At 38.0% G+C, this 117500-nt stretch overlaps 6 protein-coding genes across 11 annotated transcripts in view; 3 read left to right on the forward strand and 3 right to left on the reverse strand.

Moving 5' to 3' along the window:
• Positions 1-34848: 34848 nt before the first annotated feature.
• Positions 34849-64865, reverse strand: ptpn11a (protein tyrosine phosphatase non-receptor type 11a). The gene is made up of 16 exons (XM_028462874.1): positions 64590-64865; positions 60879-61001; positions 53252-53446; positions 51428-51620; positions 48764-48883; positions 48567-48680; positions 48388-48484; positions 47007-47104; positions 43502-43660; positions 41880-42011; positions 41645-41799; positions 39426-39493; positions 38508-38659; positions 38309-38427; positions 37238-37344; positions 34849-36689 (listed from the first exon to the last, which is right to left on the reverse strand). The coding sequence occupies exons 1-15, from the start codon at positions 64601-64603 to the stop codon at positions 37275-37277; spliced, it is 1809 nt and encodes a 602-aa protein (XP_028318675.1). The 5' UTR covers positions 64604-64865; the 3' UTR covers positions 34849-36689; positions 37238-37274.
• A 1531-nt stretch (positions 64866-66396) lies between these two features.
• tmed2 (transmembrane p24 trafficking protein 2) lies at positions 66397-82331 on the forward strand. 2 transcript variants are annotated; one of them, XM_028463406.1, is made up of 5 exons: positions 66397-66750; positions 74858-75050; positions 75147-75164; positions 80483-80590; positions 81173-82331. In XM_028463406.1, exons 1-5 carry the CDS (start codon positions 66571-66573, stop codon positions 81295-81297), a joined length of 624 nt encoding a protein of 207 aa, XP_028319207.1. In that variant the 5' UTR covers positions 66397-66570; the 3' UTR covers positions 81298-82331. The 2 variants fall into 2 exon arrangements, with proteins under 2 accessions (XP_028319207.1, XP_028319208.1); XM_028463407.1 differs by lacking the exon at positions 75147-75164 and having other exon boundaries at positions 66398-66750.
• A 985-nt stretch (positions 82332-83316) lies between these two features.
• ddx55 (DEAD (Asp-Glu-Ala-Asp) box polypeptide 55) lies at positions 83317-92918 on the forward strand. The gene is made up of 14 exons (XM_028463128.1): positions 83317-83515; positions 83584-83634; positions 84651-84737; positions 84828-84919; positions 85004-85066; positions 86739-86888; positions 87705-87900; positions 88047-88129; positions 88210-88341; positions 88524-88616; positions 89932-90046; positions 90887-91055; positions 91632-91939; positions 92738-92918. Exons 1-14 carry the CDS (start codon positions 83408-83410, stop codon positions 92867-92869), a joined length of 1779 nt encoding a protein of 592 aa, XP_028318929.1. The 5' UTR covers positions 83317-83407; the 3' UTR covers positions 92870-92918.
• eif2b1 (eukaryotic translation initiation factor 2B, subunit 1 alpha) lies at positions 92910-97023 on the reverse strand. Its single transcript, XM_028463129.1, has 9 exons — positions 96800-97023; positions 95874-95975; positions 95681-95817; positions 95009-95125; positions 94826-94938; positions 94685-94753; positions 94532-94607; positions 93122-93247; positions 92910-93065 (listed from the first exon to the last, which is right to left on the reverse strand). The coding sequence occupies exons 1-9, from the start codon at positions 96810-96812 to the stop codon at positions 92910-92912; spliced, it is 909 nt and encodes a 302-aa protein (XP_028318930.1). The 5' UTR covers positions 96813-97023.
• Positions 97024-98043: 1020 nt separating this feature from the next.
• Positions 98044-107088, forward strand: bcl7a (BAF chromatin remodeling complex subunit BCL7A). The gene is given in 9 exon segments (XM_028463648.1): positions 98044-98222; positions 101047-101128; positions 101191-101287; positions 101372-101518; positions 103792-103867; positions 103869-103889; position 104149; positions 105273-105294; positions 105297-107088. Coding segments are annotated over 9 exon segments (588 nt in total). The 5' UTR covers positions 98044-98130; the 3' UTR covers positions 105347-107088.
• Positions 107089-114352: 7264 nt separating this feature from the next.
• clip1b (CAP-GLY domain containing linker protein 1b) overlaps positions 114353-117500 on the reverse strand; it is a 41311-nt gene continuing 38163 nt past the window's right edge. For 3 of the 5 annotated variants that reach the window (XM_028463568.1, XM_028463567.1, XM_028463564.1), the window contains 2 exons: positions 117403-117500; positions 114353-116138 (listed from right to left, as the gene is read on the reverse strand). The exon at positions 117403-117500 is cut by the window's right edge and continues 15 nt beyond it. In XM_028463568.1, coding sequence (XP_028319369.1) covers positions 115871-116138; positions 117403-117500 — 366 coding nt within the window. In that variant the 3' untranslated portion in view covers positions 114353-115870. The remainder of the gene's footprint in view (positions 116139-117402) is intronic. The other 2 variants (XR_003675295.1, XM_028463566.1) reach the window with 2 other exon arrangements.

Below are 117500 nucleotides of genomic sequence, written 5' to 3' on the forward strand. Positions count from 1 at the left end.
TAGTTTTTCATATGAACATGGGGAGAAGAGAGGCAGGCTTTTGGCTCAGCAGCTGTGCCAGAGAACTGCCAACCAAACCATTGCAGAAATTAAAAACTGTCAGGGTATCAAGTCTACTGACAATTTAGAAATAAACGAGTGTTTTAAAAAATTCTATCAGAAATTGTATAGCTGTCCCCCAACAAATGATAACTCTGGCCTAGACTCTTTTTTCAACAAAATTAAGGTACCTCAGTTGGGAGCAGGTTCTGCAAAGTGTTTGGAAGAACCCATCTCTTCTGTGGAAATTGAGGTGGCTCTGCAGAGTATGCAATCGGCAAAATCCCCGGGTCCAGACGGCTATCCATCTGAATTTTATAAGAAATTTGCTCCTCAAATTGTCCCATTGTTAAAGTCTACATTTGATGAATCTTTTCTAATTAAATCCTTGCCTCCGACTATGCGTCAAGCTGTAATTTCTTTGATCCTTAAAAAGGATAAAGACCATTTAGATTGTAGTTCATACCGTCCAATTTCATCGCTAAACGCAGATACTAAGATTCTCGCCAAAGTCTTGGTTAGAAAAATATCTGCCATCCAGATAATGTTTTATGTAAAAGAGATAATTAATCTCAATGTGGTTCTTCTGACTAAATAAAGGCTAATGAAATGAAATAAGAGAGATCATTTTTTTAATCTTTAGTTTCTTTTCATTCTGTGGGTTTGGATTTGTTTTTGGAATGAACAAATCAAACAAAGGAGAAAAATGTACCGGTGTTTTCCTGCTGCTGTGTCGCACACTCTGCGTGTGTGTGGGACAGCGTCAGCGCGGTAGGGAGACTGTTCTGATGTCGACCCTGAGAAAACCAGGCCCCTGAACGTTTGTGAACCTGCAGTGAAACGTTAATGCATCAAACATCTAAATGACTTCACCCTGTTCACTCATATACTAACAGTCTACATTATACATACTTATAACAGTACAAAGCCAGACCTCAGCAAAAGCAAATCACTGAAAAAATATTAAAAAAAAAAAAAAAAAATGCTGTTTTTTATTTTTTCAAAATCAAGTTTGACTTTAAATAAAGTTTTTTTTTTTGCTTTTTTCAGAACAGACTGAAGCCCTCCAGGTACACCTATATCTCCCAGTTCTACACCTCACACGTGCATTTATTTTTACGTTGTACAATATTAGACATGTGGTTAATTAGGAGATAAAAAAACAAATGCTCCATGTGAAAAAATTAATGATTAGTCAGAAATCAAACAAAAAGACAACAAAAAAGCACAAATTTTGTCCACAAAACACACCAAATTATTAGAAAAAACCACCTGTGGATTAGCATACATGTGTTCAAGTTGAGATCTTTGGGCCAAACGTGACGGACTTTAGCATCAAATCTGGCTCTTAACATGAGTGAAGACTTTTATTTTGAACGTTAAAGCTGTAGTCTTACTAGTCGTAGATAAAGTGAACATTTTAGGTCCAAGTGGCAACATTTAGAACTGAAGTAAAGGTTATCGCCCTCTAGTGGCTGGAAAAGGAAAGTGCATTTGCTATTTATAATTTATTTTTTTCGAGGTTGTTTTACTTTTTAGCTGCAGAAAAAGTTGTATTAGTTTAGTGTTGTACTTTGAGAATGGAGTGTTTGTAGGGCGTGGTGTTTAGTGTGAGTGACAGGAGAGGCTATTTATTTAAAGAGCGTACGCTGCCCCAGGCTAAAACCAACCCTCAGTAACACTGTTAGAAAGATGACCTTATTAGTCCCACTTTTATCAATGCTAACGACATCTATTAAAACCTAATAAAGCTCATTAGCTCCACCCCTGTGGAATTTGTATCAATGGAGGTGATTTTACAGGCCAGTGGATGTGAAATGTGGGGGTCCCTGTGCCTAAAGAGACCCTATCGTACGGTGAAATGTGTCGTCTTGTGCCTAAAGAGACACTATCGTATGGTGAAATGTGGTGTCCTCCCTGACTTAATAGACGCTATCGTGCTCACCTCTCGTTGCCTCGTTGCAGATCCTGCAGAGCCACATGGGGCTAGCTCTGCTGTTGCTCCACAATCCCACACTTACTGCACATGTGATGCAGGAGGCAAAGACGCACAGCGCGCACGCACACCACACACACACACCACACAACACCGTATAGAAAAATCATTTGGAATGTAATAAGATTACATAACTAATCCAGAATGCAGTTACAGAAATGTAACTTTAAGCTTTGACAGCTGATAAAGGTGACAAAAAACTCCAATAATTGTGAATAAAATATTTTAAAAAATCCCCAAAAAGAAAAAATCATCTCCCAAAGTGACAAATTTAATCTGAAAAGGACTGAAATGAAATATTCTAAAATCTTTGTAGTAAAGTAAATCATAAACATGAGTGCTTATGAATACAGTAAAGGAACAAATAAACAGTCACACTAAATGTTTGCAAAACTTCAAAAAGGAAACACAACGATTCGTCCACACACAGTGAGTCCAGCAGGTTGCCGTAGCAACAGTCCCAGTGTGTGATGGACCTACGTGTGGCAGTGCCCACAGAGCATGGCGGTGACCCCGCCCTCTCTAAAGGACGCCCCACACAGCAGACATGGGTGTGACCGTCACCACACGCCGTACCTTGATGTCATTAAAACGACTGCAACAGACGCCTGCAGGACACACAGTAATATTCATTACTAGTTACTCTATATAAAAGTAACTGTAACTTAAATTAAAAATGCATGCGTCACTGTGAAAAATACTGTGAAGAGGGATTTTTCTTGTTGTTCTGTTATTTTTGTAGTTATTTTATGTGTTTAGTCATTTTGTGCATCTTTTTTCTTCTTTAGTATAACGTAAGTTACGTACAGTATATAACTATGGTTCTATGAATCCCGAACTCCAGAGGCGGTGCTTCAAGCACTGAATGATCATTCTTGAGCATGCGCAAGTCGAGAAATTAATAACAACAAAGTCACCTGTGACCTCCGGTGACCCACGTGAGTCTATAAAGTCATGTGACACCGGAAACCCAGTCCCACAATCTTCTCACGTAACGAGAGGATTCCGAGGGACTGAACGCTCATTCGGGGATTTATAGAACCATAGTTACATACGTAACTTATGTTCTATTTCATCCCTTCTGACCGCCAGAGGAAGGTGCTTCAATCACTGAATGACTAATATCAACAAGGTCACGAAGAATCCACGGACCCAAAGACACTCACCTCACTCAAGAGCGGTGTTGACAGAGGACGCCCTCCAAAGGATGTGGAGTAGCCCCGTTCACCCTGTAGAACCTGGCGAAGGTGTTTGAAGACGTCCATGAAGCCCCTGCACAAATAGACTCCAGCGGAACGCCAGCCTTAGCAGCCTGGTGGAATGGCACCTCACACTTGTAGGCAGTCACCAACCACACCTGGCATAAGCCTCAGCAATAACACTGACGACCCAGTGTTACAGACGCTGCTTAGACAGTGGATGGCCCACACGGGGTCCCGCAAAGCACACAAACAGTTGATCAGACTTACGTACCGCCGCGGTCGCTTGCAGGTAAGCAGCCAGCGAGAGGACGGGGCAGAGATGCTCGGAGCCAGAGTCGGATGGATGGATGGGACAGGACAGCATACGGGGTCCAGCCTATGGTCATTTGTCACCGGAGAGATCCAGAGAGGGCAATGGGCTGTGTCTCTTGAAGCAAAGAGATCTGGTTCACCACCTCCGAATGAAGCCTTCCCTCTCCGGGTGGCAGTGCATGACGGGACAAGAAATCGGCCACCTGATTTTGCGGTCCCCGTATGTTTGTTGCACGCAATCCGGCCAACCGAGGCCACACCCACATGAGTAGCCGACCCGTCACCTCCGTCAACCAGACCGACCTGGTTCCCTCGATGTGGTTGATGTGGTAGACCACAGAGGTGTTGTCCGATCGTATTAAAACATGTCGGCCCCTCACATATAGCAGGAATTGATGAAGCGCTAAATGCACCACTAGCAGCTCCAGAACATTTACGTGTTCCCGCATTGATTGAGGGGACCATGCACCCTGTGTTACTCGGCCTTGCCACGTTGCACCCCAGCATCCTCCCGGTCACACACAACTTCTCGTCGAGCCGGACAAACCCCCAGTCGGACGCCGTGCTTGAGCAAAAATCTGTCCATCCATGGAGTCAGAGCCGCAAGACACTGACGCGACACTCGCAACAAGACACGCCGGTGTGCGAGCCGTGACGGATCTAGGTGCCGGTTGTTCAGCCAGATTTGCAGGGGGCGCAGGTGGAGCAGTCCCAAAGGAACTACGCTGGAAACCGACACTAGCTTGCCAGGGAGCTGAAGGTATTTGGCAAAAGGCAACCTCCTGTCCTCTTGAAACGCAAAGAGGGTCTCTCTGATATCCTCGACCTGTCGAGGGGAAGGCCGAGCAGTCATGGAGACCGCGTTGAGAGCAATCCCCAGAAAAACCACGGCCTGGGTCGGAGCCAACTTGCTCTTGGGGAGATTCACCCTGAGCCCCAACTGTCGTACATGCTCGAGGACAGTCTCCGTGTCCCGAATAGTCTGTGTTGGCCCTGAAAAACGAAGCGGAGAAACCTCCAATGAGGAGGAGCGATCGGGACGTGAAAGTACGCATCCTTCTGATCGATACAGGTGAACCACTCGCCTCTTGATACAGTGTGAAGCACCTCCGTGGTGCAGCCAGTCCCAGCAGCAAATGAGACATGGAATTCCCAATGCGCCCCAAACGAGCACCGACCTCATATGACCTGCACAAAAGCTCATCAGTAGCCCTACACTGAGGGCACGGGCACCTCGCGTCAGATCTTAGGGCCTCCTCTGGAGACACGATGAGAGAGGCCACCGCAGGTTCGGCAGATGGCATGCGTTCTAATCCAAACTTGAGCAGAAAGAAAAAGAACCAGCCGAAAAACGGCTGGAGTTCCAACAATAATTGACCCACTTGGCAACCACGCCACTGGGAGTCAAAAACAAAGCGAGCAGGGAATAAACCACTGCCGATGCCCAATAATATTAACCAAAAATGAGGAAACCGAACACGGCAGTCGTTTAGAAGAAAGAAAATGTACAAAGCCGAAACACATAAACAGCAACAGGAAAATACTCACCAGAGACACACAGGAGGGCGAGCCATGCTGGCAGCTCCCACCACAGGTCACGGGCCGAAAGCAGTGAACCGCAGAAAAAACACAGCAGTCGTGAAGTCCGTTCAAAGAGTGGCACTCGACCATACGCGAGAAGAGCAAAAGGGACTGGGTTTTTGGTGTCACATGACTTTATAGACTCACGTGGGTCACCAGAGGTCACAGTTGACTTTGTTGTTATTAATTTATCGACGTGTGCAGGCCCAAGAATGATCATTCAGTGCTTGAAGCACCACCTCTAGTGGTCAGAAGGGATGAAATAGAATGTTTTGATCATTTTGTCTATTATTGTAGTCGTTTTGTGTACTTCTGAGGTTTATTCCATAAAGCGTGTTATGTTCAAACTCTGAGTATGTTCAGGCTCAAATGATGAAACTCTGAGTATCTCATTCCTAAACGTGAGGTATGTTTATCTCTGAGTATGTTACCATAGTAACATTGTCCATGAACTAAACCTGGTCACTGACAGGTTTTATCAAAGAAACCCTGGGTTTCTACCTGGCTCCGCCCACCTGAACACTTTAATGAACCTTAACACTTTTCTCTGAAACACATTAGTGACATCACACACCACAGACGTGTTCACATCATTACTAATGTTGTGTTGATTTATTTTTTTTGTGATAACGATAATTTTCTTTCTAACATTGTAGATGTAGATCATTTAGTGAAACACACTGAGAGGTTGATCTACATTAAAACATCTACTGACGTCTGTAGTAAAGTTCACTGAATACAAACCTGTAGATAATATAAAGGAGGAGATGATCATTTAAATTAATACACTTTTAAGGCTTGATTGTTGTTTTATATTATAATATAGTTAAATCTGTAGATCATACATCTATGAAGGTATGATGGTGCAGTAAATTGTGACGCTGCTCTTGAAAGTGACGGGTTGCAGGTTCGCGTAGTGCTTCAGTGTTTTTTTATGACATTTTTTATGACGTATAGATGACTCTGGTGACAATATTACATTAAAATCAATATAAATGATTAGATATGAAGCAGCAGTCACTGTATTTATATCCAGTGTAACAGGAGGACTCTCTATGCAGACATCCTATGATGCTGACACGTCTCCTCTGACACATTTTATTCATATTATTCACCACTCGTCACGTCACTGAAGAGATAAAGTGATGAAGTGATCATAAAGTGTTATTAATTACAGGTGATTTAATCACTATAATCACTGAAGACTGAACACACCTTTAGAACAGGATCATATTCATCAAACACCAGCTTATTTCACCCATTACAGTGAATAAAACACTATTTTCAGGGTGGTTACCATGGCAGCTCAAGTAATCTGATCCATTGATGATGGCTTTTTATCGCGCGCGTGCACGTCAGTAACCCAAGGTTTACATACTCAGTGTGGTAAGGATGACCGGCAGCGGAGGGGACAGACAGACTCGAGAGTAGAAATACGTTTCAAGCTTTTTCTATTTATTTTTCTTCCTTGTCAGGTGCAATATATTTACAGTGAAACCCCCAAAACAGAAAACCAAAAACTTGAGCAAAACAAAAAGAAAAGGGCATTGAGATGCCAGGCTATATTTTTGCAAATCCTGAACATGGACTTTACCCTCTGTTTGTTGCCATCAGTTTTAACAGGTCTGCTCACTCAGGGTCCTCTTCAGCAACTGAAAGCTGTGCTTCCTTTATAGGCAGCCTCTTACTATAACTCCTCCCACAGACAAACCAAACCAATCTAAAATCAATTAACTGAATAACAAACCAAATAATCATACAAGCAACACACAAAACAACAAACCTTAATTACTCAATCATACATAATAACTTCATGGAAATTAATTCACCTTAAATGTTTTTAAAATCCATAACAAACAAAAATTACATAAACACCCCTGTACAAATGGTTTGACCCAACACCAGCCCACCAAACACCCCTATTTACATGAGTTGGGTTAGTCCCTCTGGTTTCCTGAAAATGGAAGTGCTCCTGTGACCATGGTGGTGAGTTTGCTGCTAACCAACAAACACATATGCTGGTAGGCCTTTCCCTGCATAGATGCTGAGGTCAGTAACTAACTGTGGTTATAGTGTGAGCGTCACGGCTCACTTCGTGACATTTCCCCCCCCTTCTCGAGATGCCCCCTGTGGCACTCTGGAGAGAAAGTCTGCAGTGCAATTCAATTTCCCAGAACGGTACAACACCTGAAAGTCAAAAGGCTGTATAGCCAAGAACCACCTGGTTATACGTGCATTTGTGTCTCTCATACGCCCCAACCATGACAGTGCCTTGTGGTCCGTTTCCAATACAAACTTACGACCCATCAGGTAATACCTGAAAGAGTCCAAGGACCACTTGATTGCCAGGCACTCCTTCTCAATGGTGGAGTAGTTACACTCCCTTGGTAGGAGTTTGCGACTAATATAAGCCACAGGGCGTAGCTGTCCATGGCTCACCTGCAGCAGCACAGCGCCCAAGCCTCGCTCTGATGCATCCGTCTGAAGTGTAAATGTCTCATCAAAGTTGGGACTGATCAGCACCGGCTCCTGGCATAAAGAGTTTTTTAGTGCCCAAAAGGCTGTTTCACAGTCCTCAGTCCAAATAACCTTGTTGGGCTGCTTCTTCCGTGTCAATTCAGTCAGTACCAGTGCTACTTCTGAAAAGTTTGGGATGAAGCGTCTATACCAACCCACCAACCCCAAAAACGAGCGTACCTGCTTCTTGGTGGTAGGTCGCTCTGCAGACATGATGGCTTCCACCTTGCCCACTTGAGGCCGGATGACACCCCGACCCAATATGTAGCCGAGGTAAGAAGTCTCTTCCTTTGCCAAGGTGCACTTATTGGGGTGAATGGTCAGGCCTGCCTCTTTTATCAAAGACAGGATATGACCCAGGTGACGTAAATGTTCCTCCCAGCTGGTACTGTACACAACAATATCATCCAAGTTGGCAGCTGCAAAGCCCTCCGTCCCCCTGAGGACTCTGTCCATTAACCGCTGGAAGGTAGCGGGTGCCCCATGCAATCCAAAAGGAAGTACAGTGAATTGGAAATGCCCAAATGGTGTCCTAAAAGCAGTCAGCTCTTTACTGTCCTCCGCTAATGGCACCTGCCAGTACCCTTTGCATAAGTCCAGCGTGCTCAGGTACTTTGCTTTGCCGAGGCGCTCAACCAGATCATCCACCCTCGGCATGGGGTAGGGGTCAAACTTTGCCTGGGTGTTGACCTTCCTGAAGTCCAGGCAAAAGCACAGGCCTCCATCCTTTTTTGGGACCAGAATGATGGGACTGCTCCACTCACTACTCGAGGGCTCAATTACCCCCAACTCCTGCATCATGTCGAGTTCCCCCTTCAATATTGGAAGAAGACGTTCAGGAACTCTGTAGCATGGCTGTCGAACTGGCCCCCGGTCCGTCAGCACAACGCGGTGCTCCACCAGCGTTGTCCTTCCTGGCCGCTCCATGAAGAGATCATCAGGCAGGATGTTGTGAAGCTCACTCCGCTGAGCATCTGGCAGGTGACTCAGGTCTAGCTCCGTCCTCCCTTCCTGGCCCGGCAGGTACTGCTCACTGCAATCATCCTCTTCCTGGACCGCCCGGATCAGCATTGCTACTGATGTGGCTGCAGGCTCCGGTCTCTCATTCCACACCTTCAGCATGTTGACATGGAACACCTGGTGCTGCTTCCGATGATCAGGCATATCAATTTCATAAGTCACTGGCCCCATTTTCCTTGATACGACGTACGGACCCTGCCATTTTGCAAGTAATTTGTTGTCAGAGCTGGGCAGCAACAGCAGCACTCCATCACCTGGCTGGAATGTGCGGGAACGGGCTGCACGGTCGTACCAAGACTGCTGCTTCTTCTGGGCCTCCCGCAGGTTCTGCTGTGCCAGTCCTGCTGCTGTTGAGAGCTTCTCCCTCATCTTCATCACAAAGGAGATGACATCCATCTTGTTCGGCATCTCTCCCTCCCAAGATTCTCTGAGGACGTCCAGTGGCCCACGAACATGATGTGCGTACAGGAGCTCAAACGGTGAGAAGCCTGTGGATGCCTGCGGAACTTCTCTGTATGCAAACATCAGGTATGGCAACCACTGGTCCCAGTCTTTAGCATTCTCTGAAACAAACTTCTTGAGCATGCTGATCAGAGTCTGATTGAACCTTTCGACAAGTCCGTCGGTCTGTGGGTGGTATGGGGTCGTTCTGATGCGTTTGATACCTAAGAGGTTGTAAACCTGCCTGAGAGTGCGACTCATGAAGTTTGGGCCTTGATCTGTTAACACCTCCCGGGGAATACCCACTCTTGAAAAGAACTGGAGCATAGCAGTGGCAACATGTTTTGCCGTTATGTCACGTAAGGGGAAAGTCTCTGGGTATCTCGTGGCATAATCACAAATTACCAAAATAAATCTATTCCCCGCCTTACTCCTCTCCAAGGGACCCACTATGTCCACCCCAATTCTCTCAAATGGAGTGTCTAAAACTGGTAGGGGAATCAAAGGGGCTGGAGCAAGAGCTTTCCCACCTGTCTTCTGGCATTGGGGACAAGACTTGCAAAAGTTTTTAACATCCTCATACAGGCCTGGCCAATGGAACCTCTTGCTGATTCTTTGTAAAGTCTTCATGCAAGCTAGATGGCCCGCCCATGGGATTGAGTGTCCAAGTTCTAAAACTTCCTGTCTATTCTTTTTAGGAACAATCAGTTGGAGACCTTCTTCACTCTTTCGATATAAAAGATTGTTCTCCACTACATATTTATCCCTGCCCAGCAAAGAATAATTATCTGAACTATCTGCAGTTCTCTTAAAGCAAGGGACAAGTGTGGCATCCTGACGTTGTTCCTCTGCTAAGTCTGTACTGAACACTAACTCTATGTCAGTTATATCTGGGTGTGTCGCATCAGTGTTTGGCTGCATGTTGGCATGCTCTATCATCTCACCAACATCCTTCCTGCGCCTCTCACAACGCGTCTCCCTTGGCTGTCTAGACTCAACCGCGACATCAGCCTCAAAGTAAGGCAATTCTGAGAGGTGTGATTGCTGTTCTGTTTTAGCTTGGGCTCTGGTAACTACACCACACCAAGCTGTGTTACCCACCAGCTCTGGTAATAAGGGAAAGTCTTGCCCTAACAGCACTGGATAGGGTAACTTTGGCACCACTCCCACTCTTAGAAGAAAGGTCTGGTCACTAACTCTCACATACACATCTGCCGTATCGTACTCTGTCCTATCACCATGCACACAGCAAACTTCAACAGTTTCACCAAAATTACATTCCTTGGGAGAAATTATCTCTGCTTCAACCAATGACTGAGAACATCCTGTGTCTATGAGGGCTGTAACTGGTTTACCATTAAGTTCTATGGTGATGATGGGATCTTTAAGTTGGCAGATTTTTAGGGGTGGGGAGGGGCTGGGCACATAGCAGAGATTACTATATTTTGACTTTCGAAGAGGGCAAGCTGGACTCTTGTGACCTTCCCTGCCACACTCAAAACAGACTAAGGGTTTGGGCCTGTTCAGGGAGGGGGGTGGAGCTTTGCTTTTATGACTAAATCTAGCATCAGAGCCATCCCTACCAACACCATCAGACTTACCCCAGGCCTGCTTGTCGATCACCCCAGCGTAGCGATAGGTCCTTGGGCCCCTGTGCGCCGCCACAAAGTTTTCCACCTGCTTGGCTGCCTCTGCTGCTGTCGCTGGACTGTGCTCTTTCACCCAGATCTTTAATTCAGGATAGAGGACACGCAGATACTGTTCCAGCACCATCTTCTCCATCAGGCCTTCTTTAGTGCACTGCTCGAACCTGGTCCATTTGCAGAAGAGGTCTTTGAGGCGAATGTAAAGTTCTTGCGGTGTCTCTGTTGGGCTGGTCTCCATGGCACGGAACTGTAGGCGATAAGTCTCTGAGTTTATTTCGTACTTTTTCAGCACAGCTTCTTTGAGCAGGTCATAATCTGTTGTGCTGTCTGGGTCCATAGCCACAAATGCACTGCGTGCTTTGCCTGTCAGCAGCGGAATCAAGTGAATGGCCCACTCTTCCTTCGGCCACTCATACACCCCTGCGAGGCGCTCATAAGTGGTCAAGTAGTGCTCAATATTGTCAGAGTCCTCAAGCTTGGCCATCTTTAGCTCGTAGGCCCGACCCCTGGGGTTAACTGCTGGCGGCTCTGGCGTTGCGGGGCGGGATGGAGGTGGGTGAGGTGTCCTTGCTCTCTCTCTGGTCGCTTCCAAGTCCAGTTGTAGCTGAACCACCTGATGGTTGAGAACCTGGAACTGCTTGGCTTGTCTGGTTGACTCCTTCTCCATCCGCTCATCTCTGGCTCGCTGGACCTCCATGAAAGACTCAAACATTTTTCCAAGGTGACTAAGTGCTTCACCTGCAGTTGGTTGCCCACTGACCTCTGTCACCTCAGCAGCGCTCTCTTCAGGTCTTTTCTTCCTGGTCTCCATTTTTTTTTTTTCTCTATTATTGCCTGTCCTTCTTCAGTCCACCTCCTTCATCCCACTTCTGACACCAAATGTGGTAAGGATGACCGGCAGCGGAGGGGACAGACAGACTCGAGAGTAGAAATACGTTTCAAGCTTTTTCTATTTATTTTTCTTCCTTGTCAGGTGCAATATATTTACAGTGAAACCCCCAAAACAGAAAACCAAAAACTTGAGCAAAAGAAAAAGAAAAGGGCATTGAGATGCCAGGCTATATTTTTGCAAATCCTGAACATGGACTTTACCCTCTGTTTGTTGCCATCAGTTTTAACAGGTCTGCTCACTCAGGGTCCTCTCCAGCAACTGAGGCTGTGCTTCCTTTATAGGCAGCCTCTAACTGTAACTCCTCCCACAGACAAACCAAACCCCATCTAAAATCAATTAACTCAATAACAAACCAAATAATCATACAAGCAACACACAAAACAACAAACCTTAATTACTCAATCATACATAATAACTTCATGGAAATTAATTCACCTTAAATGTTTTTAAAATCCATAACAAACAAAAATTACATAAACACCCCTGTACAAATGGTTTGACCCAACACCAGCCCACCAAACACCCCTATTTACATGAGTTGGGTTAGTCCCTCTGGTTTCCTGAAAATGGAAGTGCTCCTGTGACCATGGTGGTGAGTTAGCTGCTAACCAACAAACACATATGCTGGTAGGCCTTTCCCTGCATAGATGCTGAGGTCAGTAACTAACTGTGGTTATAGTGTGAGCGTCACGGCTCACTTCGTGACACTCAGGGTTGATTAATCCACTTCATACCAGCTGTAATGGATCAGATACACAGAGTTTACCATGGAGGGTATGTTGACCTAGAGTTTATGGATAGACTCAGAGTTTGTTAACCCTCCTTTATGGAACACACCTCTGTAGTCCCCTCGTGTTTTTTTTTTTTGTCATTTTCTTTATTAATGTAGTTGTTTTATGTATTTTTGGAGACTTTCCTGTACTTTCTTGGTCATGTGTATTTTTGGAGTCTTTTTGTGTATTTTTTGTCCTTTTGTATAGTTCTGTCTTGGGCTTGTGTCATTTGTTGACCTTTAGTGTATTTTTCTTTCATTTTGTGTATTTTTGTGTTCTGATGTGTCTTTTGGAAGTTTTCTGGTGTGTTTTCGTCGAATTTGTGTTTTTTTTTCATCATTTTGTGTATGATTGTAGTTGTTTAGAGAGTTTGAGTCTTTTTGTGTATTTCTGTTGTCCTTTTGGGTATTTGTGTTGTACTTTTGTTGTCAGTTTGTCTATTATTGTAGTTGTTTTGCATGTTTTTTTAATCCTTTTGTATATTCTTGTGGTCATTGTGTGTATCATTGTAGTCATTCTGTGTGTTTCTATATTTGTGTGTGGTCTTTTTGTGTAAACAGATAAATATCCACGTCTCACTCTATCCTCTGCTGCTCCATTCTCTCCATCATGGCGGCTCGGGCCAACACGTCGTTGATGATCTTCTTTTCTTCATTGGTGAGATCCTCTCCTGGGGCGCTGGCAGATCTGTTCATCGTCTGAAACACACACACACACACACACATGTTAGGAGGGGGAAACCTAAAAAAGGTCACATAATCTAAAAACTTGCTGACTAAGGAGGTTTGGACACTGAGAGCAGAGGACAGGAGCTCAGCGTGAGGCCTGAGGACATCACAACGTTAGAACTAAAGGAGCACCACAGCGTCTACGCATCAGCTACTGTGTTATAATCAGCAGAAAAAGTAGTGACTCGTGCCTTTTTTAAAATCTACAGGGGAATAAAACAGGAGACCTGTGTTGCCAGATTGGGTGAATCCTGTCAGATGGAGGAGCTTTAGGAGACATTTAGCTGATTTTTTAAAGCTTTAAACACACGTAGAGCGATGGTGGATGATAGGATACAATACACAACGTTGTTTTATTGTGATCCATAAGCGACAACATTTTGATAAGGAAAAAAAGATTATTTTTTTTATTATAAACATAAAATATATTATATTTCATTTTATTCATTATTTATTAGAACAACATTTATTTGACTTTAAACTCTGCATGAGCTTTTCAAATTAAAAAAAACCTAAACAATTAAATAAATATATAAAATATTTTAATTAGTTATTTATTCTAAACCTACAAACTGTATTGATTTTTCAATGTTTGAATTAAATTTAAAAAATCAGTTCAAATATTGTTTTAACATTTTTTAAATCCTTTTTAATACATCTGTGCCAGACTGAAACTAGAAGTACAGCTAATATATAGTCATCATCATCACATCATGACGCACTTTTAAAAACATCCTCACAATTGCACAAAACCACTCCAAAAACACACAAATTGACTGAAAAATACACAAAACCACAGTAAAAATACACACCACCAAACAAACGCCAAACCATGCAAAAATACACAAAACGGCTCGAAAAGACATGAAAAATAGACAAACTGTTGACAAAAACACACAAAAAAAACGGCAAAATAGAGCAAACAACAAAAATGTATCTAAAAATGTACTAAAAGAACAGCAGCGACAGAGGGTAGAGGGAGTCAGCATGTTGAATCTGACCGACTTTATTTAAACAGCTTCACTAATTATACTAATAATCATAAAACAAATGTGTGTGAGTTGAAGTGAAAAAAATCAGGCTGAACTCAGTGAGTCACACACAACAGTCTCATACATTATTCAGCCTGTAAGTCCCTGCCTCTGGGATTATTTAACCCATCAGACTGTGTGTGTGTGTGTGTGTGTGTGTGTGTGTGTTTAGATCATTAACTGACAGTGAGCTCATTATTAAAAGAATGGACATGGTATAAAACACCAGTGTCAAACTCGAGGCCCGGGGGCCAAATACGGACCAGTTCGACCACAAGTGGGCCACAGATTTTAGGCGGGAAAATGAACAATTTCAACATTAATGTGTGTGTGTGCCCACATCTGTAAATTAGACATAAAGTATGGAAGGCATCAACAATAACACATACTTAAATGTTCTTTTTTTTTTTAAAACAATTTTTATTTAATTTGGGGAGACTTTGGAATAATTTGAGAAAAATTGTAGGATTTCTTTCAACAACAATTTACAACTGAATTATTTGGTAATTTACTCAATGATTCATGTTTTCTCTGTTATTTTCACTTTCTACTGCGGGGCCAATCAGACGCTCTGAAGGGCCAGATTTGGCCCCCAGGCCTTGAATTTAAGTTAATATTTGGATATTATCGGTTTCTTATATAGTTTATATATAATTTATACCTGGAAGTGTAAACCAGGGCACATTAATGTGGAAATTGCTCTTTTTCCTAGTGTTCACAAAGAAGGGTTTCTACATACGTTACACAGCTTAGTCTACACACCAATGATAAATACCATAAATACTATCACAACAACAGTTAATGCAGTCATGGCCCAAAGACAAGGCATAATATAACTCCAAAAACACACAAATAAACCAAAAATATACACAAAATCACAGCAAAAACACACGTCACTAAACTACTGCCAAACCCTGCACAAGTACACAATATAACTAATACACAAATTGTTGACAAAAATACAAGAAAAAGTCTTCAAAATGTTTAAATAAATAATGGCAAATTATACCAAACAACTAACTGCAGAAACACACAAAATGACTCATAATACACAGAAAACAACAACTAATACATATAGAAGAGGAAAATATACAAAACAAACTCAAGAATAAGTAAATGACTCCAAAAACACACAAATTGGCCAAAAAATAACACAAAACCATGCAAAAAACTCTAAAAAGCCCAACAAAACTCCAAAAAGACACAAAAACCTCTTTAAAAAATGAGTAAATAACGGCAAAATATACAAAACAACAAAAATGACTCATAACACAAAAAACCCCACAACAAATACACATAGAAGGAAAGAAAAAAATATACAAATGTAACAATAAACAAAATATTCAATAAACACAAATTGACCTAAAAATATGCAAAACCATACAAAAAACAAAAGAATGCATGAAAAAACACAGGTTGGATGTTTGTGATTTAAATATAAATTGGTCGTAGCCTGAAGACGTGACCTCAGCTGTGAGCGACGTAACAACTAATCATAGAGACAGTGTTTGTGTCAGCACTCAGCTGTGTGTGTGTGAGTGTGTGTGTGTGTGTGTGTGTCCAACAGCACATTCATTAGAGTTCCTACGACTCTGTGACCTTTGTCTCATTGGTTCCTTTAAAGTCCCTGAGAGAAGAAGAGACGCTGTGTAGAGATGTCAAAGCAGACAATAAACAACCTGACAGATGGACGTGTGTGTGTGTGTGTGTGTGTGTGTGTGTGTGTGTGTGGTGACTCAGGAGCTGAAAGTGTTGCCATTTCCCAACATCTCCTACTGACTGACCTCAGCCTTTCTCAGGCTAAACCCTGTGAGGCTCACACACACACACACACACACCCTGTCATCATGAGTCAAATCCCCACTGACAGTACATCAGTTCAGACAAGGCGTCAAACAGAAAAGACAGAAATACATTTATTAACACAGAGTGAATGTCATTTTTAATCTACCGTACAAACTAATATAATCATAAATACATATCTACAGGTGCTGCTCATATATATATAGAATATCATGAAAAAGTTGATTTAGTTCAGTAATTCTGAAATAAATCATAGTGTTTATTTATTTTAATGTTGATGATTATAACTGACAACAAATTGAGTATCTCAGAAATCTGGAATATTGTGGAGAGGTTCCCCATTACCCCCCCCCCCCCCCCCCCCCCCCCCCCACACACACACACACACTTAAAAAATATAATAATGTAATGTCATATACAGGGAAACGTTTACCTATCCTGTTGAGGAATATTAACTAGTATTAGTTAACCGACTACAGGTGGGAGACAGACCGGCTGGTGTCCTGGTGCAGCCAGAACAACCTGGAGCTCAATGCTTTAAAGACAGTGGAGATGATAGCAGACTTCAGGAAGAACCCAGCCCCCCTCACCCCCCTCACCCTGGGAGACTCTACAGTGAGCTCTGTAGAGTACTTCTGCTTCCTGGGGACCATCATCACTCAGGACCTCAAGTGGGAGCTGAACATCAGCTCCCTTATCAAAAAAGCTCAGCAGAGGATGTACTTTCTGCGGCAGCTGAAGAAGTTCAGTCTGCCAACAAAGATGATGGTGAACTTCTACAGCTCCATCATCCAGTCCATCCTCTGCTCCTCCATCACCATCTGGTACGCTGCAGCTACGGCCAAGGACAAGGCCAGACTGCAGCGTATCATCCACTCTGCAGAGAAGGTCATCGGCTGCAATCTGCCCTCCCTCCAGGACCTGTACGCCTCCAGGATTTTGAGGCGTGCAGGAAAGATTGTGGCCGACCCCTCCCACCCCGGTCATAAACTGTTTCAATCTCTCCCTTCTGGTAGGAGGTTTCGGTCCATCAGGACCAGAACCTCCAGACACAAAAACAGCTTCTTTCCCTCTGCCACCATCCACATGAACACACCCCAAGTCACCCACTGAACCCCCCCCCCCCACCCGATCACCACCTCCACCAGCTTGATACCTGCTGCACTGTATATATATATTTATATTTATCCTATTTATCCTTTATTCTCTATCTATCCTTTATTTATCCCTCATCCTTTATATTTATCATTATTATTATTATTATTGTTGCTGGGTTGTTCTTTGTTGTTTTGTTTTTATTTCTTTTATTTCTTTTTGTTGCTTGTTTTTGTGCACCAACCACCAAGTCAAATTCCTTGTACTGTCCTCAAAACTGTACATGGCAAATAAAACATTTCTGATTCTGATTCTGATTAGCATTAGCCTAACATTATGATTTTGCTATCATTAGCATCAACCTAGTATTGACATAGCATTAGCATAACATTAGCCTAACATTACCATTAACATAACATTAGCCTAATATTAAAATGAGCTAGCATTAGCTTAACATTATCATTAGCCTAGCATTAACATAGCATTTGCATTTGTCTAATGTTAGCATTAGCTAACATTAGTTTAGCATTAACATTAACCTAGCATTAGTATAACATCAGCAAAGCATTAACTTAGCATTACCATTAATATCAAATTAGCATTAGCCTAATATTAACAATAGCTAGCATTAGCTTAACAGTATCACTAACCTAGCATTAACATTAACATAGCATTACCATTAACATAACATTACCATTAACATTATATTAGCATTAGCTTAACATTAGCCTAGCATTTACATTTGTCTAATGTTAGTATTAGCTAGCACTAACTAGCATTAGCTTACCATTAGCATTAGCCAAACATCAGATATATAATATAATATATATATTATATATAATTATATAATATTGGGTAATTAAATTATTGTGATTATTTTTACAGTGTAACGTCACATCTGTCAGTGCAGACACTCATTCTCCATCCATCACTTTGATTTCAGAATAAAAACACTTTGATGTTCGTGATGATGTCACTTCTGCGGGCTCTTCCTATGAAGTCCTAAAGTCAGGTCACACTGTGTGTGTGTGTGTGTGTGTGTGTGTGTGTGTGTGTGTGTGTGTGTGTGTGTCACTCTGTCAGCAGCTCAAACACCAGCGTCTCAAATTGACTTGAAGTAAAAGTGAACCAAGGCGTTTAAGCTCCATGAGATGATGTGGGCGGAGTCAGAGCTGCAGGGGATCTCTCTCTCTCCACACACACACACACACACACACACACACACTTTACTGTACGACCCTCACATGGACACACTAACACTAACACATGAATACAAAAATCCATATTAATGTGATAAATATTAGTCAAAGAGATCAGCCAACTCACTACAGCAAAGTGTCAAACTCAAGGCTCGGGGGCCAAATCTGGCCCTTCAGAGCATCTGGTTCGGCCCACAGGAGAGAGTGAACATTAAAGAGAAAACATGAATCATTGTGTAGACTACTACATTTAGCTCAGAATCATCATTTTGTGTGTTTTGTTATTTGTTTCATAACTCAGTACATTTTTCTTTTATTTTGTGTGTTGTTGGTATAATTTATAGTTTTACATATTGGTTGTTTGATTCGGATGTCATTTTCTATGTTTCTCTGTTATTTTTGGTTATTTTGTAGTGATCTTGTGTCTTTGTTGTTGTTGGTAATAGTGTGTATTTTTCTCTCTGTGTGTGTTTTTGTTGTCATTTTGTGTATTCTTTTGTTTATCTGTTCTTTTTATTATTCAGTATATTTTTCTCTAATTTTGTGTGTTGTTGTTGTCATTTTGTGAGTTGTTGATAATATTTAGTATAATTATCATTTGTAAATAAAAATAAACATTATAAAACCCTTAATTTTCAATGCTTTCATTTGTTTATTTTCCTCTCACTTTTTCTCAAATACCCCCTGTCGTGCCATCACAAACCCCACGTGAGAAACACTGATGTAAATGACCAAATAATTCAGCTGTAAACTCACAAATTATTCCACAAAATCTCCCCTAATTAAACAAAAAAATGTAAAAATAAAATAAATCTAAAATCAAAGAACATTTAAGTATGTGTCACTTATTGCTTAGATATAGCTGATGGCTTCCATACTTTGTCTAAACAGCAAACTAATGTTGAAATGATTAGTTTCCTCCTAAAACCTTTGATCCAACTGGTCCCTGCTCTATAGGAAGCTCCGCCCACTGCAGACGACTCATCAGACGAGAGGAGCAGATTATGACAGCTTTAGTTTTCACATCAGCACCAACTTCTCTCACACACTAGACTGTAAATTAAAAACAAGCGTCGACAGACATGGGCAACTGGTGGCCCGGGGGCCACATGCGGCCCTAGGTCTGATTTAGTGTGAGGATACAGGACATGAGCGCTAACGTTAGCCTGTGAGGATACAGGACATGAGCGCTAACGTTAGCCTGTGAGGATACAAGACATGAGCGCTAACGTTAGCCTGTGAGGATACAGGACATGAGCGCAAACGTTAGCCTGTGAGGATACAGGACATGAGCGCTAACGTTAGCCTGTGAGGATACAGGACATGAGCGCTAACGTTAGCCTGTGAGGATACAGGACATGAGCGTTAACGTTAGCCTGTGAGGATACAGGACATGAGCGTTAACGTTAGCCTGTGAGGATACAGGACATGAGCGTTAACGTTAGCCTGTGAGGATACAGGACATGAGCGCTAACGTTAGCCTGTGAGGATACAGGACATGAGCGCTAACGTTAGCCTGTGAGGATACAGGACATGAGCGCTAACGTTAGCCTGTGAGGATACAGGACATGATGTTAGCCTGTGAGGATACAGGACATGAGCGCTAACGTTAGCCTGTGAGGATACAGGACATGAGCGCTAACGTTAGCCTGTGAGGATACAGGACATGAGCGCTAACGTTAGCCTGTGAGGATACAGGACATGAGCGCTAACGTTAGCCTGTGAGGATACAGGACATGAGCGCTAACGTTAGCCTGTGAGGATACAGGACATGAGCGCTAACGTTAGCCTGTGAGGATACAGGACATGAGCGTTAACGTTAGCCTGTGAGGATACAGGACATGAGCGCTAACGTTAGCCTGTGAGGATACAGGACATGAGCGCTAACGTTAGCCTGTGAGGATACAGGACATGAGCGCTAACGTTAGCCTGTGAGGATACAGGACATGAGCGCTAACGTTAGCCTGTGAGGATACAGGACATGAGCGCTAACGTTAGCCTGTGAGGATACAGGACATGAGCGCTAACGTTAGCCTGTGAGGATACAGGACATGAGCGCTAACGTTAGCCTGTGAGGATACAGGACATGAGCGCTAACGTTAGCCTGTGAGGATACAGGACATATTCTCAGTGTGTAAACACCAATGGGCAGCGGATGGAGCTACTAAAGAGAGAGGAACAGAAAAGAAACCTCAGGTGTGTGTGTGTGTGTGTGTGTGTGTGGAGAGAGAGAGATCCCCTGCAGCTCTGACTCCGCCCACATCATCTCATGGAGCTTAAACGCCTTGGTTCACTTTTACTTCAAGTCAATTTGAGACGCTGGTGTTTGAGCTGCTGACAGAGTGACACACACACACACACACACACACACACACACACACACACACACACACACACACACACACACACACACACACACACACACACACACACACACACACACACACACACACACACACACACACACACACACACACACACACACACACACACACCCAGTGTGACCTGACTTTAGTACTTCATAGGAAGAGCCCGCAGAAGTGACATCATCATCATCACGAACATCAAAGTGTGAAATCAAAGTGATGGATGGAGAATGAGTGTCTGCACTGACAGATGTGACATTACACTGTAAAAATAATCACAGTAATTTAATTACCCAATATTATATTTTTCAAACTACACTCACTCTCAGCTACATATACTCTAAATATACCTGATACATTCATTAAATGTAACCACTTTAAAAATATTTTTATCCCATTAATAATCACAATGTATGGACACATTATTTGATTATCTGAATCCAATTTGTATGAATCTTGGTGGAATCATTGAAGAACCAACCCAAAATAACTGAGTCAAATTTCATAAAGATTTGTTGATTACAAACAGAGATATAAGTTTGTGTCACAAAATAACAACAAAAACACACAACTTGGCTATAAAAAAACCTAGACAAAATGATGGAGAAACCCAGGCCGTGCTGTGTCCACTGATTGTTAAATAGTCTGTGTACGTTTCCCTCTGAGTCAGACTGACAGTTTGACCTCCTGTGATGATGAATTATGAGGAGGAAGTGGAGGTCACCTCTGTATTTACAGTATGTTCCTCCACCTAGCATCCTCGCTAGCTCATTAGCACTGTTAGCACATCTCAGCCCCTCTGGGTAGACGTAGAGCTGTTTCTATGACAACACTAAAGCTTCACACTGTATAGTAAATAACCTAGGTTTCCAAAGTGGGGTACAGGTACCCACGGGGGTACGCACATTGTCATAGAAGGCATTAATAGTTCTAATTATTGGCAGAGATGGAAAAAGTACTCAGATTACTTACTAGAGTAGAAGTAAAGTATCTACGTAAAAAAATGACTTGAGTAAAAGTGAAGCGAGGTGAAAGAAGCTAAATACACGTTTAGGGCTTTTTAATGGTAGCATCTCTAGACGTTAAAGCTGTACTGTAATCATGTCTCTGACTTTAATACACACATGAGAAACTGGAGGCCTGGGGCTGTAATTCTGTGCAGCCCCCAAGGTAAAAGCACAAACTGACAGACATACACAAAAGAACATCAAAAATACACAACATCACTACAAAAAGACACATTATGACAACAAAATGATTGAAAAATATAAAATTTCACAATAGAATTACACAAAAATCCCTTGGATGCTCAAAATGACTGGCAAAACACACGACAATAACAATAACTCACAAAATGACAAAAAAAATACACAAAATAATGGAAAATATAGAATTTGACAACAGATCACTCTGAAAAGACATACTGAAATTACTCACAAAATGACAACAAAAATACACAAACAGAAAAATAAAAGTGCTACATTTTGGCCTGTGTAAATAAATAGCACAAATAAATAAAATTAATGATTGAAAGAAATAAATCACACACACGCACAATAGCTTTAAATAATGAAAAGACATTTATGAAAATACAATAAATAACAATAAATCTAAAGCTGCTGGAGATTTATTTTTTGCTTCAAAAAATAATCTCACTTCTATGTCCATAGGACTCCACATCCCACAATGCAATGCTCCAAATCTTTCCCAGTGTTTACAGAGGAGATCAAAACTAACTTTTGAGCAGCAATTAAAACCTTTTTTTCTGAAAAAGTTATCATTTATTTATTAATCTCTGAGGCCTAGACTGTGACTTTATCTGATAAATATATAGTTTTGTTTCTGGAAGCTTTAAATAATAATCATAATTATGGCTGCAACAATGAATCAATAAAAATCAACTATTAAAAGCATTGGCAACAAATCATAATCCATTTGTTACGTCATGGGATTTATGCTTGATTCACCTGCAGAGATGTGTGTGTGCGGCGCACAGTGTGTGTGTGTTTGTGTGTGCACGATGAGTGTTTGTGTGTGACTTGCGTGCACGTGTGTTTGTGTGTAAAACAAATCAGCTTAAGCAGGGTTAAAATGAATAAATCAGATTTATCAATTTATTTATTGACCGATTAATCGATTATGAAAATAACCGTTAGTTGCAGCTGTAATAATATTAATTAAAAAAGCAAAATAAAACAAACAAACACAAAGCAGAATGAATTGAAATAATAAAATGAGCCACAGTTTGAGAACCTCTGCAGGCTTGTGTTGAGTTCAGTCGTCAAAGATGGTGTGAACGTGTGTTTGTGTGAATGTCAATGTGAACACACAGATGTGAGCTGGTGCCCCACCCACCTCCCCTGGCTCTCCCTGAGCATTCAGCTCACCATGATGTGCACGTGTGCATGTGACACTGTGTCGTGTCACTTTTTGGTTTCCAGCTGTGCCTCCTCTCAGCACATCTGCCTCTCTGCCTACTTCCTGGCTGTCAACATTTGGAGCTGCACTCCAGAAACTAATCAAACACTTGAGGCCACGGCAGGTCACAGCAGCAGCACATCTGGATCGGCACATCTGCTGCTCCTGCAGAGCTTAGAACATTCTACACTGAGAGAAGTGCACATGGAGCACTCCACACTGGGAATGATGGACTTGACCCCAAAGCCAGAGAAAGTTAACCCTTTATCATCAAAGTGGATGCACTGTCATTTAGACCAGTGTTTCTCAAATGAGGGTACGTGTACCCTCAGGAGTTCTCGATGGCACTACAGAGGGTACTATTGTTTATTTCTAGTTAAAAATGAACAAACTCACAAAACGACAAGAAAAACACAAAATAAGTGGAAAGTATACTGAATAATAAAAAGAAGAGACAAACAACAAAATGTACAAAATGACATCAAAAACACACAATACGAGAAAAAAATACACATTATTACCAGCAACACACAAAACAACAACAAATACACACAATAAATGAGAAAAACACACAATCACTACAAAATACACAAAAATAACAGAAACGTATAAAACGACACCAAAAACACACATTCATTTAAATAATACCAACAACACATGAACTGAAAATACAAGAGTTTGTGTTGGTTCCACATCAGGAGATAGATGACAGTAAATAATAAAAACTATGAAAATATATATTCAAGAGCAACTAAATACTGTTTATTTCATTTTTTTTTACTAAATTAGATTCTTTAAAATGTGTGTGATCATTTTTTCATTCCATCATTATGATTTATAGATGTTTTTACACAGAATTCTGATCAAAATGTAGTCGATGGATGTGAGAGGGAGCCTTAGATTACAGTGTCCATGAGATACACACAGATACACACACAGTGACACACAGAGATACACATGGAGATACACACAGAGATACACACGGAGATACACACACAGTGACACACAGAGATACACACAGAGATACACACACAGTGACACACAGAGATACACACAGAGATACACACACAGTGACACACAGAGATACACACAGAGATACACACACAGTGACACACAGAGATGCACACAGAGATACACACACAGTGACACACAGAGATACACACACAGTGACAGACAGAGATACACACACAGTGACAGACAGAGATACACACACAGTGACAGACAGAGATACACACACAGTGACAGACAGAGATACACACACAGTGACAGACAGAGATACACACACAGTGACAGACAGAGATACACACACAGTGACACACAAAGATACACACAGAGATACACACAGTGACACACAGAGATACACACAGATACACACAGTGACACACAGAGATACACACACAGAGATACACACACAGTGACACACAGAGATACACACACAGTGACACACAGAGATACACAGACAGAGATACACACAGATACACACAGTGACACACAGAGATACACACAGTGACACACAGAGATACACACACAGTGACACACAGAGATACACACAGTGACACACAGAGATACACACAGTGACACACAGAGATACACACACAGTGACACACAGAGATACGCACACAGTGACACACAGAGATATGCACACACACACACACACACACACACACACACACACACACACACACACACACACACACACACACACACACACACACACACACACACACACACACACACACACACACACACACACACACACACACACACACACCTCCTGAAGACGTTTTTACAACTACTAGTTTGTCACCTTCCACTTCAAAGGCTAAATTACAGTGTTGCGTTCACTGGTCGTGGTTAAAAACAAACCTGATCTCAGGTTTTAGCAGCGAGTGGCTCATTAGCTTCAGAGCGCTACAACAGCTGCAATTAAACGTTGAATGGAAACGTTTCAAAAAGCAGAAGAAGAAGAAGAAAAGGAGAAGAAAGAACAACCCATCAGTTCTAATCCAGGACGCCCACGAGCTTCATCGATGCGACCCATCACAGGTCAGAGGTCACAGGAAGCATGGGAAAAACCAACGGACCAATGAGAGAGCACGATAGAGTCACGTCAGCGTTTGAACTGATTCTATGATCTGAGAACATCAGTTAAAGATGAATAATAAATACATTTACATTAACTTGAAGCTTCAAACACGTGTAATGTACCACACATTAAAATCTTTGATTTTTAATGTCTTTCTGTCCCCAATACCAAAAAAGATGACCAAGCAAAATATGATCATTGTTTCTGGGGTCAGTGAAAAAAACAACAATAACCACAGAAAATATGCATTATTTAGTTGTTTTCCTGAAGAACATAAGAAAACATAAATGATAAATGACCGCTATGTAATTAATTCATAATTGTGTAAATATGTCAATAGTGCCTTCGAATAAACTAAATAACAGCACTTTTCAAAACAAGTTACAAAGTGTTTTCCAAAGGCAGCTACTGTATACATTAGAAAATAGAAGTTTAGGTCACAGATCAAAATAGTTTAAAAAACAAAGTTAGAAGTTACTAAGAATCAGGGAAGGCTCTCAGATAATTAATGTTTAACATGTTATGTATTAGGCAAAAAAAGACAAATACCCAAAAATATCAAACGCCTCCAACTTTTGTGGCTCCCGTTGCTTTAGACCCACTGTTGGGTCCCGACCCACAGGCTGAGAACCTCAGGTCAGGAGGAACAGGATCTTAGAATTTTGATTTATTTTGTTCATTTTAACATTAAGATGTTTCAAATGTTCTCAGAGTCACACCAACAGTTATTGTTGGAAAGGAATTATTCTAAAAAAAGGAATTAGGAATCAGATAGATATATAGACATAGATATATGTATAGACAGTATCTCACAAAAGTGAGTACATTCCTCCCATTTCTGCAGATATTTAATTATACTGTATCTTTTCATGGGACAACACTGAAGAAATGACACTTTGATACAATGTAACGTAGTCAGTGTACAGTTTATATGATTGTGTTATCACTAGAAGGTCAACATCTATCTGAGGATCTGAAAACAAGAAATGTTTCTCTACATAAAGATGGCCTAGGCCAGGGCTTTTCAACTAGCGGCCCGTGGGCCAAAACCGGCTCATTCCTCAAACTCAAGCGGCCCGTGGCCCATCAATCCATAGTTAGTGAATAAACTGTTTAATGTCCACTAAAAACTGTACACACTGTGTTTGCCGTACTTTGTTTACCAGGCACTGCTGCGTACAGCGCCTATTATCAGACGGGTCTGTTGCTTATTATAAAAAGGTTCTTCAGATAAACAGAAGGCGTGGCACGTTCAAAGGAAAAGCCACAATGTCCGACAGCTCGACCCACGCCAGCTGTGACATCGACTATCCACCGTGTTCAGATGCTCAGCTTTAAACTACCAATGAAACTCAGCAGGTTCTGTCATTAATATTTAATTAAACTTGTGTTTTTTATTACTTGTACAAAAAGGGGAGATACTAAAACCTGGAAACATCCGGAATCATTTCAGAGCCTCATACTGTATGTACAGTCTGTATTATCATTGAGTTTATCATTGTACCTGTTATTAAAGCTACTACAGTATCTTTACCAGGGAGCAAATATTTATTCCTGGTTATTGCTTTACAGAGTTTAATAGGGTTTTAATGACTGGTTATTAGCTCTGACTGTATATTTCAGTTTATACATATTATTTTATTATTCTGCATAATTCCTGTTATGAACATATACATAGGCTACATCTGAATGAGGTAATTTTTTAAATAATAATAAAAATATAAAAAATACAATTGTTTCCTTGTGTTTCCGAGCAATAGGAACTAGTGTCCGGTAAATAAAGCCCAATAAAACAATAATAAATATTTGCTCCATGGTAAAGATAGTATCTCTAATAACTGGTATAAACTTGGTGATATTACAGCCTGTACATACAGTAGCAGTACGGGACAGAATTTACTTATTTAATATCTCCCTACAGAAAACAAACTGGTGCTGTTACTGTTATTTAAAACAGAAGCTGATCATGTTTTTCACTTGTTGCATAAAAAGCAAGCAGGATTTTTTTGTGACTATGCTCTTTTTAAAAAGATGAAGCTAGTTATGTTTTGTTTTTTAATGTCTTGCACAAAAAGCCAACAGGTGAAAGTATTTGTGACTATGATTTTTTAAAGTTAAACCTGAAGCTGGTAATGTGTGTGTTTTTTTGTTGTAATGAAACCAGGATTTGTTCATGTTTTTCACTTTGTGTATTTCTTACACTTTTTAACCAGCAGGTGCTGTGATTATTATTTAATTACACTTTATGCTGCTTGTGTTTTTATTACTTGTACAGAAATCCAACTGGTGCTGTTTATAGAATTTAAAGAGTTCAATAAAAATATTAAAAATGTGATGGTGATTTGTGTCAGTTCACTAATAGAGCAACTGTACCAGGAATGTCCGGCCCACAAACCATAGCTTTCTGACAATATGGCCCACAGGAAAGTGTAGTTGAATAGCCCGAGCCTGAAACAGGGCTGCAGCGGTTTAACAGTCGTGGTCGACCAAAGAAGTTGAGTGCTTAGCGTCATATTCAGAGGTTGTCTGTGGGGAATAGACGTATGTGCTGCTAGCACTGCCCAGCCTGTCAGTGCTCAGACCACACGCCGCACACTGCATGGCTGTCGTCCCGTGGATTACTGGAACATGTCCTGTGGTCTGATGAGTCCAAGATAAACTTCATTGTTTCAGAAGATGTCAAGCGTGTGTGGTGGCAACCAGGTGAGGAGTACAAAGACAAGTGTGACAGTGAAGCACGGTGGTGGGAGTGTCATGGTGTGGGGCTGTATGAGTGCTGCTGGCACTGAGGAGCTACAGTTCATTGAATGCCAACATGTACTGTGACATACTGAAGCAGAGCGTGATCTCCACAGGGCAGTATTCCAACATGATAACGAGCCCAAACACACCTCCAAGGAGACCACTGCCTTGCTAAAGGGTAAATGTGATGGACTGGACATGTCTCCAGACCTAAAGCCTGTTGAGCATCTGTGGGACATCCTCAAACGGAAGGTGGACATCCACCAGCTCTGTGATGTCATCATGGAGAGTGGAAGAGGATTCCAGTGCCAACCTGTGAAGCTCTGATGACCTCCATGCCCAAGAGACTTAAGGCAGTGCTGGAAAGTAATGGTGGCCACACCAATGTAGACATTTTCACTTAGAGGTGTACTCACTTTGGTTACCAGCGGTTTAGACATTAATGGCTGTGTGTTGAGTTATTGTGAGGAGACATTTACAGTTATATAAACTGTACACTGACTACTGTACATTGTACCAAAGTGTCATTTCTTCAGTGTTGTCCCATGAAAAAAATATAGTTTAATATTTGCAGAATTGGGAGGGGTGTACTCTCTTTTGTGAGATACTGTCTATATATACATATATATATACACACACACACATATATATATAGCCATTACATTAATAAAGACATGTATAAATATATAGAGATGCAAAAATATATGTATAGATATATAGACAGAGCTATAGTATAGATATGATATATAGATGTATTTTATAGATAAAAGGTAGAGATAAAGATGCATATAGATATTTAGTAACAGATGTATAGATATATAGACAGAGCTATAGATATAGTGCCTATAGATGTGGCTATAGGTATATAAATACAGATATATTGATGTATAGATGAATAGACATTAATAAAGATAAACACAGAGATCAAGACATAGATATTAATATTTAGATACAAATATAGAGATATTTCAACATATACAAAGACATAAGTAGATATAAGGATATGGAAATAAAGATACAGATATGTAGTTGTTTGGATATAAAGACATGTATGGATATAGATCATTAGATATATAGATACAAATACAAAAATATAAATATACAAATATATTGATATAAATATTAAGCTATAGATTTCTTAGATATGTGTTTTTTTTATCTATTTGGAGGAATAATCTAAAGATATTCTATGAAATGGTTAGATTTTTTACATGTGAAGTTTGGATGTAGAGAAAAGTGTAAATAAAAAAGATGAAAAGTCGTCAGCAAGAGAATAAATGTTCCTACCTGAGGCTGAGGTCCAGATGTGCTGCTGCTGCAGATGTGTTAGTGTCTCAGTGCAGCTCCTCTCTGATCTGATGTGATCATCACTCGCAGCTGTAGTAAAAGCCTCCTCCTCCTCCTCCTCCTGGTTCATCCTCATCTCATCACAGAAATGCTAATGCCACCATCATCACAGTGAGTGAACACTGAGGATGTGAGTCTACACACTGCATGTCTCCTTCATTCAGTTACAACTAAGTCATGCTTACAAACCTGTATATGTATCATGTGACTACATCTATATCATCACAGCTTTATCTATCTATATATATATATATATCTATACCCACATTATTTATCTAGATCAACACATCAATTCTGTATCTATTCAAACATCTATATATCAACACATTTCTCTACATCTATATAACATATCTATAACATATATGTATTTATATCTGTTGTATATATAAACATATCTATATTCATATTAATACATCTATCTCAATCTAATCAATATATCTATATTTGTAGATCCTTCGATCGATCTTCAGGTGATCTGAGCATTTCAAAATAAAAGTCCCCTGAGTCTATGTGTGATTGTCTATGTACGTCTCAGTGAACAGGTATAGCAGTGGGACGGTGAGTCCCACCAAACAGGGCTGCGATTGGTCGGAGCAGCAGAGGGCTGCGATTGGTCGGAGCAGCAGAGGGCTGCGATTGGTCGGAGCAGCAGAGGGCTGCGATTGGTCGGAGCAGCAGAGGGCTGCGATTGGTCGGAGCATGGGCCCATTGGTTCACATTGTATCACAGATAAAAAGTGCAGCTGCTTCGCTCCAAGGAAAATATGCTCCAGAAATAGAGCAGGAAGAAAGTAAAGTGGTACGTATGAATGTGTAGCACTCAGCTCATCTTTATTATCTACATAACTGCAGAAATATTTAGTATAGAGAAGAAAAACTGAAATTATAGTGAGTTTCAAACATAGAAGCTAAATGTGTGACCGTGCAACATTTTATACCATTCTCATCTATAAAAATGACATTTTGACATATTTTACAAAAATAATTTAAACATTTGATTACAATTATATTTATTGTTAGAGTGAGAGAGGGATTCATTTATTTAATTAGCTTTACTTTTTGATTATTACAAATCATTAAAAGGATTACATGTTGGTTAGGATGTGTGATGTGTAAAATGGTAGCAGTAGCTAGCTTAATGTTCTGTGTTAGCATAGCATAGCATCAGTGCATTAGTTTAACATGGGCTTGAATGATGAAGGTGTTTTAGTGGACACACCGTCACACACTGAGCTACAACTCAATAGTTTCTGTTCTAATACCTAATGTCCTTCATTGGATTTTGAAACATTCACATCAAAGAGTTGTTCTGGGTTTCCATGGATACGGTTAATGGTAACGAGTGGAAAGGAAAAGAACCTGAATTATATAAAAAAATTAAAAAAAACTATAAAGCTAGGATTTTTCTACTTTATTGATCAACACACACTTGTTGTATTTCATATAATGAGTGAAATGTCTCACTATGGGATGCACACTCCATGCAGCCCTCAGAAGCACTTTCTGCACCTGTCAAGCCCTGATTGGCTGGTAGGACCTGCTCATCCGCCAGGGACACTCCCACCCTCTATAAGAGGGAGAGCAGATGTGCAGTTCCTTATTCAAACACCTCCTCTCTCTCATGCACATCTCGCGGTCCTATCAGCTAAACTCTCCACAGTCGACGGACGCTGATAGGATTGAGCTTTGCTAAAATAGACCACACTGAGTCGACAAAGAAGCCAGCGCTTACCTTCGGTTTGCGCGCTCTGGTTCACCACCATAAGGTAAGTGAACCTAAGAGCCCAAAGCTCTGGCTTTGGCTCTCCAACTCCTCCAATGTGTCTCCCCGGCACACGTTGGCACCGAGCGGATCTCTCACTAAGGTAACTGCACCGAGAAAGGTCCAGAGCTCCATGACCTCAGCACACCAGCTGTCGTCCCAAGCTGCCCTGCCCTCGTCAGTTACCCTCCCGAGCGCTCACGGCAGTGAACTGCCTGGCCAAAAACTCCAAACCATCGGTATCCCAGCCTCCAGGATATTTAGCTCTGGCTTCTATGCAGCGGCGCTGCAAGGCCAAAAAGAGGGTCGACAAGGCGCTCTGCCTCTGTCCTTCACGGAAGTCCCCAGCCTTGTCTCCATCTGCACAGAGGAGACCGTCTCAAGCTGCCCCCCAGGGTCCGCAGTTCAAGACGCCCAGACGCCCTTCTCTGTGATCCACCGAGGCTGGCCCAGAAAGCCCCCAGCCTCGGCTGCTGCCGCGCTGGCACAGCCTGCTCAGCATACAAGGCGAGGAGGGAGAAGAAGACAGCCTGACCGCTTTCTCCCCCACCCGGTGATGCAACTGGTTGTTCCTCATTCACCAGCTCCACTTACGTTTTCACGCGTGCATCCATGAGCTCCTCGCGCCCCATCCTCCCCGCCACCAAGGCACGACCCTTTGATGGTCAGAAGAGAAGGACATGTTTCCCGGGAAGTTTGGCTGTTGCCCCCCTCTTCATGTCCACAAGCACGCACACACATTCAAATAAGTGATGTGTACATTGCCCAAGCACCCCAGCCAAAGGCCAGGGGCACAACATGTGAAAGCAAAATCTTACACTATAAGCAGCGTGGTGATGGAACCTGCTGTCTCCACTTGGCGGGAGGCCTCGGCCTCAGATGTTGCAGAGCTCCCGTTGTCACACTTTTCCCAGGAACGAGCGGTACTGCAAGCTCGTCCCTGGGGGTATGGCTCTGCTCCACCGGCAGAAGGTGCCGCCGTGACACAGATGGGTCCTCTGCTGCTGGGATTTTGAAGCCCACCCGGCCTTTGTGCCAGACACTTGACTCGAGATCTCGCCATATCCTGGGCCTTGTTCAGGGGAGTGTCTGTTCAGGACATTTGTGCAGCGGTGAGTTGGACCACACCCCTCACATTTGTCCGGTTTTACATGCTGGACGTTTCCGCTCCTTGCGTGGTACGGGCGGTTCTACTGTCCAGATGTATAACAGACGCTGCCTTGCGGGCTGGTATTTGCTCGATAAGCACGTCTGCAACAAGGGAGCTACCATATCCCATAGTGAGACATCTCACAAGATATTATGAAATAGAACTTTAGATTATTTACATAACCCTGGTCCTATGAGTAATATGTCTCACCAGACAACCCTTCTTGCTAGGAGTGAGAAGGGCTTATTTCGAATAAGGAACTGCACATCCGCCCTCACTCTTACAGAGGGTGGGAGTGTCCCTGGCAGATGAGCAGGTCCTACCAGCCAATCAGGGCTTGGCAGGTGGAAAATGTTCTTCTGAGGGCTGCAGTGTGTGTGCATCCCATAGTGAGACATCTCACTCATATTAACCGGGGTTATGTAAATAACCTAAAGATATTTCAGTGTTCCACATTTTAACTGAAAACTTTATGTTAAAATAAAAAGTATCAGGAGTAGATATGTTTTCCCAAATGTTCCATGATGAAAATTTCACCCACATAGTAAATAACAAAACAACAATATTAACCTTGAAATGAATATGTAAAATAATAGGAGAGCTCATTTTGATATAGTATAACAGTAATAACCATAATAATAGTCATAATATAACTAAAATAATCAGATGGGACAGGATTGATGTTAGGATAGGATCAGGATTACTAAACAGGATCAACACATGCACCTATAACAGGAAGTGTTTTTATAAGCTGCATTTTTATTTTATTTATTTGCCAAAGATAATAATTTAATTACAAAGAATGCTAATATTCCCACTGGTCACTCATCCTTCCTGTTTTGTTTTTTTTTTTTTTTAAAGCAGAATGCTTGTTTGTAGAGACTGAGGACAAATCTGCTTATATATATATATATAATGTAACTTCAGAGAAGTAATAACTGTGTCCTTAATATGAAAAAGGGAAGATAGATCTTATTAAAGACAAATAGATTGAATCTTTTCTTTGCTGCTGTGCTTTCACTACACACTCTTTCTTGGCATATTTACATAATTAAAGTTATGCAAACACTTTGTTGATTATATAAGACCCAGACCTGCAAGAAAAGAACCTAGAGCCAGAGGAACGACACAATCATCATCATCTTATTGAAGGATTTAGGAGAATTAATGACTATATCTATTTATATGATCTATATATGCATCCATCTATATCCACACATCTATCTATAGCTATACATTTATATAACCATATCTATATCATCTATAAATATCTAAAAAGCTACTAAATTCAATGATCTTGAACATGCTTGTTTATGTGGATTTGTTTTTTTTCTTTTTTATTACAAATTGTATATTTTAATCACACTTTTAGTTAAAGACAACTTTTGTTGTAATTAACGCTATATAAATAAAGTTGAATTGAACTGAATCTAAAAATCTACTAAATAATCTATAAATCTACTAAATAATGTATAAATCAGGCTGAATGTTTCACTCCAATAGAAAACAATGGATGTTTACAGGCAGTGGGGCCGTGTGACATCATCAATCACATGTTTTCAAGATGGAGGAACACAGGCTCTAAAACTATAAAATAGTCCTATTTTTAAAAGGACATAAAATCAATATGGTGAATAATAATGTGTTAGACATAGATCTACTAACAAGGAGTTTTAGAAGGTTTTAGAACACTGCCCCCTGGTGAATGCTTTTAGCACTACAGGACACTGTTTTCACAACTTTACAGTGGGAGTTTAATTGAAATCTTAACCAATATTTAAAAAAATAGAACGATCTAAACCAGAGAGATGGAAAACTTTGATCACAGCAGGGCCACAAAAATGTGATTATCTATGGCTATACAAATAAAAAAAGATTGATTGATATTCTAAATGTAATAAAAACCAATCTGAGCATTAACATAGGAAAGAACAAAGGTTTTACCTGTTTTTGATTCATTTTCTTATCTGTTACTGTAAGTGTCTTTATGTGCATTTTTTATTGTTATTCTGTGTTATTGGAGTCATTTGGCATTTTTCTGTCATTACATGTATTTTTGAAAATCATTTTGTACGTTTTCCATTGTCATGTAACTGTTTTTTGTTGTTTTAGAAGTTTTGTTGCATTTTTTATTGTTTTGTGTTATTGGAGTGATTTTATGCTATTTGTTGCCATTTTCTGTTTTTTATTATTTTATAGTAGTTTTGTGTGTTTTAGTAATTTTTGTTGTTTTAAGGACATTATTTGGACATTCTGTATGTGCTTTTGAAGTAGTTTTTTGTCTTTTTAAAAAACACAATTTTGTATATTTTCCATTGTCAATTCAGTGTTTTTTTGGTTGTTTTGATGTATTTTTTTAAATTTTTATTTTGTGTGTTTTTAGTGTCATTTTATTGTCGTTTTGTTTGTTTTTCTGTCATTGTGTGTGTTTTAGTAATATTTTTTAGTGGTTTTTGTTGTGATTTTGTGTATTTCTCCTGTCATTTCATGTATTCTGTATGTTGTGCATTTACTTTTGAGGCCCAACAAAATTAGATCGAGGGCCGCATGTGGCCCCTGGGCCACCAGTTGCCTACATCTGGCCTTAAACATTATGGACATGTTGGTAAACAGCGTTAGCTAGCCGTTGGTTAAGTGCTTTAAAAGTCAAACAATAACCCTTAAGCTCCGCCTCCCTGTCACAGAGAGAGACAGCCGCAGGAATACACACACAGTATATTTTATTTGCAAGTAGATATGTTTTAGTAAGTACATTCTCCTCTAGTTCATGTACAATATACACGTTAAAAATATAGTTTGACCCACGGTCAGCGTGTGTTAGAAGGATCATAACCAACGGCAACCAAAGATCACTGAACTTTATTTAACACATACACAAAGGCATATGCATAGAAGGCACGGCTATGCATGGATAATTGCTTTTTCTTTAAATGGAAATAACTTTCATCATCATCATCAGGAGGGAGGACGAAGAACAAGTGTACACACACACACACACACACACACACACACACACACACACACACAAAACACCACAGAACACGGGACGGAGGCAAGACGAACGGCGTCTCAAAGGAAACACTGCTTCATGATTTATTAGAGTTCCTGTTTCACTGAGGCTCCTCCCACTCACAAAGGCAACCAGGCGAAGGTCAGCGTCCAATCAGAAGGCGAGGAGGAGACGACCGGACGCTCGCTTGAAATGAATAAATGAACAACGTGTGTGTTTGTGTGTGTATGTATGTGTGAGTGTTTGACAAACGAGGAAAAACACATTAAGCCTTTAAATCCAAAAGTTTACACACAGGAAGTTGCACCCATAAACAGGAAGTAACACTGCGTCCATGACTTAGCTTGATTCCTTTCATGACAATGTGTTTTTCCAGCATGTCGGACTGATTCTTTGTGTGTGTGTGTGTGTGTGTGTGTGTGAACAGAATCCAGGCACGCTCTGCTTTAAAACATTCCACATTTAAGTCCATGCGAAACAGGCTGTAGTGCACGTGAAGGCAAACGTGCACTTTGATGGGAAATAAAATGGAAGTTTGTTTGGCAGCAGATTTAAACTTTTGGAAAAACATCTTTTAGCACAATTAAAAAACACATGAATTCTACTTCCTGTTACAGGAGAAATGACATTTCACTGCTTTTCAAAGGCCAGAAATGAACAAGTGAAGGCCTGGAACACACGGCGTTCAGGCTCATCTTTGGGTAACACAAAGGCAGAAAAACTAGTGAACTAATGCACTGAATGTGTGTTAGTGTAAAGGGAGTTCAGTTGAGCACAAAAACAGAGCTTTTTAACATGTTATTCACAGAGAAGAATCACTTCCTGTTCCTTTAAACTCAGTGTGATGAACTGAAAATGCATCAGACTTCTGGGAATTCACATAAAAACTGGACTTTAAACTGCTTTTTCAGACTCAAGGGTTTAAACGAGGAATTCATCTCTGATTAAATCAAATTGCTTCTACAAACTGATCTGTGCAAAATGAGCTCACATGTTTAGATTCCTCTACAGAGTGTTTTAGGTTTGGATTCATTACTAAACTATCAGAATCTGCTGCTGCTCTTCTATCGCAAAATAAAACTTGAGAGACGAGCTCATAGTGTTCAGGGTGAATAATAAAGAGGATGAAAGGACACACTTGGCTCCGCCTCTTGATGAAATGACGTCCCATGATTTTAACACTTTTTAAAAAAGGGATCAAAGAAGCTCCGCCCCCTACAATCTACATCACGTTCCTTTGGTTCAAGATCAAACAGAAGGAGGATGAACGTGTGTGTGTGTGTGTGTGTGGCTTCTTAGAGTGGGCGGGTCTGAGGATCACAGTGGTTTGGAAGTCTCCAAGGAGGAGGAAGAGGAGGAAGAAGAAGAGGAGGAAGAGGAGGAGGAGGAGGGCTCCTTTGTGCTGTTGTTTGTGTTGGTCGTGTGTGTGTGTGTGTGTGTGTGTGTCCCACCCTCTCCCACCGCTCCACGTTGTTACGGTCGAGTATCAGGCGTCGCGGTGCGGCTGGCGTTCAAACATCAGGTTTGAAGAATCCTGGAACAGACAAACAGGAAGTCAGAAGAAGAGAGGGATTGTGGGTAATTGTTTGACAGTAGCTGTGTTTCCATTACTTTTGGAAATGAGCAAAATAAAAATAGTTCAATAAAAACTGATGGAAACACCGGAATTTCTTAGTGTGTATTTTTGTAGTCGTTCTGGTGTTTTTGGAGTAATTTTATTATTATTGTGAATGTTTTAGGAATAATTTTGTACATTGTCTTTGTGTCATTTTGTGTATATTTCTGTCATTGTGTTTTTTAAACCATTTTGTATTATTTTCTATTGTCATTTTAGCGTTTTGTTATTTTTGGAGATTTTATTGTCCTTTTGTGTGTTAATAGTCAATATTTGGTTATTTTGTGTATTGTTCTCTTTTGTTTATTTCTTGTTATTTTTGTGGATGTCTTGTTTGAACTTTTTGCATTCTTTTTTTAGTCGTTTCATCTTTTTTGTGTAAATGTATTGTCACTGTGTGTGTTTTTGGAGTCATTATTTGGTCATTGTGTGTATTTTAGGCCGTCTGTGACACCCTAGCAACGTACCTGAAAGTGATAAAGCACTGGGGGTCAAAGGTCAGTCTCATCTGAAGCTCTTCTGTTGCTGCATCAGTCCCACATTCTCATAAACTCTGGAGTTGTCCTCCCTCATCCTACGCGCACACGCACACACACACACACAAGCAAAGGAATGAGCTGCGACACAAACGTGTTTAGACAAAATAATAAAAGCAGGAAGCACTTGTATCTAAAAGCTGAAAAATAAAGTGAAGAAATTAAACTGAAAAATCATGGTTTTAAATTTAAAAACAGCTGATTTTCACTATTATGTTGTTCGAGGTGAGTTTATGGTTTTCTGTAGTTTGTTTTTGTTGTTGTTTTCTGTTTTTGGAGATATGTTACATATTAATTATTGTTTTCAATATTTTCTCTCGTTGTTTTTGGGAGTCATTTTTTAGTCTTCTTGTCTGTTCTGCCAGTAATTTTGTACATTTTGTCGTCATGTGTGTTTTTGGAATCCTTTTGTATATTTTTGCATATTTTTTGCTCAATTTCTGTGTTTTGTGGGTATTTTGGAGTCCTTTCATGTATTTTTGTCATTTTGTGTATTTTTCTGTCATTTTGTCTGTGATTTTCTTTTTATGTTTTTCCTTATCATTTAATCTCTTGGTTAACGAGGTAAACGAGATGAGAAATGCTAACAGAACGCTAACACAAGGTTACGTTACATGGACTTATTTATTAAAGGCTCAGTAATTGTGATTAATTGTAATTGAACTTTAGTAATTGAGAACGTAACTGTACTTTGAATTTTAGGGGGAAAATTATTTCAATTGTAATTAAAAAAATGGCTGTCACCATAATCATAATTGAATTGTAATTGAATATAGATAATTGAAGATGTAATTATAATTGATTAATGTAATTGAGCCAAACTCTGCTGGTCTGTTATACGTTGATGGGGGGAGGGGGGGGGGATCTTTATGATGAGCTGTGGGTCAATCTCAGGTCAACGCTCCCAGATGTCTGTGGTTGTCATGGAAACCCTGGCATGCACAGGCCGTTTGCTGATAATGAAGCTCCCAGTATGGATTGATCAGTGTTAATGGGACTCACTCTGTGCAGGTGGGGGTTGGGATGGGGGTGCAGGGGGGCAGGGGGCTCTGCTCTCCTCCAGTCAGGTCAGAGAGGGAGTACTTGATGTTGGTGTACTCTCGTCCTTTGATCTTACTCTTCTGTGGAGGACAGAGGGGGTCACTGAGCGTGTGTGTTTGTGTGTGTGTGTGTGTGTGTGCGAGTGCCCCCCCCCCTTCACCTGCTCCTCCTCTATGCGTCTCTGCAGCGTCTCTATGTAGTGCTGTACAGCCATGTAGATGAACCTGTACTGGGCCTCAGTCTGAACCATCCCAGAGCGCTGGGAGCGAACCATCTGGATGGTCTTTGGTACGTCGATGTCACAGTCCACGCCTGCAGGGGGAGGGGTGAGGGGCAGCAGCACTTTAGTGTGTTCACCCTGCTAGCTCCACCCACTTTACACTTTTACAGTTTCATCATCTTTCCCTGTTTAGATATTTTACTACTTCAAAACAATCATGTTTTAAATACAGAAATCTGTGTTTCGCCTAAAGAAAAACCCCAGAGATTTACATCAAATATAAAGCCAATTCTTAATACGGAAGGCTACAAAGGCAGGAATTAATTAACTTATTTATGGACATCAACTGTAGCAAGTTTGGTGATAATAATAAACAATAGGCCAAAGATGCACATGTTTTTGTAAAAAAAAAGGTCAGGTGGTCGCCCACTGTGGCCTCCAAGTGATTAGTCAACCACACAGCATGTGATTGGAGAGGTTTCTGCTGTGACGTGTCACCAGATAAACTGATCACCAGTTCAGCTAATACACCATCAACTAAACGTGTATTTGTACCAAAGCTATTCACATTTGAATGCAGTCATAATAATGTGAATCAAAACATTAAAGACACACTTCAGCTGAAGTCCCAGGATAACATGATCAATACTCCATCCACTACACAGAACCAGAGATTTTATACAGGATTATCTGCAGAGTTGGACATGTTTGTCAAACTTTGTAGACATTTAATCCTGTTTCTCAGTGAAACATAGTGTGTAAATGTGTGATATTGTCCTTAAACACTCATGTGAGGTGTTTGGGTTCATGTTGGGGCTGATTTTAAATAAAGAGAAGATGATACACTTTTCCACTCACCTTTTTCTCTGATCACATCGATGAGGATGTCGATCACTATAAACGTCCCCGTCCGCCCGATTCCCGCGCTACAACACACAAACAAACATCTTTTTACCAACAAATCCCTGCTTCCACATGCTAACATTCCTCACTCTAAGTCAGTATTTTTCATCTCTAGTAACTGGCTAAAGAAGTTACAAATAAACAAATTATTGTTTTTCAAACACACGTCACACAACATCAAATAACTGAATCCTATACTTACCTTTCTTAAATATACGTCTAAATGATGAAATCAAATGTAGTGTAAAAGTATGTCAGGTGGTGCAATAATAGCTACTGTGTGTTTTTGTAACACTTTAATAAACATGGTCAAAAACTCATTCTAAAAAAAAAAAAATGTCTCTGGGATCGTCTGATAATTGTGATATTAAAATGAGGTCACGATATCGATATCCAAGATATATCGAGATTGCTATTTTGGCGATATATCGCCTATATTCACTGCTCCTCGGCACAGTGAGATAATCAATGAGAGTGTTCTAACCCAGACCTTCATCTAAATATCCACACAACAGCTGTTGAGCGTTGACATTTTTCTCCACTACGGAGCAATGTCGCCCCCTACGTCCAGTTGTTAGTAACGTAGGGGGATTTTCAGTAGTTTTTTCCTTTTTTAATCGGTACCGTCGTAATAATCGTTGCACACTTGGACACGAAGGGACTTCCAGGAGTGAACGGATGGTTTTAACTCTTTTTAATCTGAATAACCAAGAAACGCCCTGTCTATTTATTATTTATTTATGCATTCACAGAAGTTTTGTTATTCTTTGCTTTGAGACTGTTTCAGTGGTGATAAAGCTCTATATAAATAAAGTCCATTTACCATTTACCATTCTTTCGAAGTTCCTTGTTATCTTCAGAAAGATGTCTTAGCATACGAAGGATTACAAAGGTACATAACCCCATCATTAGCATTATTTAATACAGGCGATCTGCTCGGACGCTCCGTCTTTACCTGAGGACCCCTGCAGCCCTTTAGCTGCCCCCGATGCTGCCTGTGTGCAATGTGCATCCTCTGATTACGTAACCGTAAACACCGTCCACGTATTTAAGCTCTGAGGTGTGAACAGTCTGGACGGAGGCTCAAACTCGGGCGTTGACAAAGCAGAGTATACGAGGCCAAATAAATGCAAAGTCACTGCCACACGGACTTCTCCACGTAGTCCGTGTCACACAAAACACTGCTCGCCATTTTATCAAACCGCATTGAACAGTGAACTTCAACCAGACGTAGCGTGTAGCGTCACATGAAGCTGCAACGGATCATTCTACATGCCCACATGAATACGGGTTGAAACGTGTTCAGCTTCATTCTGGTCAGACAGCTAAAAATTCCTGGTGAGAACCGTGGAGAAAAAGACTAAAGTGGCACATATTGATCAGCTGTTTATTAATAAATGCGTCTGTGTGGAATTTTTCATCAGCAAATTTAACCCAGAATAGTTTTTCTGGTCAGACTTTATTGTATTTGGCATTTGAAAATTACCAAATATATTGTTCTCGTAGGAGTTCTTATTATATATATATATATATATATATAACTCCTTTGTCCTAGAACTCCTCCTAGACTATTAATGCATATGCATAGGGACAATGTCAAGGATGGGCAGTCAACCTTTTTTGGAGCCAAAATGTTAAGGTCAAGGTCAAAGTGTCAATAACCTAAATTTTCCACATCTCTATGAATATTTATTGTACAAGTTTGATGTTTACATTTATGAAAAGCTCACCTCAAGTGGAGTATTTTATCTAACTGGACTGATATATATGGTGTGTATATACATATATATACTTTTTTCCCTATAACTTGGCCACTGGCACCATTGAACAACATTTCCTTTCAATGTGTGACCTTGCCTTCACTCAGTCATATTTAAGGTCAAGGTCAGTCTGTTTTTCCTGCATTATTACTTTCAATTTTATTAGTAAAAAACAAACTTGTCAACAAATCCAGACACAGATTTTCATTTTGCCAATTTTCAATTGCCAAATATGTATTTGCCTTGTGAATACAGATCTTGCCTAGTTTGAATTAATATTATCAAGATTTATATCGTATATCGACATTTTGAGAAAAATATGGAGATGTGAGTTTGGTGGATATTGCCTAGCCCTATGTTGGAAACTTCTGCTTCCAGCAGTGCACAGAGCTGTTGTGAGTGTGTGACCTGTACCTGCAGTGCACAGCGATGGGCCCAGCGTCCAGGATGCTCTCCTGTTTCAGGTTCACCTCCTCTAAGAAGTCCAGCACTCCTCCTGGATCGGTGGGAACTCCGTGGTCGGGCCAGGCCCTGAAGTGGTACTGCCACACTGTGCGTTCTGTGTTACCCTGAGCACCAACAGTCACATGTTAGAACCTTCACACACACACACAAATCAATAAGTGTATCAGTAACAGCAGAGACACACCTGACCCACTTTGGACAGCTTCAGCTCTCTGAGGATGTAGTCGTGAGCCGCCGTCTCTCGTACGTTACGGACACGCATCGCCCCGTACTCCTTCAGCGCCGACATGTCAGGCCAGTACTTCACACACTTACTCTGCGCACACACACACACACACACTCCGTTAGCGATATGTTTGTAGTCACAGCAAGGGACAAAAACTCAGTTTCTCCTTCTTCTGAAAACCTTTAACCTCCAGAACAACATGAGTGAGCACCACGAGAAACACCACCACCACCATCATCATCACTGTAGATTAGAGATGGGAAACTGGGCCACTAACATGTGACTGTATGTGATCTGAGGGTCACATGATCATCATTAATGTTAGCATTAGATTAATGATCAATCTGAACATTAACAGGAAACCACAGAAGTTTTTGTCGTCATTTTCTATATTTTTCACTCAAATTAACTTTTATTGTTTTGTGGAATGTTTTTCAGCCATTTTGTGTATTTTTATATTATATTGTTTTTCTCATTTAGTTTTTAGACTCGTGGCATATTTTCATTATCGTTTTGTTTACTTTTGTTCCATGATTGGTGTCTGTTGTGATTTAGTAGGTTTTGTATATTTTTTGTCATTTTGATCTTGTGTATTTTATGCTCATTTTATGTCTGTATATACATATATATATATACACACATATATACATATACATATATACATTTATATTTTGTATTTTTGATTTCTTGTCATTTTGTGCTTTTTCTACTCGTCTTGTGTGTTTTGTCACTAATTTTGTAGGTTTTTTTAGTTTGTTTATTTTTGTTGTCATTTTGTGTATTTGTGTCATTTAGTTGTTTCTTTCTCATTTTGTGTGCACTTGTTCTCTGTTTTTGGAGTCATGCTGCATATTTTCATTATTGTTTTGTATATTTTTCTCTGAATTTTTGTGTCTGTTGTTTTGTGGGTGGGGGGGTTAGTCTTTTTTGTGTATTGCCAGTACTTTTGTAAATTTTTGTTATTTTTGTGTATTTTTCTGTCAATTTGTGAAATTTGTTGTTTAGTGGTTTTTTTTTTAGTCATTTAGTATTTTGTCATCATTTTGTGTATATTTTGGTCATTTTGTTGTTGTCATCTGTTGTTTTTTTGAGCTTTTATTGCGTCATTTAGAGTGTTCCTGTCCGCCATTTTGTAGATTTTTTTTGTCATTTTGTGTTTGTTGTAGTCATCTTGTGTGTTTTGACATTAAATTTATATGTTTTTGGAGTTTTTGTTTATTTTTGTTGTAATTTTTCTGTCATTTGGTTGTTGATTCCTTCACATTTTAAGTGTGGTTGTTGTCGTTTCTGAGTCATGCGTTATATTTTCATTATGGTTATGTTTATTTTGATCTCATTATTTTGTGTCTGTTGTTTCATTGGGTGTGTTAGAGTTATTTTGTGGTTTTTGGAGTAGTTTTGTTTATTTTTGTTGTGATTTTGTGTATTTTTTGGCCCCATCGTCCATGTCTGGGGTATATAAAGTTTTAAAAACTCAGATATTTCATGAAATTGTTGATTAAAGCAGTGAGGATAGAAGGAAAACGAGCAGGTGATGAACGAACACACACACACACACACACACACACACACGCGCACACCTTCCCTCGCTCCACCTCCTTGGTCGTCATGACGATGACTCTGGAGTTCTCCTGGAACACCATCCTCCAGAAGTCACTGATGGTGTTCTGCAGACATCCCTGAGTGGCGATGTAGCTCTTCTTCAGCTTCGTACTGTTACACTTAGCGTCCAGCTCTGGCTGCACACACACACACATACGCGTCACTGTGTGCGTGTGTGTGTGTAACATGATGCCACATTAAGCTTTTATTTACTATTATTTATTTTATCAACATTTACAGCGATAATCACTTTAATGCACTTTAGATGATCCCTCTAAAGCTAAATAACAAAACCTTTGTTCTAGGGCTGGGCGATATGGCCTTTTATAAATACCGCGATATTTTTAGGCCATGTCACGATACACGATATATATCTCGATATTTTGCATTACCCTTGAATTAACACTTTGATGCACAAAATCACACCAGTATGATGATTCTATATGTCTACATTAAAACATTCTTGATCATACTGCATTAATATATGCCAATTTTAAACTTTCATGCAAAAAAGGGGATAACACAACTAAGTCAAAGTTGACATAACTGTATTTATTAAACAGTGAGTGGCTGAAACATAAAATTGTCAACAGAAAGTGCACGTTCTGTGCAAAATTGTCACAGAGACATTTCAAAACAAGACATTAGTGCAGGATGCAACTCACATGGCATTTCAAAACACAAAATTAAAGTGCACTTTTTGTACATAATGCCACTACAATATTTTAAAACAAATAGTGCCCTTTTGTGCATGTTGTCATTAAGATGACATTTCAAAACAACACTAAATTTAAGTGCACCTGTTAGAGCCATATCATTATTATGTCAGTATTTTTTTTTTTTTTTTTTTTTTTTTTTTTTTTACCTTGTCTGCACATGCTTTCGAAGGTTAACACTACAAGAAGTGCAATCTTTTGACAGCAATGCATATTTTATTATTGCAATTAAATAAATTTATTTATTTCATTGCATAATTGTGACCGTCACCAGCCCTCCCTAGGGAAGGGTAAGAAATACTTTATTAAAGGGAGGATGTAAAAAAGAGAGGGCAGTGTTACACCAAGGTGAGGGGTTGGAGGGGGGTGGGGAAGTTAACAGGGAAGAGGGATACAAGATAGGATATGGAATGGGTGAGGAATAGTTTTAAGTGATGCGATGTGAAATTGTGGTTGTGTATATTGTGTTTATTGTTGTGTTGTCAAGCCAGTTTGGTGACCAGTGTGTGGTTTAGGAATAATGGTGGTGGCTGTGAACAGAGGAAGAGGTGAGTGGAAATTCCATAAAACAGGTATTTGGGAACAACGTGTCTAAGGTTGAGCCCAGTATGAGTGTTATCCCACAGCCCAAGGCCAGTGCATCCATGACAAATGTATTTCCAAGTACCGCCACTGCAAAACCCAAGAGCCGCCCCCGGGCCCGAAGAAGCAGTCAGGCCAGCAGCAAGAGCAGGCAGCCTAAGGGCCCCCGGCGACCACCCCACGGCCAAGCAGTCCCCCGAACGCCCCCAAGATCCCAAGCCGAGAGGCAGCCATCGCCCCCCCATACACACCCGAGAAAGCCCCAAGGAGCCAAGGACCCAGCGCACCACGCCACCGATCCCACCCCCAACCCCCAGACCCCCCACCCCATCGACCCCCCCACCCCCCCACCCCACCCCCGCGCCTAACCCCCCGAGGGGAGGGCCCAGAGAACTCCCTGCCCGAGGCCCCAGCGGAGGAGCCGAAGCCCACACCCAGCAGATGACCAGAACCGCGCCGAACAGGCAGCCAGTGGGCACCCGCCGGCGAGCCCAGAGCCAGCAGGAGCCCGACCCCAGGCCAGAAGGACCCGGAACGGATGCAGCACCAGGAGCAGCCCGCCCAGGGAGGACGACCAGTATTTTTTATGTTTAAATATTAATATGTTTGGAATAGGTAATTTTGAAATAGTTTTAAAGGTAATATTGTTTAAATATTGATTTATGTTGACGTTTTTAAATGATCAGAGTTTCTGTGCTCCATTGGTTTTGACTTGCTGCTGTAAACCTGGATTTCTACCGTAAAGTGTGGGTTAGTGTCGAAAAGTGAAGGAAAACACAGGCTGGTGAAGTCCATGCGGTCAAAGGACAGCAGTTTAGTGAAGCAGGACGAGGAGCAACAGTGTTTCTGACCGTAAAAACTGTTCAAACCGTCAACCTAAACAGTCAAAGTGGTCAGCATTGTCAGCGCCAGTGCCACCGTCAGTGACGTCATCGTCGTCATCACCGTCAATGACGTCATCGCCATCGGAAACGTCATTGTCGCGGTCGGACGTCAGTGTGGTCTTTACGTAAGGATTTATTATTTTTGGGACTTTGAGACTGAGCTTTAAATATAAGGACACTTTGATTTTGGAACTTTTATTTTAGTTTTTCTATTTTTTGTGGATTAAAGAGATTGATTCATCCTACGCTTGCCTCTTTTTTCTTCATTTTTTATTGGATTATGTTTGGAACAGACGAGTCAGAAAACTTCATGTCCTGCAAGAAAGTGGTAAAACTTCGTTTTTGTGTGTTGCCAGTGCACTACAGCACCTTTTGTGCATAATGCCACTAAGAAATTTAAAAAAAAAAAAAAAAAAAGTCCGCGAGTTTAACAGTATGGTCATTTTCAACACCGCACAGACTACAAGCTGCGATATATCGAGTATATTCGATATATCGCCCAGCCCTACTTTGTTACTAATTCATGTCAGAAATGTTTCTGTATCAACTTGAGCTTCAAACACACATCATATATATGTGGGCGTGGCCATTTTAGACAATCCTACATATCTAAAAAAATATCTAAAACACACACACTGTATTTGGCTCAATGAAGTGACTTCTAACTATTCTGTCCAACTGCATTTCTTTTAGTTCAAATAGATTTAAATGCATAAAAATATACTAAATATGTAGCAACGTAGTATATATGCACTCACTTTGATATTTTCTTTGATAGTTACTTACTAAATTAGTTTTGTAATTTATTTTTTTTTCTGCCCCATTTAATCTCTATTATAGTCCTCTATTATAAGTATTTTTATTTTTATTATAATATTCATGCAAACCTTGCTTAGTTATGATGAACATTCTGTGAAATATCATCTTTATATGTCATTGACCCATATGTAGTTGACAAATTAAGACTGAAACAATTTCATGAAAAAAACTTGTAAATAAGTGTTCCCACATAGCAACCATGTGGTCTTTCTTTTCTTTTATTATCACATATTACATTATCACCCTCATAAAAATGTTTTCCATGTTTATTATAGAAAAAACACAAATTATAAAAACAAAAAATGCAAATAAAATTTAAATTGTTTAATGTAAAAACTATTTTAAGATCTTTATTTTTTCTAACTGTAAAGGTTACCTCAGGTCATTTGTTAAAGTAAAGATTGGATGTTTAAAGTGGTCAGCAATAAATAAAACTCTAAGTGTGTGTGTGTGTGTGTGTGTGTGTGTGTGTGTGTGTTTACCATTCCTGCTGATCCTACCATGATGATGTTGGCGTTGATGTAGTCGGAGCCCGACTCGTTTGGGTCTCCGTCATTCAACACCACACGTGTGTGGTCGACTGTAACACACACACACACACACGACACGGTTACATGTTGTATTTTATTTCAGAATTATAATTATTCAGAATTAAAGTAGTCTGCTTAATGTTTACATGGAAATAGTCATTCCAAATTGAGGTTTAAATAAAAAACAGGTTTAATCGTCTTTATTAAATTCTTCTTTAGATCTGGGGGGTTAGGAAGGCTGTGATTGGACAGGGAGCGAACGTGATGTATTAACGTCTATCGGGAAAAACACACAACAAACCGTATATTTTAGCTACAACATAAATGACCACATGAGAACTGTTTCCACTTTAAATTTGATTGTTGAAGCAGCAGCTCCTCAATAACACACGGTTTGGTCTGAGTAGGAGGAGGAGATAGACATACTTCAGCCAATCAGAGCCAGCGATTAATGCAACAGCTATATATATCTATGTCTATTGTTATATCAACGTCCATCTACAGGACGCTGAGTGGAAGGAGAACTTTATGATGACCAGCATCATTAGTGATGCTCTGTGTCCTGGTGCAGGGCTTCATGTTCCTGATGTAGTCTGTTTACTTTGCCAGTGTGTGTGTGTGTGTGTGTGTGTGTGTGTGTGTGTGTGTGTGTGTGTATAATAGAGCTGCAACTAGCATTATTTTCATAATCGATTAATAAGTCAATAAATTAATCAATTAATCAGATAGTATACATCTGTGTATTTGTGAGAGAAATGTGTGTGTGGTGAATTATGAGACTGTCCTGACGTCACGGGTCAACAAACGTCATCATTGGCTGATAAAACTGATTGACCGATTCATCAGCCAATCAGGTGTGTTTGCTTTCAGCCAATCAGATGGTTTCTTACAGTTTCTCCACACTCTTGTTTGAACACTGCGTATGCGCACATATCAGTAGCTCTGCTGTTTGTTTAAAAGTGTGGAGAAAATGTAAGAACGTTCATTGACCGGCGACATCAGGACAGTCTCATAATTCACCACACACACATTTCTCTCACAAATACACAGATGTTTCACAGAACAGAAGCAGTTTATAAATGCACATTCAGCATTTTTCATTATCTGTGAAATTATATTACATGTGTGTCTCAAAATAATATTTATGAAACAAAGCATGTGCATTAGTGAAAAACCCTGGAAGAGTTCATTCATTATGATAATGTTCTGATTCCACATAAACCAGCCACTTAATTCAGAATGAAATGTTTACATGAGCATTTAACTATTATTCTGAAACAAAGGGGAATTAAAGCTCTGATGTAAACACTGTGGTTTGTGGTGCTGCTCTTACATGGCAGGATGTTCTTGTATCTGTTCTTGTTCTTGTTCTCTGCTCTCTGACCCTCTTTACGGCTGTAGAGCAGTTTACATTCCTGTTGCTGAAGAGTCTGGATGATGAGAAGAAAGACCGGGACGTGTTATAAAGACCACAGTGAACAATAAAGCAGAAGAAACGGAGGGAACGCTCACTTCAAACTCCTCCCAGAAGCCCTGCTTGACTTTATCTGTGGCCTCAGCCAGTTTACTCAGCTCACGGACCCGACTCTCGATCTCTGCCGCGTTGATACGAGTCGTGTTCAGCGGCTGCAGAAACAGAAACCACTCAGAGCGTTAGACACACTGAGCCAGGAGCTAAAGAGCCAATCACGTGCAGAGTCTGGACACACCTGTTTGAGCTGGAGCACAGTGCCCAGAGTTTCCACCATGGGGTTCTTCTTGTAGTGTTCCACTAGATCTGTGAGGGAGTCAAACTTCTCACCTCCTCCCACGTCGTACTTTAGGTCATGCTGAGGGGGAGGAGTCACACACGTCAGACACGACACAACACAACACACACAGATCAGAACAAACACAGGGTGAACGATATAAGAAAACCATCACTTAGAGCAGCGGTTCTCAACCTTGGGGTCAGGACACTGGGAGGGGGTCACCAGATGCCTTCAAGAAACCAGGAATTTTTTTTTTTTTAACAATTTTTACATTTTTCTACAACTCCACCAAACTCACCATATTTTAATCACTTTTTTTTGCCATATTTTTGCTCCTTTTTTGCTACATTTCTCCCATTTCTGACACTTCTACATCACATTTTAATGACTTTTCTACACATTTTCTCCACTTTCCAGACATGTTCATCACTTATAAACCCTTTCTAACACTTTTACACCTAATGTCACATATATTGACCCATTATTGTCACTTTTAACCTCTTTTCACCAGATTTCATGATTATTTTTGCCAATTTAACCACATTCACCATTTGTCATGCCTGTTATTTATCAGTTTAAACTGATTGTTACTACTTTTTAAATGACCCCAACTCCCCCTCCCCCCATTTCTACCATTGACAGTTTTTACCACTTTTTCTCTATGTTTTTGGCCATTCTAATTTGCAACTTTTAAAATCTCATTTCACCACCATTTTTGGTCACTATGAACCCATTTTCTATCTGATTAAAACAAGGACTTCGATAGTTAAGATGACTATATATTAAGGTGGAGATATTTAGCTCCAGGTTTCTGTCCTTATAGGTTCCACATAAGTTATTTCTTTGTATTGATACAACCGTTTAATGACTTTTTAAGTTGATTTTAGATCGATTAATGTCATCAGGAAGAACAACTAGCCGATCAGAGATCAATGTAGTTAGATCGTAGGAATATAAATGGATTCATCTATCTTATGGATGAATTGTCTTAGCATTTGTACATTTGTTCTTTATATGCACAAATATATTTTTCTTCTTGTGAAAAATGTCATTTCCAGATGTTTTATTGCATAAAATGTAAGGTTGTAAAATATTTGCCACATTGTCAACAGGTAGGCTTCTATATTTGTGTATTTCAACTTCTTAATGAATCGACATTGAAGCATTTTTATCAATATTGAACCAAAGTTCTTAACCATACCCATCCCTACATGAGAGCCAGTTTTGAAATGATGAAAACATGCAGATATTACATGTAATAACCAATAAATCCACACTTAGCTTCTTCTCTTTGCTGCACAGATAATTTAGTTATTTATTCAACTTTTTTGTGTTGGTAATACTTATGGCTGCTCACCTCACCAGCAACATTATTTTCTTCTACTCTTCTGTGAATGAAAAAGCCAATCAATGTTATTTAACTTAAAATCCTGAAGTGGGAAAAATTAAATCTAAATTTATCTTATGATTAAAATGTAATTAGTTTTCGTCTGAATCGGTTTATTAGAATTATTGATAGTTTTAGTCTAGTTTTTCTCACCAGAGGTTTAATCTGATTAGCTCGCTTAACATCATGCCCCGCCCCTTAGCCACTAATTAGAAAGTTTTAATTATCTTTATTTAATAGGAACATTGTCATATCATTGATCAAAATTATATGCTCATCAGCAGGGTTGGGGTCAGTTCAATTTTTCAGTCACAATTACATTTCCAATTACCCATGTTGAATTACAATTCGATTACAATTACAGTGACCAGCTTTTCTCCAACTACGATTACTTTTTATCCTAAGAAAGTCAATTACGTTCTCAATTACTAAAGTTCAATTACAATTACTGACCCTGAAATAAATAACCTAATAACAGTTAACCTTCCTCTTGTGTTAGCTTCCTGTTAGCTAACGGGTCTTATATCAGCTGTAAAATACACTAAAAACTAATATCTATCATCTGATTTATTTCTATCTATCTATCTATTGATTACCTTGTTAGGCTTCCTAATCAATTAAGATATAGGTTTTAGTATCTTTTGGTGTGGGCGTCTGAGCCTTTGTCAGTATTTCCCTAAATTTATATCTTTTTAAATAATAAAATGTGGGAAAGCTTATTAATTAAATCGGGGCTTTCGCCTTTAATTGGCCATGTAATGTTAGTACATTAATGGAATTCGTCCTCTGCATTTAACCCATCCCTGAGGAGCAGTGGGCAGCCATTTTGCGGCGCCTGGGGAGCAGTTCGGGGTTAAGGGACTTGCTCAACATCCCACAGTGACGGCCCAGGTGAGGCTTGAACCGGCAACCCTCCTTAACCACTAGGCCACCACTCCCCAAAGCTTGATATGAAACATATTTTACTAACTGTACATAGAGCTGTAACATGGTTCACCAGTTTTGCATTAAATGATTATTGACAGTTTTTATAGAATTTCCATGGCAATTACAATTACAAAGTCAATTACAATTTAACTATGATTAGGACAGCAACAGATTTTTAAAATTACAATTATAATTACGCTATAATTGTAATTAATTATCAATTACGTGGTTACAATTATAATTGAGCCCAACCCTGCCTGTAAGTTCCCGTCGCTCTGACAGCCTGCTGGTTTCTGCCCCTACTGTACCTGGCAGCGGATCATGACGTGGGTGACTTTAGGTTTGCCATCGCTAGTGTCCGTCTTGTCGTCTCCGGTGCGTACGGACAGGACAAAGTCCCCCGGGTGGCTCTGGCTCTCCCTGACCAGGAAGCTGCCGTTCTTTCCTTTCTCCGTCAGAAGCTTCTCGGCCTCTCGGCCCGACAGGTGTCCATGGAACCATCTGTAAACGCACAAATATCACATCTTGTGGCTTTAGATCCAAGGAGTAGACAGTAGACTGTTTTAGCTCAGGGGCCAAATACAGTTAAATTTGATCTGAAGTGGGCCACACGGGTTGGGAATCAAACTATTTCCACATTAGTGCTACTTTGCATTTCCATGTATAAATGTTATAAAACTATGTGGTATATCCAAGCAAAAAGTGCTATGTAGTGACTATATTCATTTAATTTGGGGACATTTTCTCAAATGATTTCAGAATTGAGCAGAATTTTAGAAAAATTAGGTTTCTCTCAACAATTTGAGAGTAAAAATGACTTTCAAGATGTTATACAAGCATTGGAAAAATGTAAACTCTGCAAATATTGTAGAGTTTCATTGAATTTGTGACAAATTCAATGAAACTCTACTTGAATAACTGTAAATTTTGACTTCTAAAAAAATGTGTTGAAATGTTATAATTGTTAAAGTGTACTATGTTGCATGATGCCAATATTTATGTTTAGATGATACAGTGATTTAAAATTACTTCCAGTTTCTGCTTCATTTCAATAACTAATTAACATGAAAAGTTTATATTCTTTTTTTAATAATGCCAAAATTCCCAAGCTTAAGTTCCAGTGGAAATATTGACTTTGACACATATGCCCCGCCCCTTAAACCTTTAATTTTTGTTCAGATTTTAGCAGGACCCTTAGTAGTTACAGATCATGTGAAATTTTGGAAATATATGATACTGAGTTACAATAAATCATATTTTAAATACAGGAATTTTTAGTCTGCCCAAAAATAAACTAGAGATTTACATTAAATATAAAACCAATTCTCACTATAGAAGGCTATAAAAGCAGAAATAATTTAGCTAATGTATGGACATTAACTGCAGCAAGTTTGGTGATAATAATAAACATTAAGCCAAAGATACACATGTTTTTGTACAAAAAAGTTCAGGCAGAAGCCCACTTTGGTACAACTGTTCAATTTAGCAACGCTTTGACCAATCAAAATGATTGACACTGCCTTGTAAAGCTCAGAGCATGTAGAAATTGATGCTATCAAACACTATGGGAGGGGCTTTAGCCCTGACCAATCAGAGCTGGGTAAAGGAAAGACCGGTCATTTTATGCACAAGCACCAATTGAACGAATTTCTCAGCTGAGAAATGCTCAGATGTGTGTAATTGTGGTATCTATCTGACAACACAATCTGGAGTTTTATGCACATTGGAGCAACTTTTGATCAGAAATGACAAAGACACTATTCGTCATCATTGCTGACTTTTTCCGATGTGTATTTTCTGGTTTAGTGGCGTTGGTGTTGTTTTGGTACGTAACATACCTGACCTGTATATCAGTGGATTCAGCTCAGCCCGTAGTTTCACATAGGCTCTTGTTATAGAGATCTATGTTTATTTTGTGACTCATGGCAGTGGAAAAAGGAGGAGTTTGGCGAGTTGTCGACTTTTCCCTCTTTGAACATAATGGCCTGGTGTGTGTGCTGTGAATGTGGGTTAGCTACAGTTTTAGCTTCTTTAGTTTCTTAGAATTACAGACAGTTATAGTGTGATTTGTTTTCATTGCATTTCAGAGCCAGTTTGTGTTTTTAGTGCCTTTGAAAAGCTGCGTTCCTCACCTCTCTGACGTGGGGTCGGCACAGTTGAGGGGATACTTGAGTTCGATCACGTCTCCGTTTTTCTCCTTGAGTTGCCCGTGATGCTCCATGTAGTACTGAACCAGCTCAGCCAGCGTGGCAAACTTCTCCCCTCCATACAGGTCGTAGTAATCCCCCGTGTTCTGGATCTTAATGTGGGTGACGGCACCATTTCTCCTGCAGGGAACACCACACGCCAGGATTCAGAAAACACAGCAGCACACAGGACGGAATATATCCTAAATATATTATGACAAATACAGTATAAATATGATCCAATAAAAACATATCGGGATGCAACATACATTATTTGTCAACATATATTAAAAAATACAAAAAAAAAAAGAGAGACAGGGTTAAGATAATTTTTAAAATATATTTAATTTCTTTATTTAAATATTGATTGGTTGTTGGGTTTTTTTACATTAAGTAGACTTCTTTTTTAAGAAAATACATTAAAATTACACACATATATGAAATAAATATATAATAAAATAAATTCATTTCAAAATAATAAAAATAAAAATTTGTTATTAAAGGTACTTTAATTGTCATTCATAATGGTTCGTATAAATATATATTAATCTAGTAATCAGTCATATCCATTGCAACATATTGTCTCCACTGTCAGTCATGCAAAAATGATATGGGACAGGGACCAAAAGCCAAAAAGGAATCTTTGGGGCATACTTAAACAGTGAATTACCAAAACATGATGAGATAAAGACACTTAAACTCAAACCTACACTTTTTAGGCCTCACTGAATCCTGGCTTAATGGTAAAAATAATACTCGTTTGTTGGACATTCCTGGTTAAAGTTGTTTTTTGAAAATATAGAAAGATGAAGAACGGTGGAGGAGTGCTAATTTATGTGTGCAGCTCTCTGAAATGTATAGTAGTAACAATTGACTGATGTCCAAATAGAGTAGCTATGTGTTGTATGTGATTTTTCTCTCTCCCAGAATGCATTTCTTGATTCTTGTTCTATAACCCACCATCAACTAATGATGAGCAATTCTGTAATCAATTAGAGAAACTGTTGAAAGTCATCTCACATAAATAAGAAATTATTATCATGAGAGATTTTAACATTAACTGGTGTAACAAAAGTAAAAAGAGAAAATTAAAAATGTTGATTATCAAATTGATAATACCCAGCTTGTGAAAGGGGCTCCAAGCATTACAAAATCTAGTAAAATGCAGATTGACTTAGTTTTTGCAAACAAAAAAGAACAAACTCTGAAGTCATAACTTCTAGACTGGATTGTCAGATCATTATATGACTTTGATGGTGAGAAAATTATCTAAAAAACACTTTGAAAAACTCAAAAAGCCTAACTATAACTCACTAATAATTCCTAGAAATGATATTCCCAAATTGGACATTTAGTTAAAAGAATTAAATTGGACCAACATGGTGTGGGATGAGGTGGACAGTAGCTGTAGGCAAATTATGTATAAAATAGATAAAATTGGGTCTAAATTAGGGATGTAACAATTCACTCAACTCCCAATATGATTCAATTCACAATACTGGGTTCACAATACGATTCTCTCACGATTTATTTTACAAAATGGGACTGTAGACAAATGATGATTGAAAAATATTCCTTAATTTTTTTGGGGAAAAAACTATTAAAAACTATACTGCTTTCATTTTATTTTTCATTGTCAAAAGAATCCCTTGATAAACTATTCAAAACAATGCAAATTGACTAAAAATAAATCTTGAATGAAATAAATAAAGGAATAATACAAATGAAGAAAAAGCCTATTAATTTAAATTCTGGTTCTATAGTAAACAATGCAAAACTGCATTTTTGTGCCTTAACAACTGGACTGAAAAAAAAAGAAAAAAAAAGTAATTTTACTGTATTTAGGTCAGATTCAGATATTTGTTTGGACCAGCAGAGGGCGCTGGTAACCCAGTGGTCGGTTGGCATGCCGATATCTTGCAGTGAAGAAGAGATGCTATGCTAGCAGACAGAGCTAATAGAAAAACGTGACTTTTACAGATATTCACGTAATATTACAGATATTCTTTGGTGCTAAAGGGGTTTGGAATCATTTATGAACATGTTTAAAAGTAGAAGGCGGCCAGAAAGAAAGTATTAGCAGATTCCGCCCACCCCCAACACTTCTGGTTAAAAAAAGTACTGCGATTCAATTTTCACAGTATCAATGTGAATCGTGATACCTATGAATCGATTTTTAACTGCCTTAGGATTAATCGTTACATCCCTAGTCTAAATACTTAAAAAAGAGGAAAAATAATAAACAGAGATCCTGGATAAATGAATCCATTAATAAACTTGTGAAGCAGCGAGACCAAACCCAATTAAAGCAAGCTCAACACTGACATGGTTTTATATAAAAGCCAAAGAAATCTGAAATTTGAGACTTGCTAAAAGCAATTTTTATACCACAACAATTACTGAGGCAAGAGGAAATCCATCAGTAATGTGGAAAACAATTTAGAATATTGTGAAACCTAAAGGAAAGCAATCCCACTTGTGCGTATCGCTCAGGCACTTAATCATGACTTTATTTCATCGGTTCTATGGCAAGCCCTTTTAACATTTAATAAGTCTGGCGGACATGTAGCAATTTAGTTTTCACTAGTGGAAATTACATTTGAACATGTTCAAATGTAATTTTGACATGTTGAAATGTTAATTCAAGATATCTGTAAAGCCATTTTCACACGTAACAAATATATTTCAACATGTCAAAATGTCACTTCGACATGTAGAAACTGAATTACAGATATCTGCAATTACATTTTTACATGTAACAATTATATTACAGATATCTGCAATTGAATTACAACATGTGGAAATGCAGTTTCGGATATGTGGGCAGGACAATGACGTCATTTCGGATATGTGCTCAAAATTACCATGTTAATTTCGGATATGTGGGCGGGACAATGACGTCATTTCGGATATGTAGTTCGAATTACCATATTAATTGTAGATATCTACAATGTTATTTGAACATGTTGTAATTCAATTGCAGATATCTGTAATACAATTGTTACATGTAAAAATGTAATTGCAGATATCATGAATTAGAATTGCCACATGTCAAAATTGAATTGCAGATATCTGCAATTGAATTTCAGATATCTGCAATTGAATTTCAGATATCTGCAATTCAATTGTTACATGTAAAAATGTGCCATTGACTTCCATTCAAATGTAATTGCAGATATCTGCAATTCAATTCTTACATGTAAAAATGTAATTGCAGATATCTGCAATTACATTTTGACATGTGGCAATTCTAATTCATGATATCTGCAATTACATTTTTACATGTAACAATTGAATTTCAGATATCTGCAATTGAATTTCAGATATCTGCAATTGAATTTCAGATATCTTATTAAATGTTAAAAGGGCTTGCCATATCGGTTCAGTTGTGGGATTGCTTTGATTTGAATACCAGGGTAAAGTATCAACAACCCAATAATCAAACACACAACTCAGCAAAAGGTGCTAGCTGTCATAGAAAAAATAAATATTAGTCACACTAAAAATCTTTTCAACCCTGACACGTCCCTTCTAAAAAGAAATGAAGAATTATTGGTCAAAACTTTTACTCATTTGGTAAATCTCTCTTTTATAAAAGGAGAATTCCCAAATGACTGGAAACAATCAAAAGTTATATCTATATTTAAATCCAGAAAGGCAGATCTAGCATGCAATTATAGACAGATTAGCATTTTGCTAATCTTTTCCAAGGTACTGGAACAGATTGTAGCCAATCAGCTCATGTCTTTCTTACAGCTCAATGAGATACTGCATCCTCTACAATTCAGATTCCAGCCACAATATTGGACTGAAATAGCCAATTGTTTTTTTATTGAACAACTTAAACTGGAAATTGACAAAGGCCAAATAGTTGGAGCGTTCTTTTTTGATTTAAAAAAGACCTTTGAACTATTGAATCATACTGTACTTTTACAGAAATTATCCAGGTTGAACTTTGACAAAACAACAATACAGTGGTTCAAGAGATATTTGGAACGTAGACAACAATGTGTAATAATTAACAATGAAAAGTCATCCTCCACAACATTAAAAACAGGTGTCCCACAGGGATCAATACTTGGGCCTCTCCTCTTTACACTGTACATTAATGATTTAATAAACATCTGTCTGGGTGCTGGTTTCCAAATGTATGCAGATGATGCAGTTGTCTATGTGAGTGGTAAAAGTGTTGAAACCATTACTGCACAGCTGCAGCAACACCTTAAGTCTGTGTCAATATGGTTTCAAAACTCAGGACTAACCCTAAATGTGAGTAAGATGGTGTCAGTTTGTTTTGATTCCAGATCACATCCCCCAGAAGAACTACATCTGAGCATTAATAGTCAAGACAATGCACAGGTCAAAGATGATAAATATCTGGGCCTAATCTTGGACTCCCATTTATCATTTGAAAGTCATATCAAACATATCACAAGAACAACCAAAGCAAACTCGTACAGCTTTAGAATCATACGGAACTGTTTATCATTTCATGTGGAAAATGTGTTTATGCATGAGTTACGGTTGAACCTCCTGGTCACAGGCAACTACCACAACAATCAGGCCTTTAACACTGATTTACAACAGAGCATTACAATTATTAGGTAAAACATCTGTCAGAACGCACCATTGTGGAGTATTGCAGAAGGTAAACTTTCTTAACTTTGAAAATTGTATACAATTTTGTAATTTAAAATGAATGTATAAATGTTTGTACAACCAAGCCCCTGGTGTTCTCAGACGGATCATAGTCCCACTTCAATGTCTGGGCTCCATCACACGAGGAGCTGCTAATGAAAATGTGAAGGTGCCCCTTAGAGAAAAAACCTTTGGACAGTCAGCCTTTACTGTCCACAGCATTAAAATCTGGAACTCCATGTCTCCTGAGCTGAAACAGGACTTAGATCTGGGGGCTTTTAAAAATTAACTAAAGTGCGTTTTAAGTGTGTAATCATTTTTAGATTGCACTCAAATGCACTTCTTTTGTGTAATGTCAGAATTAATGTTACTGTATTTTCTATTTGCATTTGAAAAGCCCTTCTAGGGACGAACATTGTAAATTATCCTTGGCTATAAATGTTGTAGTGTAATACATGTCGATTGTTCACACTTGTCCCTATCAAATAAATGACTAAATAAAATAGTGCAGGGGTTTTCAACCTTGGGGTCGTGGAACACTGGGAGTGGGTCGCCAGATTCCTTAAAGAAACCAAGAACATTTTTTCAACAATTTCAGCCCATTTTTGGCCTTTTTCTACAACTCCACCAAACTCACAATATTTTAACTTATTTGTGTCACTTTTTATTACGATATTTGTGTTCCTTTTAATGTATTTTTACTACATTTCTCCCATTTCTGACACTTCTACATCACATTTTAATGACTTTTCTACAAATTTTTCCACTTTCCAGACATGTTCATCACTAATAAACAAATTGCTACCACTTTTACACCTAATGTCACATATGTTGACCTATTATTGTCACTTTTAACCTCTTTTCATCATAGTTCATGATATTTTTTGCCAATTTAACCACATTCACCATTTTTCATGCACATTTTTTGCCAGTTTAAACTAAATGTTCCAATATTGTTCTGTTCTGTCGATTTTTGGTCACTTTGAACCCATTTTATTTGTGATTAAAACGAGGATTTTTTAACTTCCTGGATAACAGTGGATATTATTCAGATGAATAAATAAATGTGGTTATCACAGATGGAAACTTATTTTTGGGGGTCACGGGCTGAAAAGGGTGAGAACCACTGGTGTAGTATAATGAGTTAAGAACCTTTTTACCCATCAGCATCTGCTAAGATTTGAGTGATAATGTTCTGGAGAGAAAAAGGACAAACCTTGAGCTAAATCCTGACCGCTCATGAAGCTGAGTCACAGTTTGAGCTGATTAAAGATATAATGAGACAGACAAAGCAGAAGGAGTCTGACGTGGGTTGTTAATAAGGTTATAAATAGGACAGAAGAGAATGGGTTGCTGAAAACAGAACCAGAAGTGGTCAGTGGTCTGTGACTGATCACTGATGAACGTGTGAACACACACGTCACTGTGTCACTCCTGTCCTCTCTGCGTCTGCCTGATAAATCCAAGGCTAATATTTGCTCTGCTTTCAGCTCCTCAGAGAACCATCTGTCTCACACTGACACAATGAGACTGAGCTGCTACAGCAAAGGAACAAAGGAAACAACCAGGGTTCTCATCAGGAACTTTTAACAACACAGAGGGATTGCATGGTGTGTGCCATCGGTGCAGAAAGTTCTGAAATTTATAACTCTCTGGGGTCAAATTTAGTGAAGTGAAGCTGGGTTTTTAATCTCTGTTTATATTGGATGATGTACACAGGCAGCATTAGGGGCAGCTAAGTGGCTGCAGGGGTCCTCAGGTAAAGACGGGAACATCCAAGAAAATCGCCTGAATTAAACAGAAGGTGCGGCTGAAGCATGCGTTCCTGGGTTATGCAGATTAAAAAGGAGTTAAAATAACCCGTGCACACCTGGAAGTCCATTTTGTGTCCATGTGCAACAATTATTACACCGGCACTGATTAAAAAAGGAAAAAACTACAGAAAATCCCCCTACGATGCTGAAAACTGAGCGTAGGAGGAGCCACCACTCAGTAGGGGAGAAAAATTACAACGTAAAGAGCTTCTACGCTCAGCAGTGATGGAGAGAACCCTGACAACAGTGGTAGAAAGTAAGAGTAAGAGTGTGTGTGTGTGTGTGTGTTAGGGATATAACGATTCACTCAACTCCCGATACGATTCGATTCACGATACTGGGTTCACGATACGATTCTCTCACAATTTTTTCATTTACAAAATGGGACTGTAGACAAATTTTTTTTTTTGGAAAAAAAACTAGAAAATACTGTATTATTTTCCTTTTATTTTTCATTGTCAAAAGAATCCCTTGATAAATTATTCAAAACAAAGCAATTTAACTAAAAATAAATCTTGAATTAAATAAATAAAGGAATAATACAAATGAAAATGAAGCTTATTAATTTAAATTCTGGTTCTATAATAAACAATTCAAAACTGCATAATAGTTCTTTTTCTTTTAAAAGTGCAACTGAAAATGTATTTTGTGCCTTAACAATTGGACTTTAAAAAAAAAAAAAACGTCATTACACTGATTTGCGTCATATTTGTTTGGACCAGCAGAGGGCGCTGGTAACACAGTGGTCGGTTGGCATGCAGATATCTTGCAATGAAGAAGAGAAGTATGCTAGCAGACAGAGCTAATAGAAAAACGTGACTTTTACAGATATTCAAGTAATATTACAGATATTCTTTCAGTGCTAAAGGGGGAATGAATCATTATTAACATATTTAAGAGTAGAAGGCGGCCAGAAAGAAAGTATTAGCAGACTCCGCCCACCGCCAACACTTCCGGATAGCGCCCTCTGCTGGTTAAAAAAAGTACTGTGATTCAATTGTCAGAAAATCGATATCAACCGTGATACCTATGAATCGATTTTTAACTGCCTTACGATTAATCGTTACATCCCAAGTGTGTGTGTGTGTGTGTGTGTGTGTGTGTGTGTTGTGGTCACTCACCTCACTGAAAGAGTGAAGTCTCCAGGGTTACTTTTACTGGGCCGGGCCAAGAAGCTCCCGTCCACTCCACGAGTCAGCAGCAGGTTTTCAGCCTCCACACCAGTGATGTTGGGGTGGAACCACCTGAGGACGACCAACAACACAGAGAAGGTTCAACACTCACCAAAGCCCAGACTCATGTCTTCACCAATCCCACAATGCAACAGTAATCGGTAAATGCTAGCCTGCATACTTTATAACAGAGAACATTATTTTAAAACCCAGAGAGAACAAAGGGTCTATGCTCTTTAGTCTCAATTGTTCTTCTGTGATTATTCAATATTCACACTGTAAATGTTTAGAATGGATGAATACTTTTTCAGCTATGAACAATTTAGTGAGGGGGGTATGTAGGGCTGCACAACTAATCAAATTTTAATCATCCAATTTTGGTTGCCATGATTAAATTAACCTGATCGTCAGCAATATTTATTCTGTAATAGTGTATTTATTCAATTAGTCTTTGGTGAATTTTAAATTTAAAAAATAACTAAAATTTTTAAAGAACAATTCAAGTTTCAATTCGATTTCTTTTTTTTTTAATGCACTTAAAAATGACTGCAGACATCAGATATATTTTCAAAAGTGCAACTTTATTGCTGTGATTGTCCTCAAGAGTTAAAATTCATAGAACAATCCCAAATTAAAAAGTAAATGATGCTCCGTCATTCATTAATTTCAAGCTTTAACTCAGGTTTAAGAAAATGTGCAACAGCAACTTCAATTTTGTGATTAACAAACCCTAGAACTACAGATTTTATAACATTACAATTAAAAAAATAAACTCTTCCCTCAGCATCTCAGCATAGTGTGAATAAAACATTAAACACGCCTATGGCACACATTTGGCTACTCAAAGGGTAAACACATGTAAACAAAGAGGGGGCGGGCTCACATCGCTACGGTAACCCACAAGGACTCAAATTTGCTAAATAAAAATTGTTTTTATCTACAAATTTGATGAATCGATTAAATTGCCCTAGTACAAATACTTTGTTACTGTACTTGAGTAGATTTTTTCTAGTATCTGTACTTTACTTTTTTCCGCAAATTTTTACTTTTACTCTTTACTTTTTAAACAAATATCTATACTTTCTATTCCTTACATTTTAAAAAAGCTCCTTACTTTTGAAGATCACGTCATGATGTTAAAAAAAAAAAAAAAAACACACATTTTTGGCAGCTTTTTTTAAAACTCCTTAGTTTTATAGTTATCATTTTGGAGTTTTTAAAAATGTTAAAGGTGCAGTCTGCAACTCTTATAAAAGTGACTTTTTGTCATATTTACTAAAGCTGTCACAATGTAAGGACAGCTTTTAATCAAACTAGTAGTCTGTGTGAATAAAACAGGCTCATTGAGCCCCGCCCTCTTACGTCACAGAGCCATCATTAGCATGAACCCCACCCTGCTGCTGAATCTATAAATACATTCAGCGCATTAGCTTTGGTGGTTTATGAATCGCTCACATGTCCTGGATAGCATCTCCTACGATAGTTTGCAGCTAACTAACCAGTCAGCTAACCAGTCAGCTAACCAGTCAGCTAACCAGTCAGCTAACCAGTCAGCTAACCAGTCAGCTAGTCATGTCTCCTCTGGGATATTGAATATATTGAACTCCAGTGAATGTTTCATGTAACATTCAGGAGCGAAAGCCAATCAGAGTCCTTTTTGAAAATGACGTCAGGCCGTCAACACAATAAACTGTAAAAAGGATGGACGACGCACGCTCACAGGGAAGTGAAGCTTTTATTTTTAGAGCTCCCCCTGTTGATTGGCTGCAGTATAGGTCATAAACCCCGCCTCCTCAATGATAGATGGGATGTGTGTCAAACTCTAAAGTTAAAATACTCATCACATAATTGTTTTCCAAATGTAAACTCTGCTGTGATCATTAGTTATTATCACCATACATTGTGTTCAAGTCCTCATTTTTCTGTGAACTTTGTTTTAAATAACTTATTTGAAGTTGAAAAATGGGATTTTACATCATAAATGACAATGATTGACAGGCGTAGCTCTCTTTGTGAATAGCAGTTACGTCGTGAAGGAAAGCTGAGTCACCATTAAACGTTTCCGTTCAGTTTATTGTCTTTATTGATCTCCTACTATGAGTACTAACCTCTGATCTGATCATCTGAACAAGATGATGGTAGAATTTCCAGTGGGAAAGATACTTATGTTGTTGGTGTAGCTGGGCTGCGTAACTCATCAGGGCAGTACGCTAAATGGGCGAGGCGTGTTACCAGGGCTCCTCCCACCAGACCCTACTGTGCAGACTTTGGCTCCAAATGACATCAAATTTGTAAGATGGAAACACCCCTAGTGCTGTATTTTGGCTTCAAGAACGTTGAGTGGGAAAAGTTACAGTGCACGTCCACTTTTCACCCATTTCACCTTGGAGGAGAAAATAATGGTAACGGTGTGTGACCACAGCGCAGAGCTCCACGACACGGAGCTCCACGACACGGAGCTTTACGACACGGCCAGTTTTGTATTTCTTACCAGGACCAGACCAGGAAGGACTTGTTGCAGCTCCTGAAGAAAACAGTGAAACTCACCCAGTTGGATGTGTTGCTGGTTTACCTGGTGGATCCAGGAAGGCTGCCGTCAAACGTTTTGACAGCTTCAGCTTCCACAGAAGGTAAAGAGCAGCGATTTTACTGATGTCCTCCATAGTTGATAGTGGAAAGAAAGAGTCTGGTAGGCGGCGCTTTTATATTCGCTTCAGACGCACATATGAAGCGAATATGGGGGTTCATCCGATGACGCTGCTAGCGCTAGCTTCCATTGTTACTGTAGATTACGTCCTTGTACAGTACACGGAGAAGCTATTTAAATAAATAAAAGTTCAGAGGGGAAAACTAACAAAGTACAAATTAGGGCTGGGCAATTTTGCCAAAAAAAAAAAAAATCTCCGACTTTTTAAAGAACAATTCGAGTTTCGATGGGATTTTTTTTTTTTTTTTAATGCAGTTAAAAATGGCTGTACACGGAGGCGGCGCCCTTCCCGCGCGTGGGCGTGGTTCCAGCGTCTCTAACTGACACGCCCCCAGCGTCTCAGAGCAGAGAGAAGTGCTTGTTTTGCCATGATTTTGAGACCTAGCTTTATATATTTAGCGGATTTTTCATTTTTCAATTTTGGCTCAGTTGTAAATGACATGTTTCTGTGGTTTGACAAACTCATAATACACATTTATTTCTGCTTTACGTGAAGTACATTTAGTAGCATGTACTTTTTTTCTTTTACTCAAGTAAGGGAGCAACTTCAACACTATTACTTTTCTCAGTCATGTTTTATTCAAGTATCTATACTTTGACTTGAGTAGCCAGTACTGCCTGTCAAAATTAAATAATTTCCTAATGATGAGTCTGAGGTGGAAACGTGTGTAAGATTATTTATAAAACGATCAGTAAAGTGATTTTAGTTTGAATCATTTTGTAATGGATTGATAAATGTTTTGGGGAACCCTGACCTAACGTGGTCATCAGTTAGCAGGGAGCCCAGTGAGTCCATCACACTACCAGCAGCAGACCTCTGCTAATAGCCGTTTTCTACTCTTTCCGTGTGCCCACACACACTTTATTCACCGTTAGCACACACTTGAATCAAAGTTACCCCACCCTGGTACCGTTAGGACGGACTTTGTTGAGCAGAAAAAGCTTCTTCTCACCTCCGAGATGTCATTTTTTCTGTCGCCACTTCCTCGCTGGCACGGTTAGCTTTAGCTTCAGCGAGCTGCCCGCTCACGGTCCCGCAATACTTTCCGCCTCGTTCACGGGATAAAGTGCTTCATGGGCTCAGTCCCGGTCCGCACCAACACAGCGGCTCACACAGGCATCGATGGCGGGTTTGAACGGCGTCCGTTACCGTAAGAGAAACTCCTCCAGGCCCTTCACAGCGGGGCGAGCATTGCACGTCACCAAACATGCGACAACACGGAGGGACGTGAATGAGAACACCGCGAGGGCCCGGTTCCTCCACCGCTCCGTTAGGTTCTACACTAAACATTAAACCCCGCCTCTCCGGGAGATATTGGGATATAAATAAAACAACACAATCACTTTCACTCAGGTTTGGAGTTCAACAAAAGATAAAAAGATTATTAAATGTATATTTGCTTATTGTCATGATTAATAATATTAATATTACTATGAGTGTACGATAGATAGATAGATAGATAGATAGATAGATAGATAGATAGATAGATAGATATTAAATCTAAATCTAAATCTAAATGCTAAATGGTGAAACTAAAACTTTGAGCTTTTATTTTGGTACCTAAGGTGAATTGGCATATTAGCAAAAAATTTAGTTTCACCCGTGCCATTTAGATTTATCGTTTAATATTTAGATTAACATAACACATTTAGATTTAGATTTAACGTTTAACATTTAGATTTACAACATTTAGCATTCATATTTAAATTTCACATTGATGTGAATTTATATATATATATATATATATATATATATATATATATATATATATATATATATATATATATATATATATACATATATATCTTTTTTATGTGGTTTATTGCCAAATGTTGCTGATTAGTTTATTTTATGTAAATCTAAATGATAAATCTAAATGGCACCAGTGAAACTAAATATTTAGCTAATATGCCAATTCACCTTAAGTACCAAAATAAAAGCTCAAAGTTTTAGTTTCAACATTTAGCATTTAGATTTAACCTTTATATTTAAAAGTAACCTTTAGATTTAACATTTAGCATTTATGTTGAGATTTTACATTTATATTTAAATGTAATATTTAGATTTATTATTTGACATTTAGATTTAAATTTAATATTTAGATTTCAATTTAACATTTAGATTTCAATTTAACATTTAGATTTCCCATTGACGTTATATTTTTCGAATTTTGTTTAATTTTTTAAATGTGGTTTATAGCTAAATGTTGCAAAAAGTGGCTGTTTATTTTATCACGCGCAAATTTACCATTGGTGGCCCATATTTTTAGGCCATGGCCGCCATTACAAAAAAAATAAAATAAAATAAAATTCTCAATTTGACTTAAAAACTATTTGGCTAATATGTAAATTCACCGTGAGTACCAAAATAAAAGCTTTACGTTTTAGATTCAACCTTTAGCATTTAAATTTAGATATAACATTTGTATTTAAATGTAACATTTAGATTAAACATTTAGATTTATATGTAATATTTCATATTTAGATTAAACATTTAGATTTAACATTGACAAATTTTTACGAGAGAAAAAACATCACAAATTTCACAAATATTGCTGTTAATCTCGTCAATAGTAACATTTAAAAAAAAATCGTGGTTTGTTGCTAAATGCTGCAAAACAGTTGCTGTTTGTTTTATCATGCGTAATTTAACAATCGACGCCCCATACAAGAAGTTTAAAATTATTGGTTGGAGAAAAAATAAAATAAAATCCTGACGTATTTCAATCGTCATCCTTCGCTTCGAGCGGCGCCGCGCACTTGTTAAGTTTGACCCTCCGCGGCAGCCGTGTCTTAAGCCCGTACGTGGCAGTTTGAGAAGCCGTGGTTGTGCTGCTCATCTTCGGCTACATTTCGTCCCAACCCGCCCGTCTTGCTCGATCTGTCTGCTAAACCCGCACCGTCCGTGACTTGTTACCGAGCCCCACCGGTAGAATGTTGACCCTTTCGGAGCTGGTCGTCCTGCTGACCGTCCTGTCCGCCACCGCCTCCGGGTACTTCGTTAGCATAGACGCCCATGCCGAGGAGTGCTTCTACGAGCGGGTCAACTCCGGCACCAAGATGGGCCTCATGTTCGAGGTGGCCGAGGGCGGCTTCCTGGACATCGACGTGGAGGTAAGACGGTTTTTGATCCGACCCCAGCTCGTGAATCACCCGCTGGGAAACTACTGACAGCCGAGGAGGCAGCAGGCCGGTGCTAGCCTGTTAGCCGCTAGCTGCGGCTGACAGCACACACATTTCATACACACTGGTCCTTTAACTGTGTATTAATGTTAACTATTTAGCACAGTGCACTGCGAAATGGCACTGGTTAGTAAAACTCTATAATTTACGGCATTGAACATTTATTATCTATAATAACGTTTTGATATATAAGGTTATTTAGGCTGCAGGTGTTATAAATCCACTCGCTTTTTTTGCTAACATGTGATGAGTGTCAAGGCTAAATTATCTCATGATTTGAGTTCATTTTCATAAGAATTTCATTTAAAAAAGTAGTTTACGTTTTTAATAACATATTTTAGTCACATGTTAACTGGGGAACCAGTAGATTTAAAACAACTCCCTGGTTCAGACATTAACAAAGCAACAAAATCATCTGTGAAACTATTTTATTTCTGTTTTACATCCCTCACAGTAAGTAGTGAGTCTTTTAATGTCCTAAAGGTGTGTTTGTTAGATTTTTCATTCATACTTGGTCTTAGCTGTATTATATCATAGTATTATTCAGATGTAAAATTATTGTCTTTTTTACAAAAACTAACTTTATGCAAGTTAAATCTTTTAAGTGTTAACTCTGGGGAACTGATTTCTTAGTACACAAACTTTCCTCAGGGATTTGTTCTTGTTCCTGTTCATTTAAGTGTTAATAAACCAAACTTTTCCAACACTTAACAGAAATGAATCTGAATCCATTCTGAGTCAATTTCATGCCTTTATTTGGTGCCTCGTTTTAAAATGTTTTGTGCTGTCGTAGGTTTTCCACAGAGACAGAACCAGTTTGTTTTGTAGTGTCGTTCAATGGTCCAGGTAAAGCCTTTCTGATCCAGGTGAAGGACTTGTTAGTTTAGGGTGGATTATTGTTTTGTATCTGGATGCTCTGGGAAAAGAACTCCCATTCATTAAAAACTCTGCTGTTAGGTTTTAAATCGAACATGATGATGTGTCACTAACGAGTAGAAAACTTTTGATAATTCAACCGTCTGACCTTGGTAGAGCTCACTGCAGATTAAAGGGTCCATAGTTAAAGGAAAAACCCTCTAAAAGCAGTGGTTCTCAACCTTTTCAGCCCATGACCCTCCAAAAGAAAGGTTCCAGAGAGCAGGGACCCTCCAAAATAAAGGTTCCTCCAAAATAAAGGTCCCAGAGAGCAGGGACCCTCCAAAATAAAGGTTCCTCCAAAATAAAGGTCCCAGAGAGCAGGGACCCTCCAAAATAAAGGTCCCAGAGAGCAGGGACCCTCCAAAATAAAGGTCCCAGAGAGCAGGGACCCTCCAAAATAAAGGTCCCAGAGAGCAGGGACCCTCCAAAATAAAGGTCCCAGAGAGCAGGGACCCTCCAAAATAAAGGTCCCAGAGAGCAGGGACCCTCCAAAATAAAGGTCCCAGAGAGCAGGGACCCTCCAAAATAAAGGTCCCAGAGAGCAGGGACCCTCCAAAATAAAGGTCCCAGAGAGCAGGGACCCTCCAAAATAAAGGTCCCAGAGAGCAGGGACCCTCCAAAATAAAGGTCCCAGAGAGCAGGGACCCTCCAAAATAAAGGTCCCAGAGAGCAGGGACCCTCCAAAATAAAGGTCCCAGAGAGCGAGGACCCTCCAAAAATAAAGGTCCCAGAGAGTGGGGACCCTCCAAAAATAAAGGTCCCAGAGAGTGGGGACCCTCCAAAATAAAGGTCCCAGAGAGTGGGGACCCTCCAAAATAAAGGTCCCAGAGAGCGTGGACCCTCCAAAATAAAGGTTCCATAGAGCAGGGACCCCCACTGTAGCTGAAGGTGGTTGAACACAGACATGAACAATGAAAAACAGTCATGTGGAGACAGGACCATCTATAAGAGGGAATAAAGGGGAGAGATTTTTGGGGTCCATCCATAAAGTCAGTAAAATGATGGTCCATTGTTCTATGAATCTGTGATAACCACATTTATTTATTCATCTGAATAATATCCACTGTTATCCAGGAACGTTTATTATTATTATAGTCATCTTAAAGATGGATACAGAGACCACACTAATGCCTTATTCATACAACTTAAAACACTGAAATTTAATGAACTAGTTGAGTATAATTTTCTAAAAACCATGTATAAAGCTCATCTGGAAAGTTTACCAAACAATTTGCAAAACAGATTCACCAAGAGAAAAAGTAGATATGAACTAAAAGGTTCTGAGGTTTTTACAAAACCCAGGTTTCAATCGGCTGTAAAGGAAAGATGTATCTCAATCAAAGGAATCACCCTGTGGAACAGTCTTGATTGTAAAATTAAAACTTCTACGTCAATTTATGTGTTTAAAAAGTATGTTAAATTATCAATGTTACAGAAATATAACACTGCAGATTAACTTTATTTTGTGTTTTAACTTTATTTTGTATTTTGATTAACTTTATTTTGTTTTGATTAACTTTATTTTGTATTTTGTGTTTTGATGTCTTGTTATTGATAAGACGGCTGCATGAGACAGCTCAAAGGAACTGGGACTGTAAATAATTTTGTGTTGATAGGGGGCAGACATAAGTTTTTACTTATTTCTGCTCCTTTTCATTCATGTAAATGCTGTTGTTGCATTTTTTTTAATTAATGAAATAAATGAGAAAAAGAAAATGGAAATCCTGGTTTTAATCACTAATAAAATGGTTCAAAGTGACCAAAAATGGTGGAAAAGGAGGTGAAATAGGATTTTAAAAACCACAGAAATTGGTTAAAAGTTATAAATTAAAGTGACTAAAAACAGACAGAAAAAGGGTTCAGTGTTAATATTAGAACAAATAGTTTAAACTGGCAAATAACGGGCATGACAAATGGTGAATGTGGTTAACACTAGAAGTCCCATTGATGGGTCATTTTATATTTATGCCTATGGAGCCCTCAGTATTCACTCCCTCACTCAGCATTGAACATACCTGGCACTGCCATGGTTTGTTCTTTCTACAGTTGCCACACGTGTATTTGTAGCAGTCAACACATCGTACAGAGGCACAATTTTTCTTGCATCGATGGTTGACCTGACACTGACCCTTTTCCCAGGATCAGGTGTGGGAGGTTGTAGCTGAAGCAGTTGCTCCTTGCTCCCACATGAGTTAGACAACTCTGTTACAAGCTCCAACAGGAAGTGTATCCGTCTCTCTTCCTCCCGGTGCATGTTTGATAAAGCACATATGCCTTCAGTGCTGCCATGTCAATCATGTTGTAGAACACTGCGACTGGCCATCGCCATGTTCCTGTACTCCCGCACCATCTGGTCCATCACATGTACGCTGCACTTTGTGGTGTATTGGGTGATGGTGTTTGGCTTTCTTTTGGTGGTATCCTCAGTCTCAACCATGCTGTGCATGCTGCTGAGAACGTAGACTCTTCTTCCGTTTTGGCGCATACACTGTCAGTGTGGCACCAGTGGTTGAAAACACCTAATAAATAAGATAAATTGTTATTTTCACAGCACACACAATGACACACAGGTGTTGATGAAAAAAAGACCTGCAACATACCTGAGTGGTGAATTGAATGCGGTCCGTTTGTCTAGTTGACAGAGGAATTTCCCTGCAAATCTTGTTAACTGTGCCAAGGATGGTGGTTTTCAGGCCAAGCAGTCGTTGTGCAAGTGACAGCGACGTGAAGAAATTGTCGGCGGTGACAGTTCGGCCCTTGTTCATGAATGGTTCCATCAGCCTCAGCACTACACTCTCTGACAGTCTCTCCCCACTAGGGCGACTGGGGTCCATGCCAAGATATGGGAGGATATTGCAGATGTACTTGGATTTCAAGTCGCAAACCACCCAAAATTTGATCCCAAACTTGTCAGGTTTTGTTGCAATGTACTGCAGGAAACAGCAGCGAGTTTTTGACAGGAAAAGCTGTTCAATAGTGATGTGTCGACCAGGGTTGTAGGATGTGATGCAGTTGGTAACAAACGATCCCCACACATCGGAAATTGCAGCAAACTTATCGGTCTCCGCTTGCTTGTCATCAAAGCGTAGGTGTCGCATGATATTTATAGAAATAGCCCTTGCTCTCAAATGAGAATTCATTTGAGAGCAAGCTATAGGTTTGCTATACGCTTGCAAAATTGGACCATTTCACACCTGGGCGGTGACCCTACATGACAATGTGGGAAATGGTCAATCGAGTCCTCTGCTTGTTATAAATGAACGATCCTCTCAAAACTGCCCTGTTTTTACGCCTCTTTTTGTGCCACAGTCAGACAATTGAGCAACAAACAAGTGAAATCTGCATTACAGTTGATGATCATATCTGATATGAGAAGCAGTATTGTAGCTAGAGCTCCTCTGCTTCCTACTTGGCATTTTCTCCATTTACTTTTATTGTTGATAGTTTTTATTTTATTAACTTTTTTAACAACTGTAAAGTGTTTTTGAAATGTGCTTATAAATAAAATGTATTGATAGTAAAACTACAGTAGATTTGAGTGTGAAAAGCACAGTATGAGTACTCACTTTGAAAAGGTAAATTTACGAGGTTCACCATTCTCTAACCAGGTTCATGATTATTTTTATTAAGATAATATTTTACAAATTTGAAGGAAGTGCACAAGATGGACAGGCCGATAAGTGAAACAGCACTGTTTAGCTGATTGATCATTGTTGAAAAGCCAGGAAAAACCTGATGTGTGCTTGTGTGCAGCATTAGCTTTAGCAGCTAACTCATCATTTCTACTTTGGAGACTTAATGCGGAAGTACTGAACCAGAGCGAGAGTGTGAAAAGGCTTGTAGAGTGTGAAAAATTCCTTTCCACCTCCATGTTTGGAGTCAGTCTCTCATCTCCCCTCCCCTGCTGAGTCCTCCAGCAATGGTCACATTGCTTCATTTACAAATGAAAGGATGCTGGTTGTCGGTGTCAGTTTGAGCTGAGGGTCTTTTGAGCCATTGCCAGGACTTGAGAGGGGGTCTGGAAAATCCTGGGACTTCTAGTATTGGCAAAAAATAATCATGAAATATGATGAAAAAAGGTTAAAAGTGACAATAATAGGTCAACATATGTGACATTAGGTGGAAAAGTGGTGGAAATGGTTTATAAGTGATGAACATGTCTGGAAAGTAGAAAAAATGTGTAGAAAAGTCATTAAAATGTGATGTAGAAGTGTCAGAAATGGAGCAAAAATACATTAAAGGAGCAAAAAATATGGCAAGAAAAAGTGATGAAAATAGGTTAAAATATGGTGAGTTTGGTGGAGAGTCGTTGCCTCAAGTGGAGGAGTTCAAATATCTCGGGGTCTTGTTCACGAGTGAGGGTAGGATGGAGCGTGAGATCGGCGTCAGCAGTGATGCGGCCGCTGTATCAGACTGTTGTGGTGAAGAGGGAGCTGAGTCGGGGGCAAAGCTCTCAATTTACCGATCGATCTACGTTCCTATCCTCACCTGAGGTCATGAGATTTGGGTAATGACCGAAAGGACAAGATCGCGGATACAGGCGGCCGAAATGAGTTTCCTTCACAGAGTGGCTGGGTGCACCCTTTGAGATCGGGTGAGAAGCTCAGTCACTCGGGAGGAGCTCGGAGTAGAGTTGCTGCTCCTTCACGTTGAAAGGAGCCAGCTGAGGTGGCTCGGGCATCTGTTTCGGATGCCTCCTGGTCGCTTCCCTCGGGAGGTGTTTCAGGCATGTCCTACTGGGAAGAGGCCTCGTGGGAGGACCAGGACACACTGGAGGTACTATGTCTCTGAGCTGGCCTGGTGTCGCCTCGGGGTCCCCCCAGAACAGCTGGAGGAGGTGTGCGTGGATCGGTAGGTCTGGGCTTCTCTGCTGAGACTGTTTCCTCTGTGACCCGGCAGAAGAAAAAAGCAGAAGAAAATGGATGGAGTTTGGTGTAGTTGCAGAAAAAGGGTAAAATTAAGCAAAAATGGCCTGAAATTGTTAAAATGTTGGTTTTTTGAAGGCATCTGGCGACCTCCACCCAGTGTCTCATGGTTGGGAACCCCTGCTCTAAGGGAAGCTTTCCTGCTGCACTAATATATTTATATGATATTATATTTACACACAGCTGATAACACTACAAACACATACCATACGTGTCTGATATCACGGTGAGAAACTCCCACAGGAGAACCAACCGTTTCACACCTGTTCACACAGAACACTGGACACTATCTTCTGCTGCTTTACCGTTAGGAGCTCTGCCTTTCTGTGGGGGTTTGCATGTTCTCTCCACGCCTACATCAGGCTCTGTCTGTAGTTTGCTCCCACTATGAGAATTTACATTGTTACATGAGAGATAGACTGGAGGTGTTTCTCATCCAACATCTGGTCTAAACTCACTTAATAAAGAATAGAAGCTGAACATAAATATAATCTGTTTTAGAAAAGGTGTGACACGCTGACAATGAAAGTCAAAGATGTTTGACAACAACATTTATCTAAAACACTGATTAAACTAAATGAGTGGGTGGGACTGGAACATTCACATTAAACTGGTTTTTTTGACCTAACCTTTTATTTTATTGTTTATCTTCAACTATTGTTTTACTCTTACTAATTTAAACTTCAACTGTTTAAATGCAGGTCATTCCATGTCAGTAATTTTCCACTTTTCCAGTGACCATGCTGCACATTTTTGTTCCCAGTACAAAACTCACAGGGAATGTTTCTGACATCATCAGCTACCTGTAAGAATAGACAGAAAGAGGGAGGAAATATGGAGCAGTTTATCTGAAGTAGGCTGAAGATTTTAGACAGGAAAATTAGTTAGAACACTTCCACGTGTAAATACATTTAGAAACATTAACTTTCAAACTTTGGCTTTACACTTTTAACTTTAGAACTTTCCATGTAAATCAACCAAGAATTTTCAGATTTGAATGACCATGCTGCACATATTTGTTCAGTGTTCAGCACAAATATCACAGGGAAGCGTTCTACCTGTAAAAATAAAAGGATAACGCTGACAGGAGCAGTGTTCTCACTGTTACACTTACATTCTACAGCAGGAACTGAAGAACGCTGGGTCGGGTACCCTTTCTCTAGTTACAGTGACTAATCAGCTGATCAACACTAACCATTGTGGTGTCACTATGGAGTCTGATTTATACATCCAGATCTATGATCTTTTAAATCAGGCTGTTAAACTCATTTTAGTTCAGGAACCAAATATGGAGCAATTTATCTTGAGTGGGCTCCAGATTTTAAATGGGAATTAAAATGAGTAATTTCATCATTATTGTGCTCTAGTTTGCACTTTCTCGTATAAATTAATGATAAAATATGTAAAACACTGATGATATCAAAGCAATAAATGACCTGCAGGATCTTCACTTTCAATTTTTGGACAATTTTTATGTAATTTGGGGAAATTTTGAGGAAAATTGCAGGTTTTGGGAAAAATTAAGAGTTGTTTTGAGAATTTGAGATTAAAAATGATTCATCACTGCTGGGCTTTCCAACATCGGTTTTGACTTTTGTGGCTTCCTCAATGTTTCTGTGGGAGGGGGAGGGGGTTCTTTGTTCTAATTTCAACAATAACTGCTTATTCTGATGACTGTATTGAAAAAAATAATTTTAAAAAACGTGTTAAAAAAAATGATAATCATACTAAATATTACCAGCAACTCACAAAACAACAAGAAAAACACACTAAAAGAGAAAAATACACAAGATCACTACAAAATACACAAAAATAATTAAAATAATAAAATAAAAATGAGACTATTTAAAAAAAAAAAAAAAAAAAAAAAAAAAAAAAACATTAAATGATGGAAATGATCTTAATTAGAACATGGACTGAAAATACAAAGATTCAGTGTTGGTTCTACACCAGACAGGAGATGACCTGTTCAGGAGACACTAAATACTGTTTATTTCCATTTATTTACAAAATTAGATTCTTTAAAATGTTATCACTCATTCATTCCACCATCATGAGCTATAGTTGTTTTTACACAGCATTCAGAGTAAAATGTTGTAGTCAGACAAAGGGGGGACTTGGATTAAAAAGTTTGAGAACTATTGTTCTATTGTGTGTTTCCATTCCTGAAGAGCTCCTCCTCCTTCTGTTCTCAGATAACAGGTCCAGATGGTAAGCAGATCTACAAAGGGGACCGTGAGTCCAGTGGGAAGTACTCGGTGGCGGCCCACATGGACGGGACGTACAAGTTCTGCTTCAGCAACAAAATGTCCACCATGACCCCCAAGATCGTCATGTTCACCATCGACATCGGAGAGGCCCCCAAGAACCACGACATGGAGACAGAAGGTAGAGAACGTACCTGTGCACCACACGTGTTTGATATAAATAATGATAATGTCACTGCTAATGGTTCTTTCCTCCTCTGTGGACCATGTGCTGTAGGTGGTGACAGCTGGGATGGTAGGGCTCAGCATTCACAGATAAACTAAAGCACTGCACGTTTCTGCAAACCAACAACACTAAAAAAACTATAGAAAACAACGATTGTTTGAAAGTTACTAAACAGATTTAATTGGATTAAAATACAGTCGGGAACTTATGTAACTTCATGTTCTTTTACTGTTTTTAACCTCTTCAACCCCAACGGACCCGCCGGCGGGGGCAGCTCCAGCCTCTGTGACTCTCACAGGTCTAAATGTTGTAAAAAATTAATGAAATCACACATTCTATAACTTTCTGTAATCCTAAGATACTATAGAAGCTAAAACTGTTGCTAACCCACATTCAGAACAAAAGAACACAGCACACACCAGGCCAGTTGACAACTCGCCAAACTCTTCCTTTTTCCACTGCTGTGAATCACAAAATAAACATAGATCTCTATAACAAGAGCCTGTGTGAAACTACAGGCTGAGCTGAATCCACTGATATACAGGTCAGGTATGTTACGTACCAAAACAACGCCACTAAATCAGAAAATACACAGCGGAAAAAGTCAGCAATGATGAAAAATAGTGTCTCTGTTGTTTCTGATCAAAAGTTGCTCCAATGTGCATAAAACTCCAAATCATGTAGTCAGATACCACCATTACACACATCTGAGCACTTTTCAGCCAAGAAATTTGCCCAATTAGTGCTTGGTGTTCGTGCGTAAAATAGCCTGTCCCTCCTTTACACAGCTCTGATTGGCCAGGGTTAAAGTCCGTCCCCTTAGTGTTTGATATCATCAATTTCTACAGGTTCTCAGTTTTACAATGCTGTGTCAATCATTCTGATTGGTCAAAGCATTGCTGAATGACACATATGTGTCACGCCATCAAAGAGTGGAACCACAAACACCTGTTACGGCTGAATTTACGGTTGACCTCATTTGGAGACATGATTCATTGCTCTGGTTGAATGATGGAGTCCAGGAGAAGCATTGATGATTTTATATAAAAAAAGTTTATTCTAAACTAAGAAAAAAGGTACAAGATGGAACAAAGTTAGCGTCCGTCCAGGCGGACGTCCGAAGGAAGTGCCGCGCCCTCTAACAGTTTCAGCTTAAGGTTTTATACAGATAAGAAAAGGTCCCAACAGTGAGAGACAAAAGGGAGGGAGTCAGATGCCCATAGTGGAAATGTTGGAGGATGATGAAGATGTTATGTTATGAAGAAGATGTGCGCCACTCTTATCTCCTTGATAGTGTGTGCTGCATGCGAGCAGAGACTCTGGCCTTGGCTCTGTGCACTGAGTACGCTCTGTACTGTTTAATCATGATTCAGCTGTTCAAAAGTGTAAAGAGTAATGGAGTCTTCATGTATTAAAACATGACAAATTGTACACATGAACATACATTTGAGGATATGATGATGAATATAAAAATGACCATAACACACCATTACACATGGCCCCGCAAAGACCTGAGTAAAAATGTTTGTGTTTTTGGGTTCTGACATATTACAGTTACACACTTGTTTCCAAACTTGTGGAAATCTGGGCTTCTGTCTGAACTTTTTTATACAATGTGTCTTTAACTTAATGTTTATTATTATCACCAAACTTGCTGCAGATGCTGTCTAGTCATTAGTTCAATTATTTCTGCTTTTATAGCCTTCGATAACGATAATTGGCTTTATATTTGATGACTTTCTACAGATTTCTATCTTTAAAACATGATTTATTGTCACTCAGTATCATACATTTCCAAAATGTCACATCATCTGTAACCACTACGGGTCCTCCTTCAATCTGAACAAAAGTTAGCCATGTGGCTCATGTAGAAGATTAAAAAAAATAGTATTTGTTATGGGTATGTAATTTTTGGCGGAAAGTGGCTGGGATTGAAGAGGTTAGGGGGAAAGAGAAAGATTGATTTGGCAATATATCGTGATATTTCACGCAATTATCGCATCCATCCAGAAAATGTTTAAGTTGATTTTTTTTAATGGTGTTTAAATAAAATAAAATTAAAAAAAAAACATTTAATTGCATGACATCTCTGCATAGCACGTAAACTCTGGTGTCACAGTCTGAGTTCACATCGTACTGAGTTCCTCTTAAAATCTCAGTATGTAACTGCTACGTACTGAGATGTACCCGTACTGGGTTATACTGATTTTAAAAAATAAAGTTACATTAGGTTAACTTTTACTGCAATGTATAATATATTCATGTTTTTTGGAAAATAAATGTATTTTCATATGGAGGTTTATTATAATCATGTTCCTGAGCTCCTTCTTGTCGGTGTCTGGTGATGGCGTGCCCTTCACCATGAAGAAGATTAACTATCATTTCTTTGTGGCGTTAGAACCTCTCCTGCCTCGTACATTGAGCAGTTGTACATTTTTGTACAAGAAAAGGATCCATTCAGCACTCGTCAAATAACATTAGCTTTAAAATTATTTTTTTATCTCAGCACAGCGGAAGTAGAAAAAAGCTAAGCGGACGTAGCATAAATTCATTTTCTGATAGTGCACATGCTCATAACCGATCTCAGACCGTGACACCGTCACTAGGTGTCAGTGAACGCACCATCAGACCTTGTTAAACTACTTTTAACTTTATTTTCAGTAAACATACTGGACACTTTGGTAGATTTAAGTGGGTACTTTTTTTGTTTTTGTTTAACAGAATCAGAATCTTTCAAAAAGTTAATCTTTTTAGAAAAATTTAAATTTAATTTGACAGTTTGTTAAACATACCACTTGTTTTTGATATATGTGCTTGAATTACAGTTACCGTGGTTACCATTGTATTTCATACCATTTTGTACTTGTAAAGTTGGAATTTGTAATTATTGATATCGTGATATATATGGTAATGGTAAGTATCGGGATTGATCGTATTGTGCATTGTATAGTCATATTCATGGCAATGTACAGCCCTATGCGCTTTTATTTTGAAATCAGAACTTTGTCACTTCATACAACATTAAGCTTGAGTTTTGCCTTTGAGCACCGCTGTGTGTTAGCGTTTTGTTTTTCTACAGAAAGATGCAACGAGCGTCAAACTCATAGTTTAAGGTTTAGGAGCATTTTTGGAGAATTAAATGGCATAAATTTCATGATTTTTAGTTGTTTTGTTTTGTAACGACCCCTGATTGTTGTTATTCAGTCCACCCCATTTTTTTTCCAAAATATGAATTCCAACCAGCCATAAGTTCACCCACTGTAGTGTGAACCAGTCATTTTCAAAGAAGTCTGAGGAAGATGATAGAAAAACTATTAAACTTTAGTTAAAACTTTGATACATTTTACAAACTAAACAGCAAAACTAGTTTTCTAATAACAAGAAAGCTAATATTGAGCTAACGGGACGCCAGCCGCTCATTTATAAAAATACATCAACATTAAAATGATATAAAACGTTCCTGTCAAAGGTTATATGAAACATAATTTAACTTCTGCTCAGTCCTTTTACATTCCTAAATGTAACTTACTATTAATCTCATGGTAAATAAAATACTTGTGTCTATTCATTATACATTTTTGTTAATAAAACAACCTGAATAATACTAAAAAACTTGAAATGATTGATTGATAAACGTGGGTCGACCTGTAGTGAACTACTTCTTCTGTGGTGGATGTAATCTGCTCTTTGACATATTTCTAAACCAACACTAGTTTAGTTGCTTCACAAGGTTTTGCTCTCTTATTTCCCGCCACTAGTTGGCGCCACCTGTCACGTGCTGGGTTTGCAGAACCATTCAACACTTCTGTGGTTTTTACTCCATCATATTTGGCTGATTTTTGAGTTGGTGCTGCTGCACATCTGTTCCTAACGTGTGTAAACTAACCCTGATACACACACACAAACATCTGAATCACACACACACACAAAAAAACATACATCTGGATCACACATACACACAGATAGGCGTGTATGGACAGGACTGTGTGAGTGAAGCTGTGCATGAGCTGAGTGAAGAGTGTGCACGTGTGTTCTGTTGCATCAGCGGCTGATTTCACCTCCTGATGGTTTCCTTTCACACTTAGAATCTGTTAGCCTGGCGTTAGCTTTGAGTTAGCAGCAGTAGCTAACAGTGGGAGACTTTAGTAAAGGTAAGTCAGCATTTATGCATTTTTTACTACAATTATCACCAGGGTTTGGGTCAATTATAATTGTTATCGTGTAATTGATTACAATTATGGAGTAATTGTAATTTAAAGTCTGTTCCTGTTATAATTGTAATTAAGGTTAAATAATTTACTTTGTAATTGTAATTGGATATTTTATAATAAATGTTAATTATAATTTAACGCAAAACTGGTGAACCATGTTACAGTTCTATGTACAGTTCTACACATACTGTATGTAGTTTACAATGAATAAAATGTTTCATATCAAGCTTTCACACATTTTACCATTTAAAAAATAAATAAATCTAAAAGTATACTGACACAAAAAAGCCTTCAACGCCCACACCAAAAATATTCAAACCTATATTTTCATTGATTATGAAACCTAACAGGTTAATCAATAGAGGAAATGAATGAGATGTTTTAGTGTATTTTACAGCTGATTTAGGACACGTTAGCATTATAGATGCTAACACAAGAGGACCTTTTTTATAAAGTTATTTATTTCAGGCTCAATAATTGAGAATGTAATTGTAATTGACTGTCTGAGAATAAAACATTATTGTAATTGGAAAAAATTCTGGTCACTGTAATTGAACATGAACAGTTGAAAACGTAATTGTAACAAAAAATGTAATTGATCCGAACCCTGTTTTTTTTTTTTTTTGTCCAAATGTCGTATTTTTTTTAAATGTATCTTTATAGTTTCCAAATAAAATTATATTGTTTTTATTTACTTTTATATTGCATTTATCAGAACATAATTGTATTAAAATATTAAACACAATGTTAAAAAAAATTTAAATTTTAAGTGTAACGTATTTATTTATTTCACTACGTATTAAATTACAAACTTTTTTTTTTTTAAGAAAATAGGTTTTTTTATATATATTTTTTTTTGTTTATTTATTGTATTTAGGTTTTTCTTCATTTATTGTTTTGTTTTATGCCAAAAATGGACATTTAGAAGCATTATGGACAGTAAAGCTTTTAATATTCTTAACATTTGATGGAATCAAAAGCCAGTTTATATTAATTAAATACATGTATGGTTAGCATTAGTAAAGAATGTCTAGATGTTTCCATTCATCCTAATTCCACGTGACAGAAGATATGATGGAGCTTGGTTTGGTGGTAAAACTGTTTTTTTTTTTTTTTTTTTTTTTTTCCCAACGTGCTGGACTCCGCCCTCTGATGGATTTCTACTTCCTGTTTCAGCTCATCAGAACAAGCTGGAGGAGATGATCAACGAGCTGGCCGTGGCCATGACGGCTGTGAAACATGAGCAGGAGTACATGGAGGTGCGGGAGAGGATACACAGAGCAGGTACGACAGTAATATTATAATCTATGAATAAATAAAACTCTAAATCATGATGTTTAGAAGGATTAATTCTGCTTTTACAACAGACACACTGTGTAAAAGCCTCAAATTTAACCCAATAACTTTATAATCACACGTGTGCATTCCACCTCAGACCAGAGGGTTTTACCTCCTTTGTTTAACCAGAAATATTAATAAATGTATTTATAATGAAAACATTGTGTAGTCTTCCCTGTTCTTACTCTTAAAGATGGCCCTTCATGGGCAACAAAAATGCACAAAATAACTCTAAAAAGGAACAAAACAACAAAAAACATGAAAATGACTCAAAAAACTACAATAGAAATACATGTTAAAAGCCTTTTATGACATGTTAATAAATAAAACTAAACAGAAATATTTAAACTCATGTGAAAATGGGTGAACTCTGAAATAGAATTAAAGACATTTAAGAACTGAAAAAGGAGCCACATGTTGGACACCCCCTGAGTTAAAGTGACCTAATGGATCCACAAAGCTTTAAAACTGAATCATGTTCCTGTAGTTCTGCTGTAGCTGACCCTCACTCTCTCCTCTTCTTCTCAGTGAACGATAACACCAACAGTCGGGTCGTCCTCTGGTCCTTTTTTGAGGCTTTGGTCCTTGTTGCCATGACGCTGGGACAGATTTACTACCTGAAGAGATTTTTTGAAGTGCGGCGAGTCGTGTAGCTCCAGGAGACGAAGACAAACACCGTGTGTGTGTGTGTGTGTGTGTCCTCTGCTGTTGGTTTGTTTTTTTTATTTTACTTTATTTACCTTTGTTCTGGTCGATGACACGTGGACAGCAATCCTACGCTCTGGAAACTAGACTGTCATCGTTTGAGCAAAGACACACCCCCCCACACACACACACACACACACACGGTCATGTTCTAACTGAAGTGTGTGTGTTGATGGTTTAAAGTGGCTGAAGTTGTGTGTGTGTGTGTGTGTGTGTGTGTGTGTGTTCAAACCTTTAAATAATGAAACCAGAGCCCAGTATCTGTCCCACTATCTCACACTGGTATTTGTAATTGATTTGAAATGAGTAATTACATTACATCACTGATGTTGTCCTGTTACTTTAGGCTTCATGTTTAAAAAAAATATTCACTCAAAACTTTATTTTTCTCTTTTTTTTAAAGAATTTTGTCTTTTGTTCATAGTTTAATGATTAACTTTGTTCTGATGAACACGCGCCTCGTCACGTGTGTTTGTTTCTGGGTAATCAATCCTGATGGTAATCAATGGATTGATAAACAGACCCATATCATATGTTTAGGTTTCAATGCAAACTGGAACCTGTAAAACATCAGCAGACGTATTAACGTTTCTTTTTGTTCAGCTTTGCTTTTCCGTGTTGCGTTCAGGGTCTCGTGGGAAACTTCAGTCTGCTCCTCAGTCCAGACTTTAAAAACCTCTTTCTTTTCTTTAAAATAAATTCTCTGTGATGAATCCTGATGTTACACGTGAAGCTGTGCGTCAGCGTTCCACTGCTGTGCTTTTTAGTTGCTGCATTCATCGTTTTGTTTGGTTTTTTGGGGGATTTTAAATTAAACTACTGTAACCTGACCTTCTGGAACTCTCACGTACGTCCAAAGCTACGACTTCACATCCGTCACACGGCCATAAAGCGCTCTGTGGTCCGAGGGATGTGTGCTAACGTTCAATGGGTGTATGTGGATTGAAATGCCCGGGTTTCATAATAAAGCCAATATTCTGTACGTCTGTGTGAAAGTTCATTGAGTGACAAACATACACATGGTTTAGTTTAATGTGGATATGAAACAGAATCAATATTATATAAATATAATCTGACCTAAAAGTGAATTTAATGTAAACTAAAATATTAAGACAAATACACAACATACTGTACATAAATATTCAGTCAGCTTTATTTCCACAAAGTCTGATTAAATTAAACCAAGATTTAAAAAAAAACAAAAACAAATGTTAAGTAATTGTATTTACTGCATCAGTAAAAAGTTAAACACACTAGGTTAACAGATTTTTACATCTTGTGGCTAAATAAAAAACCACAGTAGTTACCTTTGTTTAAGATTTGTAAAAATTAAAATAATTCAAACCAGGCTTAAGGTTTGTTCTTTTTAATAATCCTGTAAAGATTAAGATGTCATACACAGAGTAATTATGTCCAAAAAGTAAAGTCAAATGAAAAAGTTATTTTTATAATTTGCGAGAAAAAGAAAAAAGATCATCTATTGTCCCACCCCTAGTGAATACCACACAAGTGACAAAACTGAATTGTTACCGTGGACTGATTTAAATTATTAATTTTTAATTATTTTTATTTTTCATTCTTTCCTTGAGTCTGTTACTGTTGATCAGTGAAATGTTAGAGTAAATAAAGAGTTTAAATATATATATAATTATTTTATTCAAGATCAAGTAAAAATAAACATAATAGCCATAGAATAATTTAATTTCTAAAATATGAATGTTAGAGAAAGTTGCGCGTTTTTCAAAAACAACTATTTTCCTTTATTTAAAAAAGAAATGTGTTCTTAAAAACGTTAAAAAATATATATATAATCACAGTTTAAAAGAAAAAAAACAAAACAGTAAAACTAAATATTTTAAAACAAACTAAATGAATGTTAATCAAATACATTTAGAAAGAATAAAAAACGCAAATGGAACTATTGACTCGGAACACACGTGTCTCAGCGTTGGTTCCTACCCGGACGATAAACACCGACACACAGACTCGGCGCAGCCGCTCCGACGTTCCGCACGTGTCTTTTATTAAAAACGCGCCTGTTTCTCTGTTTCCCGCGTCATGAGCAACACCACGGAGGGCACGTGGGACCGGTTACCGGTGAAGCTCCACGAGGCTGTTCTGGAGACGCTCGCGGAGCTCCGGTTCACGCACATGACACCGGTACAGGTGAGTGCCACGGCCACGCCAGGTCCGCGAACCTCTGCTGATCACGCTGTGTATGCTTTTCCTTTAAGGCCGCGTGCATCCCGCTGTTCCTTAGCAACAAGGACGTGGCAGCAGAGGCGGTGAGTAACCATGGTAACCACGATCAGGACAACCGGAAGTGAGCCATAATAAAACATAAATATCAAATTTAACTCGAGTTCAGTTTAGTTTTCCACTTTAAAAGTGATCTACAGTTTATTTACCAACATTGCCTTTCACAATAAAGTAACGTTAAAGTATTCACTCAATCACACCCTTCAAAATAAGAGTTAATAACCCTGACTATCAGAGCAACAAGCTAATCATTCAGACATTGTCACGATAGTATTATGTTATATCAAAACTTTTAAAAATAAATTGTTTTATTTCATCGATGCAACATTAAGACACAACAGATTAACGTTTGTTTGTTATTTAGATCAGTTATTTTCACTGTTTATGTTTCACCTTAAAAAGACAAACCACTGCCTAAACTGTGGAAAAACCTTATATTTGATAAGATTAATCTTTATTATTAGTTTTATGGGCATAACAAACAGTGAATGTTTTTAAATTGTCAAAAATAATCATGAAATATGGTGAAAAGAGGTTAAAAGTGACAATAATAGGTCAACATGTGACATTAGGTGTAAAAGTGGTAGAAATGGTTTATAAGTGATGAACATGTCTGGAAAGTGGAAAAATGTGTAGAAAAGTCATTAAAATGTGATGTAGAAGTGTCAGAAATGGGAGAAATGTAGCAAAAATACATTAAAAGGAGCAAAAATATGACAAGAAAAAGTGATGAAAATAGGTTAAAATATGGTGAGTTTGGTGAAGTTGGAGAAAAAGGGTAAAAATAAGCAAAAATGGGCAGAAATTGTTCAAAAAATATTCATTTTCTTGAAGGTATCTGGTGACTCCTCAGTGTCTCTTGACCCCAAATTGGACACTGACCCCAATGTTGAGAACCACCCTAACTACTAAATGAAAATATAGAGCAGATTATAATAAAGGACAATACATGATGGATGTTGTTATCAGTGCATAATTAAAGACACAATGTGTGGTTTGTTGGCAGGTTAAGAGTTTGTGCATTTTGGTTTTATTTTGAAAGGTAACGGGCAGCGGGAAAACGCTGGCGTTTGTCATCCCCATCATTGAGCTGCTGCTGAAGCGAGAGGAGAAGCTAAAGAAGATGCAGGTCAGAGACCCACTGGTTGATTATTTACTGCTTCCTTTATTCTGTGAATGATTTTTCTGCTGAGTCATGCTTTGGATTGGTTTCTTGTAGGTGGGAGCTCTGGTGATCACTCCCACCAGAGAGCTCGCTCTCCAGATCAGTGAAGTGATGTCACAGTTCCTCAGCAAGTTCCCACAGTTCACGTGAGTACACACACACACACACACACACACACACACACACACTTCAGAGGTTCTAATGCGTCTCTGTGTTGTTTTTGTTTCCAGGCAGATTTTATTGATCGGAGGCAGCAACCCAATCGATGACGTGGAGAAGTTCAAAGAAAAAGGGTTTGTTTCTCTTAATAATCATAATGTGATCATTATTTTGTTTTCCTATGAATAACAAGTTTAATATGTTTTAAAGTTTGTGTTTATTACACGATATGGTGTTGGTAATGTTACACAACTTGTGCTCATTCAAACAAACTAAGTATTACTGTTATTAATGTTATTACTGTTATTAATATTATTAATGTTATTACTGTTATTAATATTATTACTGTTATTAATATTATTAATGTTATTACTGTTATTAATATTATTACTGTTATTACTATTAATAATATTATTACTGTTTTTAATATTATTAATGTTTTTAATATTATTAATGTTATTACTATTAATAATATTATTCATGTTATTACTATTATTACTGTTATTAATATTATTACTGTTATTAATATTATTACTGTTATTAATGTTATTACTGTTATTAATGTTATTACTGTTATTAATGTTATTAATGTTATTACTGTTATTAATGTTATTACTGTTATTAATATTATTACTGTTATTAATATTATTAATGTTATTACTGTTATTAATATTATTACTGTTATTAATATTATTAATGTTATTACTGTTATTAATATTATTAATGTTATTAATGTTATTACTGTTATTAATATTATTACTGTTATTAATATTATTAATGTTATTACTGTTATTAATATTATTACTGTTATTAATATTATTAATGTTATTACTGTTATTAATATTATTAATGTTATTACTGTTATTAATATTATTACTGTTATTAATATTATTAATGTTATTACTGTTATTAATATTATTACTGTTATTACTGTTATTAATATTATTACTGTTATTAATATTATTAATGTTATTACTGTTATTAATATTATTCATGTTATTACTATTATTACTGTTATTAATATTATTACTGTTATTAATATTATTACTGTTATTACTATTAATAATATTATTACTGTTATTACTATTATTAATATTATTACTGTTTTTAATATTATTAATGTTATTACTATTAATAATATTATTAATGTTATTACTATATATTACTGTTATTCCTATTAATAATATTATTACTGTTATTCCTATTATTACTGTTATTAATATTATTACTGTTATTACTATTAATAATATTATTACTGTTGTTAATATTATTACTATTATTACTGTTTTTAATATTATTAATGTTATTACTGTTATTAATATTATTACTATTATTACTGTTATTAATATTATTGCTGTTATTACTGTTATTAATATTATTACTGTTTTTAATATTATTACTGTTATTACTGTTATTAATATTATTACTGTTTTTAATATTATTAATGTTATTAATATTATTACTGTTTTTAATATTATTGCTGTTATTACTGTTATTAATATTATTACTGTTTTTAATATTATTAATGTTATTACTGTTATTAATATTATTACTGTTATTTTCTAATGACCCATTTAGGGATTAATACAGTTTTTGTAAAATCAGTTTCTTTCAGTAAAAAAAAGTTTTACTTCTGCTCAAGTCTTGTAATTTTTCAAAATAAAATGACCGGAACAAATATAGAATTTAATTAAGGTAAATTTTTAACAGCTTTATTCTTTCTTTGTGCTCTGGTACCAAATGGTCCACAGTGTCATACTGGTTCTAGTACGTGTGTGTGTGTGTGTGTGTGTGTGTGTGTTTCAGAGCTAACATAGTGATAGCGACCCCAGGCCGTCTGGAGGACATGTTCAGGAGGAAGGGGGAGGGGCTAGACCTGGGTGGCTCAGTGAAGAGTCTGGATGTTCTGGTTCTAGACGAGGCCGACCGCCTCCTGGACATGGGCTTTGAGACCAGGTATGTCCCTGAACGCACCATCCACTGAGTCCACCCTGAACTCATCTCTGTTTATCTTTGTCTGTCTCCTCCTTTCTCTATTTATTATGATTATTATTATAAGGTATTTCTTTACTTTGTTTGTCTACATGTCATGAGTTTCAGTAAATATATATAGTCTACACACTCCTGTTCAAATGCCAGATTCTTGTGATAAAAAATGACACCAAGATAAATAATTTCACAACTTTTTCCACCTTTAATGTGATTTAGAACCTGTATAAATGATATTAAAAACAAACTGAAAGCTTTAAAGGAGGTGAAGTCAAATAAAAAACAGAGAATGATGTCGCTAAAGTCTGCACACCCTCTTATATTAGGGGCGGAGCTGTGTTCAGATTGAACCAATCACATTCAAACTCATGTTAAATATGAGTCATCACACATCTGTCACCATGTAAAGTGTCTCTGATTAACCACAAATAAAGTTCAGATGTTTTAGTAGATTTTCCTCACATCTTCTAGAACAATCCATGGTCCTCAGAGAGCTTCTAAAACATCAGAGGACCTCATTGTTCACAGATATCAGTCAGGTGAAGATACAAAATAAAAATATAAAAATTAAACAAAACATAAAGAATGATGAGTACTAATATGCACAAAAATAAGCCCCACAACTCAAAACGACCACAAAATTACAGAAAAATAACCCACTCAGCAGGTGTTGTTGAAAGCATAGCTGTCACTGATTATAATGGTCACCAGGTAGACTGTTCCACTGTGTGTGTGTGTGTGTGTGTGTGTGTGTGTGTGTGTGTGTGTGTGTGTGTGTGTCAGTCTGAACACCATCCTGGGTCACCTCCCCAAACAACGACGCACAGGCTTATTCTCGGCCACTCAGACTCAGGAGCTGGAGAAGCTGGTGAGAGCCGGCCTCAGGAACCCCGTACGCATCACAGTGAAGGAGAAAGGCTCCGCCCCCACCGCCGCCCCCATGCAGAAGACGCCCTCCAGACTGTCTAACTACTACACAGTGAGTAGATATTAACGTCTAAAGCACACATGCCGTGTCTGAGCGGACACGCACTAAGGATCTGACTGCGCACACGTCGTGTTTAAGCGCATGTTGTGTCTGAGCGCACACACACGTCGTGTCTAAGCGCACACACCATGTGTCAGATTTGCAGGTCAGAGAACAAGTTCAACCACCTGGTGGCGTTCCTAAGGCAGCACAAGCACGAGAAGCAGCTGGTGTTCTTCAGGTGGGTGCAGATGCCCCGCCCACTTCTGTCAACCATTCAGAGGCTCTGCACATGCTCACTGGTGGTTTTATGGTTCTCAGCACGTGCGCGTGTGTGGAATACTTTGGTCGAGTCATTGAGACGCTGGTGAAGAAGGTGACGGTGCGACTCATCCACGGGAAGATGAAGAACAAACGCAACAGCATCTTCTCTGACTTCAGGAGCCTCAAGAGGTGTGTGTGTGTGTGTGTGTGTGTGTGTGTGTGTGTGTGTGTGTGTGTGTGTGTGTGTGTGTGTGTGTGTGTGTGTGTGTGTGTGTGTGTGTGTGTGTGTGTGTGTGTGTGTGTGTGTGTGTGTGTGTGTGTGTGTGTGCGCGCGCGTGCGCGTCTGTCTGATACTGTGTGTGTGTGTGCAGTGGTATCTTGGTGTGTACAGATGTCATGGCTCGAGGCATCGACATCCCAGATGTGAACTGGGTGCTACAGTACGACCCCCCCAGCAATGCCAGGTAAGCTCCGCCCACATCACAAAGTGGACCCAGCCCAGCCAATGCTGCTACGTGCTAAGCTAAACCAAACATGTGGGACTGGTCGCTACAAGCTAAGCTATTATAAACTTGTAGGACTGGTTGCTACATGCTATGCTAATCAAACATTTTGGGCTGGTTGCTGCATGCTAAGCTAATCAAACATTTTGGACTGGTTGCTACATGCTAAGCTAATCAAATATTTTGGACTGGTTGCTACATGCTACGCTAATCAGACCTTTTGGACTGGTTGCTACATGCTAAGCTAATCAAACATTTTGGACTCGTCGCTACATGCTAAGCTAAACCAAACATGCGGGATTTGTAGCTACATGCTAAGCTAAACCAAACATGTTGGACTCGTTGCTACATGCTAAGCTAAACCAAACATGTTGGACTCGTTGCTACATGCTAAGCTAAACCAAACATGTTGGACTCGTTGCTACATGCTAAGCTAAACCAAACATGTTGGACTCGTTGCTACATGCTAAGCTAAACCAAACATGTTGGACTCGTTGCTACATGCTAAGCTAAACCAAACATGTTGGACTCGTTGCTACATGCTAAGCTAAACCAAACATGTTGGACTCGTTGCTACATGCTAAGCTAAACCAAACATGTTGGACTCTTTGCTACATGCTAAGCTAAACCAAACATGTTGGACTCGTTGCTACATGCTAAGCTAAACCAAACATGTTGGACTCGTTGCTACATGCTAAGCTAAACCAAACATGTTGGACTCGTTGCTACATGCTAAGCTAAACCAAACATGTTGGACTCGTTGCTACATGCTAAGCTAAACCAAACATGTTGGACTCGTTGCTACATGCTAAGCTAAACCAAACATGTTGGACTCGTTGCTACATGCTAACCAAGTGGTTCCCAACATTTTTTTCTTCTAGAATTACATTTTTGATCATGTTGGGTTTGTGACAAGCTCAGATATTTTTATACTGTATTTTATTTGAGCTGCATTTAATATTTGAGGAAGTGAAATAGAATAGTTGTTGTGTTGTGTTGTAATTTCAAATATAATATTTAAAAAAAAAAAAAAACACTTTTTCTAATGAGTAATTTAAAAAAAAAAATCAATTACAAGAAGAATTTCAGGCGACCCCAAGGTTGAAAAACACTGCTACGCTATACCAAAGTTGTGGGACGGGTCTCAGAGTAAGAACATGTACCGTCTTTAATTCGTACATTTTTGGCTGTAGATTAAAAACATTTTTAGGGATTTGTTTTAAAAGGTAAAAACTAATAAAATAATCCTGCTGACTCTGCATTTTTTCTCTCTCAGTGCTTTTGTACATCGATGTGGTCGCACTGCTCGTATTGGTAACTATGGCAACGCCCTGGTGTTCTTGCTGCCGATGGAGGAATCCTACATTAGCTTCTTATCCATCAACCAGAAGGTGACACAGCTACTGATGTTAGCTTAGCTTAGCAGGGGCTGTGATATCTACAACTCAATTGTTTTGTAATTTACACAATGATACATGTTTTTTCTGTTATTTTTACTGTCTCCCGAGGGCCAAAGTTATGGCTCTAAATGGCTTGATTTGGCCCTCGGGCCTTGAGTTTGACACTTGTGGTGGAACCAGGGTTAGGGTCAGTTATAATTGCAATCATGTAATTGATAATTAATTACAAAGATGGCATAATTGTAATTGTAATTAAAAAAAATCTGTTGCTGTCGTAATTGTAATTGAGTTTAGATAATTGACTTTGTAATTGTAATTCGCCATGAAAATTCTATAAAAATTGGTAAATTGAATTCAGTGCAAAACAGGGGAACCATGTTTTAGTTCTATATGTACAGTGAGTTATTATTACAATATGTTTCATATCAAGTTTTACTACATTTTACAATTTAAAAATATCTAAATCTAATGGTATAGTGACACAAAAAAGGCTCACACTAAAAATATTAAAACCTATATTGTCATTGATTATGAAACCTAACAAGGTAATCAATAGATAGGAAATAACTAGATGATAGATATTAGTTTTTAGTGTATTTTACAGCTGATTTAGGACCTGTTAGCATCAACAATGCTAACAGAAAGCTAACACAAGAGTTAACTTTTATTAGGTTATTTATTTCAGGCTCAGTAATTGTGATTAATTGTAATCGAACTTTAGTAATTGAGAATGTAATTGGAATAGACTTTGTGAGGACAAAAATAATTGTAATTGTAGTTGAACATGGTTAGTGTAGCCCAAGCCTGGGTGTAACTGGTGTGTGTTCCCAGTGTCCTCTACAGAAGATGTCTCCCATTAAGGACGTGGTGGACGTTCTTCCTAAAGTCAAAGCGTTGGCGTTGTCCGACCGCGCCGTGTTTGACCGAGGAATGAGAGCCTTCGTCTCCTACGTGCAGGCCTACGCCAAGCATGAGTGCAGCCTCATCTTCAGGGTCAAAGGTCAACCTCAAACACTTCTGGAAAATCACCATAATTTGAATTCAAATGAAGTTTTACCAGAAAGACAATTCTGGGTTAAATTTGCTGATGTAAAATACCACACACACACACACACACACACATTTATTAACAAAGAGCAGCACAATATGTTCCACTTTAGTCTGTTTCTCCTCTAAGGGACAGCACGTGTGAGTGAGTTCTGTAGTGTGGTTTGTTTAGATGAAAGTCTGGATTAGAACACATTCAGTGAACATCTGAGCTTTACATGTTCTGAGAAGTAGAGAAAGCAGTGACTCCTAAAATGAGTTTTAAAGCAAAATACGCTATAATATATATATATTGTAATTATATATTTCGCCAAAATAGAAAAGTCAATATATTTCTGAGTCATTCTGTATCTTGCTTTTTTCTGTATTTTTGTCGTCCTTTTGTGTATTTCTGATACATTTATTAACAAAATAAGTTATAAATATATATATAAAACAATATTAAACATATTAAAATGAGTATATCTTTAATGGATATATGGTCCAGCCCTACTGTAACTTCTATTAAACAACGTTTCCATTCTTCCAGACCTGGACTTTGCGTCCATGGCTCGTGGCTTCGCCCTCCTGCGTCTCCCTAAGATGCCTGAGCTCAGAGGGAAACGTTTTCCAGACTTTGAGGAGACGGACGTGGACACGGAGACGATTCGCTACAAGGACAAGAACCGACAGAAGCAGAGGAAGAAGATGCTCGCTCAGCAGAAAGCAAAAGAGGAGGAGGAGGAGGGGGAGGCCACGCCCAGGAGGAGGAGCTCTGTGAGGACGGAGGCCTGGTCCAAACAGAAGAACAGGAAGGACCGCAGGAGGAAGGCGGCAGTGAAGAGGAAGATCAAAGAGGTCAGAGCTAATGTTCTCATTTAACATCAAAGAGCTGATTATTAACGAGGGAAAATATTTACATTGGAATTAATAGGATTGATTTTAAATAACTGTTTAACGTAGAAAAGTGTTTCACTAACTTTTCCTGCTGCGACCTCTGAAGAATCCAACATTTTAAAACCTCCCTATTGCAGCAAAATGTAATAATCTCTCTGAGTCGTTGCTATGACGACGCAGCGTGCATCATGACAAAATGATTGATCAGAATGATTGTGTGTCAGCAAAAACTATTTAATGTTCACATTTTCATTGATCCACCTGATGTAAAGTGACAGACATCAATTTTATAGCAGCATGAAACTTATGAAACGTGTTCAAAGCGTGAGAAAAACGTAGCTGCTTATAGTAAGTCACAGATATGTATTGGTTCCTGGGTCACATGCTCTGGAAATATGAACACAATAGTTTTTCACTATTTTCACTGGCCCATAACATGTTTTAATTTATAGTTTATTGGGATAGAAAAATATTTTTCTATGACTTTTTATTTTGGACCCAAACTTTACAAATATTAATAATCCTTCACATGAGGTCATCATTGTTGCTTGACTCTCTGATAATTTATTGTTTATTAGTTTTTCACTAGTGACATAAAAATCATTGCATCAGAATAACATTTATTTTTGTAAATGTAATATTTATTATAAACAAATTTCTCATGTTCTACATTTTCTTTTTTTACGATGTGAATTATGGAACAATTGTTAAATATGTCAGTGAATAACTTTTAATAACCAGCTGAATGTGTGTCGTCAGGGCTCAGACGTGGAGGACGAGGACATGAGTGAATTATTGAGCGACACTCGTCTGTTAAAGAAACTAAAGAAAGGTGTGATCAGTGAGGAGGACTTTGAGCATCGACTCAGCAGGAAACACACATCTCTCTGAGTGTGTGTGTGTGTGTGTGTGTGTGTGAGCCTTTATTCAGTTATAAATACAGTTTGATGAGCTCGTCGCTGACTGCAGACGGCGTCAGGACCCCCAGGTCAGTGAACAGCAGCGTGATGAGGGATGGAGGCGTGTAGTCGATCATCGGATGCTCGTCCGACAGGTTGGATACCATCTTCAGCGTGTGGGCTTTGTACTGCGGACACAACGGGACGTGAGTGACGAGCTGGGAGCAGGAAACACGTGTCCTACCTTGAACTTATCAGGAACGTCCTGTTGGTTCAGTGGATACAGACGCACAAACTTAAAGCTCTCAGCGACCACGTAGAAGGCCTTGTTGTGAGCTTTGGAGCACAGAGCCATCTGATAGGTGCCGATCTGATTAGAACACACAACACTCAATCAGATCTGTTTTTATCATGTAACATTCCTGATCATAAACACAACATGCTTTCCTCAAAAAACTTGTTTTCATTCATTTGCATAATTACATATCAGCAGTTTTTATAAACAAAAACTATAGCAAACTGGTAAGTTTTCCAATTAGTAAAAAATGATCAAATTAAACAATAGAAAAAAATGTAAATACATAAAAATATAACCAGTCCCACCTTAAAGGGATCCTCAACTGTTTTTACAAATCTGACTTCATTAGTAGATCTATGTGCAACTAAACATTATTATGCATCATATTCATTTAATTACCTTTACAGTTCTACATCCTGTGTTCCTCCATCTTTAAATCATGTGATTGATGATGTCACACGGCCCCACTGCCTGTAAACATCCATTGTTTTCTATTGGAGTGAAACATTCAGCCTGATTTATAGATTATTTAGTAGATTTATAGATTATTTAGTAGATTTATATATTATTTAGTAGATTTATAGTCAAAATAACAACTTGTGCTACTTTTAGTTTCTCTTAAAAACCAGTAAAAGTTAAATATGTGGTTGTAAACCTCTTGTTTACAGAAAGAGAATAAAAACTGTTTTTGTTTGAGCAACACAAAGTAGCACAAGTTGTTATTGTGACTATAAATCTACTAAATAATCTATAAATCTACTAAATGATCTATAAATCTACTAAATGATCTATAAATCTACTAAATGATCTATAAATCTACTAAATGATCTATAAATCTACTAAATAATCTATAAATCTACTAAATGATCTATAAATCTACTAAATAATCTATAAATCTACTAAATGATCTATAAATCTACTAAATAATCTATAAATCTACTAAATAATCTATAAATCAGGCTGAATGTTTGACTCCAATAGAAAACAATGAGATGTTTACAGGCAGTGGGGCCGTGTGACATCATCAATCACATGATTTAAAGATGGAGGAACACAGGCTCTAAAACTATAAAATAGTCCTATTTATAAAAGGAAATAAATGAATATAATTCATAATAATGTGTTTAAACATAAATCTACTAATAAGGACATTTGTATAAATGATGGAGGAGATCTTTAACTGTTGCCTTTTTATTACTGATTTTCTTTCTTAGAACATGAACTTTTCCATGTTGAATAAAGTGAGACATTAACAGATTGTGAGCCTGCTCAGATATTTTCTTCATGTAGGAGTTAATATTCTCACTTTGTCAGATGAATTTAACGTTTAGTGAAAAGTCTTTATTTCTCACAAACCTTATTGATGATCCCTCCACTCTCCACGACTCCTTCTGCTCCCACGATCACCAGATCCACCTTCTCCAGGACATACCTGTGAGAGGGCCACACATCCATCACCGACGCCCACCTCGTGATGTCACGTTTGTTTTATTTAAACCCGTGTTTTACCCGACAGACGCGTCCAGGACGACAGTCACTGGGACGTTAAGTTTCCTCAGAGCTTCTGCCATCTGACGTCTGAAAATACACACACACACACACAGTGTGAGCATCTCAGTGTGTCTTTGTAACACACACACGGTGTCTCACCCGGCCACGTCGGGCTGAGACTCGGTCACATAAACTGAGAAGCGTTTCTTCTCAGCGGCAGCTTTTTCCAACACTCTGAGGACGACTCTGGAGAAGGAGTGAGTCAGGATTTTCTGAGAGAGAAGAAGAAGAAGAAGAGTGAGTGAGCAGGAACCACAACGTCATGATGATGATGATGCTTACAGCTCCATCTTTGATGAAGGTGTGGCAGAGCTTGGCCACTTTCGTTCTGGACATGGAGATCTTATCCAGGAAGAGCTCTCCTCGCTCCTCCATCACCTTCTTACAGCGGGAAAGATCCTGAAAGAGACGACGGGACATTAAACATGAGCTTTACTCGTATCATCAGCAAAATTTAGCTAAAACCTTAGCTTAAAAACAGCAAAAAAAAAACACAGAAACTTAACTAATTTCAGCGATAATCAGCTGGAAAACACTAAAAACATCAAAAACCAGCTGAAAAAACACTGAAACGTAGTTAAATCCAGTAATAATCATTTGCAAAACTGTAAAACTTGGCTAAAAACATAAAAAAAACATCAAAACAGAGCTAAAAACTGAAAAACAAACATAAGCTAAATACTATAAAATCTAGAAAAAAATACCAAAATGTAGTTTAATCCAGCAATTATTATCTGAGAAACTCTAATATCAAAGCTAAAAACAGCAAAATACAGTTAAAAACATCTGAAAAAAAACTGCCAAAACAAGCTAAAAACTGATTGATTTCACTAAAACTACAGAAACCAGCTGAAAAAAGTGAAACCTAGCTAAACATTGTGTAGAGGATGAGTCTTGTGTTAATTGAAAGCGTTTGTGATCACCATGAATTATTATTATTATATTAATGATCACCTGATGTTCCAAAGACGTGAGGCTGATGAAACGTAGGAAGAGTTCTCCAGCAGAGGACACGGCCACAGACGAATCCTCTGCCATCAGACAGTCTGTAGCTGACGTCAGACTCTCCCTCAGACCCAGGATGGTCTCCCCTGCAGCACACACACATTAGACACACACACCTGTCAGCTCCATGAACATCACGTACCTTTGTCTCTCTTAAGGAACTCCAGCAGCGTACGGATAGCAGCTACAGCCGAGGCCATGTCTGGGTCTTTATTCATCTGAGCGCTGAAGTACTCCACCAGCTCTGGACACACACACACACACATTTAAAACTAAAAAACACAAAACAACTGCAGTAGTACACAAGTTTAATCTAACACATTAAATTAAAATAAACCCACAAAATGACTTTCAAAACATACAAAATAGCAAAAATACACAAGTTTACTCCAAAACACACAAAACAAATTAATATATATATATATAAATACACAAAATTACTCCGAAGACAAAAAATAAAAATAAAGACATTAAGGACCAAATTAAATATAATACATAAGTAAACAAGTTTAAAACACAGGTTTAGTAAAGACACGGTGTAGTGGGTTAAATGGTGTCCGTTTTAACCGGTGTTCCACTTCTAACTAAATCGCTGTAGAAACCAAACATTTTGTTTAAAGCGGCCATTGTTTGATGTGAATAAATGACATTATTGAAGTTTCCATTAATGACATGTTTGTCTTTGACTGACTGACTAAATGTTTCGTCAGTCGTGAAGAGACGCAGTCACGGCCTTTATTGTTATTTAAACTTGAGTATTTCACGGTTTGATTCTTTGTTTAAAAGATAATTATAATTGATTTTAACACAAACACCAATGTTAGCAGAAAAAGGTTCATATAGACACAAAAGTTGTGATTTTACTGTCACCAGGTGTAACGGAAACCAATCGATCCGCAACACCGCAACCCGGTAACGTCACCAACTGAGGTAGAAAACAGTTAGCTTAGCTAAAACAGTTAGCTTAGCTAAATAATAATAATAAATAAACAGTTAGCTTAGCTAAATAATAATAAATAAATAAACAGTTAGCTTAGCTAAATAATAATAAATAAACAGTTAGCTTACCTTCTTCATTCATCCTGACAGCAAGTGCACAACCTCAGCCTTTGTGTTAATGAAACAAACTTCTCGTCACATCCGGCGGCCTGCCTTCAAACTAAAAGCTTCTCAACTCGTCCTAAACGTAGTTAAACAATAGTTTTTGTTCCTGCAATTAAAGAAATAACCACTGAATATGAAACATGAGCGCGAGCTACAAAGCGACACAGTTACAGCGTGTGACAGGTCGCTCAGAGATGACGTAAGACGCGTGCAGTTTTAGTAAACTCGGAAAATTCCCAATTAAACCAACCACACTCTGAATTATTATTTTTTGGCGGATGTAAAGCTTAGTATTAACGCAATAATTTGAGAAGAATAGACAAAACAATCACATTAGAAAACTGAAAAACCTCCAGATACAATATTTATTATAATATTAAAACGAGTCTGTTATTCATTGCCACATGAAAAGTATAGATACAGGTGCATTTATCTCATATATATGTTAATGTCACACACGGTGCTGTATTTCTGTCTTTACATTTTTTTATTGTTGAATAAAACTCTAATGTCGATCAATCAAAATATTTAAATACATTTCTTTAGCGTTTGGTAATATCTGTCCCACAGATATCTAATCAATTTATCAGTGATAGAATTAAGATCCAGTTCCTTCAAATTAGATCATATTTTTCAGTACTCTGTAAAAAAAAAAAAAAAAAACCGCATGAATCAACCAAATCAGCAACACCGAGGGTTCTAAATCACTTCATAGTTTTCAGAATTTTCATCATAAGTAATAATTTGATAAAATAAGAAATTAGAAAAGACAAAAATAAGATAAATCTTATTGCAATGAATTTGAGCTAAACACGACCAGTAATATCGTAAAATTTTACTCAATAAATTATTTGAGTTTAAGCTTGAAAAAACTCTTTCAATATTGAACTGAATTTAAAATGATTTAAAAAGTTAAGGACCGTTTTTTGTTTTACTTAAAACTGCTGCAGCATAAAAACAGGAACTTGTTATTATCCATAAATATGGTTGTTGCAATAGGTAAATGTTTTATTTTATTTTTCATTTTATTATTTCGTGACAAACTAAGAAAGAGAGACAGACAAAGAAAGACAGATAGAAATGATAAATGTTTTTATTTTATTTATTATTTCATGGAAAATAAAGAAAGAAAAAAGAGCGAATGAAACAGCGCCTCCTATAGGTTGAATCAGGAACACGTCATCTTTTCTTTGTTCTTCCTCCTTCTGCTCTGCACATGCGCACTGGTGGTCTGAGCGCTCTACTCGCTGCATTGTTTGATCACCGGTGACCGTGAAGCTTCTACCGCTGCGGAGATGTCGGGTCGGTCGGTCCGAGCGGAGACCCGGAGCAGGGCCAAGGATGACATCAAGAGGGTCATGGCCGCCATCGAGAAGGTCCGGAAGTGGTGAGTTTTATCACCCGCTTATCGAACCGGGCTGAGGCGGGCAGCAGGCGGCACTAGGCCGGGAAAGGAGCCTGGAGGACCGGGAGATAGGAGAGCCTACCGACCGGTGGAGGGTACCCTGCGGCTCCTTGGAGGATAAACACACACTCTGTCCCGGTGTGTGTGTGTGTTTCTGCTCCGCTCGGTGTGAGCGGAGCACAGCCGGGAGGGGAGCCATTATTAGTAACTGGTCACATGAAGTCCTGGCGGCTTACAGCCGGAAAACGTGCGTGAAGCTCGGCTGAGGTGCCGGTGGAGGCCCGGGACTGCGGAGCGAGGACCGGGGACCGTGTGGAGGGTCTGATACACGGTTTACCGAGGGTTTTATTACGGCTTGTGTGTGTGCGCGTGTGTGCGCGCGCGTGTGTGTGTGTGTGTGTGCGCGCGCGCGCGCGCGCGTGCGTGTGTGAGAGACAGACAGTTTTACTGTCTTTTAACTAGGGCTGCACAATTAATCAAATTTTAATCGTGATCACTATTATTTTGGTTGCCATTAGGGATGTAACGATTCACTCGACTCCTGATACAATTCGATTCACGATACGATTCTCTTACTATTTATTTTACAAAATGGGACTGTCGACAAATGATGCCTGAAAAATAATCCTTTATTTTTTTGGGGGGAAAACTACAAAATACTGTATTATTTTTCATTGTCAAAAGAATCCCTTGATAAACTATTCAAAACAATGCAATTTAACTAAAAATAAATCTTGAATGAAATAAATAAAGGAATAATACAAATGAAGAAGAACCCTATAAATTTAAATTCTGGTTCTATAGTAAACAATTCAAAACTGCATAATAGTTCTTTTTCTTTTTAAAAGTTCAACTGAAAATGTATTTTGTGCCTTAACAATTGGTCTTTAAAAAAAACAGTAATTTCACTGTATTTACGTCAGATATTTGTTTGGACCAGCAGAGGGCGCTGGTAACCCAGTGGTTGGTTGGGATGCAGCTATTCTTGCAGTGAAGAAGAGATGCTATGCTATCAGACAGAGCTAATAGAAAAACGCGACTTTTACAGATATTCATGTAATATTACAGATATTCTTTCGGTGCTAAAGGGGTAAGGAATCATTTATGAACATGTTTAAGAGTAGAAGGCAGCCAGAAAGAGAGTAGTAGCAGATTCTGCCCGCCGCCTACACTTCTGGACAAGAGAAGGATAAATATATTTATTAAAAAAAGTACTGCAATTAAATTTTCAGAGTATCGATGTGAACATGATACCTATGAATCGATTTTTAACTGCCTTACGATTAATCGTGACATCCCTAGTTGCCATGATTAAATTAACCTGATCGTTATTTACATTTAAATACTTTTTAATAGTGTATTTGTTCAGTTAGCCTTTGGTATAATTTTTAATCATTTTTTAAAATTATAATAAAAATGTAAAGCTTTATTTTGCGCTGTAAACTGTACACACGTCTGTTTAAAGTAGGGACATCCCAATAAAACCTTTTCACCTTTGATCCAATACCGATATTGCAGCCTTGCGTATCGGCCGATACCTATATTGATCCGATACATTATTAGCACGAATCATACATAGTTTTATGACTTATTTTGTAGTGTGGAATGTTATAAAAGTCTTGATCATGTGATGTTACCCAGAGAACAATAATCAGCAATAGTAGGGATGAGAAAAACTGACCCATTTATTATTAACCTATTGGTAACATACATTTTAACCTTCAACATAATATCTACAGTATTCTACAATTGAACAAATATAATCTAATATATATCGGAGATTTTAGATGCAATCCGATAAAATTCGATATTCACACATTGATCAGCTGTTTGTTAATAAATATGTCTGTAGCATTTTTCATCAGAAAGTTTAACCTTGAATAGTTTTTCTGGTCAGACTAAAGAGTTAAAAATATCAAGAGTTATATCGTATATCGCCTTTTGATAAAAAAAAAATATCAATATGAGTTTTGGTTCATATCGCTCAGCTTTATTTTGAAGCACATATTTTTGCTGTTAATTTAACACCTGTGAATGTGTCCCTGTTGAACTGTAACAGCATGTTTTACACAGAGGAATTAAAACAATGACATAAAACATGTATTTTTAGTGTAGTTGTTATATTTGTATATATAAGTATCATTGAAATCACAATAAAGTCACTCCTATGTGTCTGTGGATAAACCAGTGTTTCTGTGCATCTCTGTCGTGTTTTTAATGCTTAGAATAGAATAATGTTTGTTGCAATATGTACAGTATATGTTTAAAAACATTATTGTGCGTGTTCCAGAGTCAGATTGGAAAAAAGAATAAAATAAAATGACAAACGACAACAAATCAGCCAAGACAGCAAAAATGCAAAAACAAGGAAAAACAAAAAGATAAATAAATACAACCTAAGTTTAATTTACATATCGCACATAAGAGAGCGTGAGATAAAATAAGAGCTGAACTTTAGTTTAAACTTAAAGTTTTTCACTCGTTTGTTTTTGGTGAAAAGTTCTGAAGCTTTAGAAACTTTGTGTTTTCGTCTTTCCTGCATTCTTCTTCTTCTGTTTACTGCACAAAGTTAGTGGTGCAACACTGCCCCTATCAGTCAGTGTCAGGCACTGCAGCAGAAAAGGATTTTATCATCCATTTACAAGATTCAAATCTGTGCTGACGTAATTGATTATGTCGACCAATCATTGCAGCCTTAGTCTGATTATGATTGTAAATGAACTTATTGTGCATGTTTTAGTTGTTATATTATAGTGTTTAGCGTACAATGCTAACGTGCTAATGTTTTCCTGTTTGTTTTGCTCAGGGAGAAGAAGTGGGTGACAGTAGGAGACACGTCTCTACGCATCTATAAGTGGGTCCCTGTGACGGAGCCTAAATCAGACGATGTGAGTTCTTCATCGTCACATGATCTCTTTTTAAATCAATAACTGTATTTTTACTTGATCAGAAAAACAAGAATAAGAAGAAAGGCAAAGATGAGAAGTACGGCTCTGAGCTGACCACTCCAGAGAACAGCTCGTCTCCAGGGATGATGGACATGCACGGTGTGTGTGTGTGTGTGTGTGATTTATGTAGTAGATCTATGTAGTAGATCTACTCTAACTGCTCTATCTCTATCTGTGTGTCAGATGACAACAGTAACCAGAGCTCCATCGCTGACTCGTCTCCAGTGAAGCAGGAGAACAGCTGCAGCACCAGTCCAGCACCAGAACCCACGCCATCACACAGAGACCCCGTGGACAGGAAGAGGGAACGCAGCCCCGACAGTAAGAGAGGTGAGGGGGGGGAGGGGGAGGGTCACAGCCTCTGTTTACACCTTTGGCTTTATATTTGATGTAAATCTTAATTTTTTGGGGGTGGACTACAGATTTTCTGTATTTAAAACATGATTTATTGTCTCTCAGTATCATATATCTCCAAACTTTCACATCACGTGTAACCACTAAGGGTTCTACTTCAATCTGAACAAAAATGAGCATGTAGGTCATGTAGAAGCTTAGAAAATTATTATTTATTATGGGTTTGTGATTTTCAGAGAAAAGTGGCTGGAGTTTAGGAAGTTAAATATCTGATTTTAGTTCTGACCAAATGTTAAAATGTAAAACTCTCTGACGGCCACATTATATGAAGTAAATCAAAATGTGTTGTTTTTTAAAGTCTTTTGTTCCAGCCTTACTTTAAGCTAGATTAGCTCTGATTTAATCAGTGTGTGCTGCACTACGAAGCTCGCTAACGTCTTACGGAGCTAAATCACCATGGTAACTTAGGCTGAACGACTAGCCTGGTCAGGACCAGGTTTTGTTCTGGATAAGATCTTAGCGAGCGATAAAGCCCCGACTCCTGACCAATCAGATTTTTTAGAAAACAAGCTGACCAATAAAAGGTGATTTGTAAACACGTCACTGTGTGGATCTGACAGGACAGAATATTTATCCTTTATTTACCATCACATCCTATAGGAAACATATAGATTTATGTGTGATGATATAAAATAAGTCAGCTGATAGAACCTACGTGCATCAGGTGCTTTCACACAGATTAGGTGATTAATTAATTAATGTATGGTGTGGTGACGCTGAGCCTCAGTCCTGTAGATAATATAAATATATTCCATCTCATGATGTAGATCTGTATGAACGCAGAATCAGAGGCACAGACAAGGTAAAAGTGATCAGTGTTTGTTTATAATCTCACTAATTTAATCATTAACACTCATCAATTCCTGCATTAATTAATTCCTGCTTTTACTGCAGCAACAGTGTTTTTTTAGTCTGAATTATGGATTTTAATTCTTCATATTTTTAAAGAATTATTTTTCAATTGTGACTTAAGATTCTCTCCAGTTTCTCTGTGATTGTGATTGGTCTGACGCTACTAACTCCGCCCCCTGTCACTGGAGTGTGCACGTGGCTGTGAAACATGGTTAATTTAGTGAGTTATGATCTATATTAGTAGGACAGCTTCTGTCTGACAGACAATGTTTGGTTAGGTGAAGCTAACGGAGCTAAATCCAGGATATAGTTATCTAGTTTCATAGTACAGGCTCTATAATGTAGTTACAGTTACTCATGTTTGGTACTAATCAGTTTCTGTGATTGTTACAAACTAAAATCGTTGATTTTGCAGCAGCTTTTTCAAAAAAACCACAGCAAAAGTTGCATCATTCATTATTTTCTATAACTTTGCATAAACCTGGTCAATTTGCCAAAAAACCTGATTGCCTTGGATTATTTCATAACAATAGAGAAAAGATCATTTAACAAAGATATAGATTATTTCATCACATTTGAAAGGTTTCCAGTGCAGAGAATATTACAGTTTGTCCTAAAATAAATTAATGTTTGTTTTCCTGTGAGAAACTCATGACTTTTACTGCTGAGTCATTGATAATGTGTGAAATCAGATCATAGACCATGTTTGATCTGACGTCTTACGTCACATGAAACATTCCTGAACGCTATTCAGAATTAAATTAGCATTAGGAATTAAGTGTTTACAAATCAGGTTAAAGAGGAATTAATTTTTTATTCTTCTTTAAAGAGGAATTAATGTTCCCATGAATCAGAATTCACTGAAAACATACATTTCTAATTCTTTTAAAAAGCAGAGTTTCAACCTTTTAAATGGTTAATGAACTGCTGTAAAATAGTCCGATGGGATGGAGACACGTTACACACGTGTGTAGAAAGAATCCGCTCTGTGAAAACATTAAACCACGTGGTGACGCCGCATTGACCATTGGGTCATGAAATCTGTTGCAACACCTGATAAACTCTATAATTTTCAGTGATTGGACAGAATTTACATGAATATTTGTGATCACATATTACAATAAATACTCACTGAAGTTACAACTGATAATGTTTTGACTCATTTTAAATGAAGTATTATCATTTATATGGGACCTGCAGTGATAGTGGAACAGTTATAGATATAGATACATAGATACTGAATTAATCCTGTCTTTCTTCTCCTGGTTGACTTTCTGAACCACACACGTGTCTTGTGACGTTTGCGTTTGTGACGTTTGTGTACGCCGTCGTTCCAGGAAAGAACATGACGTCATCAGAGAACTCAGAGCGTTCTCAGAGTGTGAAGAGAGACGTTTCCTCAGGGGAGAAAGACCTCCGACAGTAAAGCTACTCAGTGGGCTTCATTATCGTTAGCATTAGCTGAGGACAGCACGTGTGAGTGAGGTGATGTTAGCACAACATTAGCTGTAAAATAAGGCTTCACCGTATAAATTACATTGTTTTTATTAATTCTCCAATTTTTAAATTATTTATTTATTTTATTCATCATTATTTTATTTTATTTAAATTGTCTCTTTGTTTTAATGGCATGTATATCCTCATAATGACGCTGTTTTCATGTTAAATGGGCGACCGTGGCTCAGGTGGTAGAGGGTCATCTTCTGATTGAGAGGTTGGGGGTTCGATCCCAGTACCTGACTATGTGTCGAAGTGTCCTTGGGCAAGACACTGAACCCTAAGTTGCTCCCAGTGGTCGACTAGTGCCTTGCATGTCAGTCCTGTCCCACTGGTGAATGAGCTGATATGTAAAGCTGGTGATAAAGCTCTATATAAATCATGTCCATTTATCATTTAAATTTAAGTGTTTTTATGGTGGTTATTTGAAAATAAAATAAAATCATAAATATGGTGGGTGATATGGAAAAAATCTTATCAGGAATGTTTCAGTTATTTAGGGTTTTTTTTTACTTCATTTAAAGTGGTGTAGCATTAGCATTAGCAATACATAACATGGCAGCAGATCATTGTAGTGATAGTGTTAGTGATAAAGTAACAAACTCACATTAATAAAATCCTACTTTAATCAGTCTTTGAACGCCTCATTTTACACAGTTTGGACAATTATGACCTTTACTTCAGAGGTCAGCAACTATTATCACTGCAGGGCTACAAAATGTTTGTTTGATCAGAGGGTCACATGATCAACATTCATGTCAGCATTAGAATAATTAGTGAACTGAGTATTAATACAGGAAATAAAGAGTTTTATAGTAATTTTGTGTTTTTCTCTCATTCTGTGTGTTTGTTGTTGTTTGCTTGTTGTTTTGTGTATTTCTGTTCTTTTGTGTATTTTTCCTGTAAAACACATGTTTTTTGTCATTTTGCTTGTTGTACTGTGGTTTGCTGAGTCATTTGTGTACTTTTGTTGTCATTTTCTGTAATTTTGTATATTTTTCTGAGTAATTTAGTGTCTTACTGTTGTTTTTTTAGTTTATTTTTGTGTTTTATCTTGTCTTTAACTATTTTCTTGCAATGTTGTAATTGTATGTACAGTATTTACTTTGGGGGCCACATTAAAATTAGACCGAGGGCCGCATGTGGCCCCCGGACCGCCAGTTGCCTATGTGTTGCTTGACAAGATAAAACGTTACTGCTTTGGTTACATTAGCCCTGAGTGATATATAGTTAATATTGGTGTATGAGACAGTCTAGATGTATAGATCTATGTATGATGTGAGACTCACTGATTGGCTGTTTGACTCTCTCTCCCCTACAGGATCTGGAGAGTGAGGCACCGCCATTAAGAAGAGCAAACTGGAGGCGTCGCCTCAGGACTTTGAGGAGAGTTAAAGGTTTGGGGGCGGAGTCATTTCCTCTCTTCCTCCTTCCTCCTCCTCCTCTTCTTCATTTCCTGTGTGGAGCTAACGGGTGCCGCAGAGAGGCTCCTCCCCCTCCCTCTGTGCTTCCTTCCAGTCGAAGCGACGACAGTCCTGAGCCTAGACCCCGCCTCCAGAACCCCGCCTCCTGACCTGCAACCTGTGTCTGTGAACACTGGGGGGCAGCACTGAGTCCTCTCCTCTCTCTCTCTCTCTCTCTCTCTCTCTCTCTCTCTCTCTCTCCTCTCTCTCTCTCTCTCTCTCTCTCTCCACGGGCTGAGCTCAGGACGAGCTTCCTGTTAGCATACAGTCGTGTTAGCAACCGTTAGCTTAGTTTTTCCTCAGGAGGGTCGATGCACTGTTAACGTTGGTCACAATCCATCACAGACAGACCTGCTGCTGTAGTGGAAACCTCTGTTCTCCATCCACCACGAGCCACGCCCCGCGAAGCCCCGCCCCTCCTCATCGGACACTCAAAGGGAAAACGTAACCCAATCAGTTTGATGTTAAATGGGAACATTTTAACGTCCTCCCTGTAGTTGTTTCCGTTAAATCCTTCGTCATTAAAAATACACGCGGTACTGGAGGACGCTGTCCTGTCTAAAGCCTGACGAAGGTTCCTGGAGTCGTGCCTTGAGTCCATTTGTTTTAAACCCAGAACGTTTGACTTTTTTGTGCCAACACTTTTAATCTTTTTATTCATAATCGCCTTAAAATCACAGATTAGCTTCGTCCAATCACAGACGAGTATGAAGTGAAACAGAACGAGTTCTTCCTGGTGCTTTGGTTCTGACCCTGGATCAAAGAAGGAGGAAACTAACACTAACTGTGGGCGGTGTCAGTGCTGGGTTTGAGGGGGCGGGGCTAAAAGAACTTGAAACAATGCATTAGATTCATAACGGGATGAAATTTGCATTTTTACTTTGAAAAAATGACAATTAAGCCTCTTATTTTGGAAGTTATTGACGTTTAATTGGACATTTCCAAAATGATCTTAAATATTCCTTTTTTCATTTCTTTATTTTCACCCTGAAATTTAAAAATAATTTTTTAACAGTTTAATTATTTCAGACTTTAAATTAAATAAAAAACAGTTTCAACTCAACTTTCAGAATAAAAAACATAGAATTGTTTTTGGTTGTATTGAATGTTTTTCATCCTCCATTTATGAATTTGTTGATTTTTCTATTATTTTCTCTCAGAATTCCATGTTTCCTGATGGATTCTTTTGTTTGTTTAATCTCACTTTATGAAACTACGACATCATGATCTGTAAATGAAGGGATGGGATCCGACCTGAACTCCCTTTAAGGTGCTCTCTGCTTGTGCCAATTTACTTGAAGTGGTTCCCGTGACCTCTGACCTCTGGCGCTAACCGTGGGCGGGGCTTGGGTGGATGGAGAGCAGAGCAGGAACGAGTGGATTAGCATATATAGCATAGCATAGCATATACCTCATTCCCAGTCCAGCCGCGCTGGAACTTACGATGCTATGGAGTCGACTTTCACACGTTGTAGCGACGCTCACGACTGCGTTAGTTTTTAAGAAGCGAGCAGGTCGTGGTTGGTCATCATTTTCCTTTTCCCGGGACCAGCTTGTTGTTTTCCACCTTGTACAGATTTATGGTTTGCTTTGACTTATTTATTCCATCAGTAGTGCTTGGTTTTTATCATCATTCAATGAGTTTGTTTTCTTAATAAAAGTCACAAAACCTCGTGTGTGTGTGTGTGTGTGTGTGTGTGTGTGTGTGTGTGTGTGTGTGTGTGTGTGTGTGTGTGTGTGTGTGTGTGTGTGTGTGTGTGTGTGTGTGTGTGTGTGTGTGTGTGTGTGTGTGTGTGTGTGTGCGCGTGCGCGTGTGCGTGTGCGTGTGCGTGTGCGTGTGCGTGTGCGTGTGCGTGTGCGTGTGCGTGTGCGTGTGCGTGCGTGCGTGCTACATTCAGATTAAAACATGCTGCGTTTAAAAGAATATAATAATTCAATAAAGAATAGAGAAAAGAAAAAAAGCTAAAGATAAATTTTACCAACAGCTTTAAAAGACCCCATGCTTTTATTTTGAAGGAGTGTGAACGATTCGCAACTCAAACAGTAGGGGGCAGTAATTTGTTACTTAAACTTTATTCAGAGTTTCTCAGTATCTAAGTCAACCTTTTAATTTAAAAAGTAGGAACAATGAGTTTAAATGGTTCATATGGTCATGACTGATGGTGGATGTGGTTAAAAATAATCATGAAATCTGGTGAAAAGTTAAAAGTGACAATAATAGGTCAACATATAAACATTAGGTGTAAAAGTGGTAGAAATGGTTTATAAGTGATGAACATGTCTGGAAAGTAGAAAAATGTGTAGAAAAGTCATTAAAATGTGATGTAGAAGTGTCAGAAATAAGAGTAATGTAGCAAAAATACATTAAAAGGAGCAAAAATATGGAAAGAAAAAGTGATGAAAATATGGTGAGTTTGGTGAAGTTGTAGAAAAATGGTAAAAAAAAAAAAAAAATAAGCAAAAATGGGCTGAAATTGTTTCTTAGTTTCTGAAAGGTATCTGGCGACCCCAAATGGGGTCCTGACTCCAAGGTTGAGAACCTACTCTGACTGATATAAGATAAACTATTATAACAATGGGGAAAAAAAATCAAATCAAATAAAAAATTTTAAAAAACAAAAACAAACTTCCTTAAAAACTTATTTTCCAGCTTCTAAAGCGACGAACATCATGAGTCAGCAGTTTTTTTCAACTGTGACCCAAACTGAAGAAAATCCAACAATTCCTAAGTTTATACAAAAAATATTTGTCGTTAAATCGTATGGATTTTAATACCTTAATGTCATATGACATTAAGGTATTAAAATGTAATATTTCCCATGGTCATAAAATTTCGGAAATGTAAAGTGTAAATCCAGTCGGACTGATATCTGTCACTTATTGTTTGGATATTATCAGTTTAGTATTTTATGTACAGTACAAGTGTAAACTAGAGAACAATAACGCTCCAACACAGCTGATTGGAGCAGCTCATTATCAGGTTCAGGTTAATCAATAGGTTCAGGTGTGTTGAAGGGGCGGGGCTTCCTAAGGCACCATCCACCACGTTTCCATCTGATCAAAGTGAGTCTGAATCAAAAACTCAACTGTTGAATGTAAAATGTGTTTAAAGTAAAATTCTGAACAGATGATCATTATTATACATTATCTGCCCTAAAGGCATAAATCAAAGAGTTTGTGAAAGTTATTAATGACATTAATCTGAATCTTTTAAATCAGCTTCAGAGTGAAATAAAGACGGAAAATAACTAAAGATTCTGATCAAACTAAACAAAACTGATCTTTCAAACTTTATGAGTGATAACTGCTTACTTACCTATATTTCTATTAAAATACTAGTTCTAAACTTGTGGGCCGGGGCCCGAAATATGCTCACTCACCCATTTTCAGCGGTCGCAGACAAAAAGCCACGAAAAAGGAGCTTTTATTGTAATTTCTCACTTCTGAAAGAAAAAAATTACAAGCTCAATTTTATATATTTATTTTATTGTTTTTATTACAATTTTTCTTAATTTATTTGGAATTTGATTAAAAACTGATATTTTATTTCTTGGCAAGTTTTGTCTGAACGTCAGTAAAACGAGTGCTGACTGTTAGATAAAGTAAAAGGTGTTACTAGCACTACTAGTTAGCATCGTATGCTAACTAGGGGGCGGGGAAAATAAAATCCAGGTTTTCCATTGGCTTTTAGAAATATTCCAACCAATCAGGGAGCTGGATTTGGTTCTAATCCCTCCTACTTCATATTCAGATTAGCTCTACCAGTAAATCTTTATTATTATAGACTAAAAACAGTCTAAGTAATAGTTACTAGTATAACTAAATATTCACTAGTAGTACTAGTAGACCTAATGAAAATAAAGTAGGAGGGATTATAACCAAATCCAGCTCCCTGATTGGTTGTGAGCCAATAGAAAGCCTGGATTTGCTTTTCCACGCCCCCTTATTAGCATATAATACTTATTATTAGTACTAGTAAAACTGAATGTTTATCTATTCTCTCTGTTCTGCTGATAATCTATATTTAATATATTTATTTTTCTGTATTTTATTAACTGCCCCATATTACATTATTAGTAATTATCATGTGAATCTTTTCCTCACTTTGTCTCGTGTGTGGCTCATTATTTGAGAATCCCTGAAGATGATATCACTATTATTATAACTAATATGATCACTATTATTAAAACTAATATTATTATACCATTGTGATCACTATTATTATAACTAATATTATCACTATTATTAAAACTAATATTATTATACCATTGTGATCACTTTTATTATAACTAATATGATCACTATTATTATAACTAATATTATCACTATTATTAAAACTAATATTATTATACCATTGTGATCACTTTTATTATAACTAATATGATCACTATTATTATAACTAATATTATCACTATTATTAAAACTAATATTATCACTATTATTATAACTAATATTATCACTATTATTATAACTAATATTATCACTATTATTATACTATTGTGATCACTATTATTATAACTAATATTATACTATTGTGATCACTATTAGTATAACTAATATTATTACTATTATTATACCATTGTGATCACTATTAATATAACTAATATTATCACTATTATTATAATTAATATTATTATACTATTGTGATCGCTATTATTATAACTAATATTATTACTATTATATAACCAGTATTATCACTATTATAACTAATATTATCACTATTATTATAACTAATATTATCACTATTATTATAACTAATATTATCACTATTATTATACCATTGTGATCACTATTATTATACTATTGTGATCACTATTAATATAACTAATATTATCACTATTATACCATTATGATCACTATTATTATAACTAATATTATAACCAATATTATCACTATTATTATCACTATTATTATAGCTAATATTATACCATTGTGATCACTATTATTATAACCAATATTATCACTATTATTATACCATTGTGATCACTATTATTATAACCAATATTATCACTATTATTATACCATTGTGATCACTATTATTATAACCAATATTATCACTATTATTATACCATTGTGATCACTATTATTATAACCAATATTATCACTATTATTATAGCTAATATTATACTATTGTGATCACTATTAATATAACTAATATTATCACTATTATACCATTATGATCACTATTATTATAACTAATATTATAACCAATATTATCACTATTATTATAGCTAATATTATACCATTGTGATCACTATTATTATAACCAATATTATCACTATTATTATAGCTAATATTATACCATTGTGATCACTATTATTATAACCAATATTATCACTATTATTATAACTAATATTATCACTATTATTATAACTAACATTGTCATTATTATTATAACTAATATCACTATTATTATACTATTGTGATCACTATTATACGAATTAACACTAGTATTATACTATTGTGATCACTATTATTATAACTGTGATCACTATTATTATAACTATTATCATAACATTGTGATCACTATTATTACAACTAATATTATCACTATTATTGCACTATTGTGAACATTTATTTTACTATTATCACTATTATCGTTAGCTCCTCCTACACTGTTTGTCTGATTTTGACATAGTTTATCAACACATTCAGAAAAATCCAGATTTATTAAATTATGGTTGTACTTTTATAATTTGTAGCTTTTAAACTTTTTAAATTATTAGATTTTTGTGAAACTGCAGTGATTTTTTTTTAATCTTATCGCTAATGTTTACTTATTGCTAGGTTAATGCTAATGCTAGGTCAATGTTAATGTTAGGTTAGTGCTCATGCTAGGATATGGCTATTGCTAGGCGAATGCTAATGCTTGGTTAGTGTTAATGCTAATGTTAGACTAATGCTAGGTTAATGTTATTGTTAGGTTAATGCTAATGTTTGGTTATTAATGATGTTAGGCTAATACTATTGTTAAGTTAATGTTAGATTAATGCTGTTGCTAGTTTAATGATAGTTAGGTTAATGTTATTGTTACACTAATGGTAACTAATGATATGTTAATGCTAGTGCTGTGCGACGCGGGACACCAAATGTATCTCCACTTGCATTTTCTTCAGGAAATGCAGATATTGTGGTTATTATTGTGATATATATATATATATCTATATGTGAGTAAATGACAGACACAGGCAGCGGTTTGGTGTTTGTATTGGAGTAAACAGAACACAACAGAACCGTATAGAACAGAGAAATATAAAAGTTTCTGCACCACGGTCACATGTGCTACTGTAAACACACAAACAGACTCAGCATCACGTAGAAACACCACCAGAAAAATAAGGTTTTTCATTTAAACGCTTTCGTTTGGCTTCAGCAACAAATATTACACTGTTAGCATCAGAGCTACGCTGTTAGCATCAGAACTACGCTGTTAGCATCTGTACTACGCTGTTAGCATCAGAGCTACGCTATTAGCATCTGTACTACGCTGTTAATGTCAGAGCTACGCCGTTAGCATCAGAGCTAAGCCACTAGCGTCAGAACTACGTTGTTAGCATCAGAGCTACAAACGAGACACTGGCAGTTATTGCGATGCAGAGAATAAAATGAGACCGTGGATCATTTAAAGTAGATTCAACACTTCCTGAATGTTAACTAGTAACTACATATGTGTAGTAATATTCATCACTTCACTGTTTTTCTTTCTTAACAAAGTCGTGCTGCAAAGTTGTTTTTTTTACAGAAAAGATGGAAAAATAAATAATTATTGAGCTCGTTACGGTATTTTTAAGAATGAACTATTGAGTAACTCCACTGGTCAACTAATGTTCTGTTGTGTTTATATCTACAACGCTGCACATTTACATTCCTCGGCTTTAAAACAGGAAGAACTTTCCCCACCTTTCCATCGATGGTGTTAAACTCGAGGCCTGCGGTCCAAACCTGGCCTGCCTGAGTGTCTGCTTTGGCCCGTGGGAGGATTTTGTTAAAAGTGAAACTGACTTTAAACATTAGTTTAATAATTTAATAAACTAAACATGTTATCATTAATAAGGAAAGCAGAGCGTCACAAACAGGAAGTAGAACTATATAAACTATACAATGACCTCCTAAAACCCGTAATCTAGTTTGATATGATTTTCTTTTTTATTCATTCAAAACTTAAAGTTCCCATCAGAGAACAACCACTCGGTCTCTGTATGACAGAAGATATCATTCTAAAATCCAGAGGAGTTACATTTAGGGCTAAAAGTGACCTGTTGATTCGGCCCGCATGCTTTTATCACAGAATGAACTCTCCTCAATTTTTCCAAAGTCCTTCAATTTTCCTCGAATCATTTCACATAGTTTAGACAAATTAAATAAAAACCAAAGAAGCTCAAAGAGAAACTCCTGCAGAGACTAAAATGTGTCTCTTAATGTTTAGATATGATCTGTGTCACAGACTTTATACTGTATATAGTTATAGGTGGACTAACTACAACACATTAATGATGAAATAATCTCTACAGATTAAACTGTTTGTTCTGCGTTTACATTAGTTTGATAAAAAGTAAGTGACAAACAAATCATGAATTATTGTGTAAATCACAAAGTAATTTAGTTGGATAAAATTAAAATTGACTAATTTAAAAACTCCACAATGCTCACAGTTTTGCTAAAACAAACAATTGCAGTTATTTTTAATTGTAAAATCGCATTTTTCGTAATTTTTTTTCAAACAATCCAAAAAAATTCCTCTAAATCAGAAGAAAACTGGTTGGATTTTCAAAGTAAAGTACCTGCTTGGGCTGATGTTTATGATGGCCTTTTTTCACCTAAAATCAGTGGCGATCAAACTGCTCTGTGATTGGCTCCTGAACATGTGACTGTGAGAAGGTGAAAAATCACTCGTTTTCACCTGATTTCCATCAGGACTGACCGTAAAACACCACTAGAGGGCGCTGATAACTCCACCTACGTTTTACTCCAAAATGTGCCAAATCATCTCGGGGCCAAATCTCATGCTACAATGGGTCGAATCTGGATCGCAGGCCTCGATTTCTGACCCGTGTGTGCATCAGTCTTTGGATAAATCATTACATTGATCTGAAGTTTCATGCTTTACATTTAAAGACGTTTAGAAATATACAGTCATTTATACCAGTGGTTCTCAACCTTTATTAGGCCACAACCCTCCAAAATAAAGGTTCCACAGAGTGGGGACCCTCCAAAATAAAGGTTCCATAGAGCAGGGACCCCCACTGTAGCTGAAGGTGGTTGAACACAGACATGAACATTGAAGAACAGTCATGTGGAGACAGGACCATCTATAAGGGGGAATAAAGGAGAGATTTTTGGGGTCCATCCATAAGTCAGTAAAATGATGGTCCATTGTTCTATGAATCTGTGATAACCACATTTATTTATTCATCTGAATAATATCCACTGTTATCCAGGAACGTTTATTATTATTATTATAGTCATCTTAAAGATGGAAATACTGGTTTTATTCACTAATAAAATGGTTCAAAGTGAATAAAAATGGTGGAAAATGAGGTGAAATGTGATTTAGAGTGGATATGAGTGGATAAAAACAGTTTTAAAAAGGGTTCAAAGTGTTAATATTGGAACATTTAGTTTAAACTGGTACATAACGAGCAACAAATGGTGAATGTGGTTAAATTGGCAAAAATAATCATGAAATATGGTAAAAAGAGGTTAAAAGTGACAATAATAGGTCAACATATAGACATTAGGTGTAAAAGTGGTAGAAATGGTTTATAAGTGATGAACATGTCTGGAAAGTAGAAAAAATGTGTAGAAAAGTCATTAAAATGTGATGTAGAAGTGTCAGAAATGGGAGAAATGTAGCAAAAATACATTAAAAGGAGCAAAAATATGGAAAGAAAAAGTGATGGAAATATGTTAAAATATGGCGAGTTTGGTGAAGTTGTAGAAAAATGTAAAAACAAGCAAAAATGGGATCAAATTGTAAAATAAAGTATTTGTAGTTTCTTGAAGGCATCTGGCGACCCCTTCCTACAAATAGAGTCCTGACCCCAAGGTTGAGAACCACTGGTTTCTAAGATGTGAAAGTGTTAGGAACAATGAAATAACAGTTTGATTTACAGTAATAAAGAATTCTGTTTGGAAATCTAAAAACAAGGTGGGTGTTAAAGTACACACACACACGTACAGTAAATACACTTTAAAGTCAGTGCTAGCTTATGTGTCTGTTGGCGCTGGTTAGAGAAGAATCAGAAAATGGAAAAAATCACAAACTTTCACTGTTGGAAGAAGAAAAGTGCATCAGGAGGATTTGTCGCTTCATTAGAAGCAGAAAAAACCAAAAAACCACGACGTCATGAAATGAAATCTATGCTTAAAAACTGTTTTACTACTATAAAATAAACCTGTGATGTTAGATTAATCTACGTTTTTAGTGAAAATAAATAAAATGTGACACAAAAAAGCCTTTTTTTTGTTACATAAACACATTTTCAGGCCTTATGTGGAAAAAAAATCATGACAAAACTGTATAAATTAAAATTCAAGTCATGTGAGTTTAGATTACACTATACAGATTAAAGGAGAGATTTCATAACTAAACTAAAGTTACGTGCAATTATGCAATAAAATTGTGATATAACTTTATGAGAATAAAGATTAATATTTAAATCAGAGCAGTTATATTCCAAAGATTAATTAATAAATGTGCAGTTTATTACAAGCAAAACATCAGTTTAAATAATGCATTATTCATTTATTTTACAAAACTGAACAAAATAATCCCTTTTTTAATTCAAATTTGACATTTCTCTCTCTTTCACTTTGAGATTTAATGTTTTAAGTCTGTTTAATGATTAGTATTTTTTTCTTCTAATTATTCAAACTAATCTCTCAGTAAAGTGGATTTTATCACATTTGTGTAAATTTTCCCTGAAATATTTAGATTTTGTCTGAAATTTGTTGACTTTTCCTTTGATACGACAATGACGTCATATTTAGTTAAATGATGATTATTTTTGTGCTAACGGCCACAGCCTCGTGCACAAACTGTTTAGAGCAGAAAACATTGACTCTAATGTGTGTGTGCACACGTGCACGCCCTTCATGGCTTGTATAAATTGTGCACGGTGTGACTCACCGTGAGGCGCTGCAGCTTCCGTCTAACGTCGTACAGACTTAGGAATGTGAGCGAAGAGAGGCTTCATTTCCCTTAGTTTCACTGTGCTTTTCATCTCACTGCCACAGAAGGATAAAGTGTAGATACGTGCTCGTATACGTAGATGCTAACAGACCAACGCAATTTGTAAAAAAAAAAAACACAACAAACACGTTAATATTGCACCAAAAGCAGAAGATTTGGACTCAGTCTGTTGGTTAAGAGCGGTTACCACTGAAATGCATGGATACAGTAGAAAAATACACTCTGCAGGGGGCGGAGCTCTGCAGGAGGAGGCGGACCTCTGCCTCAGAAGGTCTGGTCGTCGTTACAGGACTCCGTGCTGTGCCCGAAGGCCTCACAGATATCACAGTACGGCCGCTGGTCCCCGGGGTTCCCGCGGTAGGTGCTGTGGGGTACGGCGTCGGGGCTCTGGGCCTGGGTGGGACAGTCCTCAGTGTCGTGGAGGTCGAAGCAGTCGCAGATGTCGCAGAAAAGCCGAGGTGTTGTTTTCTTTTCTCGTTTGGAGACGCCGTCGTTGATTCTTTGTGACGGAGACGAGAGAAAAATCAGACGTCTGAAGGCACACACACACACACACACACACACACACACACACACACACCTGTGTCTACGTGTGACTGATATATTTATGTTGTTAGGTGTACATCCAGGTGTGGCGTAGGTGTGTGTACACTTTAATGTGTATATATATTAACACATCTGCAAACACACATGCAGACGTGACTTGTGTATTGTGCCCGTCTACCCATTCTAAGTCTATGGGAAATGTAGATCAGACGTGCAGGGTACGCGTTCGTTTACACATTCGATAAACTGGTGTGCATGAATTTAGAAGCGACACACACACACACACACGTAGCTCTGCTGAAATCTATCAAAAACGTTTAAAACCAAAGATTATCCAGAAGTTATTATTTTTTGTTTGTTATTGTGGGACATTAACATTAGTATAGCATGGCCTTAGCATTAGCTAGCATTAATTTTGCATTAACTTAGCATTAACATTATCCTAGCAATAACATTAGCCTAACATTAGCAATAACCAAGCAACAGCATTAGCCTAGCAATATCATTAGCATTAACCTAGCAATAGCATTAGCCTGGCATTTACCTAGAATTAGCATAAACCTAGCATTAACCGAGCAATAGCACAAGCATAAACCTGGCATTAACATTAACCTAGCAATAACAATAACCTATCAAAAACATTAGGCTAGCATTAGCAATAACTGAGCAATATCATTAACATTAACCTAACAAAACCATTAGCCTAACAATAGCAATAACATTACTCTAACGTTAGCATAAACCTAGAATTAGCATAAACCTAGCATTAACCTAGCAATAGCATAAGCATAAACCTGGCATTAGCATAAACCTAGCAATAACAATAACCTAGAATTAGCCTAGCAATAGAAATAACTGAGCAACAGCATTAGCTTAGCATTAACCTAGCAATAGCAATAACCTAGAAACAGCATTAGCCTAGCAATAGCATTAGCATAAACATAACAATACCATTAGCCTAAAATTAACAGTAGCATAAACCTAGCATTAACCTAGCATTAGCACTAGCCTAATATTAGCTTAGCCAATGAATGATATGAATGCGATGTGATAAAAATAGTTGAAATAGGATCTGAAACAATCAAAATAAAGGAGTTTATCTAACGTGTGAACAGGTCGTCTCACCTGTCAAATACTGTAATGTTTATTATTAATAATAATAATAATAATAATAATAATTTATCTAATCGTCTCACCTGTCAAACACTAATGTTTATTATTATTAATAATAATAATTTATTTAATCTCACCCGTCTGTTCCATCGTTGCCGTTAAATTCAGCCAAAGCCAGTTTCTTCAGTTTGATTTTCAGCTCCTCGTTTTTCCTCTGGAGGTCAATGATGACGCT

This window comes from Gouania willdenowi, chromosome 12, assembly GCF_900634775.1.
Source record: "Gouania willdenowi chromosome 12, fGouWil2.1, whole genome shotgun sequence".
NCBI lineage: Eukaryota > Metazoa > Chordata > Actinopteri > Blenniiformes > Gobiesocidae > Gouania > Gouania willdenowi.

Coding starts and splice junctions, on each gene's coding strand:
- tmed2 (XM_028463406.1), top strand. CDS start 66,571: ATGTTGACCCTTTCGGAGCTGGTCGTCCTGCTGACCGTCCTGTCCGCC. Junction 66,751..74,857: donor TCCTGGACATCGACGTGGAG/GTAAGACGGTTT, acceptor TTCTGTTCTCAG/ATAACAGGTCCAGATGGTAA. Junction 80,591..81,172: donor GGAGAGGATACACAGAGCAG/GTACGACAGTAA, acceptor TCTTCTTCTCAG/TGAACGATAACACCAACAGT.
- ddx55 (XM_028463128.1), top strand. CDS start 83,408: ATGAGCAACACCACGGAGGGCACGTGGGACCGGTTACCGGTGAAGCTC. Junction 84,738..84,827: donor AGAAGCTAAAGAAGATGCAG/GTCAGAGACCCA, acceptor GGTTTCTTGTAG/GTGGGAGCTCTGGTGATCAC. Junction 91,056..91,631: donor CCTCATCTTCAGGGTCAAAG/GTCAACCTCAAA, acceptor CCATTCTTCCAG/ACCTGGACTTTGCGTCCATG.
- eif2b1 (XM_028463129.1), bottom strand. Junction 93,248..94,531: donor GTGGAGGGATCATCAATAAG/GTTTGTGAGAAA, acceptor TGTTCTAATCAG/ATCGGCACCTATCAGATGGC. Junction 93,066..93,121: donor ACGTTCCTGATAAGTTCAAG/GTAGGACACGTG, acceptor TTGTGTCCGCAG/TACAAAGCCCACACGCTGAA.
- ptpn11a (XM_028462874.1), bottom strand. Junction 53,447..60,878: donor GACTTCACTCTTTCAGTGAG/GTGAGTGACCAC, acceptor TGTTCCCTGCAG/GAGAAATGGTGCCGTCACCC. Junction 42,012..43,501: donor AGGAGGTGGAGCGAGGGAAG/GTGTGCGCGTGT, acceptor GTGTGTGCGCAG/AGTAAGTGTGTGAAGTACTG.